The sequence below is a fragment of the Numida meleagris genome, chromosome 3 (genome assembly GCF_002078875.1).
Source record: "Numida meleagris isolate 19003 breed g44 Domestic line chromosome 3, NumMel1.0, whole genome shotgun sequence".
Classification (NCBI taxonomy): Eukaryota; Metazoa; Chordata; class Aves; order Galliformes; family Numididae; genus Numida; species Numida meleagris.
Window position 1 is genome coordinate 46,824,536 of NC_034411.1, and position 107,940 is coordinate 46,932,475.

General features: G+C 40.6%; 3 protein-coding genes across 10 annotated transcripts; 1 reads left to right on the forward strand and 2 right to left on the reverse strand.

Annotated features, from left to right (window-relative positions):
• EPM2A (EPM2A, laforin glucan phosphatase) lies at positions 14,791-68,274 on the reverse strand. 2 transcript variants are annotated; one of them, XM_021390270.1, is made up of 5 exons: positions 64,701-68,274; positions 58,609-63,617; positions 45,464-45,638; positions 17,759-18,000; positions 14,791-16,361 (listed from the first exon to the last, which is right to left on the reverse strand). In XM_021390270.1, the coding sequence occupies exons 2-5, from the start codon at positions 58,868-58,870 to the stop codon at positions 16,081-16,083; spliced, it is 960 nt and encodes a 319-aa protein (XP_021245945.1). In that variant the 5' UTR covers positions 58,871-63,617; positions 64,701-68,274; the 3' UTR covers positions 14,791-16,080. The 2 variants fall into 2 exon arrangements, with proteins under 2 accessions (XP_021245945.1, XP_021245944.1); XM_021390269.1 differs by having other exon boundaries at positions 58,609-68,274.
• LOC110395631 (inositol 1,4,5-trisphosphate receptor-interacting protein-like 1) lies at positions 39,015-41,090 on the forward strand. The gene is made up of 2 exons (XM_021390268.1): positions 39,015-39,713; positions 40,098-41,090. Exons 1-2 carry the CDS (start codon positions 39,660-39,662, stop codon positions 41,061-41,063), a joined length of 1,020 nt encoding a protein of 339 aa, XP_021245943.1. The 5' UTR covers positions 39,015-39,659; the 3' UTR covers positions 41,064-41,090.
• FBXO30 (F-box protein 30) lies at positions 71,761-89,024 on the reverse strand. Of its 7 annotated transcripts, none has more exons than XM_021390261.1 (4): positions 88,815-89,023; positions 84,150-84,254; positions 75,562-77,644; positions 71,761-74,701 (listed from the first exon to the last, which is right to left on the reverse strand). In XM_021390261.1, exons 3-4 carry the CDS (start codon positions 77,626-77,628, stop codon positions 74,498-74,500), a joined length of 2,271 nt encoding a protein of 756 aa, XP_021245936.1. In that variant the 5' UTR covers positions 77,629-77,644; positions 84,150-84,254; positions 88,815-89,023; the 3' UTR covers positions 71,761-74,497. The 7 variants fall into 7 exon arrangements, with proteins under 7 accessions (XP_021245936.1, XP_021245938.1, XP_021245937.1 ...); XM_021390263.1 differs by having other exon boundaries at positions 88,712-89,023; XM_021390262.1 differs by lacking the exon at positions 88,815-89,023 and adding an exon at positions 88,290-88,499.

The following is a 107,940-nucleotide window of genomic DNA, read 5'->3' on the forward strand; positions in this document are numbered from 1 at the left end:
TTAGAACCATCAAGCAAATCTGCAGCACAGTACACACAGTAATTTCAGGGATGCATATTATTTACTCAACTGCCTGTAACGAGGCTGGTTTGTTTTAGCCTATTCTGTCACTCACTGTTTTAGAAATACAGATTACATTTCTTCTGAAAAATATATCCCGTCTCTGTCACACTGACTCTTTTTTTGGAACACAGTTTTTCAGAGTACTGTAAAATCTCCTGAATTTTTGGCACATACTGAAGTTAATTACCTAACAAGCTATTTAATACAAACAAGTGTCACATTTCTCTGCAGTTACATACACCATTTTGTTGACTTCCCAGGGAGCTTAGCAGGTTGTTTAATAGAGACTTACATCAGTGACATATTTCTATGCAAGCAGTGACCGAAAATGATCTGGTCAACCAATCATTTTATTGAAGTCCTGAAACCAGACCTTCCACACAGTACAATGGTCTGAATTCCAAGTGAATGAATTTATTTATAATAAGACAATCCTTTAGCAGGAGAGAGCGGCGGGGCTTACAGTTCTATGATACAGTAATATTTTCTCTTTCTGAGAGAGTGGCATGCAGCTTAAAATAAGCAAAAAGGGTCAAAACATACTTAAAATTACAGAAAAATCTCCCTTTCAATTGTAATGTATGGGCTGGCCTCACTTCTAAGGAGCCCACCAAATTTCTTTGTCACTTATTCTTTTGGAAACTTCTTTCCCACAGGAAGTTTTATAATGATAAATTTTAACTCTGAAAAATTCAAATTGCATTGAAGTTTCCATTAAAGCTTTAGGAGATTGCCAGTGCCATCATTTCAGCTTGGAACGGCCACAATCAGTGGCTGTTTCTTACGGGTACCATGTAATTTATTTTCTTCTATTATAGAACTTTGGGCATTCTCATTTTTCTACTTTGAGAAGACTTCAATTAAAAGTCTATCTTCTTTCCTAAATATAAAAATAAAACATTTAATAGCACAGAGGAATTGCAGCCCTCTTGGTCAGAGACAAAGTATATAGTTTGTATTTTCTAGAATTCTCAGCATGAATTAGCTGGAATCATTAAAGGTGTTGATTGGAGAAATACTGCTATCCACTTGGCGCTGGGGACATTTAGTATGTAGAAATTAGAACTTGGAAGACGTTCGGAATAGAAAGAGAAAAAAGAAAACCAAACAAATCCACAGTTCCACATTTTAAACTCACAACCCTACACAGAAAGAAAAATGCCCAGAGACAAATCACCCTGCAAATCCACATTATCATGGTTATATTCTGTGATACGGAGCAATTCACTCAGTTGTTCTATGCCTCCCATGCTCGTGTTCTATGTTTTCTCTAACTTGTCCCTTCTGCAGTCAGTATTTCTTAGTAAGTGCCCCCCAGATCTTCCTTCACAAAATAAAAGTAGCTCAAAATGAAATGAGAAATCAAACACTACTTGAAGAATTTTGTACTACACAGGAAACGTTTGAGTTGGAAGGGACACTTAAAGATCATCACCTCCCCTGCAATGACTCTCCTCTTCCCTGCAGTGGTGATGCACAAGAAGCCAAAGCATTCCACCAGAGCAAAACAGATGTCATAGAAGAGAGCACAGTCTTAGAGCATTCCCCCCTGTCCTGCTCTTGCTGCTTGTCAGCTGGCGACACCCTCTCATTTCTCTGCACCCCTCTGAAGAGCAGCATCAGTTTAAGGCTCACCTGAGAGCTCCTACTCTCTGCTTTAAGAGAGGTGCAGAAGTGTTGGTCATTTTGGGTAGTTCTTGCTTGATCTATTAGGATGCAAGAATTAAAGTAGCTTGATTTTTGAAGGTGCAAGAGAGCATGCTCTCACTTCTTCCTGTTTCTGAGCAGAGTAGCTGAATTCCGCTCACTTGTAGTGAAAAGTAGGAGTTCTTTCCATAGTTCTTTATCTTGCTTTAAAGCCAATTGTTTGCTTCTGCCAGCTCGTAATTGCACAGAAAGGTGGATGTCTGTGAGTGTGAAGGGAGGTTTCTATCATTATGCCTAATGGCTGTTCCGCTCTGCTGGTGATTATTCATCTGCCTCTGATGTTTCGTGCTCTTGCCAGAAGACTTGCAGCAGGTCAAATTTTTGCCTTATATGTCTTTCACAGAAGCGTTTGTTTTCTCTTCCAGGAAAACATCAATGTCTTAATGCAATTTATTCCTCTGATTAATGAGAGAAGTAAATCCACACTTTTTTTTTCTGATTTACGCTCATTTTACTCTATAAGCTGCAGATGCAGGTGTTCAAGAAATCCCCATGTGGAAAAGAAAGCATTTTTACCTCATTAGTCTCACTTTTTCCTATTACCTGCTACAGGAAATAAAGGGGAAAAGCATTTTGTAATAATCAAATATGTTTGGCAAAGTGATATTTAGTCTCTGTGCATTGCTGTGACCCACCAGGAAGCAGCTGGCTTTTGACTGCCACAGGCAGGAGGTCTGCCTGTGAAGGATGACATCCTCTTTGTGAGCACCAAGACCATGCCCAGAAAACCACCATCCACTTCAGAGACCAAAATCCACATTCCCTAACTATTCTGTTTGGAAAGTCCATTGACTCCAGTAGTCTTTTCCTGTAAACGCTGTATAATTAAATGATTTCTTACCAAGTGTGACACAGGCCAAAATGAGCTCTGATATTTATGGGGGCAGTGTCATGGAAACTGGGTGGAGAGAGACTAATTTATAGGATATATATTTGATCCTGTTGATACTGGTGAAAAGTGTGAAACTGCATTTTAGCTGACTTCTTGACATCCTAAATACTTGAAATAGACCCTTCAGCTGTATGGGGCACCCCCCCCCCCCCACACACACACTCTCTCTGGTTTTAGCAGAGAGTTTTACACTTAAAAGGAGTTTTATTTCTTTGAGCCTTAAAGATAAAGCCTCTTGCCTGAATTTTTAGCAGGAAGAACTTAACTGTCTCTCACTGAATAAGTAATGACTCAATACATCTTAATCAGAGCATACGTCCTTCAGAGACCGAAGGTCTTGTGAAATTTCACCTACAGCCCATTTGTAACGTCTGTTTGACAAAGTTTCGCGCTTGTTTGGTACAATCAAAAATGCAGACTCATTTCATCATCTTCTCCCTTATGCTTTCTCTGAAGGACAGAAAGTTACCGGCCCAGATCTCTTATATGGTTTAAATACGTACCAAATGTAGGATTTCTCATAGCAGATACACTACTTGCTACCTCTTTTCTTGAATGGTTCAAATCCCCGTCACTGCTGATCAAGGGGAATGCCTTTGTACTGTCTTCCTATAAAATTTACACAGAGCTTGGTATCTTTGTCCCCAGTTTTGCATGACAACAGAAATACTTGTTTAAGTGCAAACCTTACTGCAAAGTTTTTAAAAGACAATTGTTGAATAATTCAATTTTTATCATTTAGTTTGTTTCACCTAATGAACTTCATTTTTCTTCTCCAAGGACACAATCTGTTAATTAGTTCACCTGCTCACTCTCATTCAATGAAAAACAACGAATCCTCCAAAAGTATTTCTTCACAACATTCTATCAGATCCTCCCCATTATTATATTTCACTGAGGGGGTGGTGAAGCCCTGGTGTAGGCTGCACAGAGCTGTGGATTCCCCATCCCTAGAGAACTCAAGACCAGGTTGGATGGGGCCCTGGGCAGGCTGATCTGGTGGGTGGCAGCCCTGCTTATGGCAGGGGGTTGAGACTGGGTGATCTTTAAGGTCCCTTCCAACCCAAGCCATTCTGTGATTCTGTGATTCTATGATGGTGTGTTTAGCTGGAAGTGCAGTGTTTGGCAGAAGACATCGACATACCACGGACATGGTCACCAGCAACTTCTGAATACAAACTTCTGCAGCAGGAACTGAGAGCTTGGCAACCAAAAAAAACCACCTTCTCCAAAAAAAAAAAAGCTATTTCTGTACAGCAAATGCAAAGCCAGGAACTTCAGCAGAGAAGCCTAACAGATTTGCTTCTGGATAAACCTCATCATCCTGTAATACATCCCTCAGGACTGATTCCGTGGGTATGAGTAATAGGCTCAACAAGACAAATTTTGCCATGCAAGTGGGTAATCTGTCACTCACCCTCCTCAGGTTTACTGCACACTGTGGGCCTCACTTGGGTTTTGCTGGAATGAGATATAATGTTCTGGTAACACTGAGTGGGTTTTTTTTTTTAAAGGCTGGAAAATTTCATGCAGTAATTAACCACCTCTTGCTGCTTGGCTTGCTGAAATAATAAGGGTAATTGAATAATGTGCTTACGGGTGTAAGCTAACTGCCTGCAGGGCTCTGGAAGGATGTATCTTCCCTGTATACCACACAGCATAATTGGATGGGTAATAGCTATTATGGGAGCCTTCCACCTTCCTCAAGAATATCAGTGCAGAAGGCACAGTGTCAAGTTAGACGAACAAATGATTTAATCTGGTATGGCAAATCCTCTGCCCTTGCAGAGCCATGGTGAGCAACCGGCTAGACTGCGAGATATGTGCCTGCCGTTGTGTAATGAGGTCCTGGGTAACCTGGGTCATTATTTTTAATCTGAAATGCCTGCAAAAGCCCCAGACTTCTCAGAATGCTCATCTCTATGGCAACCTCCATGCAAAGTATTGTTCAGTTCTGAATTAATATGTATTTATGCTTAAGTAAGAACCAGGAGTGACTATTCCTGGTTTTACAAGCACACCATCTCCTGAATCCCTTTAATCTTCTCTGTGTGCTGTTGAATGTCAGGTAATGGAGAGGCACAGTGTGAGCTCAATTAGTTTAAAATCTTATCAGTGTAATTGGGCAGGATGAGCTGTATTAGCTTGCCAAATAGGACTCAACACTTTGAAGTTATTTACTCAATTTTATATTCTTCCGAACGCAATTAATTGCATAACCATTAGCAACTAATATTAATTAATTAATGGGGTTCCAACATAATCATGTGTGATAGACATCACCAAATGAGTCCACTGAGATGGCTGGGAGGAAGGGGATTGCCACTGTGAATACCAAATCTCCTCAGCAGATTGACAGCAGACTCACTCGAAAACCATGTTGAGGAATGATTAGAAAAAGGCCAAAGATGCTCAGAGCACACGCTGCCCCACACAGGGCCGCAGCACAGTGAAGCTAGGTGTTGTTAAATCAGGATAGCCTTGCTGAAAACAAGACTGTCAAGAGTGTCTGCGAGAACAACCAAAGTGCTTTCCCCCGCATTGAATAGCATTTCACTTGCTGCAGCAGATTTCTGCCCTTTTGAACTATTTTTTCTTTGGTCAGTATTCTTCCCTATCATTTCAGGTAACTGAGGCTGAAATCCTTCAGTGTAATAAGCTGTTTACTATAGGCTTCGTTGCCAAGAGCCCTGCCCCTGCCTGCCAGCACACCGCCACTCCACTTCTTCCTGTTCACCACTTACAGCTGCCGCTGCCCGAGGAAATGGAGCACACCAGAGGTATGTTCTGGGCTGCTGTGCTCACCACTCTGCTTCTCCACAGAGAAGAGTGCAGACGCCACACGCAGTCACATTACTGATCGTGCAGCACTGAACTCCAGAGAACGTCCAGGATCAAGCATTCATTTGACAACCACGACTTGGGCTATTGAGGTAGCCTAGCTTTCAGTGGGATGAGTATGTGAGCTGGGCATTACTGGGTACTGATCAAAACACTCACTCCGGGGTAGGATAGGTAGACAGGATACGATCCTCACGATAATCATAATATAAACAGGCAAGGAAAGAGATGAAGTGAGATGTGTTATTTTCAGATAACGGTATTAATTGGATATCCATTTTTTGCTGCACTTTTCTCTAAAGGTCTCCTGCTGTTTCTGTTGCATCCTGCCTTGCTTCTGTCCCTCACTGTGGGACTGTGTTGTTATACACAATTAAACACGTTTCCAATTTGTGCTCCTGAGACCGTGGCAGCTGTACTTCAACAGAGGGTGAAGGCAGACCAGATGGAGAGAAGGTGAAGTGCCGTCAGTCCACTGAGATGGAAGATGCCACAGAAATGCAAACAGAACCTATAGTTTACATGGAAGAATAGTGTCCTGACAGCCTGATGGAAGACTAACTCAGAAACCCCCTAGTCCTTCCAAAATTAAGTTCTGGAAAGATTGATATGGGTGCACTGTCAGACACTTCATCATTTTTATCCTTCTATAGCTTTCTGTGTGCGTGTATGAGAAACTGTACCAATCTAATCTGAATGAGGAAAGTCACCTTCTTTGGTGCTCAGTTTCATTTTGCTCAAGTAATAGAAATGAAAATGAAAATCCCACTTCAAAAACATGAAAAAGGAACATTCTCTCTAAGGTAGAAAGAAGTCTTCAACAGCCCCGCAAGGAAATCTCTTTAAAACTGTCACTTATATCCTTAAAAACTCGGGCTGCTTAAAACCATATGCGCCTGCTCCATATTTTTTTTTCTCAAAGACCGGTAGAAACTGCAGTGCCTCAAAGATCCAATAAATGCATAGCAAGGGAACACTTGAGAAGAGAAGGAGAGAGGGGAGACGGAGCTGAAGTCAAGTTAATTTGGGAGGCACTTTAAGAGAAACGCACTGGAAGCATATGAAAGCTGTTAGAACAGTTCTTTTGGGACTCACAGTTCTGCACATTAGTCGGTAATGAAAGAAGCTGCTGATGTATAGATCAGCATCTAAATCCATAATATCTTTGGCAAAGCATGCTATTAGCTGTATCTTCTCTCTTTTTATACTGTAGCTATTTCACGTGTGTGCGTTCCTATTTCTTACAGATCAGATGCTGCACATCCAAAGCAGTGCTTAGTCCTTGGATGCCAGTGAAACTTTCAGCCCACTCTACAAATCAGGGTCTGATCCTGTTTCCATGTGTTAATCCTTACAATCATCCTTTCCTGGGCAAAGCAACGATCTGCAGCAGGCTGTGAGCCCCCTGATGCCAGCGGTATACTGCACTTTGGTTGGTCACATCAAAACCAGTGAATGGGGTGAACATCTGCTCCCCATGGGGGGGCTCACAGCTCTGCCCTTTGTGCATAGATTGCAGTAAAACTTCCAGTCAACTGGCTTGACATTCTTCTAATCAACTATGAAATTATGCAGATCAAGGGCAGTTTGCCCAGGAATGTCCACCTCAAGCGTGGCGAATATTGGCTGAAACAGTATTTTGGATTATGAGGGCTTGCCTGGATTTTCCATAAGCACCTGAAACATACTTAGTGTTTGCATTCCCAACATCCCGCCTGCTTTATAGACACAACATCCAGCCGCAGCAGCCAAAGGAGCTTTTTGCATTGGCTGTAAACAGAGAACTAAAAATATTTCCCTTGCCAAAAAACATAAATAGAAATCTAGGTTTCCACAGGTACATATTTTTTACCCAGTTTTGGAGTGATAAAAGGAGCAAAGAAAATAAATCCTGTGTTTCCAAGGTCAGTGTCTTGAAATCTGCAGGGACAGAGGATGAGCCGGGACTAGAGGAAACCCAGTCCCACGCCATGAGGTGCCCTGGGGGCAGGGAGCCCTGGCCCAGCTCTGCCCCACCAGGCACGATCAAGGCATAAGGCCCCTTTGGGTTGGTCTTCTGGGATCCTGCCCCATCCACAGCAAAGGGTTTTCCCTGCAAAATGTTACCTGAGCTCCCTGAGTTCCCTTGTCAAAATCTCCCACATGGGAATCAGTCACAGAAAGGAGGTGAGATACAGGGAAAACCACAGGGGAGGCTCATCTTCCTTATGTTTTGTATTGAATTACAGATGTTGTAATGTGAAATATTGTGATAGGGGTATGCATTATTCCCTCACAAATATCTCAGAGGAGGAATTCAAAGAGAATATAGCGGAATTTAAGCCTGCCAGTTACAAAATGACTATTTGTGGGGCAAGTAGCTGCTCTTTGCCAAATGCAAAAGCATTATCATATATTTTAAAGTACCAAGCCTATGGAAAAGGCAAAGTATAACCAGCACAAAACTTAATACTAAACACAGAATTGTCTTTAGTGGATTTCTGTATTTCCTCTACATCATGTATGTTTTTTTTTTCAGTCAGCAAGACACAGAATACATAAAAAACATAAGAAACAGGTTTCTTGTCTTTGGAATTGTACATAGGCAGCAGACTTTGGTATGTATGCAAGCAACAGATTTTTATTAGATGCTGCAAACACAAGGATCTGGAAAGCCAAAGCCTTTTATTTCTACCTCTCTGGTGATGCTGGGAACATTTTGGCAGAGCTGCTGACGCACACACAGAGGGCAGTTTGCATATTTTCTTATTGTGTTGTGCTCTGCCTCTCTTTCTGTGTCTCTTGTTACATTTTCAAGCTGGTTTCTTCATTTTCACAAATTTAAATGGCAAGTTTAATTGCAAAACCCCAACATGTTCTGTGACAACTCTTAAAACCTTGGAGGCTCACATAATATTTTTAAGCCCTAATTTACCTCAATTTTTGTGCCAGACTGTAACAGCCGACATTTCATAGAATCATAGAATCACAGAATGGTGTGGGTTGGAAGGGACTTCAAAGCCCCCCTAGCCCCAACCCCCTGACATGGGCAGGGGCCCAGATGGGGCCTCACAAGAGCTGAGTAGAGGGGCACAATCCCCTCCCACTCCCTGCTGGCCACCCCTCTGTTAATGCCACCCAGGATGCAGTTGGCCTTCCGGGCTGCAAGCGCACACTGCTGGCTCATGTCCAGCTTTTTGTCCATCAGGATGCCCAAGTCCTTCTCCACAGCACTGTTCTCCATGAGTTTCTCTCCCAGTCTGTACTCGTATGTGGGACTGCCTCGACCCAAGTGCAACACCTTGCACTTAGCCTTGTTAAACCTCATTAGATTCTCATGTGGCCACTTCTTGGTGTGTCCAGGTCCCTCTGGATGGCGTCCCTCCCTTCTATTGCGTCAATATGCTGTAGAGCTCATTTGTGTTTCCAGACATGGTGTATCTGACACATAAACCTTTGTTCATTTCACTTACAGCCCTGAAAACTCTGGTCTTTTGTAGGTTTTTATTCATTTTTTATTCATTTTATTTTGTTTTCAAGCAGGCATACGTGGCCCATGAACATGGATGCTCAGACAGCTCTGCTGGTGCACACTGCACAGTGTGTTAGAAACAAAGCAGGAGAGGTTCCAACACCTATAACCACCTGTTCCCTTGACAAATAAAGTGATTTCACTTTGCCAACCCACACAACTTTCTTGAATCACAGAATCACACAGCAAGCAAGTATCCTTACCCTTTTCTAAGGGCTGATGACTCATCGCATGTTGCAGCAGGCCACCAGTTTAGAACTCATCTCATCAAAAACTCAGGTGGGGAATGCAGCAAGGCACTTGGAAACCAAGTATAGAGTCTTCAACTTGAAATCCCCAGTACTATTCTTGTACTCAAAGTTCCGTAAGTGGCAAGTGCTTTGTTATATCACCTTCTATCTAAAGGAAGTGTTCCTTGAGCACAGCCTGTCAGTTTGTGGAAGGAGAATCTTTTTCCCTCCTGCCCTGTCCTTGGAAAAGCAGACTAATGGCAGGATAAACATACCGGTAGCTACTGATTTTCTCACTGATGCTCAATTTAAAGGGCTGTTTTTGTTTTCCACACAAATTTTAAGACTGTGAACCTTGAATATATACAGTAGCACAAAAAAATAATGTTTTCAGCAATGGTTCCAAACCTAGCTATTTTTTGGTATTTCCTGTGCTACTCAAGCATATGTTTTAGCTTGAAATATAGGACAGTGGTGAAGTGAAACAAGAAGGTAGTTGTATGTTCTAATTTCAGTAATGCCCTAGTAAACAAGTATGATGATAATTAGGAGCACAGAAATTATCTTAGATCTGTATCATTTTTATCAATTTCTGGTATGTTTCTTTGAGGTTTTCTTTTCCTTTTTAAATCTCAGTGCCACTGAAAGGCATCCTGAAATTACTGCTATTAAGGAAAGAAAAATAAGAACTATGTACACAGTTAAAATAAAGTTATTGATTTCATTTCCATAAGCAGAAAAACATGAACGGCTCAACTCAGCATTTTTCAAATTGTACTCAAGTCATGTTCGCAGCAATCAAGAGAGATCAAATTTTTTCTTCTCAGAAATAACAATCTTGGCAGATTTTGTTGAATAGCTTGCAAGGTTTTGCTGTTTCAGTGTATATCACTGAGCTTTTGTTGATCACTGGGTGTTGAGATGTATTTGTGTGTCACTGCCTCATCTCAATGGATTGATCCTTTCTTTAGGTCTCATATGTCCTGCTCCTCCTTCTAAACCTTTCTCTAGTGTGCAGACCCAGTACATACCTAGTTCTCACCTTGGGAAACTTCTAGTCCTTCACATGAAACTTGCTGCAGAGTAACACATGTATTTTACCACTTAGGAAGGGTGTAAGACATCAAACACTGAGCAGCATTTTCCATTTTGGTTGTCCATAGAGGTGGAAATGTAAGCACCCCCACAACCATAGTGGGTGGAGCTATGGAGAATAGCAGTTGTGTTCAATTACTGACAGTAAACTGAGGTTAAGAATTCTTCACATCATGTAAGACCCAAGATGCTGATCATGTTTTCAAGTGAGTTGTTGTGTTTGTTATCCTACTCCAATACTTTTTCCATTGACAATAGCCACAGTTATACTACATATTTATGTATTTTGCCGTTCTGCAAATACAATCCTTACATTCCTTTCCTAACCTCTACATTTATGTATTTTATTGAATTTTTGGAAATTAGATTCCATTTCAGTTTGATTTGTTGCAGTGACTTTGGGCTGGTTGCCCAACTTAAATATGGTTGCTACTCTTGGATGATGGCCTGGCTGTTAATTATTTCCCTTCTGAAACTGCATTAGCACAAAAAAAATTTTGTTATAATGACATTAAGCAATGACCACAGAAACCTGCCCAGTGTTAGAATTCTTTTTCTTGGCAGCTATTTTATGGTTTCTCCTCACATCATGTAAATTAAGAATGAGGTATCATTTAATATTTTACCAGCTCATGAATAAATAGGACTTCTATTTTCCTTGATGTAAATATAACAACATCAGTATGGGAATAATTACCAAATAACAGACATTATCTTGCAATTTTTATAAATTCAGTCTTCCAAATAAGACAACACATTTAAGCACAAGAAAGGCTGAACTATACAGGGCTAGGGCTCATGATGCAACCATCTTTATTTTAGACAGTATAACTGTTATTATTTCCTCATCCCTAGACAAGCTTTGATATGTATGAGAGGGCTTAAAAATACTTATTACTTATCTTTACAAATACAGCCATTTTTAGTCAGGAAATAACTAGTTTCCAACTAGTCAAGACTGGGATGAAGCATCCTGAGGTGAAAGAGTGGAGCAAGGAAAAAAAAATCTATCTAATTGAGAATGAATACCTTGTAGGTTCAATGTTAACATGATGGAAGGTTCACAAACAAGTTTTGGTTGCTTAGATTGCAACTACACAATTATGCCAATATATGGTAATGACATTGCCCTTGAAAAATGTGCTTTCCTTTGTTAATTTAGGGAGAAGATTAGTTATGAATTCATATGATTTGGTCTTGTTGGTGACATCAGAGGAACGATCAATTCTTTAACTTCCACTGTTCAAAAGGCTGCTCCCTCAGAGCTGCTCCTTTAACTGTAAGCCATAAACACGTGTAAAATAAACCATAATTCTTTCCAGCAGATTATTTAAAGAAAAAATCTGCAACTGCAGAGGTGTTGATTTAACACATGGAATGTAAACAGCTCAAGTTGGAGAAAGTCATCTATATCCTGTCCTCCGCTACATTAATCCAATTCCATTTTAGCTAAAGGCTGTCTGCTGTTCATTATTCTGCAAGAAGTTAGGGCTTGCTTGCCAAATATATACTTTTGTGGTAGTTATTATGCTTCTAAATATTTATTCACGGCTTCCCATTGCACAGTCCCAGTGCATTTTTTAATGAATTATATTAAGATTTTTGTTTTAACTCTACTATTGATACGAAACCTCTCACGGCAATTTAATGAGGAAAAATAAAAGGAGAGGCAGGGTAATAAAGGTATGGTAAATTTTTTGATCATTTTTAATCAATTTTTTTTCTCATTTGGAGATCAGTAAAGTCCATGTTTTATCCTATAAATTAGATCTCAAAAAGTAGGTTTGTTTTAGCTAGAGAGTCTCCTTATGGTAATGTATAGTTTCCAAGCATCTTCTGGTGTGTTGTACATTTCTGTTTTAAACAGGGAGTTCATTCCCTGCTCCTGCACAACCTACAGCCTAACTGTCTCCACCACTGTCATGGTTTTGTGATTTTCGGTTGTTGGTATTCCACATCATAACATCATGTAGTGAATGTACCTGGTTCTCAGAAGAGAAGGACTACTGCAGTCCCCACGGTAGTTTGCTCCTCTGTTACCATTTTCCAGCCGGAGGGAAAAGATAAAAGCTCGCAGTATAAAAACTTGCAGATCACGAGACCTCATCCCTTTTTCCGCCCGTCTCTCGTCCTGGCAGCACCTCGCTCTCCAGCCATCTTATCGTCGGTAGTAGAGTAAGGCCTACCTTGATTTTGGGACATTCTCTCTCTCCGTATTGGATTTTATCAGCTTAAATTGTAATTATATTGTATTATAGTGTGTTGTTTTGCATTCCGATATCTTATTTAGTAAATGAGTTTGTTTCTCCTCAGATTGTTGCCGCTGTTCTTTGCTCTCAGGGCCATCTCCCTACCCTTTTCCCCTTTTCCCTTTTCCCGGAGCGTGGGCCCGTGGGTCCCCTGTCCCCTTCGTCACAGAACCGGGCCGAACGCCCGTAAACCGTTGACAATCACATTTCCTCAGGAGGGCTTGGCTGGCAGTCTCAAATCCTAATTTCACCCTGCCCTCGTGGAACACCCTGAAGCAGAGACATGGTCTTTGTATAGCACATACAACTCATTTGCCCACTGCAAGACTTTCCAGCTACTCTGGAGCACAACCTGGTACAAAACCACAAAACCAACAGTCCCAGCCACATCCAGAGCTCCACTGTGCTCAGTGCTGGACAAGCAGACAGGGAAGACTGAGAGCTTGTAATGTAAGCACCTAGAGCAGACAAGTACCAAAGGGGCCAAAGTTCAAAGTGTACACAGAAGGAGCCAGGGATGAAAGAGGGTATTCAGCAGCCCTATCAGCCAGCCCAGTGTCCTTCATCAAACTGCATTTCCAGACTAAAAACTCACGCAGAAGGTTCACATTAACTGCTCTCTGATATCAAAAGGCAAAATATTCATGAAACCAGACCACTCAGAGCTCAACCCATTCATCAAGGGGCTACATTTGTTATAACATTACCTGTAAGAGCTAGCTGTGCTCAGATCCTTCGGGTACATAGCTCTGGGAAAGAACATACACTATTGCTGGGCCTGTTAATGATATTGAGGTACTCTAAGTATCCTGAATCATAAACGGTCCCATTTCATGTAATAAATTCTGCTATTTTCTTCAGTCTTGCAAAGGTCAAAATCTGCTGGAACAGGACAAAGAATACTGATGCTCTTACCAGCAGAAAAACATTTTCCTCAACTGACGCTTTTCAATGACAATTTATCAAAGTATTTATACCTGGTTCCTGAAACTGTCTGTACATTACTTTGGCTTCTCGGGTGCACTGTAAAATAACAATTATTGTTTATTTGTGTGTTATTCTTTCTATGAGAGTTGCCCTTCTCTAAGTATCACAGCAGTTTTATGACTACACTGGCAAAGTATACAAGGATATAAACAACAGAGCTGTCCTCATCCTGGCATCCAAAGTGCATAAGGAATCTAGTATGTGGAAACAGATAATGATCCAACCAGCAGAAGAACATACCGCAAATTGCAATTCGAATAAGTAAGCGGTAGATGCAGCTCTATCATGTAATTATACATTATATTTTCATATTATTGCTTTCTCTATTGCAGTAGCCTCTTCTAAAAATCTCTTTAGCATTTCAGTTCCTGGTGGCTTTCAACAGACAGAACTCTTAATGGATGTTACTCAACAGAGTGGCCTGCAATGAAGAAGGTAAGGAGGTGGCAGTGAGAAAAAAAAAAGTGACAAATCAGCACAAAGGAACTGCAAGTCATAGAAACTCCTTGCACTTGTTGTTAAAATGATATTGACAGATGTTTTCATGTATTTCATCAGCTAATGCGATCTGTATATGATACAACTCCTCCTAAGTTTAACAGACAAGGAAACTGAAATGGCAATAAACAAGGAATTAACAACCCCTTGCTAGGGCTTCCTTGAATATATTGCTTCTGTATCATCTGAACTCCTGCACTTCAAGAGATGAAGTACCAGTCAGCTTCAACTGCCAACAAAATGAGCACTAAGGAATAGCCAGCGCAGCATGGTTATACTTTCTTTGCTATATACTCACTCGTGTGTACCATGTTACACACTGTTCAGTCCGTCCCAAGAGCCCTAAAAAAGAAATTTAATCAGCTATGAAACTAATAAAATGTCAGGAGCAAACCCACAAGCATCGGTCACAATATACAAGCTGCATCTAATAGAAAGGAAACACAATTTAAGCTTGGGGTTTCAACTGTATCCCAAAAGTACTCTAAAACTTAAACAAGCTCCAGTTTCTGCTCCTCATGGCATCCTCCTCCTCTCAGCGCTTGATTTGGAAGGGCAGGCAGCAGACCCTCAGAACTGGCACAGCATAGCAGACAAGCAACAGATCATCATCATCGAAGTGGCTGGTCCCGCCCCCATACAGAGGTCAGTCATCACCCTTCCTGCTATATGTGACATTGAGAGCCAAATACATAAGAAAAAAATGGACTGCTGGAATCATCATGAAGTTATTTAATAGTGGACTTCTCTCATCCACTTTCTAAACAGGCACTGTTATTGCAAAGCAAACCCAAAACCAAACAAGCAAACAAAAAATGTAAAAAAAAAAAATCAGGATCAAAACCACACATATATAATTAACTTAAATATTTTTTTTCACCTTTTGAAGAATACTGAAATATAGGATAAATAAAACATATTGTATTATACTGGGCATTCTCCATTAACAGTTCATATCCAAACAGGCAGTGTTACTTCAAAGCAAAAACAAAGAAACAAACCAGAAATGAAGTCATGATCAAAACCTCACATTTAGAATAACTGAAATTGCCATTTTTCTTTTGAAGATAATTAAAGTAGAAATAAATAAAACATCATATTACATTATGCTGGACTTTCTCCACGAATAGTTCACACCCCTTTCCATATTAAATATTCAGATAAACTAAATTTATCAGTTGTATTACTCTGGCACTGCTCGGATCTTTAGAGGGACAAGTCAGTTGGTTGAAAAAGAAAAAAGTTTTCACCGAAGAATAAATCTATAGAAATTAGTTTCTTAATGTTTATGTATCCTTAATCCTCTGCTCCCTGGAGAATGTTTTTCCTCCCTTGGTCAATCTTGGACCTATCCTACAGCAAACTGGTTTTACCCAAGCAGGGCTGGGAGCTCTCAAAATATTTAACATTAACTGCATAGGCAAAAAAAAAAAAAAAATCAAAATTGAGTTCACTGCATTTTTGCTTAAGAAACTCAGATGAAAAATCAGTTTCTGGTCTTTCTCATCAAAACCATTTTTCTACAAAATTACTAGAAAACATTTCAATAAGGTACACTCTAAAACAACTGAGCAGCTTTGACTATCCTCAGCTCCATCCAAATCTGAACCTTAACTCAGTCAACCTTACACCTGTTTTTCTGAGAATGTCTTTCCCTTCTTGTTACTGAAATACTGCCAACAGTAATTATTTTATTTCAAGTCTTGTCTTATTACGTCTACCGTAACCATCAGTTCCTGTAGGCAAATAGTTAAAATAGAATCTTAGTCTCCTTTTGCAGACCTTGGGTCTTGTACTTGTAGCAAAAGGCTGAAAAACATGAATCATATCAGCTTAAAGAACGCAAATGAAAAACACTCAAAGGCACTTCTTAACAAAATTCTCAGGACTGTTAAGACAAGTGTACAATCTGATCAGGAGAGGCAGAAGTCTGATTCATGATTTCTAAGTTGTTGGGATTCACATGTAAGGATTGCTCTTCACCTGTCTGCTTCCTCTTCTGCTTTTCTACCCTTCCACTTTACATGAGGAACGAAGAGGTCCAAATTTTTGGAAGAAATCATCTTCAGCACGAATCAGAGCTTCCTCATCTATGTAGACTGCCGGTCTCCTGGAAGCCAAGAAGTACTGTACCTTCCGCAGGCTCCATCCCATCACATACTTCAGCCAGCCGCTGACAGCAGCTGTAGACCTGCCAACGCCAGCATTGCAATGAACGTAGACAGTGTGTCCATTCTGCAGCAGCCCATGCAGGAGGCAGACAGCCTGCGGCAACATCTGTATTCTTCCTAAAGATAAAAACAGGGCACGGTCACCAGCATTTGAGAAAGTTAGGTTCACAGTTGAGATTTTGTCTGCACAGCCTGATGCACTGTGAATCACAAGGGCAAAACGTGATATATTTTTGTTTTCTCTTTTTTTTTCCAAATGACCTTCTACTCTAACCTTCATTTCTTCTTGCAATGTAGATTCAGATCATACAAAACCTGTAAAATGCCCCAAGTCCTCTCCAAATATACATTCTGATTAACACTGAATGTGTGAGGCATATTCATTTTCCTGAGATAAGGCAGGAAATTACATCAAGCAGCACATCTTATACAGCATTCAAGCCAGCAATCCAAAAATGATTTTTTTATTTTATCACCAATGGTTTGTGAATCTACCTATGCTCTGCTGCTTTCCAAAACCTTGTAAGGAAGATAAGAATGTCAACAGTAAGGGAGGGAGAGAGAACAGAAGAGCATTTTCCTGTACAACTTAACACTCTTATAATCTAATTGTGTACTAAGTATATGGTTAAATAGTCCATGTATGATTGAGTCTTTGTCACTCCCAAAGGGATGAATATACTGTATTTCTTGATACCTCTCCCTGCTACCCTGCAAACTGAAGCTGCAGACATCAAAGTGTAACTTTTCCTCACAGCATAGATAAGCACTGACATTAAGCCCTTTCAAATCCCTGTCTTAAGGTGTCCTGTCCTCCCTGATGTCCCATTCCTGATGTGACACCTCCCTGTTTGTGGCACTGAACTTCACTCTGTTGAAAGCACTCTGTTTGGCTGGTAGGCTGCTCACTCAAACACATACACACTTCCTACCTATGGGCTAAAAGCAAGATTTTGAAATGAGCATTCCAACAGAGGAATTAAAAATATTAATTTATGTTATGATGCAATGCACTATGGGTATTCTAAATCAATTACAAATAATTATAGAAATGACTCCATGGAGATTCATCAGATTGGGATACCATGGATAAAGAAAGATTATTTGCTTGGGGAAGGGAGCTGCTGCACCAGACATACAGCACTGTCTCTTTCCATTTTTAACCAGCAAGGATAGCAAGCTGTCCTGCTGTGCAAGCTTGCAGTCTTCCACCTACACAGCATATTTTCATTATACAAGCTGAATACAAGCCGAAAGCACAAGCAGTCAAGCAGTTATCAGTGTCTGATGGCTTTAACCTCAAATACACATACGCTGCCAGACACAAAGCAGTTTAGATGGCCTCTCTACCTATCAGAAAATATAAGTAAAACAAAAATTATCCTTGTACTCTAGCTGTATTTTCACATAAAATTTATGCAAGGAAAAAAAAAAAGGCAGCCATGAAAGCAACAGTTTAGTAACTCAAGGGTTTCTTGCTGTTAATGTAGCTGCAAGACTGGTCTGAGCATTACCTTCAGTGCTCATGTCTGGGGTTGGCATCCAGACATAGGCAAGACCTTCCTCTTTGTACAGTTTCATGAGGACTTCAGGGCTCATAGGTTCTGGGTAGCGATTGCAGCCCCAGGAGTTCTGAACAATGTCCCACTCGGTCTGGAAGTTCATCACTGCTGTGACACCCAGCTCGTGCTTTAGCTTGACCGTCACATGCTCCAGCTGCCGAGGGCAACTTCCCAGCCAGATGTTTGGCAAAATTCTAGCACGGAGAAGACATTGCAGTGGGTTTGTCTGCCAAATTAAGTGGTGTTCTAGCTCAAAACCTGCTCAGCATCATCACATGAATACTCTTAAGAATAACCTTTCATTTCATGCAGTAAGAAGCTTCCTCATTCATTCCAGTTTAGTTGGTAATGGTGGATGCTGGGGATCAAGCTCCTAACCTACTATGAAGACGGTATGAGAAAAAATTCTGAGCAGTTAGTAGCACAGGTCCCCACGCATCCATCATTCAGTCTGCAGTGGAAACTTACTAACATCACAAATTAGAATAAGAGAATTCTTTAGATTCATGCAATTTACAGAAAAGAAAGAGACCTAAGAGATTCACATGATCCAAATCTGAATAATAAGGCAAATCACAGAACTCTTCCAGCTTTGTAGCTACCACCGTAACAAGGACACAGTAGGCAGAGGGGAAAAAAAAAAAAAAGGAAAAAAACCCAAGGAAACAAAACCCAACAACCCTTGAACATTTCTTCTGTGAGAAAACTCAAAAAGGAATTTAATTAGTAACTTTTTTCTCATTTTTCTCTTCACTAGCAGAGTCTAGGGGGAACCAAGTGCAGAATTACAAGTCTAGCTTCCCTCAAGGTTTGAAGAACTAGATATTTTCACAAGAAAACTCAAGAGATACAGTTAGAACGGATAAACATCTACATTTCCAGTGTTTCTTCAAATCAAACTTCAAGACTGCTATCATTTTCCCACTAATAATTATCATTGAAATATCCTATGTCCCAACAACTTTCTACAGAAACAGATTAAGAGGCTTGTTTTCATATGAGAATATTTAATCTGCACATACAATTAAATTTGTTATCTAAAATGGATTATTTACATGCATAAATTATTAGTGATTTATTTTTTCTGTATGCATAAACATCTATTTTGAATATGCAATCCACAAACTACACCAAATACACCCAATAGTTGAGCAAAGTTTATTAACAGCAAAAAAAAAAAAAAAAAGAATGCAAGCTACAACAAAAACAAGAACCTCAAAAATAAAACTTCTGCCATAAATTTCTTAAGGGATTTTTTTATTCCTTCCCAATTTTAATCTCAGGGACAAATGGGAAAACTTATTTTTATTGAGGAACGGTTATTCATATAAACAGCCCTTAGTCATCAGGCAGCTATTTCCATTTGATAAGACTATGACAGTAATAAGTGCTAACTAGCATTTAATTAAGCCCTGCAATTGGCAATGATTAAATCCTGCTACATTATTACCGAAAGACAGTCAAAAATAAAAATGTGCTTTCTAGAGTGCGTTTTATTGTTATTGTTATGGTTTCGTGTATTTCAGCTGCATCCAGATTGAAAAGCATACAGCTATGCAAACACAGCCAGCAGTCCTGACAGCCCCTGTGTCAGTGAGGCAAGGAGCTTGGTCTCAAGGTACAGTACCTGAGTCCCAGCTTTCTGGCTCACAGACAGTGAGTGAAAACCAGAGAATTTGGACAAATATATTACACAGTGAATAATCATTTTAACCTGTTGCTTGAAAGAGAAATGGAAACACTGCTAATGCTATGAGGATATTCTTTCAAGAACTTTACTATCCTTCCTTCAAAGGCTTTCCTGGAGATATACCCATGCCATTTTCTTGATATTTTGGGAATTATCTAATACAGTAAGTTACTTGACAGGAGAGCAGAAGTGTGTTTTCTAGCATTTGATTAAATCAGGAGCAATGAAAGCATTCCTGAGATAAATAAAATTCTGGGTAATACTCCTGCTTACAAGTAAAGCAATGCCTAACAATTTTCTCCCTGGGGATTATTTAGTGGGGGAATGTAGGAAAACACTTGGACACAGGGTCACCCCGACAGTCGGCAAAGGGAAAAGACAAACCCCCGCCCGCCCGCGTGGGAAGCAGCAACTCAGTATGAGTTCAAACAGCTCCATTTTATTAGGGCAGCAGTCCTCTCTTATATAGCACACTTGTTTACAAGCCAGGTGCCCCACACATATCAAAACAAGATAGGTGTTCCACAAACATCAAAAGTGTCTCACAAGAAAGTGTCTCAAAACGATATCATTTCTCAGGCTATTTTGGAGCACAGCACCAGCTGTTAATTAAAGCACTACAAGCAGTAAATTCCACACATACACAGCTTACTTCTTATCTAAGGTCATACCGTAAATCTTTGAGAAAAGTCAGCTACGCGCTACCAGGCATGCACTGTTTCCCAACAGGGGAACATCATAGCTGCACTATCCACAAAACAAATGAGATACATACCACTTCTTTATTCTTTTTTTTTCTGTCTAAAAGTCTAGTCTGTGACAAGACCTTCTGTGTTTAACAATAATAATCACACTTACGGAGCAACTGATGGGTTTACCAAGTTTTTATCACACTATTTCCCTGTAATTAACCAGACCAGCGATGGCATTCAGAGAATGATCAGAACAATTGCATTATCCCCGTATTTAGGACAAATATCTTTTGCGTACTAGTTTTCTGAACAGATCCTAGAGTTTTGTCTTTGACAGCATCGAGGCCAAGCCTTGATCTTGGTATTCAAGCCTCTTCTTTATCCAGTTCCAATGACTGTAAAGTCTTGGTTTTGCTGGACATGGCTTAACTGCTTTTTTTTCCAGGAAAACAGTCCCCAGACAGAACAGAAGAGCAGAGCTCTCCTATTGGCCAATTTATATCAAGGTTCTGGGATAATCCCACTGTACTGTACCCCTATTTCCATTTGGCTGTAGCTGATTCAAACCTTAACTTCGTCTTTTATCAGAAGGAAAGGTTTGGTGCAAATGCAAGCATAGCAACTGTTGAAGAGTTCAGCAGCTGTGTTTTATGTAGAGATTATTGACAGCCCAACTGAGGGCTTGATTGTGTCAACGACCAGGAAACCACTAATTTCATTTTTACATCTCTTACGTTAGTAATAGGATTTTTAGTTTCTTTTTCCAGTGTGTCCTTCTTTAAGCTGCCATTGTACTTCAGTAGCAGCTAACTAGATTTTAGCAATGGAGTACTTGGCATGCGAGAGACCTCTTTTATTTTCTCCCCTCAACTGTCATGCAAACTGCTTTGAGCTGCTCAACAGCTGCTGCTTTGCAGCTCACATGTGGTTGTTTTCCAGCAGTAGATTAAGGGATTCTTACATACAGTTAAAAAAAAAAAACATTTAGGGATTATGTGTGATTGGTAAACCTATAATCTTCTCAGCCATTAGCCCTTTTCGTATTCCCCAAGTATCACAACAAGATGGTGTTTAAACAAAATTTTACTTAGAATTCTGTTTTAATATTAAAGTAGCACTTTGTCATTGTACACATTAACTCCCTGTTACTAAGGATAGTATACCATGCCTGGTCTCAGAAGACATGGTCAGTTCAGTCACAGTTTAGCAACAGAGAAATTACCTACAGCAACATCAAAATGTTCAGCTAACCTGAGAGGCTCACATCTGCAGATTTTCTAACAGCTGTTTCTTTAAAGCTACTTTCTGCAAAGTTACTTTCATCCTGCCTTACACCTCAGTTCCCCATTCGGAATGTGAACATGATATTTACCTACCTCAAGAGGACTTTGGGGGATTAAATCAATGAAGAAATGTGGGAAGTTCTAATCTGTGGTAAAAACAAAAAATGTGAGGCGGGTATCTATTGAATTAGATCCCAGACTGAAGGCTGACATCTTAAAAAATACTGCATTTTGACTTATAAACTGAGAAACCCAATAACAATTTATCATTATTGAGGAATAGATATGGAACACCCTGAAATCACTTGTATGATTATTTTCCAGCTGTCATCACGCTGAAATTATTTTTAATGATGCAGATATATATCGCACTTGGTTGCTTCCCCCAGGACCCTGCACAGCCTAGATTAAATTATAACTATTCACTAAGAGTGCATCTGGAACAACAAATACATCCCATTTAACCAATGCATATGCAAATGGTCTTCCCATCCATAAGGAGAAAATGAGTCTGAGGCAATGAAAGATTAGCATTCGGATACTTTTGTTTTTAATGGTGCAGATTGTCATTTTCAGGCTAAAAGAAATGTTCCCAAGGAAAGACGCACTGCACTTTTAAATCCCAGACCTCCACATGCAGAGCAAAACCAGTCCAGCAGCTGTGGGGTTCTGGTTCACAGCTTGGGTGACCTGCCACAGGGGAAGGTATGAAGTTACTGGATCCAGCCACTCCTTCACATATCAATGTCTACACTGCTTCTGAAGAAGCTCCTGTATTATTGCCATTATTTGTGGTTTAAAGCAAACAGAGTTGAATTTCAGTTTACCTTAAAATGCTGAGCTGTGAACTAGGATGACTCAGGTACTGTTTCCAGAGCCGTTCAATCATCAGTGCACTAGGAGCGGTCATCTTATAAACTCTCCTAAAATCAGTCAGCCCTTCTTAGGAGTCACGGCTTTTACAGAAAAGTGTAGGATTCAATCTTTTGGGGAACACATTTCATTAGAACATCTATCAGGAACAATATTGCAGATGCCCATTTATCCCTATAGTTGCCAGATTTAATCAAGAAAGAGGACTTCATCAAACTAGAGGGTTTTTTTCACTGGTTATTGGCAACAGAAAGTGATCCATTAGCCACTCCATTTGTTTATATTGATAACATTTTTGATCAAGATCCAGAATGTTATTTTAAATGAAAAGTGATGGATTCATCCCTTAGCGCCAGCTCAAGATGTAGCCCAGTGGTAAAGCTTGCAATTCACTTTGGTTGTCTACACTACAGTCTTCCCTTACATCCCATCAAGAATCTGATGACAAGCAGGGACATGATGTAGCGATAGGTTGTTAGGGTAGTATGGTTAGGTTGAAGCTGGACTTGAAGGTCCTTTCCAACCTGAGCAATTCTATGACTCTATGAGTATTAATATACACATATATCAGGGCAGAGCAATTTAGTTGAAACAACAAGAAAAAAAAAAACTGATTAAATTGGCTGTGTTCTCCCTTAAGGGTTTGATTTCCTTTGATTTTGTGTGCAACTACAGCTACATGTAACTTGCAGCAAAACTTACTTTGCATTCCCAGAGGAATAACATATACAATTAAGTCAATTTACCCCCAGCATTTTGTGGTGCTCCTATGCAGTATGGTTTTGTACTGATGTGGTGCTGCTACCTGCACACCAGTACAAGCAAGCGGTCCAAGAGGAACTTAGGCCTGAAGTACAACTCAGAGATGCATTTGCAGCACAGTAACTACTGGAGACTGCTTCAAATTACAGTGCATCCACCCTGGTGACAGAATTTTTTAATAAGGTGGATTTTCAATGGAAAATATCTGTCTGAATCAAAGGACTGCACTGAAACATTTTAGTTTTAACCAAGTTTAAACTAGTTTAATGACTAAATGTCTGATGAGAAATAAAGGAAGGTTGAGGGATATAAGCAAAAATTCCTACCTCTCTTTCCCTCTCTCTCACTTGACAGATAAGAGATTTCCAAAAGTATTGCTTTGGGCATATTCAAAATGAGAGTATAGGAAACCTTACCAGCTGTAGCTGAGATGCTCTTTCATCTTTTCTCTACTCTCTGCCTTGTGACAAGGCACATCCTATTAAAAAGTGATACCACCAGATCATGATGGCCCATAACTATTAGCCTGTATGTGCTCACTGTTTTGCCACTGGCATATTTTTAATACTACATTGCAGCTTATTTTTAAATACATACGCATCTTCCCTGAAGCAGAAAAGACACCTCTTTTCTCCGCCTTACTTGCTCTTCTCTCCGGATCACTTGCTAGAATTCAAGCAGGGTTCCTTAGATTACTATCTAAAGTCCTGAAATGCATTTACAAGCAAAGAAAGGTTTTCAAATGACCACGCTGTGCTCTCCAGTGGATGACATGAACACTTTCAAATACAGCTTGATACGTAAAAATACACTGATGACTATCCTTGCCTCCAGAAATATTTTCCTAATGTCCATTATGAATAGTTTAGTCACAGGCTACAGCAACTTCTTGTCTCCACAATGGACATGCAGAACAGATTATTCCCTTCCACTCTTTAAAATCTTACATATCTGAAAATTACTAACACAGACCCATACAGATGTGCTTTCTTCACACTAAAATAAAATTAAAAAAAATCCAATCTTTCCTCGCTTGTCATATATTCAAAGTATTTAATGATTCTTGTTTGCCTTTGGATTCTCCAGCTGATCAACATCTCTCTTAAGATGCTATTCCCAGTACCGGAAAGAACCTCCTACCAGTTGAGAGCAGAACCAAAGATAAGTTATTTCTTGTGCCCAAAGGCTATGTCCCTATGTAGAGTTCTCTGATTGTCCTTTTACAGCATGACACTGTTGATCTATGTTCAATAAGAAATTCTATTTTCAAGTTAAGATCTCTCACAAGAGATGAAGCTACTCAAGAACAGAGCAAAATCTGTGTGAAACAGAATTATTTAAGATCTTATTAGTTACAACTGCCAGAGGTATCAAATAAAAGTAAATGAATATGCAGCAAAGGAGCAGATGAGATTCACAGTTGATGGATGCATCACAGTAATACATATTGGAATAAATAATCTCAGCCACTCACACACATCACTGGGGTTTCAGTTAAATGTAATCAATTCCAAAAGGAAACAGTGCATCCTAGAAGTTATGCTTAGTTTAAGTGTTGCTTCAAAGTAGTAATGCTAGCCTGTACAAAGTGAACTGAAAGTGATAGAAAATCTATGATTGCCTTCTCAAATCAGTGATCTCAGTCTATGCACTAAAACTTTGAATCTTCAGTTAACTATTGTACTGTATCAAGAAAGACATAGAAAAATTAAAACATTCAGAACACAGGAGATACCGCCTATTACCTAAGAAAATACTTTCATATGAGGACAGACTAAGAATGTAGAATATTTAAGAGAGAATTAGATTATAGCTCAAGGATAAAATAAATGGGATAGATAAATCAAGTGGCCCTATCTACATAAACAAGGTAAAGAATCTCAGCTTCCATACAGCTTCACCTACACAGCAGCTGCTAAGAGATAAGAAAACAGGCAGGTATTTTGTTTTCTGGGAGTGGTTTTTGTTTTTTGTTTTGTTTTTTAAATTTTTGCTTCTTCCCCAAAATATTGGCAATATAGGTAGATGTCAAAGCAGGCGAATGACTGGTTGGTCTTGTACAACAATTCTGACTTCACTCCATTCTCTTTAAATAAAAGACAGAGAGATACCTCACCAAAATGTATCCTTGCCACTGAAATATAACATAACACAGATCCGAGGGGTTATGACATTGACAATTCATTGCACATCACACAGGGCACGTAGGTAAATTATTGTGGTCTTAATCCCTTCTCCTGCTGACTTACTGCAGAAGAAAAGTTGACGGAGGCTTTGTGATGAGAAGCTTGACTTAAGTAGGATTGAATGAACAGTCTAATGCACTCAGTGGCCCAGCACGCAGGCAAACACTACTAGCCACAGCAGGAGGGCAAGGTTTGATGACACTATGGTTTAACTCACAAAACACCAACATCTAATTGCCAGGCTTAATAACATCACTCTTCTCAATAAAGATGGGTTAAAGGGCTGTAACATTAGCAGAATCTCCACAGAAAAGCGGTGATTAATGATAAAACTATATCCTGCTGAAATGACACAGCTGCAGATCTTGTAATAACTACTTATATTTTTGAACAAAAAATTCACTTTTACCTAAGTGCCAAACATAGAATGAGCATAAGTCATTGTTGTACAAATTGCTCTGCTCTATTGCTGAAAGCGTGCAGTTTATTTTGAAGTTATGAATTCTACAGCAGGGCTTTAAATGAGGAGAATTAAACAGACTACAAAGTAGTTTCAGGGTGGTTTGGTTTGCTGGTTTTTTTGTTCGTTTTTTTTTCTTCTTCTGATTTGGCACTATGATGAAAAGTAATTAAGCTCAGGCAAATGTTCTTCTTAGATGTAATTTGGACTACTTATCTAGCCTCTCACATGGGAGCATACTTGGCAACTAAAAAGAAACACCTGCTTTTATCACCTTAGAACAACATTTTGTCAGCTTAGCAATATGCAAAGTTTCTTAAGCACTCAAATCCCGAGTGCTATTCTTAATATTGCATTTATTCTATGCCTGCAAATGTATGAATGCATGAATGCAGCATCAAACTACCTTACTTACTGATATGCAGAGCAAACAAGCCACTAAGAATTGACCTCAAGCTGACAATGTGCTAAAATGAAAACAGCTAATAAAAATACCAGAGTGATACCTGAAATACAAGATTACACATTCAGACACAAAGCAGTTCCAGTAGCACAGTGACTCAGAAGATTTCTGCAACATAGGGATGATGGTACAAAAGGGCTGCAGCTGCCTTCTGTTCACCCACCAGCCTGTGTTTAGGGGCCACAAAAATGAACAAAAGGCTGGAGATCCTCTTCTGTGAAGACAGGCTGAGGAAACTGGGCTTGTTCAGCCTGGAAGAGAAGGCTCTGGGGGAGACCTTTTTGCAGCCTTCCAGTACTTAAAGAGGGCTTATATAAAAGATGGAGATCAACTTTTTAGACAGGCAGATAGTGATAGGGCAAGGGAGGAATAGTTTTAATCTGAAAGAAGGGAGGTTTAGGTTACATGTTAGGAGGAAATTCTTTACTCAGAGGGTAGCAAGGCATTGGAACAGGTCATTCAGAGAAGTTGTGGATGTGCTATCCCTGGAAGTGTTCAAGACCAGGCTGGATGTGGCCCTGGGCAGCCTGGTCTAGTGAGTGATAACTCGGTCCACGACAGGGGGACAGAAGTTGGATCCTCTTTAAGGTCCCTTCCAACCTAAACCATTCTATGATTCTATGATTTACAGCTGGTGGTACGATGTACTCCTCAGACTACAAGACAGAGCACAGCTGTGCTAACATCGAAGCATAGCTTTCCACCTCATTCATAATCTTCTGGTGGATTCTGACTGTGGGAGAAGCCTGTAGGCCAAGCCTGTTCTATGGATTGTTCTAGCTTTGAATGCACTAGGAACACCACGTAAAGAAGCATCCACCTGGGTAAAATTCAAGTCATTAATATCAGAGGAATTTAGTGTAGGTGGGCCCATTTTCCCCTTCCATGGGAACCCCCTACATTCCCTTATAAGGAGCACAAGAGCTTTATTGGAAGAAACTTGCAAAAACATCACATAAGACAGTAGCAGAGATCAAGAGCATTTCTAACATCCTATATCCTCCCACAATAGGCAAATTATTTGATGAAAATACCTAGATAACTGAGAAGTAAACCACATTCCACGTCACAGAGAGAGGTAACTCCCAAGAGCTGTGTCTGCACTAGCAGTTTGGTCCAGCACAACATTGTGATTCTGAAGCCAGTTTGAAGTGTCCTCACTCACAGCAGGTTCATTCTTAAAGTTCCTGGGGTGTGCACAACCCAGAATACATTTGGAGGAAACAGATGAGGAAGTTCCACTTCAAAGACAACTTTGTGCCTGATGGAGATATGTAGGAATAGAGCAATGAGCAGGCTACACCACCAGAGGAGCCTTCAGCACACATGGAACTCAAATGCCCTAGTAGAAATCAACACTAAACACATGGAATGGGTTCTGAAATGTGCGAAGATGAAATATATTGAACCAACTCACTAGAGATAATCTTAACCATGTCCCTTCACATCTGCTGTTCATCAACCCATGACTTAAGGCAAAGTGAACATGACAGTCTGGTCTTATTTCTCTGGACCACAACCCCCAGTTAATTGCAGGCAGAACTGCTGCAATGGCATGATCTCCCAAGAAGTTATCATATACTTCAGAAAATGAAGGCCTAGGATACAAGTTAACATTTCCCTCAGTATCCTTCCAGAGTAGCTATTGCAGCTGCAAGATTAAGTAGTTCATTGTCCTCAACCCAGCACCTTCTAACAGATGCCTAAACAAAACGAGGAAGGCAGTTGGTAGCAGTGTCACTCAGAAATGACATAAAATAGGAGCAGAACTAAGGTTTCACACAGGTAATCTGGGCCACTGATATACTAGCATAACGTGTGAAACACAAAAGGTCAGTGTTGTGTATGCTAGAAAGCCAGATTAATCTGAAGTCTTCTGGCATTGCATGTAATAGAGGTATGAGGAGCCTCCTGGCTACTAACTCACTCCTATTCCACTGAGTCATTTCTTAACATATACATAGCTTTGAATTTTCTGTTACTCTGACTCAAGCATAAATGCTCTCCTGACCACGAACTGTGGAGCTTAACATCAAAAGCACAGAAGCACAGAATGTTAACCAACTAAAAAACTTTCTCTCCACAGCATACAACTGCTCTTAGTCTCCAATACTTCACAAAAAGCCCATAGCACTCAAGAAGCCAAATCAAATAGGCATAGAACTTTCTCCTGACCTTATTCACAGAAATCATAAAACAGGGGATCACTTCCCTAAATACATTATAAATGTAATGCAATAAATGTAATCAGTAGATACTTACAAAGGATCCTTTCAAGTCTTTTACCAAGAAACAACAGCAGTCTGATAAGAAGTCTCAGGTACTTACAATAACCTGAAGAAAGCTGAGAAACTTTCCACAAAAATATCAAGTACTTCGGAGGAGCAGAAAGAAATAGAGAACAGCCCACAAGAACAATCAGCTGCACAAGACAGAATGAGAGACATCTGCTTAGCTAACAGTCTCAACAAAAAAGTAGACTTATTGTTAATGATAAACCAAAAAATACTGAGATGTTTCAACCTCATCTGTTATGTGATTCTATGAAAAAGGATAGGAGTTTCCAATTCCAATAAGTTCCAATTCCGTAAGAAATGGCCACAAAGGAGCAGGATATTAATTTGTGCTCCATGTTTGATGCGGAGAGGACAAAAAATGAACTTAAATGGCAGCTAGGCAGGCTTTAGTTAACATTAGGAAAGCATTTTATTGGCAAGAATAGTAAGTTAATTGAATGAAAGAATGGGCTGTAGAATCTCATAACTGAGATGAGATCATATGTAAGACTTATAAACTTGGAATTATTTAAATATAATTGAGACTAAGTCAGAGCAAGAAAATGGACTGGATGTTTTCTTAGGTTTCTTTGAGCCTATGACCTATGACACTATAATCCTCTTAATCTCCCTCTCTAGGATCACTACCTATATTTACTTATCAAGCTCCATCTTTAAATAATTTAAGTTCCTTGTACTCCCTGCCCTATTTGAAAGGCCATGCCAGAATACAGGTATTATTCCTTTGATATCAGAAATATTGTTCTAGTTTACACTCTAAATTCAGAACCAGTTAACATTCATTTGATATTACAGAAAATTCTTCCTCCCTTGTAGTAATTTCTGAATGCTTTTCACAAATAGCAATACATTCTCTCTCTCAGTCTTAATTTAACTACGCCATCTATCTCAGACACTAGAGGTCGACAAGCTATGGAAGTACAAACTTCTTTGCAAGAAAATTTACTTTACCACAAGTTCAGTGACGTGACTGCTACACAGCCTCTGGAAGATGCCCTCATTCATTCCAAGCTCAAGTATCTCTGCTTTCCACTGCAGTTTCTGTTGAAGGCATATCTTATGTCAGGGAATCCGAACACAAAATGTTCCATCATTTCATATTTTAAATACATTTGCAAAACCAAATCTGTAATTCCCACTGGCCTCAAGATGCAAAGAAGTGTAAAGTTCTTCCTCCAATCAGAAGTCTGAGGGATTTTTTTTTTTTGGTGGGGTATCTGAGGACCACAAAGTTTATCTGAAGAAGACAATACAGATGAGGAAGTGTATCTCCATTAATAGGGGTTACATCATTACTTCAAAGGTCAATTACTGAGAGAACTGAAAAACCAGCCTGATACAGTTGACCTCTTTCATAGGAGGACTAGAACATGTCCCACATTCATCCCCCTTAGGAAACTGAGTGCAGAAGGAACTGCAAACTATCTTTGCTCTTCTGTCACAATAAGAGATAAATGAAACTTAATTCTGCCTCAGGGATAAATGGGCATGCTCCAGTGAATTCAGTGGAATTGTTTTCATTAAGCTCACAGTACACTGGTATCTATACAGGGAAATAAACTCTTCTATCTTCTCATTCACCTCACTTCATTAAGAAGCTTGAAGCCAATGGATTTATATCTCATGCATTTTTAATAATCTATTTTATCTCTGTTCTAGAAATGATCTAAAATAATTTGGTCATACAAGACTTTATGCACATGACCAAAATTAAATTATGGAAGATAAAATTTTATCTTCCCTGTGTTCAAAGTGAACTATTTTATGTCATACTTCACTATGTACTTCTATCATGAAGATAAGACACTGTGAATATAAGAAAGTGATCTTATCATCTTGCACACTGATGCCTTGCAGGACAAGGTGTCTAAATCTAGCCTTATAAGATACAGTCAGTCTTCATTTTCAAACACACACAAAGTTTCCGCTGATTCCTAGGAGCACATTGTATGCAGAAGGCGGCAGCATTTGCCTTTGCAGGGATTGACTCTTCTCATAACTTCCTTTGTATAAACACTATCTGATGCAAACAAAGTGCTAATTGCAAAAATACAGCCTGAGAAGAGAAGCAAGTTCCAGAGCTTGCACTGAGCAATCTCAGGACCTCATTCTGGAAATGACTGCTCTGTTGGCATGTCGAGATTCATATTTAAATGCTCCAGTTTTAGAATCTTGTTTCATAGCTAGCTGCCAATGGTTACTTCCTACATATGTCTCCATTGGGTTGCCAACATTCCCATTTGTTTTGAATTAGAACAAATACTTAGAAATGCAAGAACAACAGGCTGCTAAACGAAGCCAGATAGTAATGAGCCATGAATCCCTTGGCAAAAGGAATGAGAATTTCTAACATTAATGCTTAGTAACGGGAATGATGCCACTGCTGGCATCTCTAAGTTAAGGCATCTTAACAAAGTTGACTTAGACCACTACAGATGAACTTTAAGTTAGTACCCGAGAAGTGTTAGTAAAAATATCTTCCACATTTTTTCAGCATTTTATGATCCAAATGGTTAATATGTACACACATGAAGTGTATTGGAATGTCCTCAGAGCTAGGAGACAGTCAGAGGAAAAAGCACACCCATTTCTCCTGGTACTATCCAAACATAACAGTCCTGATGGATATTGCACCTGTGTTCATAGAATCATAGAATGGCTTGGTTTGGAACGGATCCCTAGGATCATCAAGGATTCTTTCCAGTTAAATCATTTATTCAGAACTTCCAAAATTTCGACCGTTCATTTATATTGGTTTTTTGGAGTGAGCGGTGCATTCCCTCTTTCCCTGGCTTTGGTTTACCTGTTTTAGTGATGTTGAGTACTGCTGACTCGATTCATCATCCCATTCCGTCTTATTCGTGTGTTATTTTGTGTTCCTCTTGTGGAGCAGCTTCCTTTGTCCCTTTGATTATTCATGTGTGGTACTTTTCCCCTAAGTTTTGAGTTGTTTTCTTTTTAGCTGATATTCCTGGTTATTAGGTCCTACCCTTGAGCTTCATTGCCCTTGTGTCTGATTTTTGTCCCTTTACTAGACCTTTTTCTTTACTACCTCTTTTCCCTTCCTTTTTTGCTAGTTCTTTGTGTATTTTTGTGCTTTTCTTGTTCCTTTGTTTTCCCCTCTTCTTGGATAATTTCTTGAAATTATACAAGCTAAGTTTCCTTTGTTTGCACTTTTGACCTTTTCCTCATGTCCTTTTCTTTTTCTTCTGAGTCAAGCGGCCAGCATTTTCTTCTCTTCATCTTCCTTCCCGGTTCTTCATGTCGTGTATGCTTCTTCGTGATGGGGCTGTTGCCGTTGGGGGGATGCTGTAGACCTTATCTTTGTTGATTCTGCTTGTCGTGCTGGATTTTTTTTTTTTTTTTTGTTTGTTTATCTGTGTATCTCTGTATATTGGTTTGTGGCTTTGTTATCCTGGTTTGGTCTTTTTTTTTTTTTTTTTTTTTGCCCCATTTTTGGCAGCTGTGCTTGGTTCTGTTTTTTCTGCCCTGTCTCCTGGCGTTGGTGGAGGGCGTGGACTTCATCTTTTGTTTTGAGGTTTTATTAACTTGTGCTTGTTTTGTTTTTATGGTCTTCAGCATTTTAATATTGCATATTACAGTTTGTTTGTTTTTTTTTATTTAGTTTTTTTTCTATCTTTATTTCTTTTCTTCGGAGTATCTTTTTTGTCTTTTGGGTATTTTTATTTTGTTCTTGGAGATTTTTATTGCGGGTCCTTGAATTGATCTATTCTATTTCGTTGTTTTTTCTATTGTTTTTCCCTATGTTTTTGTGTTGTCTGCTTTTGCATTCCTTTGTAGGATATTATTGAGTACTTGATAGCCTTACTGCCTATTTCACGGGTCTTTTGGAGATTGTTTTTTTTTCTTTTATTTGCCCAGTTTGAGGTGCCTTGTTTTTAGAGGGATGGCAGCTGTTGTGTGTTTGGTTGTTTGTGCACTCTTTTTTGCGGTGTTTCGGGCTGGCCTTCGCATCTGTGACCGTTTTTGTTGTCCTCCTTGCGGCATTATCTATGAGTGTTCTTGTGCTTTTTTCTGCTATTGTGTTTTGTTTTTGTTGTTCTTTCTTGTTGTGACAGTTTCAGGGTAGTTTTTTTTTTTTTTTTTTTTTTTTGAAGCGGTTCCTCTGTATACGTTAGTTAATTTATCTCTAAAGGTTCTATGAGCTTTTGGTATTTGTTTTCCTGCGTCTGCTGCGTCTCTCCTTTGTTGCCTTGCTGTTTGGAGTTTTGTTTGTGGGCCCCGGCTGCTTTGTGTGTTTTTTGTATTATTGGTTCCAATTTGCTTCTTGTGCTCTTTGCCCTTGTTTCTGTTGGCGTTTATTTGATTTTTTTTTTGATCTAGGTGCGCTTTTTGGTTATGCGTGGGTGTGGGGGTATTGATTCATTGTTGCTGAGTTATATTTTCCCTGTGGATTTTGCATTTCCTGTTTTCTGCTTGGAACAAATTAAGATGTTTTGTAGCACGGTGGGGTGTTGTCCGTTTATTGGTCTGTGAGTGTTGAGTTTTTGCTTGTGGGCCTCTTGTTCTTTGTCTTTGTTTGTATTTATATTATTTTGATTTTTGCTGTTTTTTTTTCTCTTTCTTTTCTGTTTTCGTATATTGTTTGTCCCTCAACCCATGAGTTCTACTTTGTGTTTTTTTTTTTTTCTCTATTTTTATCGCCATTTCCCTGGGTAGCGGGTAGTTTGAGCTATTGCCTTTGTTGTGCTTGAGTTTTTTTCCTTTTACAGTGTGACCCTGTCGTTCATTTTTAATTTTCGTTTGTTAGGTTGGTGTGTAGGTAGACAGATGGGTCTGTAGTTAGTAAGGTAAACCGGTAGTTAGCGCAGGTCGAAATATTCAGTTGGTCTTTGTACTTTGTTGTTTGTCTCTTTTATCTTGTCTGTTGTTGTCTTTGTGTTTGATTTTCAATGGTTATTTTTTCTTTTTGCTTTTCTTGTGTTCTTGAAGTGGTCTTTTTTTATTTTTTGGTTTTTCTGATTTCCTTTTAAGAGGTTTCATTTACGGTTAGGATCGAGTGTCTCTTTTGCGCGTTGGACGATGCAATCTTTATTTTTTCTAGGTTTGTGACCTTTCTGTCAGCAGCCTCACTTTTTTTTTTCGTTCCCCTTAGGACACATGTTACACTCTTGAGCCGTGTGCTGGTTTCTTTCTTTGGGTCCCTGAGCTTACTTTTGGCTTTTTGGACGCATTAGCTGCGGGAGTGCTTTTTTTTTCGGTGTAGTCTTTTATTTTGTTTGCTCGGAAGACGGTGGTATTGCATTTTTTTGGTTTTTTTTTTTTTTTTGTTTATTGTGCATTTTTGTTTTTCTGGTGTTTGTTTGCTTTGGTAATGTTTATTTGTTTGTGGTGTGTTGCTTATGTAGGTTTCTGCTAGTAGCTTCGTTTTAGTGCGCGTTCCTTAGGCGTTTCTGTGCTCCTCAGTCTTTTTTTTTTCTTCAGGTGGTTTTTTCCCCATTTTTGTTTGGAGGCCTTTTTTTCCCTGTCATTTCGTGTTTTCATGCATGCAACCTTGTTTTTATTTCTGTCATCACTTACTACAATTGTAGATGTAGGTTGTCTTTGTGATTTTTTGTTTTGAGCTTGCTTGTCTTTTCCTTGAAGTGTTTTTTTCTCTTTTTGTTTTTGGTTTTGCTTGAGACTTGTCCTGAGTGTTGTTCTTGTTTTTGTTTCTGGTATTGTGCCTTTGGCGTCGGTGGTTTTGGGATTGTCGTTTATCCTCAGCGCTTGATTGCCTTCCGGTGTGTTGTAGATGATCTTCGGCGGTATCTCGTTAGTTGGTGCTTTTTATTTCTTTCCATGTCTTTTATACCGGCTGGGAAGCTGGTCCTCCCCTTTTTTTCTTGCGAACATTCTCAGCTACTGGGTACTGTTTTTCCGCGTCTTCGCCCCTTTTTTCTTTGTTTTTTTTGTCATTTGTCCCTTGTAGGCATCATTCTGTGTTTGTTAATTTTTTCATTGGTTTTTCTGCTGCAGTTTGTTTTTCCCATTTCTTTCCTTATTGCTTCTATTTCGCTGGTCTTTCCTCTCTTTGTTCTCTTTTCCATTGTTTGGTCTCTTTCACTGTTGCGCTAGCGTTTATTTTTGTTTCTGGGTGCTTTTTTTTTGTCGCATGGACAGCCTCTTCTTTGCTTGATTTGCTTTTGGCTAATCGATGCTGTTTTGTCCGTGTGCTCTTCTGGTTTCCTCTGTGACGCCTTATGTATGTGTGTTGGAGTTCTGGTGGGGCGGCTCGCTGTCTCCTGCTTCTGATGTGCTTAGCGCCCGTTTTTAGGTATTTGGGTTTACTTTTGGGTTACGTGTCTTTTCTTGCGTTGTCCCCTTGCTTGTTTGGAGCTTTTTTTCTTTTTCGGATTCTTTTGTAGGCAGTCTGCAAGGGCTCGTTTTCGTTGTGCTGGGCTTGATTTTCTTTGGCGCTGTACCTGTGAAGACGACCGATGTTTTTTTATTTTGTGTTTGTTTTTGGTTTGGCTTTTTGTTTGTTTGTTTGTTTTTCTTTGTAGTTTTTTTTTTTTGTGGGCTTTTTTCAGTGACCCTCGTCTGTCTTGTTTTGTTCCTTGGTTTCTGCCTGGTATTCATTGTAGCTCGTTGATTTTTTTGCCGTTCTCCTGTTTTTTCAGAGCGGTTCTTTTATTTTTGTATGCCTTGTATTTCTTTAGCCCAGCTTTTATTTTTGACCTGACGACTGGATGTAAAGGGTGATGTGCATTGAATATCTGTGTTCCTTCTGGAAGTTGCTCTTTGGTGGTTTCGTTTTCTTGTCTGCCTGCCTTTTTGCAGTCTACCTGTGAGCTCCTTTGCTGATGATTTCACTTTGTCTGTTCATTTCATTGCCGGGGAGCAGCCCGAGCAGATTGCTTCCTCATGGCTTCTTTTCTTTCTCTTCTCGCTGCCGGCGTTGGTGCTAAGGACTAGATAGGCCACCATGATGGGGTGAGGTTTTTCTGAATTCATGCTGGTGCTGGGCAGGGTGGGTGAGTGGCTCAGTAACATAGCCTTGTTGCAGCCCTTGGTTTTTCTCTGTTTCCTTGGTGCTCACATATAGTTTATACTTGTTATAGTATCTTTATTTGTTTTTTGTTTCGGTTGGGGCAGAATCTGAGGATTAGGTGTTTTTTTTCTTGAGGTTTTTTTCATTGTTGGTTGCTGGGTTTTGCTGCTTTGTTTTACGCTTTTCTTTCGATGTAAAGGCAATTATTTTTTTCATTACCGCTGTTCTGAGTTGATCCTTTTGTCACTTTTGCAGTTTTTTTATGATCATGTTTCTTTTTAGGCGACTGTTTATGTATATTCTTCTTTTTGCCGGTAACAGTCTGTTTGTGTTTTCTTTGGTTTTATTCAGTAATTCCTTTTTTTTTTGCCGTTCTTTTCTTCCCAACAATTATTTTTCAGTTTATTGTTATTTCCTGATATCCTGTATGACCGGTATACTCCTTTTGAGAATGCCACAGATATTACTCTTTCGCCTAAGCAAGCTGTACCCTCTGCTTTTTTTTGGGTGCTGTTTCCCCCTTGCTGTTTGTTCTTTATTTCTTTCCATTGGTACTGTTTTTTTTTTTATCGCGCCTTTTGGCGTGGTTTGCTCGCCTTCTCTGGATGGATGGCTGTTTGCTTCCTTTTAACTTTTGTTGGTTTTTGCTTCTTCGTTTGCCCCGTCTTGCCATCGCAGTGATTTTAGCTTGGCGTTTAGTTATTTTCGGCTGGGGTTGCTTCCTTTTTTTTATTTTTTTTCCTTTAGTCCTTTGTTCTTGTGATGAATATATTTTTTGGAGTTTGGCCTGTTTATGTAGTTGTTTTGTCGGGGACTTTTCTTTGCTCACTTTTTCTTTTTTTATTTTTTTTGGTTTCTAGTGCGTTGTCTCCTGTTACTCCTGCTTGCGTTTGGAGCTTTGTTCCGTTGCGTTTTCTTTTTTTGTTCCTTTTTTTTGTGTTTTTTCCTTTTTTTGTCTGCCTTTCCTTCTGTTGTCCTGGAGGGATTTCATTTTGTTTGTGGCATGCGTCTGCCAGACGATATTATTTCTTTTTCCTTGCTTCTTCCTTGCGGGCATGGAGTGTGTTCTTTCCCTCTCCCGTGGTTTGTTCTCCCCTCTCTTGTTTTTTTCTTCTGATCCATTGCGCCTTGCAGGTCTGATCTATTTGTTTCGAGCTGGTCTTTGCAAATTGGTAGAGTTCTGAGCTTACGATGTTGTTCTGTTTTCCCTCCTGTTGCTGTTGCCTCTTCTCCTTTTACTGTGCACGTTTTGGATTTTGGGTACTTTGGTCGTGGTGTGCTAGAGAGGTCTCTTTTTTTGCTGATTTGCATTGTTTTCTTCCTTTTCTCCTTTTCGTCACAGCATTTCATAGTTTGAGGTGTTTGTGTTACTTTAGGACCTGAGTTTATACATGGTACGAGTATCATCATACCTATTTTTTAACCCTTTTATAAAATATTTTTCTCACTTTTATTTTCATTTTGGATTTCATTGTGTAGTCTATTTTTCTCGCTTGTTTAGGTGTGCTCATTTATGGTTTCTGCGGTTGTCAGTCTGTGTGTTTGTCTTTTTTTGTTATTTTATGTGGCTTGCGGTTTGTTTGTTTTATATCTTGGTCCTGAAGTCCTGTCTCCGAGTCTTATTTTGTTTTTTTAATCGTTATTCTTTTGGTTTGCTAGTTTGGTGTGTTTTTGTTTTTTTTGTCCTTGTTTGTTGTTGTTTTCTCTCCTCTTGTTGTTGCTAGTCTTCTGCGTTCGTAGGGGTCGGTTTGCTCTCCTCTTTTAATTTTGATTGTAGTAATTTTCGAGTCCATCTTTGCCTCTTAGTTCTTTATGTGTGGCTGCTGTATCATTTTCGTTTTTTGCTCCTTTATGCTAGTTCTGTGCTCTCTATGGTTTTTTTTCTTCCTTCTTCCTTTTTATAGCTTTTTTTTTTTTTTCATTTTACTTCGTTTGTTGCAGATTTCTTTTTGCATGGCAGTGTTTAGTCGAGTTATTTATTTTTTGTACAGTTTTTCCAGATTTGGTGCTGGTGTGCATGTCTCTCCGAGTTTTGTAGTGGCAGTACTTAGACTTTCTGTGTCTTGTATTTTTTTTTACATATTTTCTTGGTTTTTCTTGCCTCATGCTGATGTGCGGTGGACGTTGTTGCTTCATTTCGGGTTGTGGTGGTTGTACGTTGGTCGGCCTTATTTTCTAGGCATGTTTTTTTTTTTTTTTTTCCTCATGCTGAGTGCTTTGGTTGTGTTCTTCCTTCCTGATGTCCCTGCTATGCTTTCGGGGGTGGAACATCTGTTTTGCACTGGGAACTTTGTTTTCAGTGCTGTTTCTCCTTTTGTTTCTTGTTTGCACGATGTGGTGTGCTGCTGTTCTGTTCCTGCTTCCTTCATATGATCTTGGCCCTTCTTTTTCACGCACCTTTGTACGGGGGGTGGATGTTTAAGTTCTTGCTATGCACTAATAGGATAATCCATGTTGTTTGTTTCCCTTTTCAGTTGTTTCAGTCTCTTGCACGTCCATATCTTTTCTTTGTGATTTGGAGTGCTCTGTCTGGCTTTGCAATCTCCTTTTTCCACTTGTTGCTTCCCTTGTTGTCTTTACGTTTATGTTTTCCTTGCTCTGTGCCAAGATTTTTGCCTGTTTGTGGCATTTCCTTTTGCTTCGGGAGGTGTGAGTGCGGGGGGGCTTGGGTTTGTGTTTGCGCTTGCCTCAGAGTTGCTGGAGGTTGACGTGTGGATTCTTTAGGGAAGAGGTTGTTGCTGGGTTCTGAGAGCATCTTCTGGTTTCATGTGTCTTTCGTGTCTTAATTGTTGTGTCCTAGAGGCCGTAGTCTCTTTTGTGAGTGGCTGGTCTTTTGTTTGTTTCTTTTCTTTCTCTTTGTATTTCTATATTGTTATTGTTCGCCCGTTCACATTCAGTTTCATTTTTTTTTTTTTTTCCTAACCGTGGCAGTTGGAGTTGGGGGCCTGGGAATGGATAGGCTTTGTGTGTGTGTGTGACTGCTCCTGCTCCCTGTCCCTGTTCCTCTTCCTTGGACTTCAATAGAATGGTTCTGTTTCGACTGTCCCCCTGTCGGTGTCGTTTTCCTATTGTTCTGGTTTTGGTGCGCTTTCTTTGTCTTGAGTGGAAGTGTCAGACTTTTATCTTTATATGGCCCTTGCTGTGCTTGTGCTTTTCCCTTGCTATTCATTTTCCATTTTTTGTTTTTCCTTTCCGTCAAGGTAGAGTTAGGCTAAATTCCATTTCCCTTTTCCTTTTCGTGTCAGTTTCCGTTTGCTTTTTATTTCTCTGTTTGTCCATGAGTGTCGGTGTTTTTTTTTTGTAGGTCGGGGGGGGCCACAGAGACACCTCTCTGTTTTCGCCTTTTTAGGGTTTTTTTATTTTTTGTACACCATCTGAGCTTTTCAGTGTTGTGTAGATGTTTTTCCTGTGGGTTTTGGGTATCCTGTCCTTTTGTTTGTTCTCTCGTTTTTTGTGCGCAGAGCTTTTCTCGTGTGTTTTCGAGAAACAAAAATAATAATAATCCTTACACCAAATATTTTATTGGCAACAATCCAGACAGTTTGCAACATTAAACATTGTGCTCCCCTCAAAATTCCCCATCATCGCCTGTAAAAGATGTTGAAGGTGGACAAATTTTTTCGTGTTATCTTTAGAACGCTATGAGTATCTCAGCAATGACGTTAAAAACATAGAACGCCGATACAAAACAGAAAAGAGACACAGTGCCCTCGCAGCCCAGAAGGCCAGCCGTACCCTGGGCTGCACCAAAAGAAGCGTGGCCAGCAGGGCGACGGAGGTGACCCTGCCCCTCAGCTCCACGCTGGAGAGGCCTCGCCAGGAGTACTGCGTCCAGATGCGCAGCCTCAGGACAGGAGAGACGCGGACCTGCTGGAGCACGTCCAGAGGAGGGCCACAAAAATGATCCGAGGGATCTCACCTCCCCTGTGGGAACAGGCTGAGAGAGCTGGGGCTGTTCAGCCTGCAGAAGAGAAGGATCCGCGGAGACCCGATAGCGGCCTTTGAGTCTCTAAAAAGGGGCTGTAAGAAAGAAGGGGACAGGGTCTTTAGCAGGGTCTCTGCTGATTGGACAAGGGGAAGTGGGGGCAGGGTGGGGCTAAAGGGTGGGGCCGGGGCACCTGTAACATCACAGGAGACAACTCATAGTGAGGAGATGGTATCAATGCCATCAGCAGGCGGTGCTCCTGCACTTTGGCCCGGGCCAGCGGTGAGTGCAGCAGCAGCGGGGAGGCTGGGCTGGAAGAGGGACAAGGCCTTGCAAAGGCCAGCCCCAGAGGGCTTCCTAAGCCTGCAGCGAGGGCCCAGCCGCTCAGGGGATCACCGAGAGCAGGGCTTGGGGCTGTCGCTGCCAGCACCGGCCTCACTCAGCCCCTACTGCCTCCAAGCTCCCTCACCCCAGCTCCCCCACCTGACCCCACGGGCCTGCATCTCCTGGCCTTGCCCCCCGAGTCGCGCGTGAGCACGCACCAAGCCCCACTGACCCCTCTTCTCTTCTCTTCTCTTCTCTTCTCTTCTCTTCTCTTCTCTTCTCTTCTCTTCTCTTCTCTTCTCTTCTCTTCTCTTCTCTTCTCTTCTCTTCTCTCCCTTCCAGACCATGGATTTGGCGTTTGTCCTCGCTTTCCTTCTGCACAATGTGCGCTATGGTGGTGAAGAGTTTGAGGCGGACACGTTCGTCCGCATGCAGCAGCGCCAGCTGTTTCTGCAAGAGCAGATGACACGGCAGCTGCAGGAGATAGAGCGGCTGAGCCAGGAGCAGAGCGGGACTGACGTGCCAGCCCTGCTCTTTGCTGCCTTGCCATCCTGGCAGTTTGGGGCCTTGGCTGCAGCGCTCGTCATGCTCCTGGTGCTCATCAGACTGCTCCGGAAGATGAGACGTCTCCTGAACGTCAAAGCCGGAGGCGAGAAGGAGGAGGTTGCCACGGCAGAGGAGGAAGACCCCAGGGACGTCTCATTCTCGAGCTGGCAACCCACGTGCAGGTCGGTGCAGGAGCTGGTGGACGAACTCCTCAGTGTCTGCCAGGCGTCTCCCAGGAGTGATTTCATGCTGCGGCTGCAGATGTCGGAAGGGGTGAGCAAGGCCTCTGAAGACAACGGTGTCCGTGGTGGGAACACCTACGGCGTGTTCGTGCCCGTTAGGCCACCCCCGACACACATCTTCCGCCTGGAAGAGGACCCTGAAGGGAAGAGTGGCGAGAAGGCCCTCCGCATCCGCGTGCAGCTGAACTGCACGTGCCTTCGGGAGCAGCTGCTTGGAGACATGCCGTGCTTCCTTCACAACCGTGCAAAGAAGCTGAAGACAGAGGAGATGCCCAGCCTCCTAGACACCCTCTGCACCGACTCCTACCTTGACCGCCAGAAAACCGCAGCCTGGTTCCAGGAACTGGTGACAGAAGCCTGGAAATACACGCCTCAGTCATCCACAGTCCGGCTAGAGGTGCTGCCCTCCACCTACCTCTGCAAACTCAGGCTGACCACCGCCCCCTCCAGGGTCCTCGACATTGAACTAATACTCGGGCTTCCATTAGATGACGAGGACTCCTTCCTCATCCTCGAGTAGGCGGAGGCTGTTGTTGGGAGCAGCATGAGGTGGCCGCGGAGATGCGCCGCAGCACAGACGGAGTCCTTCAAGACACGGACAGGCACGGCCGGCACAACAGTTTCCACCTGAAACGTCTGCAGCTCCGCATCCATAACCTGGAAGGCACCAGCTTTGCCACCCATGCCTTGAAGACATCCGGCACGCACCTCCTCAGCACCCTCCTGGGCAAGCCGGCATACGACAGATTTCCAGGCCCGCAGGCTGCGATTCAGACTCTGGTGGCTACGAGGGGACTGACATCCCACTTGACGCTTGCCGCACAGCTGAGCAAGCTGGACACGGAGAAGACAGCTGTCACTCTGGAGGCAGCTGGAACGGCTCCTGCACGCTTTCTCCGGCGTGGAACCACACCTGGGGGAGCCGCATCCCATGCGGACAAAGAGGCCGCCGCATGGACACCTGAAGAGACTCCTCTTGCCAGCGGGGCAGGGACCACTCGGACTCGCCGAGAGCGTCCATTTGCTCCGGGAGCTGTGGCCTCTACAAGAACACCAATCAACGGCTTTCCTGAAGAAACGCTCTGCCTGGGAGAGCCCTGCTCTGAGCAACCTGATGGAGCAGCAGCTGCCCCTGTTCACGGCAGAGGAGCTGGACTAGGTGACCTTTACAGGTCCCTTCCAACTTCCACGATTCTATCATTCTATGCAGACAAACAAAGCTCCACTGAAACTTTTCTCCTCACAATACGATCGTCTAAGAATGCAACTGATTTTAATATCTGTATAGAAAGTAACTAATTGACGAAAAGTTTATGATCCTAAATTAAAAATGAATAACCCTTAATTTTTGTGACTTTGCTTTCCTCGTAAACGCAGTTGATTGCGCCTTGTTATTATGGATTATTAGACACCGCCTTCAGTAGTGAATTGCAGCATCTAGAATGGACTCGGGACCACGAACCACATGCTGTTTGAATAACCTAGAATTTAATTCTTAAGTCCTCTTCCCTTTAACACCCCTTCATTTTTCTCAAGACGTCAGCCAGGTGGTAGCTGCCAGTCTCGCCACGCCTCTCTCTATCCATTCGGCACGTAAACAAGGAAAGTATCGGTCAGCACCTGTGGGATAGGCATCCAAGTGGCCTCACACTGAAACCTAATCAAAGGGAGGCCAAATTATCTAGGACGTAAATGAGGCATAAGTTGTCTCTGAAAAAGTAGGGAGTCACTTACTAGGGAGAACTCTAAAAACATCCCACACAGGTCAGTTATCCCCCGTACTGAACCGGAAGGTATCTATAACTGACTTGAGTTCAGCTTTTAAACGCATTCAGAGTTACACTTCACAAATAATATGTCATCAGAGAACCTTTAAAATTAGATTCGGAACTTATTAGTGTGACACAATGGATAAAACATTGTTCTGCAGAAACAGTGCTGAAGTGACCCATTTTTACAGATTTTCTGAAGCCATCTTCTCCCAAAAAAGATGACAATAACTCTTATTTGGAAAATTACTGTGTCCTAAATTAACTCTTCTGCCCTTATTGCATTAATATCTAACATGAAAGAGAAAGGGACTGTTATTTTTTCTGAATCAGATTTAAGTGATGTGTGCCATTACATTTCCAATGCAAGTGAACACTAACACTACCGAGGTATCACTCACATCTCTGTAACTGTGGGTGAACTCAATTTTGCACTTAAAAGACTTCAAATTCTAGTCTGCTTAAAATGCACCATACCCTCTCCAACCTGAATGATCAACATAACTGAGATCTCAAAGAGTAAGTTCAAATATAAGTTTACTCATTTATGAGTGAATACATATATATCATTAAAATAAACACGATTCCTCAAAGCTGTCAGCCTCAGCATTATTCAGAATGACTTCTGACAACATCTTATACTGCTACATCTCATTTAAAATTTAAGCACATGTTTTTTGAAGAAACAAGGTGGTAGTGAAGCTAAGAACAACCACTTTTAATCGTTGTGATTAGACAGATGACAAGCAGAATCATTTCAGCAGCTCATGTCGGAGTTCATTTTGATGGAGATAAACCTTCCTCTCCAGCTGATTTGCACATGGCAATCCTGTTCAGTGTAACAGATCAGTGCCAATGTAGGTGCTCATGACAAAAGTCTTCCCTGATAACAAACTTCTTTCCAACTGCCACTGCTTACAGCTGATGGAATTACTCAGAATTCATGCTCCTAAAGATCCCCATGGTACAGGTACCTTATAACATCGGAAAATAGAATCTCAGATGGAACTAAGACCAGATCATACAGTGAGCTTTCAGGTTTAGAGGCAAAGGAACTCATTCTTTGGTTTTGTTTGCTTACATGTTGTTTTTTTCCCTGTTTTGTTGATGCTAATATCCACAGTAACCACTGTAAAAAATAAATGAACTTTCATCAGCTCACTTTAACTGCTCTAACAACAAAAAAATTAACTAGCCAGTAGCACTGGGCTGCTTTGTTGTAACCATTGGAAGTGTGAATCTGTCCCCAGCTGATAATAATTAAAAAGTCATTTAAGGCTGCATATCTTCAAAGTATTAATAATTACGCAACAGCACTGTTACAGCATATGCTCACTTAATAAAGCTTAAGGATATGAGATAAGAATTACTTACTGAAGCTCTATATATAATGCTGTCTTGCAATGGAGATATGTGTATGTGAGAGGGAAACAGAGGAGGAGATCCTCACTGGGAAATGACTACCTAATACGGAACATTTTCTCAAAATATTCTTTAGTGCAACCTGCAGGTTTTTACCTCATTTTGGAAACATATAGGCATGCAGATAAGGCAGTATTAAATGGATCACTGCTGCCTCCGGAAAGGAAGATAAGTTAGCCTTTGGTGCTTAAGTATTCTCTTTCTGACAGCTGTTCTTCTTTCTCCCAGACTTCCTCTGCCAAGTGAAGATTATTTGGGATTGACAAGTTTCTGTTTTGGAGGAAACAAGATCATTTATCTGATAGGATGCTGGAAATGGGTGCTTAAGATACAGATAACACTCTGCCAGGAGTAATACACAGCTTGAGGGAGTCTCCGGGAAACAGTACCGAGTCACATGCATAGCTGCGTATGCCTAGAAGTGTTTATGAAATCTGTAATATTCCAAAAGATACCAAGGGAAAAAAAATATTTCCCTCATTCGCTGCAACTCTCATGAGAAAAAAATTCTGCTTCCTGCATTCTGTCAGAGTTCAGACAAAACAGCAGAAAGAGGAGACAAGACAGTGAAGCTAGAGTAGCCAAAAGACTAATCCAGAGAAATTCACACAAAGGAATGCCAAGACCCAGGGCAAGTACACACTTTGACTTCTTCAAACAACAGGTAATCCTTTAGGATCATTAACTGATCTGTAGCCAACATCAGCTACACATGCCATATCAGGGTTGCCATTGATGCAACCACTGTCAATCAAAATCTCTTGCCACATCCACAACTGCAGACAGAGACAAAATTACAAACGGTCCCCAAGTCCTTGGTACACCCTGACAGCCACCAGTGCTAATGCTGCTGCTCTAAACACAACCTCTGCTTTATGTGCAGCCCCAAAGGGTGTATACTGTCTTCAATTTAAGCATGGCTGGCTCCTACTTCAGGCCAGCAGGCTTCACTGGTGAGTCATCAGTGAGGCATGTCAGACTCTTTTTCAGTGCATGCTTTGGAGGTCTCTTTATCTTCTCATTCTGCTTTCCCTCACAAAGCAGCAGTGGCTCTAGCAGCACTTCTTGAGCCCAGTACTTCAAAGACGAGCTACCATTACAGAAACCCAAGCTTCCACAGGTCTTCTAGACACAAAAGGCTGTGGGAATCAGCTGGACTGTACAGAACTCCAGGGAAGCACACACATTTTAAGACATCCTTAAATTTTAGCTTATTTTTGTTTTATGAAAAGAGACTGCATACACTACGTTTGAGACGCAGAAGTGACCTATTAGAGCTGTCACTAAATGTCATTGCTTTCACACATAAGCCATAATATGACATCCTAAAGATACATATATTTTTTCCACCAAATGATGTACTTCAGCAAAATAATCCCCAATACAAACACAATGGGTATGTATTATATAGATGCATATTTACAAACAACTGAAAACGAGAGTTCCTCATAGATTTATCCATAAATTACTGATAAACATTTTCTTACGTGATGCAACTAACAGTTCCTCTACAGGTTAGCTACAGGTGTCCCTGAGCACAGAATCTCACCTTTTTGTTGCGAAAACATGGTATCTAATTGCAAAAAGGTGTTTAATCTTTGTTCAGATTTTCTAAGGAACTCCTGCATACTTATTTCCATTCATCACTTCTAATTCAAAGTTTTCTGATGTCACGTTGATTCCCTGTTTCACTACTTGACACTAGATAAGTCTCAGACCTGTCTTTTACCTTGAGTAATGGATAGCTTGATGTCCTGCAATATTAAAATAGAAGTCAGTTGTATGTTTCATCTCATCAGTGTGTCCAGAGACTTCAATCCAGTGTGCTATCGGGAGGCAGTAAACTCCATCGACTATGTTGTTCTGGTTGTAAACACAACTTCGATCATGATGGGGCCCATTACCTAGAACAGAAGAAAGGACAGTGTAGGCTGTGTATCCAGAAAATTTTCTGAAAGATGTAAAACTGAGTATTTAAGGCAAGAAGTGGTGTTTGCTGCCTGTTTAGACTGCATTTCTAGAACACATGATTAACATCAGAAATAACTGGAACACAAGTATGGCCTCAAAACAAATGTTCAACATTACAATCAATTGTTGTGAATGAATTAAAGATAACATTAGAGCTCATCAGGTTCCCAAAGAGTGAACTGTGGCACTTAGAATTTCAAGAATAATTAATTTCATTTACGTTCCTTATCTGATGTTTGATAATATTTGACCTCAGCATTTAACATTTCTGCTGTGTGACCTCTCTCTCTCCAGGATTCAGCTTTCTGTGATTCAGGGTCTAGCTCTGATGCAGAGCAGCTTCATAACCCCGCCTCAGACTTCTAAGGAAATTGCTAAGCTATGAGACAGACCTTGGAGAAAATACACAGCACAGCCATGCAAGATAAGAAAGGTACAAGTGCAAAAGAAGGTAGGGCTGTCAACACTGGAACAGTTACCATACAAGAATTCAAGAGGAAGAACATCTACATCGAATGGTATAAAATCTCACAGGAAGAAAGTAAGCAGGTGGAAGACAGGAACTTAGAAGCACTGAAGCACTTTCCTCCAGGCTCTGCCCGGCCAGCAAAGACTCTGCAACTATCCTCTTGGGGATCACAAGCGTACTAATGCCTACCCTAGAAGCCCGTTACATCCTACTCGTCTTTTACGTTTGCTAACCAATAAACAATTGCTTTGTACTCTTTGGAGTCTCACTGTATACAGGAAAAGTTCCCCAAGGTGATCCAGAGAGAGACTGTTACACCTGTTTCAACAAGTGAGCACTATTACCTTAAATGATCTTGTGTAAAGTAAGACATTTTTATTACAGTTATCCACTATCTACTATCCATTACCCCTCTGACTTATCTTACATCAAGCCTGAGCTTTATTACAGGCAACCAATTTTTAATACCATGCCACAGTAAGCAAACTAAAATTAATAGGTTCATGCCAGTAATGAAAAGGTTATCTAGCCTCCAAAAATCCAGCACATATATACTCTTCCTCCTCTATTTTTACAGACTTATTGTAATGCTCATTACCATGAAGGAATTATCGTGCCGATTAAAAGTGACCTAGTCTAAGGCTTGCTTTTAATGTAAACCCTCTCCACTCATACATTATTAATAACGTTAGAACATTTTGGAGTAAAATGATGCCTGCAGGAATGCCTTCAATATCATGTAAACGCTTCCAAGCATCATTCATAAGAAATTTCCTTAAGAGCATTTTAGGAGATGTATTAATGCAACGATTAGAGAATAAGACAAACATTTAATAATGAAGCTGAAACAAACTGCTTATTTCCAGATGCAATACCGCATGCTTTATCATATTGTGAAATACTATTATTTACCAACTAAGAAAAAGATAATACTAGGCAGAAGACCATTTTCCCTTTCTATACTGTTGAACCCATATGCAAAGGTATGGCAAAGCTCTTGATAATTAAGGTGACAAGGATCAGTATATAGCTCCTGAAACTATGAGTCGCATCATTTTATTTTTATCTTATATTTATAATGGTGTACATATACTACATTTAAACAATGTTTTAAGACAGCGGTATACATCAACAAATACAACAGCACAACAAAACCTATGGATGTTTCTAGTACTTAACTGACTTCATCCATTCAGTAAAATCTTTACAGCTGCAAACAGAACATCTTGCCTTCCCTGTTTTATACTCTGACAGCCGCCTGTAGCAATGCACATCATCATGGCCCGGCCCAGGCAGCACAAGGCTGTGCCTGATCCTGGTTGCTACCAGCCTGCAGCCACATGTCCTGGCTCGGCCTTGGTTTGTCCCCAGGGAGGTGCCTAGTGCCAGGGCTAACCCAGTGCCCTGCTCCTGCTGGGGTGGTGGGATGGGCACAGGCTGCCGGCCCCACAGATATCCCCCTTCACTGCTCACACTTGTTTCTCCTTTCCCATCAGGGTTTTGCATGAATTTTTGCAATCAAACCACATTCTTTCCCTCTTAATTTCTCCTTTCCCCAGTATGCTAGTAGGCCCCAGAAGACAATTAAGTCTTCTCACTCTTTAGATTTGCGATCACAACTGCATCACTACATACCTTACAGCTGCCCATTTCCAGTTGCTTTTCCTCAGGTTCAAGTACTACTATTTGCCAGTTCTACAGTCCATCCTCCTCCTCCTTCAGCTTCAATTCCTGGCTCTTTTCCTCCTCCTTTCTTCTCTACCATCTGCTCTCTGAAATGGCAGTAGCCTCCATGCCTTGTAATCTTTTCACCTTCACCATCATTCATCTCCTTATCTAGCCTACAGCTATGCACACAGCAAAGCCAGGAGTAAATTGCCACAATAGACATTTGCCTCATTTGTTCCCTAAACAGATTTTGTCGTTCTCGTTCTTAAAAGCTCCCCCCTCTAACGCTTATTTATCACTGTTGATTCTTCTGCACCACTCAACCTCTCTTTCCCGCTGTGGCCTACAGTCAAACAAGAATCTCTGTGTTTCCGTTTTCATTTTAACACTTGAGTGAGCAATAACAACTTGTATTCATAGCACTTTTCGTGAGAATTACATAGCTCTTACTTCTCTTAATGTTACATAGTGATCTACAAATTAACACCTCTCTTACTGAAATATGATGGCTGTGAAACAATATGTATGAATACAAAAACAAATACAGCAAGATGATTTCAGACAGGAAGAGAAGAGGACAATAACATTTAAAAGAATATTACTATTGGGAAGGAAAAAAAAAGGACCATAGGGAATTGTTTATAACACTAAATGCTAAACTCCTCTTCCAAGAGTCATCAGATGCAATTCTCAGCACAAGTGACAAGATTTCAGTACCCAGTTAATATCCTAAAGAACCTACTTCCCACACACGTGTTTTCTGCCACCACTTGCTCCACAACATGCAGTCAAGCAACAAGTTTTTTAAAAAGTGAACAATGTTTTATCAGTTTACATTATGCACCTCCTAGCAGAGTTTGCCATAGGAAAACTAATTGTTCACAGTACTAATTGTACTGTGAAACAACAATGCAAGGAACAGGTTTTTTTATGTACAGCCACACTACAGATTTGGAGGAGAAATGTAAAATGGTAATTTAGGGTTGCTATAAAAGGGACAAAGATTGAATTCTCTTAACTTTTATCTCATAAAGTCATTTAATACAAAAATAAAAGCCATCCAATTAAAACAGCTTTTATTCAAATTATCTGATCATAAACAGTTCCTTAAATAGAAAACAATTAGGACCACTTACATTTTTTGTTACACATTCTATTATATATCTGCAGAACACATACAAGTATGAAAATAGGCACAGCCTGGGAAATGAGTAGAAAACATTAACTACGCAACCTTCAGTTCTTCCTTCTCCAGCCCTGTTTTTATAAACTGTTCCTCATGAGTCTGCTTGGTCTGAAGCAAGGTGCCTCAACCTCATGGTACACTCAGGCAAAACATGCCTTAGTCTCAGCTTATCCCCTGACAGAGCAAGCTCCTTGCACCTCATTTGTGAGAAAATTACTCAACTCTGTCACTTCCAGACTCCAAAGACCACTCAGAACCACAGGAAGAGTTTGTGCAAAGAATAAAATAGCTGCCAGAGGCAGGATAAAACTTTGGTACTGCGTGTGAAATACTTACTCTCCCCTCTCCTGCCGTTACAGGCCAAACAAATTATTTTCTGGATTTGATTAGTTGCAGCACGTTACTTTCCCAGGCCACAAGTAACAGAACCAAAAGACCATCACTTCCTTGCTCTTGCCCAGAGTTGTTTGTCTTAACAGTATGGTTGGTTAGGAGCTTTCTGGTTTGGGAGGAAACAAATCATGACGAGGGCGATGGTACCAAGCTTAGCAGAATTTGAATCTTCTTAGTGCACTGAGAATGCGCTGCTGCGCTTTTTAACTTCTTACCTTCTGCTTAAGCAGCAAAGAGAAAAGTGGCCAGGGCAGAAAGAAGTGCCATGAGACTACTCACACGCAGAGTCTAGACATGAGCTCATGACTGAAGCTGCTCATATCCACATCAACTTCCTATTCTGCTTAACCCCTCCATTTGTCCTACCCCACACGTCCCAATTATCTGAAGTCCCAGCTCACATTAGATCTTCTAAGTGACTTCACTAAGTCAGTCAGCAGCATTCCACACAGAAATGGTACGTGCAGCACAAAGTATTATTTACTCACTTCTCAAAGCATTTCATAAAGTCAGTAATCTACACAGAAGGCCTACTGCTGAAATTTAGTCTCTGTATCTGAAGCTCAAATATACAATGCAATACAAGCTGGGAAAGCTATCCTGATCACTCTGGGCAACCTCACCTGTCAGAGTATGTCTGGGCCTTCTTTCTTTCTGTGGCCTAGCACAAAGAAAGGAGGCCCTGGGTTTAACTCGCTGCAATCCAATATAATTCCAGGTCTGCAAGTGCTTATCACATCTTTACAAGCAATAAATTGGGCACCACTGGCCAGTCCCGTGTAGAGACTGATCATATAGGGGACTATGCATACCAATTACAAACTGGGTACTCTAGACTTCACTCTGTTAGGCGGTTAACACTTTGAAGCATACTGGTGCTGAGCATAACTGCATAATGCAAAATCCTCAGGTGGGATACGAGGCAAAAACTCCCTATGACTCCAGCAGCCTCCAAGAGTGAAAAATCATCACAGCTCTCACTTAAACGCCCTGCTCAGGCCGAGCACTACAGAACCTCTTGTTATTCAGTCACATGGGCATTCCTAATTAAAGGACAAGTGCAACTCAGAAAATATAGGACCTAGTTTAAATGATAGGGTAGCACTCTTTTTCTTTCAGTAAGGTCCAGAATGATTTTGTTTGAATTCCAATTTTGTGACTCTTCACAGAAAAAGTGAAGAAAGAGAAAGGAAAAACAAGTTTCTAGGGGTTAAATTATTAAGTCCTATTGGTTTTGTAACCTTCTTGTTGCTCTTTCTGCTGCTGATAGGTGCTCAGTGGAATCCGCTAACCTAGGGGATTACTCAAGAACAAAGTAATCAGCAGCCATGCTTACAGGTCAAGCTTCACAGAGTGCTCTTTTGAAATCTGCACAACTGCACATATGGCTTCTGGTTTAATGCATGTGAAGGATGATAAAAGTGCTATACAAAGGAAGCAGGCTGTACAAACAAACTAAATTTTATTATTATCATTTTAATTTTAAAAAAGTCTCCCACGTAGCTGAAAAACAGCACTGGCAAAAGACCAAAGCACGAATAAAACCAAGGAAAAACAAAAGAACATATAAGAAAAAGATGTCCAAAGATCAAGGACTAGAAAAAGATCAGCAGGAACCAGAAGAGGATTGTCTGAGATTTGAACCAACGACATACAGTAACAGAATACAAAGAAAAGTTTCCAGATTCTATCTTATTACAGCTATGCTGCAGATATGAAAAAAGTATAATGCAACACACTGCCAACAGTATATTCATCTTCATAAAACTGCACACAGACTGTATCATGATTTGGAAGAGTCACACTGGTAAAATTACCAGCTTGATTTTAAAAGATAACAAACAAAATCTAAGACAACAAAATTTCTCAACACCATTAAGTGTCCTGAAGAAAAACACATGAATGAATGAAGAAAACATATGATTAACTCTTCCACTGTCACTGCAGAGCTCTTTACAGCAAAGCCATTTCAAATATTGTCTAGCCACAGTTCTGCTAGCTACCAGCTTGTTGTGTTGCTACTCGGTAAAAGTTTTAATTTTTATTTTTTATGATGTGAAGGAAGTGGGTATGAAGAAACTACAGGGCACTGACTGGCTGTAGAAGTACTGTGTATCTTATTCTTGTCTTAGACAGATCCTAAACCACATGACTTCTTTTTCCAAACTTCCAGAGCCCAAAAAGGTCAGCATACTTCTCAGTTCAGCGCTAGCTTTGAAAAACCACAGCTACTTAGATGACTTTGGATACACACATTAGCTTCAATGGCAACGAACAAATCCAAAAAGAAAGCAGTCAGGCCAATTTTAAGATAACTTTCAAGTCAGTAAGAGCAAAAACGTACTCTTTTAATCTTCATCATAAATTTTGCATGAACTAGGAGGCTTACACACACTGAATCAAATTTTTAAGTATGCTTAAATACTACAAATAATTACATTTGAAATATTAAACTAACTCCTTTAACAAGGTAAATGAATACCCTGAGTTCATGCTTAGAAATTCTCCTGGAAGAGTCTAATAACATCATAAGCACTATAAACATTCTCAGAGTGGGGAAATGGAGAGAAATTAAGGAAATGAAGTTGTTTTTTTTTTTCTTACAATAAAGCAATGAGAACTAAAGGAAACACTGAAAAACTTCTGAAATGAAGAATTTAATAGCCTAAGTATTTGCTACCTTCTTTACTTTTCATATCTACATGACAGTGGAAAAAATCCTCAAGTTCTATTTTGGATTGATTCTTACAATTATTTGAATGAGCAGCTGTGCAATGTCATTATCAGACATTATTGCAACTGGACTTCCAGCACTACACTTGCAATATTCAAATTTACTTATCCTTTACAGCAGATTCTGCCATGAAAGTCCCTCCACTGCCCGCTGGAATGATATTCAACCTTTCATGTCTGGAAATACGATCTGTCTCAATCCCACCAAGTCTGAATTGCTATTAACTGCTAAAAACCATATATATGGGAAGCTGAATTTCCCTCATTGGAATTTATCTAGGTCAGATATTTCAGCAGCCTGAGTCTGTCAGAGACCCTTAGACAGAAGTCCCACCTTTCCAGAATCTAAGCAAAGCCCCTTCATGGCTGGCCTTTATTTTTACATCTCAGACAAATACTGCCAAATAACACATTTGAATTCTGTATGTCACATACTAATCTTTACTTGCATGCTTAATACAAGTATAGCAACTCTGCTTTTTAATGCCTTGTCTGTTGTCACTAATCTATCTTTCCTTTAGTTGCAGAAAACAGTACGTATATTTCTTGTATTGCTTAAATACGTAATAGTGCTCAAGAGAAAATTGTTAATTTGCCACACTAGCTCACTAACTCCCTGTTCATGCCTGGTTTGCTTTTCAGAAATGTTTCTTTGCATGTGCTAACCCCCTAAAAGTATCCAAAAAGCAGAAGACCATTTCATGGCAAGTTTATTTTCTGTGAGACTAAAAGCATGCTGAATCAGTCTCTCATTTCACAGGACTGATATACATAACCTACAAAATAAGTTTTAAATCTTATTAAAACCCAGATTTAACTCCAGATTTTTTTAGTCTATTAGCCTACTCCTAAAAGCATTCTTTTTATAGATTTTAATTATGCCAAAATTATAAATAAATGGTCTACAAGAAAGCCCTCTTCAGCACTTAAAGCTGTTTATCAATAGTAATTATTTTTTTTTAAGCAGAGATGAGAAAATAAAAACTTTCTAAGGCAACTTTCAAAAACATCTGTTTTATTTCTCTAAGTCTGCTCAAGCACAGGTGTTTCACAGTGGGAGCTGCTGCTATACTAAGGACGTTTAGCCAAATGTCCAGTCTGATGATATAGATAAGCCACAGAAAAGCAACTCAAAGGGAATTCTGATCATGAAACAAATGTTCTTCTCAGATGGTGGAAATAAGAATTAAATAAATGCAATGATAGAATAATGGACGATAATAACAAAATACATTATGCAGAAGTGTTACAAACTGCTTTGAAACTCTATATGGTATTGTATTATTGTTTGCTACCTTATACCAAACCAGAAAAGATCACTAAACTATAGGCAGGAAACAAGCTACTTTGAAACTGTAACCATGGCAAAATCTTAAGCAAAAGATTATCCCAGTTACCTTTCTTTCTACTGCTCAGTGCTTCTCACCATTGAAAATAAACAGAAGGGGGAATGATTGTTCATGAGGGTGGATAGCAATAGGACAAGGGGGAATGGTTTTGAACTCAGACAGGGGAGATTTAGGTTGGATATTAGGAGGAAGTTTTTCACACAGAGGGTGGTGACGCACTGGAACAGGTTGCCCAGGGAGGTTGTGGATGCCCCATCCCTGGAGGCATTCAAGGCCAGACTGGACGTGGCTCTGGGCAGCCTGGTCTAGTGGTTGGCGACCCTGCACTCAGCAGGGGGGTTGAAACTCGATGATCTTTGAGGTCCTTTTCAACCCAGGCTATTCTATGATTCTGTGAAATAAATTCTTGACCCATACTGAATGCTGCTGTCTCTTACAGGTGAGGGCAAGGAGTGAAGTGAGGGACAACAATAATGGTAAGTGAGGTATTTGCATAAACAATACATTTATTTTAATTTTACCATTATAATCACAAATGTCTAATAGCCTTTCACAGCAGTCAGAGCTGTCCTGCAATTATCACTGTAGGTAGGAAATGACACATATCCATCCAATTCATGTGCACAGATTTGGCAAATACCACTGCACATTCTTATTTTCACTCTTCTAATTTTGCAGTTTCTTGAGCAACTCTCCATTGCCTTATACATCTCTGTGCTCAGCTTAAGTTGCTTAATGCTGACACACAGACAGAAAGGAAGAAAAATCTTGTTACTAATCATGTCATTATATGCGTTGAGAGAGCTGGAGAACAAAACACCAGGAGCTATTGTACTTTGTATGCAAAAGTTTCTCTTCATTCACAATGGTGTATTCAGAAGTAGATTTCAAAATTGTTCGGTTTTACTCATAACAAAGTTTCCTCACATCCGAAAGGTGCTAGAGCATCTAGCATAGTGCAGGAAGCAACAGACCCACATGAACAAAATGCACACTCTACACAATTATTCAGCTATCAACATCCTACTGCACTCTTTGTTCCTTCCTAGACATTATCTTCTTAAGAACAAGACTAGAGTGGAGGAAGGAAATAAAACCCTACATTATTTTCAAAAGTGGAACAGATGATGCTAAACTAAATACTGATGAGATTTGTGAGCAGTTGCGAGAAGCAGTCACTGGCTAAACACAGGTAAAACGGCGACACCCAGTGGGAGCAATACTGCATAAAACAGCTCCACTAAAAGGACTGAAACAGCGTTAACCGAGAAGTAAGACAGGTTCAGGTTGTCACTCTAAAAAATGAATTAGTACTTACTTAAAAATAACTTGCCTATTTTTATAAGCTGCTGGACTAAGCTGTAAGAACAGCTGCTGTGAAGAGTTCTGCCATTTCCAGGAAAGTCCCAGCGGACCCTAACTTCTGCTCTGCGCTGCTCAGGGGCAGCACTGCGGGTCTTGCCCCAGGACAGTTAACATAGCTCCTGCAGCACCAAGCTGAGCAGGCAGATCCAGCCATCTAAGAAGGCATCTAAGAAATTACTTGCAGAAAGAAGAGCACAGTGTTAAAAATAAATAAATAAATAAATAAATAGAAGTGAGGTACAATGTGTCCAAAGAGAGAAAAGTTTATAACAAGATAGTCTCTAATGGAAACATGTATCAAAGTGCATTTCCTTATAGCCTACTCCTTAGTTGCTTAATTCTTAGAATAAAATAGTAGAATAAAATAGCTTACCCAACAAATTGGTTTTTTCCACTTTATCTGGAAAATGAGTAGCCAAAGTCAAAATAAAGAGAGGCTACAAAGCCACTGAGCCACAATCCCCTGGAGGGGATCATACCAAGGTCAACATAATGAGTCACAGGTCGCTCCTAAATTGAACCATGTTTTGGGTATCCAAGAAATCACAGAGAACAACAATGACAGGTGAATGCAAACAAGATGTTTTCTTTTCTCCTCTCTCCCCAAAATTAGTGATTATTTTTTTTTTTTTGTAAGGAAGTGCCCTGTTCAGGTACACAAATTCCTAGAATCCAGGTTTATTGTGCTCCTAAGCCTTAACCAGTACTACTGTATCATCTGTCAAGATTCAAGCAAGTACTCACTACATCAAACTAACAGTTACATGAACATGGATCAGAATCTTAAAATATCAGCTTGTATTTCTATGTGTATTTTGCTCTTCTCAAAAGCTAAGGTGCCAAGAGACCACATTGCATCATCTCAAAACAGTTTGGGGCATACCCTTAGTATCTCCTGTGTTGTTTTACGGAACATTTATCTTGCACAGTACCTACAGTTAATTTGGACCACAGAAAAAGGAGGGGAGTAGGAAAAAAAAACAACAAACACTGTTAGTGTTCAAGCATTAACTCATAAAAATAAATGAATAAATTAGCGTTCAAGCATTAAGTCACAAGAATAAGCTCCATCTTGTATTTATTTGGTTTTGATATTAGGCACAATATACTTGTACTTTCCAAATTGAAAGAGGTGTATAAATCCAGTTCTGAAAAAATCTACATCAAAAACAGAGTACAGAAAGACAGAAAGGCTGTAGCTGAAAAGAAGAGAGTATGGGCATTCCTTTACTTTTCTAATGGGTAAAACTCTTCCAGATTCTGACGCTCAACATCATCACTTGGTTTTCTACAAATACAGCAGCACACTTAATCTTCCTGAATTTCAGGCCCTTCAGCTGAACTCACTGCAGGTAAGCAAAGTATCATTCCCAAAGAAACATTATTTGGACCACAGCACACCCGGGAATCACTATTTGAGCCAATGGCTTTATGGCACAGGCCCCAGGTACAGACCAGTGTCAGCTGTCATCACCCTGGGACAGCTTCCTCTCCCACCTCATCCTCCCACAGAGGGGAATCAGTTCCCTCAAGATGCAGGAGACAAGACAGCAACCCTCCCACTGGCCAAGCCTGAGCAGGCAGCTTCCAATCAGGCCATCTGACAAAACCCAAAAGCCACAGAACACCGGCCCACAGCTTTGACTCTTCTAGTCCACAAATATCCTCATTTGTCTTTTCAGTTTTCCCATTACACTGAATGCTGTGAGGATGAACCAAATTTATACTCAAAACATATGATGCTATAATATTATTTAAAAAAAAAAGGCATACTTAATATGTAGTGGGATTCTCATAATTATATTAATTTCTTTTACAAGAAGAACACAATTTTCTTAAGTACAGCACTTTTTCATGACTTGCCTTATTCCACATCCATAGCTGGACAGGAGTTTCTCTGGTTACATATGAAAGCCCCAACATACCTCACAATCACGTCTTCAAAAATGCAGATGTTCTATTTAAAAAAAAAATTATAATCTTTTCAAACTGTGATTTTTACAACAAAAACCAGGCAAGATCCAAACCTGTTTTTCCAGCTACAGCTCAATAAGACCATTAAAACACATGGCATGAGCGTTATCTATCTCTTTATTTTAATCAGATAGAAAAACGTTAAGCTCCCTTCACGCGATATATGAAGAACAATAAATTTCAGGATATAAGCAAACAGGGTTTTTTTTGTAAATAACAACTTTGGAAAAGTGGTTGATATGAATGAGAAATTAAAAAAAGAAAACTCTCTGGATTTGGATGATATTCCAGTTTATTTTCTAACGTTCTAGCTAAGCAGAGAACTCAAACAGCTGAGCATTTACAATGACGAGAACAAAATTCCACACAGTTTAATTCAAAGACTGTGTTAACAGCACCACTGCAAACAGAATCTACTGCACTTGCTAAATGCACTGCTAGATGTGGACAACCACCTTGAGGTAACAACAGTTCTGAACTAGACAGTAGCCACCACCTTACAATTACAGGTTCTCTACAATCCGGAATACTTTTTAAAAATATATATCATTTCTATATTCTGTGTGGTGAAGACCTCCTTATATACCAATATCATTGGCACGTTACGTAGAACTTGGCACCTTCCAAAAAAATAAAAATAAACCCAATTCTGCTTCCTAGGACAGATGTAAAGATTTTTATTTCTTATATTCACTTTCCCTGCATGTCTGCAAAAGAAAAACATGATTAAAATGCTTTTTAAGGCACAATATACTGTTTATTGTAACTAGTAAATAAAACTATTACTAGTAGATGACATAAATAGTGCTTGAAGATGTAAATTTTATGTACCCAGAACAAACTCAATAGTTATGATGATATCCAGGTTTTAGCCTCTGACAGAATCATAGAATCATTTGAGCGGGAAGAGACCCTTAAAGGCCATCTGGTCCAACTGCCCTGCAATAAACAGGGACACCTACAGCTTGATCAGATTGCTTAGAGCCCCATCCAGCCTGACCTTGAGTGTTTCCAAGGACGGGGCTTCCAACATCTCTCTGGGCAACCTGAAAATGGCTGCTTAAAAGGGTGATATGGACCCCTGAGAAGGATGAGGAGTAACTGCTCTATAACGTGCTATTCTCTACATGGATTAAAAAACTGTTTATACGTTAAAAATGTAGTGAATTCTTTAATCATCCATCCTCTGTTCACCAAGCCTGATCCTCTCCTTAGTGACAAGAGCTTTAAATTTAGAGCTTCATGAACTTCTGTCTACAAGAACAGCTCACGGAAACCGACTGAAGTTACTAAACATTTGAGAACAGGAGAAGTGTAACAGCAAAACAATTGGAAAAGCTGACGGAGCTTTTCTCTAGTTTTTGAACAATTCCGATGGTAAAACTGATCATTTTGAAAAGGCTGTCAGATGGAGTAAAGTTTTTTTAAAAAAATAACACCTGCATGCTTAAGTAGGAAACTTTAAGTTCCTTACTTCTGGGTAAGGAAAGAAAACACAATATCAGAGCAACGAGTGTTCACGTCCCGTTCCGTCCCGGTGTCACCACAGCCCGCCAAGCTCCACCTGCAAGCACAGCCCAGCCCACTATGCGAGGGCAGCACGGCGCTCCGGGCAGCGCCCCGAGTCAAGCAGCCGCCAGCGGGCAGGGCCGAGCCCGCAAGGCCAAGAGCTCCCACTGCCCGGCCCGGTCCGCTGCAGCAGCTGCCACCCCCACCCCGCGCTGCCTGCTCGGCGGGGCGGGACGGAGCGGCGGCCCCGCCCTTACCTTCCCAGAGCAGGTGGCCGCCCTCCCGTCGCAGGAACTTGAACCAGAAGGGGCTGGCGGTGTCCTCGTCCGGCAGCAGCACCTCCCCCAGCCACAGCACCGGCTCCTGGGCTGCTAGGGCCGCGGCCGGCCGGGCCGGTTGCATGGGCACGGCGCGCTGCGGGTCCCACTCGCCCAGCTCCGGCCGCGAGCCGGCCACCAGCAGCGCGCCGCCGCCCTCCGCCATGCGGGCCGGCAGCACCACGCCGAAGCGGAACAGCATAGCGGACCGTGGGGGGACCGAGGCCGTGCCGCCGCCAGGGGCCGCCCCGCACCCTCACTTCCGGCGGGGGTGACCGTGGCGGGCGGGGCGCGCCGGCTGGGCCTTGGCGGGGTGGTGTGCGTGCTGCCCGCGCGTTAAGGGCTTGTCTGCCTTACCGCGCTCGGGTGTAACGTGGCCAAGCACTCGAACAGGGTCCTAGCGAGGTGGTTGGTCAGTGTTCGAGAGACGGTAGGATGATTACCTCATTAGTCGGCTTTAACTTTTGGTAAGTCCTGAAGTGGTCAGGCAGAAAGTCCCTTCCAGCTGAGCTGCTCTGCCCTACCCTACCCCATCCGATCACATCTCCCCGAGGGAGTGGCATGGAGCTGTGTCGGGGAGCCTGAGGTTGGGGGTTAGGGTAAGGTTCTGCACCAGAGGGCGGTGGGCATGGAACAGGCTACTCAGGGCAGTGAGCACGGCCCAAAGTGCCGGAGTTCAAGCAGCATTTGGACAATGCTCTCTTAGGGTTTGATTTTGAGTGGTGCTGTTTGGAACCAGGGGCTGGACTTGGTGATCTGTGTGGGTCCCTTCCAACTCGGGATATTCAGTGGATCTATGACTATTAGCAGATAAATAATGATCTGAGGTTGCAAAAGGTTGCACGTCGTGTATATTGACTTTAGTAAGTATTACTGCTTTGTTAAATGAAGCTGCTGCAATTACTCCGGAGAGACTTAATTCAGTGCAGCAAACACCTCATTAAATCACTGCTATACCTGCAGCATTACAATCATTCTCAAGGTTTGGTCCCAAATAACATGCCAAGTGCTCGGGATAGTTAGTTATACCTTCTTGGCAGGCAGGCAGCCACCAGCCATGGTGAGACCAGAAGTGCGAGGGACTGGCAGGGGCAGCAGGTGGTCGACAGCTCTTTGAAAATTCTGCAGCTCCCAATTGCCTGCATTCTGGCTTGCCCTTCTGGCTGTAATTTGGCAACTCCCACATCTAGCAGTATTCAGGGCTTGTAAAGACTGAGGAAAAGGATGCAATCCAACCATTTATAGCACAGTCCTTGTCTGAATACACCCATTTCAGAAGCGTTTAAAGACAGAAACAGAGAAGTAGTAACTTTATTTAGGTCAAGTTCTGGGAACAGGATGAAGGCCTTTCAGTGAGTCAAAAGAAATCCTGCCTCAAAAGGTGGCTGCTTGTTTCCTGTGTTCAGTGGTGATGACACGCTGAAGAGTATGTACTGCCAAATTTATTTTTAAGAATGCTTGAGCTCATTTTCACTGATCCTGATTCAACTTTTGTAAGTGATATGCCACCACTGTTCCAGACATAACCAAAGTGAAGGGGATTCTGGCAGCCCTCCATGCATTTCTGTTAGCACCAGCCCTCTCCCTATGCCTGTTGCTTTTGTGGAACAAAGCCACAGTTTTTAATCCTTGCTTTTGCTCACCCTTGCAGTCAAGTTACCCATAACCTATCTCATAATTGTCTTTCAAATATCTACCCTTGTAACATACACCTTCATTTTAGTATTATGGTCAATACAGAGCACAGTGATAAGCTTAGATTTTCTACCCCAAAGATCAAGTGTGACAGTAGCCCCAAAAGCATCTTGCATCTACATAAAACCCCAAAGAGGTGGTGGAGTCAAAATCCCTGGAGGTGTTTAAGAAAAGGGTGGATGTGTCAGTGAAGGACATGGGTTAGTGGTATGGTGGTAGTGGGTTGATGTTTGGACTGAATGATTTACAGGTCTTTTCCAACCGTAATAATTCTGTGATATGTGGCCATTCATTCCAGGCACCATTCAAGCTAAGAAGCTGCAGGATTCAGCAATGCCTCTGATAATTTAATTCCTGGCTGTTGTCTAAACCTTAATGTAAAAAGACAAGCAACATGTATGTACATTTAAAAAAGCTTAACTTCTTTGTGCCTTTATGTACCAAACCCTCATCTTAGACCTGCAGGTGAAGCAATAAAAAACATTTTTTTTAGCCTTGTGCAAAATACTAGCTGTAAAAATAATTCAGTCCATTTCCTCTCCAGATTCTACCGTAAACCATTTTGTGCTCACCAACATTGGGTGCTGGATTAAGGTTAAAGGTGTCAGGGAGAGACATGCTTGAGTTCCTGCACTTTTGTCAAAAACCCACTCAATTAAGATAAGCATTGGGGCTGGGGGAGGTAGATAACTTTTTATTAGTTGCGGGTCTCCAGACTGTACCTAAAAAATGATGGGCAGTTTTGGCAAAGTAGTAAGTGAAGACTGAAGGTCTTGGATTTTCAATGAACTGGATTGTTTCTCAGGTGGCTATAGGTTTTCTGACTGTGATTATAATACTATAATATATAGTGCTAACACTGAGAGATAAGAAAGGCTGAAAAATGATGTATTTCTGGTTCTTGCAAGACTCAGATAAGAGCTAGAAGTGAAGATTGGCTGGGACTCTGGAGTTCTATGGGCTAGGGACAGCAGAGATAGAAAATACAGTTTTTATTGATGAATACTACCAAACTGTGAGGTGTAGACAGGGTGAGGTTTGTAGACAGTATGATATGGGTCATCATTAGATCTAAGACTGGTGAGCTGTAAGTACCATAAGGTTTGGCTTCAAGCTCAGCAGTAAATGGTTCACTACCGGATTTGCATGGTCTATGGATTTCTCATCACTAAACTGGTGTTTTATCAAAGAGTCAAAGGCTGAAGAGGCAATAGAGAGCTTACATGTGCTATTATAGTTGGATATTGCAGGAATTGAAGAAGTACTTTCACTTTTGGGCCATTGCTGTCAGCCTAAATTTGGTTTTAAGCATGACCCTAAGCCTCCTAGGGAATTAATGATAAGCCAGTTTCCTTGCCATAATGCCTTATCCTCATACCTCATGACCAGCACTCTTTCCCTGCAGACCTCAACCCTATTCTCAAACCTGAATGTCTTTCCTGTAAGCCAGTCGTCTTCAGCAGCCACAAATGTAAACAGGACCATTTCCTGGTTTTGCTACGTTAAGTCTCTGTTCCAACTTGGCATTCCTTACAGGTCCCATCAAAAAGCTTTGGCATAAAGATGCCAAAACCCTAGTAATCAAATTGCTTTTAGTTGTCCAGAAGCCATTGTTAAGCTTTCATTCACGTGGGAACAAACTACCAGCTGAGCACTGTGGCCCGTCTGATTCTGGTAATAGATACTACGCCTTTGTGTCCTTGACAGCTCTGTAGGCTGTAGCATCATACTCAGAGCTGCAGCATCTATGAGTGTGTGCCTAGGCCTTCCTCAAATCTAACAATAAATGGCAATGCAGTGATGTTTGTGTTTTCCTTATGCTACAGAAATCCCTATGGTTTCTTATACTGTCTCTTCCTGACATTAATTTTTCCCCATACTTTCATTAACTTAGCTTTGAAACTTTTGTTACATTCACAAAACTTGGAAAGTTAGTTCCTTACTTACAGAGAAAGAACTGCTGGCTGAAATTATGATAAAGACACTAACCAAGAAGTTTGGCAGTCCACAATTCAGCCTTCTAAGTTGAATATTTTCTTCACCACAGTTTTCTTATTTGAAAAGTGTCTGCTAAATATAGAAATAGAACACAGCAATAGACACTACTGAATTGGCAGATGAACTTAATACTTCCGTGGTAAGGCAGCCTCTGTCTGTAGCATGCATGTTCCTTAGTGATTGTAAACTTTTACACCGTGTGCCTGTTTGCTGCTTGGCACAGCTTTATCTGCTGTTGCTGAACAGTGATCTCAAACAATAATATTTCCAAGTAGGGAAATCTGTAGCGAAGGCAGAGCTTGAAAAACAAAACCAAAACACAGATATCGAAAGGATCTGGTTGGAGAAGGGATGACATTTAGATGTGTTTTTCTTTTTTCCCCAATTGCACGTTTTGGCTGATGTTTGGATTAGCTGTGCTCCTTCCTAGACTAGACTTTACTCCCTTTTTTGGTCATTTTCTTTCTTGTAAAGATATTGAGAAAGAGTTACTGCGATTTCTAAATGTTTACCCTAATTATAGAAAAGGCAGCACACTGTAAAAAGAAATCCATGTATATTATGTGGTAAAATCTGAAGACCGAAAGAGTTTTGAATACTTTAAGATCCTATTAGCAGATAAACACTGCTATTCCAACTTTTTCATTTTAGCTGCTGCTTCATAGGAGTGATAACTCCATTTACTGGTTTAGCTGCCTAGTACTAATAGCAGCCTTTTATGCAGACTGAGCTAGGAAGTTGCAACGTGACTAACCATTTTAGGAATTGTGTTGGAAAATAATATTGAAATGACAGATGGGACACTGCAGGAGATTTTTATCATTTTTGCAGTTTTGTGTAGCATATTCCCTTAACTTAAAAAAAATAATAATTTCTTATTTTTAACAGTAACTGAGCAGCATAAATATGCAGTAACAATACAGTAATACATACAGGAATAACTGCTCTAGTGGGTTTGTTTTTCAAAATCCACTAAAACCAACAAGTCATCTTTGCATCCTCCCCAGCCTGAAATGTTTGAGGAGCTCTAGAAAGTCCCAGTATATTTCACCAGAGGGCCCTTTCAGTATGCTGTATCAGTTTCACCAATGCCCAGATATCAACAAATGTTGCGGATAAACCCAGACACAGCTCAGTTCCTGCTTCAAGCAAAGTGACTCACGTAGCTCTTGGAGGGACGCTCTAGGCCAGCCTTATGTATTTCTTGTGGAACTTCTGCACCAGGGAATCACAGAATCGCAGAACCGTAGATTGTCCTGAGTTTGAAGGGACCCACAAGAATAGAGTCTGACTCCTTGACTCCACACAGCACCAGCCAAAATCAAACCCTATGTCTGAGAGCGTTGTCCAAAAGCCCCTTGAACTCCAGCAGCTTGGGGCCGTGCCCACTGCCCTGGGCAGCCTGTTCCATCCCCACCACCCTCTGGTGCAGAACCTTTCCCTAACTCCCACCTGCCTCTCCCCTGACACAGCTCCGTGCCATTGCCTCAAGTCCTGTCTCTGTTACCAGAGATCAGCACCAGCCTCTCTCAGTGGTGTCCTCACACCCATGCCCTGACTAGCCACTCTGGCCCAGCACTCCCCGGGCTGCCTCTGTCCATGTGGACAATGGTCCTGTTCACATCCTGGAGTGCTGCCAGCTCCCAGTGGGGCTCTGCCTCCCCTGGGGTCTCCCTGGCTCAGGGACCCACTGGGCCCTGCCATCCCTACACAACGCACTTGTGCCGGCATGATGGCCTCAGCGAGTGAGGTGCATCCCAAGCCCATCTGGAGCCCTCACATCAGCGTAGCTCTTCTGCCTGGCACAAACAGGCAGAATGCTGTTATGCTTAGTGGATAGTAAAGATTTAATGACCGCTAAGTACCTTGATGTTCTCAAGTGCAAATTAGTATGTAACAGTAAATGGTTGCAATACTAAACTCATTATAAGGTACCCTGTTTGAAACTGGCCTTTTACCACCACTCTTGAGTAACAGTCCAGGCAAACATCTTAAAATGCAGGTGAAGCGGTAGGAGGAATTAAACATTCTGGAAATCACCCTTGCCTACCCAACCGTCCTACCACACACAAGAAGAACTGATTGCACCACCAGCCAAGGCCAGTGAAGTAGATTTAATACTTAGGTAGACGACAGTGTGCAGGGATCTTGCATATCTACTCCATCACTGCTCCCTGTCTTAATATGATATTATACCCACTCTATCAGTCCCATACATTGCAGCTTCCTCATCTTCTTGGTTTCTTGTATTTACCAATTTTTCAACTACAGAGTTCTTGTTTCTCTTTTTAAGAAACTTTATTTCAGCTAATCTGGCAAGCTTTACTGAATTCACTTACCTGACACAGAAATAATCCTTGCTGAGGAACAAACACTGTTCTCATCCAGCTTTTAAAAAAAAAAACCTTGAAAATATGAAGTGCAGTCAAGAATGAGTGTATAAACAGTCTGAAGCATAGCAACTTTCCACAGGTCAAGGCAACAGTTTGCAGCCAAGAGCCAGAAGATGTGTATGGCATAGTTTGGAGACTAGGTCATAGACAGGGGACTCCTACTACTTAATTTGGCATGTGTATGTTGCTGTGTATCATAGTGACCTGTTTCCACTGGAGCTCAAGCTCTCCCACAGCTGCCTTTCCATTAGCACAGCCAGTCCCTCAGGGCAGTTCCAGCACAGGAGCCGCAGGTGGCTGCTCAGGAGCTGTACCTTGACTGTAAATCACCAGCTGACCATTTACCATTGATTTCTTTCACTCCACATCTGCTTTAAAGGAATAACAGTTTGGAGATGCACCTGAAAATGAATCTGTCATGTTGATGAACAAAATGTTATAACAGCCTCTGAAGGACAGGAATGTGTACTTCACTGTAAGCGTATGAAGACTCTCCTTGAAAAGTTACACTTTTACATTACATGTGTGTGTTCCATTGCCTCGAACAGTTATGGGCACACGTATTTCTGAATAACAAGACCATTGTCAGTACTTACTTTTTGATCTTTATTGCGTGAAAATACGATTGTACAAGCTGTCTGCAATTTGTTATGCCTCCCTCCATCTTCCCCAGTGCTTTGAAATTTACTGAAAAAGCACATAGAGTTAACTAGATTCCTTCTTGGTTTGCATTATCTTACATTACCTGCATACTTACATAAGCACAATACTCCCAAGCTAAGACCATTATGGAAGACTTAGTCCACAAAAATATTTTTGCCAAAAGCCTCTCCTGTTCTGAGATAAACATAATCAGAAATGTTTATGGGTTCACAGACCAACATTTAATAGTCCTTGAGTATGTCACTCATGACCCCAAACATGTTATTATTGCAATCACACACTTTTACACCTTACTGATTCCTTGTTCTGAAACTTATTTATGTGAAATTGATTTCTTAAGTTAACAGAATTAATTAATGTTTGATAGCAAATTCCTTGTCTGGGAAATCTGTGGAATAAATTCAGCTCTGATCTTTTACTTTTCAAGGTCGTGCCCATAAAAGAATGAAATGGAGTTTTTTTTTTCATGTATTTCTATATAGATAATTTTAACTAGTCCAGTGCAAACTTTGCACACTTGAGTTGCTATCAGCCAACCAACATATCTTGGTAGTGTGTTGTACTTCTTATACAAGTACATATGGTAGAATTTTGTGTTCCAAGTTCTCAATAACTTAATCTTGTTTTTAAAAAAACTTATTTACACTATATAAATTTATCAGTTTGTTTGATTTGTTACTAACTACAGTTATCTCAGTGGTTAAAATATTTTTTAAGGAAGAAAAGGAAAGGGAAATAAAGTTATCAGGCTGCTGCAATGGCCAGCCTGGACTGGTAACAGCAGCACAACAGAGCACTTGATGATGGGCTAGATTTGACTTGACTAGATTTCCTTTATAAGCATCCACAGTTCCATTGGCTTAAACTGAAAGCAACAATCAAGCCTGTATTTTCAATTACACTGTAGGTTTGAATATGTATATATATATATATATATAATTAGTATTGTAAACATTCACTAACCCCGTTAAATGGAACAGAATATGAACTGTATCCCTCAGCATTTCTAAAAGATCTAGATGTGGTAATTCCATCTGTTGCTTCTATAATCAGAATTTCAGAGAGAGTCAGTCCCAACCAAGTGAATGTTACAGTGCTACTAAATAGTTCGCCCTCAGTCAGAAACAGTGATAAATGACATGAGGTACTGACTGTGTATTCCAGCTAGCAGACCACTTATATTACCTTTGCTCTCAGCCACCTCATTTGTTTCCTTCAAATTATATAGTCTTTATCAATATACAGAGATTTAAACATGCTAAAATAATTGTCAGTGTTTGCAACTGTGATTCCAACAAATGATTATGCTCATGAAAGGCATCTTTAATATTTGCATGTTGATATGCATGTTTCCTTAGTAACCATCTACAGATGCTTGTTGGTATTTATCTACCATTTGGCTGTGGGGTGGAACTAAACAGTCTGGCAAAGTTACCGATCTCAATATTTGAAAAAAAAATCAAGCGTGTTGCACTGTGTGGCCGGTTGAATAATCCATGCTACAGAAGGCTCCAAGCCAAGCACTACAGATGAGATGGCAATTGCAGACCTACCCACACTCATACACATCAACTATATGTAGGAGAACTTCAGTATTTTTCATTCCAGAAACATCTCTACTGAAAAAGCACGAGCCTTACATCTTTTCAGGCTGCATATTTCAAAAGCTGAGCCTAGTGGTGTTTGCCTGGCAAAACAGCTGAGTCAAAGTGGCGCTGTCTGTTGGAACAGCTAAATTAAAATTATCTTCTAATGCTCCTCATTTTTGTATTCTCCTAGACTTCTAGAGAGGCTAAGTACTTCTCTATTGAGCTCTATTGCAGAGAAATACAGTTTTCATTCAAGTCCACATATAATCAACTAAAAACTTTAAGTGGTTAATGAAATTTCAGCTACTAATTTGGGTATTAAATACATCTACTTGAACATTGCAAATCTCCTCTGCTTTTCACAAACACTTCCATATACAACAGGTTCTTATTTAGAGACATGTCATCAAGCAGAGAAGAATAAAGAAAGCTACTGAACTGTTACTTGGCAGCTAACTAGAGTGATGGATGAATTGCATATTATCACCTACAAGAGCTCATTTCAGACTTAGAGAACTACTACTTTGTGCTAGAACTGAGACACATTTAAAGCAGCAGCCGGTCTGACCTGGTTTAGAACGCTTTGAAAACAGCATGGAAGTCAATGGATTCTACTCATTTCTCCAGGAACACCTAATTTCTGTAAATTTACTGATAGCATCACCATATGCCAGAACGAGAAAATGTACAGCATGAGTATTCCCACTGCTAACGATCTAAAGCCTGTTCTTCTGAGACCAAAATACTGAGAAATCTGTTGAAAGTTTTGTTTACATAACAACTCCAGCTGGCATCATTTTTCACTCAAGTACTTCAAAGTCAGATAAACAAGTTGCTGGCATTCTTTCCCAAGTAAACAAGTTCTATTTAGATTTCTGTCCATACGGCTGGAGAACGATTATTTTGGTCTTACATTTATTGTTCTGTATTTACTAATACGTGCTTTGCTGTAGCATATCTTTGTTCAAACATTACCACCTGCATAAATTCAAGGAAATAATAGAAACTGACAAACGCTTGATATATTGATCAAACTAAGCATAACATGCACTCACACAAATGTCATACCTTTTAGCATTTCCCTTCATTTTAATGTGATTACATCCATGTGGTCTGCAAGGAGCAATAAATGAAAAGTTCTTTTTCCCTTCACCTAAGTTGCAATATGGATGAATTTGTCAGAACATCCACTTAAACAGCAACTTTACAGATCTTCTTAATACTGGCTTCAAAGTGCTTTGAAAAAAAAATCATGATTTCTATTGTTAATCTCACACTTATGTAGAAAACAACAACAACAACAATAGAACAGCATTTAATGCCACAGGGAGAATTAGAAATGACAAATCTGCTGGGGGAGTGCATTTGGCTATGATGGGATCACTGATGTCATGGGCTAGATTCGGACTCCTTCGGACACTGCTGCACAGTGGAATTTCTTTACCCTTTCCTAAATGTGTTTTCACAAAGGCACCACCAGCTTCGCTGCCAAGCTGAGCTTTGGCCAGCAGGGGGTGCATTGCAGAGCCAGCTGGGACCAATTATCTGGCATGGAGCAGCCCCGGTCTCAGAGGCTACCACTGCTGCCTCCTTGCTGGCAAAAGTTTGCCACAAACACAACACAGTCCTGTCCAAGGTAAAGCATGCCTTATACCCCAAAGACAGAAAGCCTCAATATCGGATACACATATCTCAGTGTGAATTAGGCAGAAATCTCCTGATTTCAGTTGCAGTAAAACAGTATCCCAGGGAGAAACATTTACTTTGGAAAGGCAGGGTACCATGCATGAAAAGGATCAACCGTAAAGGCTGAATTTTCTAAAATCATAGCCACCAAAAAGGCTGTTAGTCTCAGAGGGAAGCAGATGGCCTCTGACTCAAAAAAAAAAAAAAAAAAAAGTCCCAGTGATGAGACCAGATCAGATTAAACTGGTGATAAGAAACATCCTACTCATCTGCATCAACAACCATGTGCACAGTGAGATATCATATGAAATTCTTCTCACTGTAGAAGTAAAGCCACCTTGCTTAGACAAAGAGATACCCACTCATCCTTTCCCTCACTCTTGAAACACACAATGAATTGTTCACTGACAGCTGAGGCTCATAAACAGCTGCCACAGTACATAACAGCCATGTTTTTACCTCAGCCAAGGTTCAAATCTCATTGACGCATTACTTCCCATCTGCTGCCAAGGCCTCCAGAATTATATATTGAACATAACAATGTAATTACAATACCAAAAAAAGTACACAATATTCAAACGATGACACAGTACATAACTGTCGAACACTAACACTTCTGAGCAAAGTCCAACATATATTAATGTCAGGCCCTTGATTGCTCCTTTGGTAACTGGTCACATAATCGGATTAGTTTTGTTCTGCTGCCTACCCCTTTGTTGTGATGTTCGCATGGAAGTACTAATAAATCTCATCATCCATGTTGCTAGGAGAATTTTCTCCATTCAAACCACAATAAACTTGAGAACAGCCCTTTTTTTACATGCTTGAAAACATAACTTAGAGGGAAAAAAAAGCAAATATTAAACAAAAAGCATATATTACAATCTAGTTTTTTTGTGTTCTATTATTTTAATATTGTAAAATACTCAGTTCAATACTACTTCATGACATTGTCAAACTGAAAAAATGTTGTATCATATAAATTTTATATTCATTTTATGATTTTAAAGAAATGTCACCATAGTTTAGGATGAAACTAAACATCAGAATACTCAGTAAGACAGAAATCACATTTTTTCTGACTGATTTTACAAATCTAGCTTTAATGTGAAACATACCTTGGGAATTGCTAGTTGCTTTGTTTATTTGTGGGGTTTTTGTGTGTGTGTTTTCCTCCTGTATTTTGCAATTAAAGTTACACATGCCCAATTTGCAGACATTCTTCTACCACTGGAGTCTGTTACTAGTCTGCATACCTACCACTGCATGTTGCTCAATTTGGTTTGTCAAAATGATAGAGGCGTGGACTTCTGCTGTCACAAACTGTAGAGCATCTGATGATGATTAAATCACTCTACTAGGAAGTTATTAGCAAGTGACAGCTATCAGTCTCTTTACTTTGTTCCTTCCATACCCTAACGCATCTTTGTTCCTCACTTCTGTGAAAGGCTGATGAAAGCACGCAGATAAATTCTCCGTATCAGAAGGACCTTATTGTCCTATTACCCTTACGGAATACTTACTGCCTCTGACACCACCAGCAGGTAGAACCTCCGCCAAATACATATTTTTACTCAGCAGAGAGAACTGCATTCAGCATACCTAATACTTGATTGGGGAATACAGGCAGCACTTATCACTTGTAAGCCAGCTTACAACTAAAGTGTAGTTATCTACACTACTAAAGTAGCAGCAGGGTAACTCCTGTTATAATAGAAAGACTGATAAGTCATTAGTAGAAACAGTTGCAGAATGTACAAGCCTGAAACTCTCTGCACTCTCAGAAACAATTGGTCAGAAGAGGAAACTTTCTCTGCTGGAAATGGATGCCTTTAGTATGTTAAGCCTATTTCTCCATTTGGTTTTCCTCTCTAGTTTGGATTATCACAATATTCACCACACATGCATGCAACAGCCATGCTATGAAAACCCCATTCTTCAAACTGTCTCTAATTACAAGCCATAACTTGTTTATGAACACTATCTGAATGTAGTACTCTCTCCGTGCTGTAAACAAACACTACACTGTTCATCTGAAGATGATCAAAGATCAGCCCTTTTGACTGTAAGAATTTGAATCACCTTTCTATTATTACAGCAAGCATCAAACTTTCTATTTAATTTAAATCTTTGGTAAAATGCATTCACCATGTAAGACCCTATGAAGTCAGTTTTAGCAAATTCGTTTAAAAACTAGTAACAGGCAAAACTTCCGGAATACTTGAGGCATCAAGGAAATTAAGGCAAGACAATTAATAATACACATATGGAGAGGAAAATACAAAAGGCTAAACATGGCACCTTGGGTACACCTGTACAAAAAAATAACATAGCCATAAGTATATAACAGTGGTTGAAAAACTGTGAGCCACAGCACATTACTGAGCACAGTTTAGATTCATTTATTAGTTATCAGAGTTATGCAGTATAGGCACATTTTTATTTTTGAAGACGATCAGCGTATTCATACTAGCAAATCGCAGGGCCAACAATCAATTCTTGGACAATCTTCCACTCCAACCTTAATGATTCTGTGACATCACTGAGGTTTTGTTTTGTGTTGTGCCATTCCACAAACAATTGGAACTACAACTATTCTCTAAAAGCCACCCCAGATTTTTTGCTTCTGGACTACTTCAAGCAAGAGCCTTCTACAGAAAAAATGTAAATGAAACAATACACTGAAAATGTTCTTTGCAAAGAAGTATTCTAAACCTGTATAATCTTCATCAGGTAATCTTTCCAACTTATTATTCAGAAAAAAAAGCCAGCAGGTACAGTAAGCGTCGGTGCTATATGGTTGAATCTTTAATTGTGGAAGAAAATCTATACCACTTAATAGACTTAATAGAAACAGGTCTATAATCTAAAAAGGAATGACTGATCTTCATCCTGAAGTGGATGTATATCAATTCCTTGAAAATCATGCAGTGTTTAAATATTTGTAAATAGATTCCTTTATGTAATTTAATTTTTCAAGTATTTAGTGGGATCCTTCAGGCAGACATTGAGCACCGTATCTGAACACTGAAAGGCTGGTGGAAAGGTTTAAAAAACAAGAGTCATACTAAAAGAGAAACTCCAAAAGTTTTATTAGGATTTTAACAGACATTGCAAAAAAAAAAAATATTGCATAATGGTTGAAAACATATTTTAAACAAAGTAGCAATGTGGTATCAAGTAAAAGAAAGACTGGAACAGCTGTCTATGTATGTTGTAAGGAAGATGTACCAGGAAAGGGATACGTTTTTAAAATTCAAGGGCAAATGTGAACAAGCCACATTTTGATAGACTGACTATACACCATAGATGTTTTATGAACTGCATAGCAGTGTAAAAAAAAAAAAAAAAAAAAAAAGGTTTTATCCTAACTATATTGTATTCCTGCATTTGCGGCAGTTTACAAGGCAGAGATTTTGTTTGCAACATCGATAATTTTAATAGCTCTGGATTCTCGTAAAAAATAAAACTAATTTAACAAAAAAAAACCTGTATCTACATTTGAAAACAAAAGTGCATGAATTGAGAATTAGTGTTATTTCTTAAGAAGAACACTGAGTACTTAAAAAGTTCATTTAATAAATCAACAACAGATACTTTAGATGTAGATCTGCACTGTGCTACAAGTGAGATTCTACCAACACCAGCTCCTACAACTGGACACTCTCTTTTCCTAAGGAACAAAGATACATGCCCGTCTACCATCACTTATCAGGGTTCTGGGTAGTTACAAAGAATGCCAAGTACCTAAACCACCACACTGCTGACCAAGACAGATGTTTTAAAGTAGATTTTGCCATAAACTCGACCATAAGCTCCTCAGCAGTCAGGATCCCTCCAGTCACAACTACTTTTAAACACTGGAGAGCAGCTGCAAGGAGCCGTTAGAGCTAAAAGATAAGAACTGATTAAAGTCTCTCTCCTGCCTTGTACTGAAGAATTTGTGGGTAATAAGCATTTCAATGTCCTAAGAGAACAAGGTTGGTGTTTTTATTTTTTATTGTTTTTTTCTTTTAATTATTATTTTTTATTCCTACTTAAAACCCAGTTGGTCAGATCTGTACATAAATCTAGATTCTCCTTTCCACATAACTATGGTAATAGCTAAGAATTACCACAAATACTGTTGACTTCTCCAGTAGGTTTACTTAATTCCTCTCTTCAACCAAAGAAGAGAAAGTGTGGAAAGAGAACTTGTAGCTTCAGGATCCAGGCAGAGCTCCTGTTTGAGCTCTTGTAATTTAAACTCATGGCACTAAAGGATAAAAGTCTTTTTTTTTTTTTTCCTGGACACCCTTAGCACTCTGGATAGGAAAAGGCAGTGAATGTTTAGCTGGACCAGACCCAGAATGGGAAATGCACAGATACCAAAGTTGAGAACTGCAGCCAGACTAGCCATAAACAACTGTCCAGTACAGAAGTTACAAGTAATAAATTTAGCCATTTTTGTAAACATCTCTTATTTTTTCCTATAATGGAAATACGTACTGTATTTCTTTGTTCTAAGCTCTGGTCTGTTTCTGTTTTAGCTTTGTGGCACAGTTGCTAAGTGCAACAAGCTAGAGACACCAACATTAATACAAACAAGTTGGAAAGTCAGTTCAAGTAATTACAGTTTTGCTATACCAGGGCATTTTTCATAGCATGTATTCCCTATTCACAAATGCTTTGCAAGGTCTTTTATTATGGAAGACTGGATACAAACTGGAGTTGTTCATTTAACAGATGTGGCTGAATAGACATTTCTGATATGCTTTATGCAATTAACAAATCATGTCTCATCTTATGAAGATGATACATTTGATATACATACCAGTAATTTAAAATGCTCCTCAAAAAAAGCAGCATTTTTTTTCTGGACAAATTAACAGAAAAGGAGACAATACATCTCACAATACCATAAAACAAATAAAGCCCTTTCATTAGCTGCATTGTAAGTTCATAAACGTTCATCACATACTTTGAATTTCTGACCGCTCAAGCAATTTAACCCTCAGCCAATTGCAGGACAAGGAGAAACATTTTAAATCAGATGCCATTGTAGGTGCGAGAATAAAAACTAGCATTCCATGTTTTTAGCTCTACAAGTTTTGCTCCCGTAAGTGATGTAGCTGTTAATAGCTCAGAAGAAAAGTAATCAATTTTGACATGTCAAAAGAAAGTTGCACTAAAAATTAAGCTGCTGTAAATCTGAGCTCACTTAAATCATTCCTAAAAAAAAAATTTTAAAAGCTTATCCTAGGTCACCTGTTAATTAGGAATAGCACTAGAACACTGATTTCATGAGTAAAGATGTGCTTCAAAGCTGAGCGTTTGAGATATCTACCATGAAGTTCTGAATTCTTCCTCATCTTCCAAATATTTGGATTGTAATTTGTTAAGAAAAATAGACCAAATGCAGAAAGTGCATTTGGTCAGGATTTTGTCTCAGTACGATTCAGTGTTTTCCATCTAAACGTGCATACCATTTGGAGGCCATTTTTGAAATGTTATCAGTCAACAGCAACATGGGCACCAGTGAATTAAAAAAACAACCACACCTTAGGATTCCTTTTTTAAATTACATAAGTTAGATAAAACTACCCTGTCCAGCAAGTTCCAAATTTTTCAAACGTTAAGGCAACTTTCATTACTTTCCAGCTAAACAGTATTATAAAAAATAAATGTCACTTCAAACCTTATATACACAGTGACAGAGTAGATTTAGCTAGAAAGTATCTTTAGTACATTAATAAAGTGTCACGTAATATTACCGAGGTTATATCAGGTGCTTGAGTGTATGTGCAATTGGAGTGGCTGCAATATTTAAAGTACAGGTTTCAAAACAGAACGCAGTGAACGTCCTTCTTTAGTGAGTTCTCGTGTTACACACATACATGGCAGTGGAACAGCCTCCTCTCTTCTCTCTACAGCGTTATAGCTACATTTCTTCAGGTGGTCAGCCATGCTTACGATGTCAGCAAACTTCCACTCATTCACAGTACAGAAGGCTGTACTGAACCGCCAAACCTAGAAAACAAGTTGTACATAGTCTCAAAATGTTTCAAGATATCTGAACTCGGGAGATTAAATGTTTGTGCCATACTTTCAAGACATATTTTGGGTCTATAAAAAATCAATATGACAAAACCATACAAGTCCAAATTTTGGATAGTCATTTTCATGCTGATTCAGATTACCAGTTAGCTCTGAACACTGGAAAGAAGGCCAGGCAATATTTTTTTTGCGTGTGCCTACAAAGTAGGTGCTGTCAGAAGTTAAATGACAAAGTGCTGCATAATCATCACTACTGGTCATGACTGGTAACTTCATTAGGAAATTATCCACTTGTGAAATGATCAGCTTCCACAATTCCAAATGATTGCCGTGGATACTCTGCACTTTGGAGGGTGGGAAGATCGAGAAACAATTTACAAAGGTCACTCAAAGGTTTTGAAAATCATTTATACACTTAAGGCACTCTATCATGGCAACAAATAAGATCTGAACAGTTGAACAAAAAGCAAAATTGCTTAAAACAGTATAAATGCAAGAGATGCAAACTCTGTAGGCAACTTTCCCACTTTTATGGAATATTTAATATTAAAGTCAATAATGAAGTAAAAGCTAAAACCTACGGTTTTCCCAAGATTTTAAAATGTTAATTTACACCAAATAAAAGTGGGCAGACACTACATCTACTTCTTGAAGTATGTGGAAAATTGAACCAACCTGCTAGCCATTTTTGCTAATCGTTCTACATGATAATCTGTTTCTTGAAGGTACGTTATATCAAAAAACAGTAATAACATTAGATCAGGAAAAATCTTAATGGAAAAGAAGAGATGACCAAATTAACACTTTCCCTTTTACCACCAAAAGTAACTTACCTTTTCTTTCATTTGCCAAGAAGAACTTCCATCTTGGTACTTTCTCTTCTCCCAAAGCAGTATCACCATTCCACGTGCTTGAAGCAAGCTTCCACACACATCTCTCATTAAACGTGACACTCTCGAAAGCTGACATAAACTAAAGCCATCTAGAAAACTAGCAATGTGCTGCAAAACCTCAAAAGGTAGACTACTCAAATGGTCATTGTGCAGTCCAATTAAGCAGCTTTTTGCCGGTTCTACTAATACTGTAGATATACTAGGCTGAACTCCAAATGACCGTAAGTGGCGGTCATGAATAATTTTTGCCCCTTGCGTTGAAGGACAAAACCTTCGTTGAGAATATGTACACCCATAATATGCCAAGGGACACCTCTGCTCCATCCAGCCATTAAGGCCAGCATGAATGTCACCATGCACATTCTTAAAATGAGAAGAAAATTCATTCCTCCTAAATAACTGTCCACAAACAAATGTAAACATTGAACGCTGTTTTGTTTGGTATCTAGCCACATATTCCAATACCAAATCCAGTCCAAGGGTCTGGAATGGACTTGGATTTGAGAGCTGTGGGTTGGCATGATCACACGCAGATGCTGAAGCTATTTCCCCCACCATTGTATTTGTGGCCAATATAGCTGATGGGAGAGAAAACGTTTGGGTCCCAAAGTCAACGCGATACACATCGACAGTGCGACTTTCTGATATTCCCCTACCTCCAGGAGAGTCTCCTAGGCAAAACAACAGAGCTGCAGTGATTAGATCAATTCCCTGAAGACCCATAGGATCTTCTGTTATCTCCAAATCTGATGTATCAACAGCTTTGTCTTCTTTTGGTGCTGACCAAAGGAATTTGTACGATCGATGCCGCATAATTGAAAACACGTCTACATTTCTCAGTCTTTCCTGCTCCACTTGCCTCTCTAAAATTTCTTCTTCATTAGCATTATGGGGAAGCAGCACATGATTAACATTGCCATTAACTAAGTGATCAGATGGAATCACTTCTTTAAGTGGTGATGTTACAGGGAAAGTGCTGCAAGACTGTGATGCTTCACCATCATGAGATGCAGTACATTCACCATTTGCTACACTGGATGATTTTGAATTAGATACACCAAGATCTTCATTCTGGTCCAACACCTCTGAACACTCATTTTCTACATGAAAACCATTACACAAGAGTGAGGAGTTATTAAGGTTTGGATTTAAGTCACGATTTTGTATTGCATCATAGCAAATATTACTAGAGCCATTTTGTTCCATTTGTGAATTTTGATGCAGGCTATCAAAGTTAATTCCCCCAACTGCTCCAATGTTTTCTTCATCTGGATACTCATGGTCAGACTTACTATCCTGAATAATGCCATTAGAAGCTTGTTCTTTAATCTCAGTATCTTCTTTCATTTCCTGTGGTGAAGCACAGAGCCTTGAGTTTAACATACTGATGTCCCTAGTAGCAGTGTTCAAGATATCCAGAGCAGCAGCTAAACTCCTTGTTGTTTCTACAGTAGCTTGATAAAGTGCTCCATAGGACTCTTCATCTACAGGTATCAAACCATTTGAGCACACTGTATCTGGGGCATTTGTTTTGACAGACGTTTGTTCTCTGGATTCTGACATTTGATCAGCTGCTTTTGACATCATAGTTGCTACTTTAAGTGATTCTAGTAACATGCGCTGGTCTTGAAGGGCTAAAGCCATGTCTAGCTGCTCCACTTCATCAACATCTTTACTCAGATTTTCGTAAGATTTTCGGTCTGCGTAACTGACAGGCCATCTGTTCCACTCCATGGTGCAACACACCACACTTGCAGGACAAACTTCTAGATGATCAGCAATTTTGTTACGGGCCACTATGAAGGGACATCCGAAGCCGCTATTCAAACAAGGCACTCTTTCAAGTGGACATAAAATGCGATGTTCCTCAGCTTTACATGAGTGAAAAACTGCTCCACAAACCAGTGGACAGCCTATCAGATCACACGAAATGCCAGGCTCTGGTCTGGTCATACAACGACGGCTGACACAGTTCACACAGTGCAAATGTTGCTGATGTTCCTCCATGACTGTAAATCCAATTCTGAATGAAGAGAAGGGAGACAAAAAAAAAAAAAAAACACAGAACATTAACTGAATATTGTTAATATTTACTTACAGTTATTTGCATTCTTGCATTCTCCAAGTGTATGAAGAAATGCATATTAAAGCAAAGTGAACTGATCAGTACCCATTTTAAGAGAACAAGTAGGTGAAATTTTACCTCAAACAAATAGTGCTTAAAGTTCACCCGAAAATTAAATATATGCATTTGTATTAGAATACACGCATAGTTTGTGCATGTATTCACCAGATATTCAATATGTAACTTAGATAAAAACATTGAATAATCTTCTCACAGGAAGAGCTCTTTTTCCCAGCCCATTCCAAATAGATGATTCAATTAAAACCAAAGCATCATCATCGACTAGTGTTTTTTACCTAAAATCATAAACCATGCAATTTATGGAGAAAGGAGACAAAATAAAGGAAGCCAAACTCATCCGTATCTGTGCATCCAGTTCTCTAATTTAAACAAAGTTGCCTGGGCTACTTGCTACCACTTAAGCTTCCAGCACCTTCTTCATGCAGTTCTCTTTAAGGCAACCTGCAACCCTCGGCATTCATCTCAACCTCCTTCTGTGTCTCCACACACACTTCTGACAGAGAGCAGCCCTTTGTAACAGCTCTTCACTCTTACTAATTTCACCTGTAGCTCCTCTTTCAGTTTTACATTTTTGCATAAATGTAGTGAAATGCATGGTATAATTGCTAATCCCTTTGATTTCACTGGAAACTTTGACATTAAAACTATACTGTGCAAAACAGCCCTACTGATACATCTCCAGTTCAACCCACAAAAGGTAATTTAATGCATTCTACCACTCATCCTATTTACAATACCAGCAGTTCAAAGTGTGGGGGTAACATGGCAACTCTATATAACTAGGACAAACAGCAATAAAAATCCAAATGGAATTAATTGCATAATCTATTTTAACACACTGACACACACAAACCCAATCCTCTGCTGTGCTAAATGGAAAAAAAGTAATAATTAAAAAAAGTTAAACTTTGCATCTTTGTATCATACTTCCAGAAGCTCTGGAACTGCTTACTAGCTTGAGTGCAAGCCCACAGAAATGACCAAACCCTCCCACGTGCTCCAAAAACTCCCCTGCAGAAGTGATACCACTGGGATTACAGTTCAGAGATACCAGAGAGTGACTAACACAGAGCCAAACCTCAAAATACATCACTCAGTTCCATCTTTTCCTCATTCCCTAAGCTCCAAATAAGTTTGGTTATTTGTTGTTGGTTTTTGTTTTGTTTCATTTTAATAAAAACAAAATGCTTGCGGAATTTAATAGAACAGAAATGGTTCCTTATTTTTTTCCACTGGCTAAAAAATGCAGTCAGTAAACACTTCAGTATTAATTCATTAAAATTTCTTAAATGAAAAGTACTCTAAACTGTAAAAATAAGAATGATGAGTATTATTCCTTTTGTTCAAACTGAAAATAAGAGGAAACAAAACAGCTTTTCAGACACTCCACTTTAAATTATTTAAAGCACTTCAATAGAGTTCAATCCAACTTCACTGAGCTGTATTATTTTAATACTTTGAAATTCATGCCAACTTTAAGTACCAATCAGTTCTCATCCCTCCATCCCTCGTAATTTGGATAACTCAAATATTTTAGCCACCCACTCTCCCCAAACGCTTCTAACAAAGAAGCATATGTGCTACTCTTAGCAGGCAAAACACAGCTGAATTTTCCTCACTGTACCTTTGTATTTGTATGCTGAGAAACAAGCTTCTTCATCATAAATTATCAAATGCATCAGTCACCAAACTCTGTCACTAACTGGTCTGCTGAACATTTCAGCAAAACTTTCTGGCACACAACATGCTTTAACCTTACGTATCAAGACTGATGGCATCTAACAGAAAGATCTTAAAAAATGTTCAGTAAAGAATGAAAAGGGGAAGATTACTGGACAGAGAATGCAACTTCATTTGTAGTTCTTTTGCCAAAGTTCTCCTTTGAACTAATTCCTCTCAAATACAACGGTCTGCCTGCTGATAGACCAAAACAACTTTGGAGTTTTGCATCAATACTAAAACCAAGCTCTACGTTTCCCGGAGTCAATCAGAGAAAGTTTTGCTGAAATGTTCAGCAGATCAGTTAGTCACAGAGATCAGATGGAAACTCTCAGATTACATGTGTATTTTAAAGCACTTGACACAAAATAGAAATAGCCTTGAAATAGAACAACATTAGTTGATAATGAAAAAGACTTCGTAGGGCCCTGCCCTCCATACGTCTGAACACAATCTGGCTCCCATCAAACAAACTGTCTGGTAGCAGCAAGGCTTAATTTGATCAGTAACCCACAATTACGTTTTAAAATAAATAAATGTTTACCTACTTTGCAAAAAGCTGTGCCCCTGGCTCACTTTAAGAATCGAGCTGTTTCTAGACCAGGCAGCAGGTTTGTTAGCTAGAGCACACAGCTATGCTAGCACCGCTGTCTTGCTTCTAGGCCAAAGCTGGCTTACATTCAGGCTGCTCAGAATGCAGTCAACCAGAGCTCATGTTTGCCTGCACCATTTGTGTAGACATACCCTAAATTAGTCAACTATCATTAAATACTACCTTTAAATAGCCTATGTGAGCTTGCACAGAAGTACATTCTATTAAGACAGTAAAACATCCTCCTCCCTAGCACGCTATCTTGGTCTTTACAAGTCAGATTGTGAAACCCGAGTTGCATGATTATACTAGCTTTTCTCAAGCACCAAGACTCCTTTCACACAAGCTAACCCTTACCAAAACTTAATGACCTCATAGAAACAAATGGAATTTTGAAGTGTGTGAGAAGGAGAGAGAACCTGGTAAAAACATTAAATATCACTAAACAGTTTATGAAGACCACATCATTATGAAGACCCTAAAATATCATGTGTTACCGATAGGTAGATGCTAATTCTGATTGCAGATGTTTGCAGCTGTTTTTTTTTGGTTTTTTTTGTTTTTAAATAAAGAAGCAGTTATGCAAGCAAACAAATATCCAAAAAAAACCATCTCTCTCAGTTCCTGTAAATTAGAACTTTATTGGCAGCTATAAAAGATACATTGGTATTAGATGCCTTTTTCCTATTAAAATTCAAATCCTGTGGCTCCACGATCAAATATATGATCCAAAAGCTATTTGGACATCAGTAGAGCATCAGCATGACGTTTACTAAAATTCTGCACCTGCTGCAGAACTGCTTGTGAACCACGGAACTTAGCGCCTCTTTGATTCACTGATTAAGTGTATCCACATATGAATCATTTTCCTTTGAAGTTCCACAAATGACATATTGCTAGTACTACACAGAGAGCATGAGCCACCACCTTCTTCCCAAACACTATCTGACAAACTGTTGGGTAAAGGATAAAGAAAATTATTGCTGGACACAACGTCGTCTAAAGCTGTACTATCAATTACTACAGTAGACAAAATTGAAGGCCCAGCAAAGCACACCATTGCTGACCAGAAGAAAAACAGCTGTCATTAAGACACATACAAATAACATTTACAGTATTTATACCCTATTGTGTTCCTCGCCACAATTTGGTGAGAAGACAAAATGTCAAATCAATGACTATAGCAAGAAGGAACAGCTGTCCTTTTCTGATAGCACAGTGTCAGCAACTAGGTTCAGCTCATATGAGATGCTTAAGTACACACACTTGACTGTTACTAGCAGAGAAACCTAAAAATACATCCAGTTCCAATGAGGTGACCACTGGTCTCAGAATTTCTGCAATCACTTGATGTTATTGTACATACTATACAGTCAGCTGACCAAATCAGCCAGAACATGCTTTGAAAATCTGTCATAATTAAAAGGATTAAAATTCCAGCTGCTACAGCCACATGATTTTCAGTTGCTGTTGTAACACAAACATTAAAATAGCCTAACAGGAGTTTTAAACAGTCACTGCACAATAGTTCAGCTGCAAGTGAGAGCTCTGTCTCCCATACCACAAAGTGTAAGTGTACTTGGTTTTAACAAAGTTGTAATCTGCTTACTTACTCTCCTCTACGTGAACTCTTTGGTCCGAATAAGGAGGAAATCACAGCAATTACTGCCACTGTTGGAACCTCCACTACTCAGACGCTTTCTATTCAAAAAACCTACAAAAGCTCAACTCTCTTCAAGATTCTTCCCTCTATCAAATTTGATTAAATAGGCCAACAGATTCTGAAATTACTGGTTCAAGGAAGTAGAAGAACAGAGATACGCAAGCAGTACTACAGGTTTAAACTCCCAGGAGCATCCAAAACCACCCACAAGCAACCAAATGTATGCAAACCATTCTAAAAAATTCCCTGTTGTTTTGGAGATTGAACGAGACACCACAGTATTCCTAAATCTTCCATCTTTTAACCAGCTCTGCGGCTAAGATTAGATAGCAAGAAGAAGAAAGAGAGAAACATAAAAACGTTTCAGAATATTCTGCCAAAAATAGAATTGCTAGTACTATAGAAAACTATTGAACAAACTATTTTATTTTTCTACATCCTCCCATGCACAGGAGAGTACCATTAATCTTGACTAGAAAAACTGTTTAAAACAAATTTCATAGTCTCCCAGAAGTTAAACTTTTCTTGTCACAGCTGTCTTGCACAAGTATAACAACTTTCATATTTACAAAACAGACAGAATATCTTTGTTATTCATATTACACTCTTTTTTTTTTTTGTGGAAGTTTTATCTGGTTGGTTGGTTTGGGGATTTGTTAGTTTTTTGTTGTTGTTGTCACTTGGTGTGGGTTTTTTTATTTATTAGTTTTCAAATGACAGATAACACGAACTGGAGGTTTGGTCTTCTGACACCATTCCAACAGGGGTTATAACAGGTGTCACCATGAGCTGCCATCCCTGCAACAAAAGGCAACTCAACTCATCAAACTCCACTCACCAAGACTCAACGAAGCCCAAGGTTAAACAGCCTCATTCTGAGGCTCCCCCAAAAGCAATGCAGCCTTTGTCCTCCACATTAGGGAGCAGGTCACCTCAAATCCTACTTAAATGTCCCTCCATAGCATTGGGAAGGCAGGAAACGGATGTACAATTTTAATCTAATGCTACACTAATTTCCAGCTACTCATTGAAGTGGCAAATTCTGAAGTGCAACAATCAACATTACAAACTGCTAGATTCCTACGTGGAATAACATTATGAAGAGGTGACAAATTTATAAATTACGTATCTCAGTTGCACAGGTAATAGAGTAGTAGCCATCTTATAGTATCCTATGAGGCAGCAGATTTTTTTATACAGTTTTTTCTAGTTTGAAAAAGAAGTTCTTGACATGGATTTTATGAAGCCTTCTCTCTTCAAACTGGTTTCCATCAGGAAGACTTTAAGGAAATAAAGCCTTTTCAGATGCCACACTTAAAACCTCAACTCTATACAAATGACCCTTTTCCCCCACTGCTCAGAGTTCACCAAGACAACCCCAGATTCTGTTGCAACTAAGTGCATCACATTTGTCAATCCAAATATTCTGAATGTAGCTTTAAAAAGTTTTCCCAGAATGCCAAAGACAACAGCATCATCCATGGCTGGTAGTGACTGCACATGTTGGACATATGAGATTAAGTCTAGACTATTTCATAATCAGTGAATACAGAACCAGAAGCTTCAATTACTAAAGCCCAAACTACTATACAAGTAGCATGCTACTTTCACCATTACCATCATAGGCTACAGCAATTTATATATTACACATAAAAGAGGCAGAAAAAGTTCAGGCTCAAAGCATGGCTTCTTACTGCAAGGGAAAACACAAGCACACATCCTTCTGCTACTTTTATCAGTGATAGAGCATAAAGGATAAATCAAAACCTCATCATGTACTAACTGTTTTATAAAGCATAACTTAAAGTTATCCATCTACTTAAAAAAAAAAAGAAATTTCTAAATACAGCAAAAATAGCAAGCATTAGAATTTGAAAAAAAAAGTTCAAACTTTTACATGTCAATCTTGAAAAAAAAAGAGCTTTTCTGTATCTGTCCCCTCAAAAAATCCACCCTATTATACGAGCTGTCCTGTATTCTGCATTCTTTTGGGTAATGCTTTAGGAGTTCCTTTTTCCCTAATGGTAAAACATCTTCCTCCCATTCACAGAATTCACTGATATTTCCTTTCAAATCACTGCAGACGAAAAAAATAGAACCAAACCCAAAACAAAACACTGCTTTGACTGAAGCAGACACTCACTATGCCCGATGTATCTGGACTGCTTCCATTTTACAACAGAACACTTTCTCTATTGCTATCAAGCTCCAAGAATGTTAAATAAAAAAAACAAACCCCAGACTACTAGGCTTTCCTTAGAGTACTTTTGTGACAGATCTGCCATGCATTCTTCTTGACGCATTCCCCAAAGAAGAGACCTGAAGGCCTAAATGTGCCTTTTGCCACAGGACAATCACACCAGGAACAGCTATGCTTGCTGCATGGCTCAGGCACAAAAGCACTCTACCTGTTGAGATGGTGACAGGGCAGAGTCAGCTAGAGAGCCAGTAGATGTCATGTGTAAAGTACTTCTGAACTTGAGCTCAGTGTGACTCCTTGACTGCTGGAGACTCTGCAAGAAACAAGATCAGAAACAAGGTTTGATTTCTGGTGTACAGATTGCTTTCTATACGTACAATCCTCTGAAATGGTCATCTGTTTATGTTATCTGTAGCTACAAATGGCTAAATATTATTGCATTTCTCAGGGAAAAATAATCAGGGCTTTATTAGACTTTTCGACTGCAATGTCATTCTGGCTTATTGCTAGCTGTTAGTCATGCTAGTTGGTTATTTAGACTTACAGCTAGAAAAGACAGCTCTTAAAAGTGATTATTATGACCTGCTTCACTTCATTCTCCGGTTTGGCTCATCAGGAATCTTTCAGGAAAAATATGCATGAAACTTGAATTAAAGACTGCAGCAGTTGGTGAACTAAAAAAACATTTCAAGTTTGATTATTTTATAAACCGCCTTTTATTCCAGTTAAAGTTTGTCCAGCTTCAGTCTTCAGACTTAAAAACTTATTAAATGGTTGCTTAATATTAAAAAGTTCTTTACTGAACAGGCTTTTTCTATGTGTTCATACCCATGCACTTATTAAAACCTAACAGAGATGGATCAGAGGTTATATATCTGAATGAAAAATGTAATGCACAGATATCAACCCACAAATCTTACAGAAAAACAGAAATGAAAGTAAACCATTCCTCAGAAATCAGAACCATAATTACTGCTAAAGTGTAATGCTTCTTTCATTACAGTTGGTAGTTTTAGCCATCCAGAAGAAGCCAAAACCAATTACTGTTCTTCTCCTTACATAATATTTTAATTCATATACACTGCTGTAGAATACCCGTCCTTATATTTACAGAGATCAGGCCAAAAATCTCGTTACTATACTGCTTCAGGTCTTACTACACAAGTTGAACCAGTTCCCGTAGCAAAATAAGAAAGCAACTTCAAAATGGAACCTGAACGCAACTGCTCTCTAAAACCAAATCACAGACGTAGTGTTCTCCACACATATGAGGGTATTTTACTATTAAAATATCTATTCCTGTTAGTAGCAGTAGCACGGAGCCTGATCGCTTTACAAGAAAAGCAGTTAGCATACAAAAATTTTAACATCCCGCCTCCCTACCTCCCTCCCACCGTATCGGATAATAGTGAAATACAAAGACCGTTCTAAAATAATTTGAAAATTTTAAAGCAGATGAGAAAGAATAGGAGAAGAAGATCAGAGATGACGTTAGGAACTTCAGCCTATTCCATCTTCAGGTATTTCACTTTTTGCAATTCCTGTTTGGCTTTTCCCCCTTCTGTACTACTTGGTTTTAAAAGCAATATCCAGTTTCAAAGAAACAAAAACCGACCAAACAAACAATAATCACAACAAACAAGCAACAAGAAGCAGCAGAAACCCCCAACCATTTTCTTAACAGAACAAAAGCTCACCTATCCCAAATAGCCCATGGCAGGAAGCTAGGAATTTATCTCCTGCTGAAGATGTTATGTGCTGATCTTTCAATGTTTGTAACTCAAATCTAGAACTGGAAAACACACCGATCTGCACTACAAGTTTGCGCAAGGTTTGTGGACGTACGAGTCATCAATTTCTGATCTCTAATATAATTTAAACAGCCCTTCCCAAATGTCAGTGGGTACGAAGCTATTACTTTTTCCAGAGACTCCAGCTGAACATTCCCATCCAATACATTCCATGGCCGATGACAATAGTGACTCAGCTAAAAGAAGTTTTGTAAGAGCATTACAGTTATGAAGACAAAGCACCCTCAAAAAGATCCAATTTGCAAAGAACCTGTCACTCCAACAAATTTCCCTATCCCACTGGATTTTTGGAAAACTGTAATTTATGCTAGAGATGCTTCTAAGAAGACAAATATGAAGCCTAAGCTTCCCAAAACAAACACCACATCACCTGTCTCCTGGCACCTTTGTGATGAGGTCCAAACCAGGTATCACTGTACAATGATCACTGAACCAATAACATAAGTCCTACACAGAGAGCTGTAACCACACAAATTGAGAGTTTATATCACTGAGCCTCTCGTTCTCATGCCTTAAGTTTAAACCTATCAGGTTTTCATCATGGTTTCACATTAAGAGCTTAGAGATCAGTGTTTGACATTTGGTCAACAGCGCAGCCTACTCAATTAGATGTCCTACAGGCTATAAAGGTTTGCATGGTATTTTACATTCAAGTGGCATTAACAGATTATAATGAAATGAAAAAAAGATGGGTGTCATCCCAAAAAACTATTAAAAACAGCAGCTTACAAAGTAAGTCAGAATCTAGAGCTCCTTTGCAATTTCCATTTCCTTGGCCTGTTTTATACCACAAGATTTTACAGTCCAAACTGAAAAATAGCGTCCAGACACTTAAGAAAGCGTACACAGGTTTCTCTACAATCTTCATTCAATTTTAAACTCTCACTTTAAAGCCCTCGCTAATTTATGGTCCTTTCAGGAATATTCAATCACTGCACAATCAAACCGTCTTACCGACAGAAACTCAACTCACCTTTACTCTCCCTGTTCAGATAAGGAAATTGAAAGAGAACCGTCACCAGTACAAATCATCATTAGATAGGTGATTATCTATGTTCATCTCTATACCACTGGATCCCACTGCCAGAGGCAAACAGCATTTGCTTCATTTGAGAGACAGAACTCACCAAAGAAACATGTTCATCAATAAGAAGGAAATTATATTGTCGTGTTAGCTTTCTTTCGGTTCAGCTGAATTTAAGAGCACACGTTTGTTATGATGCTGAAATCCCCAGCAGCTGCAGAAGAGCACTCAAAGACTGACATCCCTACGCTGTCACAGCCACGTGCTTCACATAAGTACTGGGGAAACCCCTTCAGGATATAGGTTAAACAGCATGAATGATTCATTGCTTTAGTTAAACTACTTATCATTTGCACAAAAAAAAAAAAAAAAAAAAAAAAAAAACGGGTTGCCTATGAATGTTCAGAAACCCTGCCAAGAAACTTTCTGACCAGGTACTGCTAGTTAGACTTATCACTCATTAAACTTCTACCATCAAAGTAAGAGGGAAATTACAAAGTTAATGGAGTAAGCAAATAATTTAGTTCCAAAGAGAAAGAACGTCCAAGAAGCACAGCAAAAACACTGCTTTTGCTTACACTTTGCCCATTCTGCTAGGATTCTATTCTCTAACACCTTCCAACTTCAGAAAAGAATGAGACCCCACGAAACGTCTCAGTTTGCAATACAACCTCAATTCACCCTGTTAATCTATTTCTTTACCGAGTACAGCCGGATCAGTATTGAAAAAATATTCAAAGCCATTTAGATGCATATAGAGTGGAAGACAGACTAACCTTACCAGTGTACTTCTCAGGCTTCCTACTTAATTTGCTTGACAACCAAAAGTGCTTAACAATATTTTTTGTACTTTTGGGAGAGAAGTGCAGTGAGGAAGACCACAGAAAAGCATTGCTAATGTACTCGTCACCACAAATCACCAGGGATACACGAGCCTTAACCCTCCAAATCACAGCACAAGTTGTATGACATGCATCAGATGGCAGCAGCTGCCTAGGGAAAGCATTTGAGCACCAAAAGTGTTCGTCTGATAAAAAAAAAGAGAAAGCAGAGGGAGATCTCCTTCCTTAAGCAGCAGCAGAAGCAAAGTGATGCTGTTGTTACAGCCCAGGTTAGGATCAGCATGCTCACACACACTGATTTTGGCACAATAACAACACAATCAGCAAAAGGGAAGCAAGGATTATGAAAAGCTCCTCGGCCAAACCTGCGCAGAAGTGGACAGAACAAAAGAAAGCCCTCTCTCCAGCCCACGGGATTTCTCCCTGGAGAATTCAAACAGCGGCAGCATTACAACTTGTGAAAGCGAGGCCACAGCACCGTTTCAGTGTCCGCGCCTTGCAACGAGCCCCTGACAGCGCCCGACACGCTGCCGATCGCCGACCTCCGGGGTTACAGGAGTGCAGCTACGCAGCCTTCCTCGCCTTTACGTGGCAGACAGAAGCTTCCAGCACAGGCCTACAACCCATTACAAAAGGAACGGAGAGAGACAAAAATTCTGAGAAAGCACAACCTCTTGGATAATCCGAGCGTGGCGACTCGGAACCCGGGGGATCACAGACGGCTTTCGGCAGTACCTCTGGATTCCTCCCGCTCTTCCCCTCTCCCCGCACGCAACAAGGACACCCGCCGACCTCACCGGGCAGCCCCCGGCCCTGCCCCGTCCGCGCCGGTGGCAGGGCAGGCGGCAGGGCTCGCGGCGCTCCGGGCGGCGGCAGGCCTGCGGCAGGGCCGAGCGCGGGGGCGGGGCGGGCACCCTACAAGGCCCGTTCCCACCGGCACCGGGCGGAGGGCGGGCAGGGAGGAGGGGACACTGGCGAAGCGCACCCCGCGCTGCCTCCGGGGGGCTGCGGCCGGCACCGCCCCCGCGCCGGCCGGGCGCTGTCAGGGGCCCCGGCTTCCCCCCCCCCCCCCGCCCCAACGCCGTTTGTTTACCCCTGGGCTGCCAGGCAGCCGCCGCCGGCTGGCAGCGGGACGCAGCCCCGCTGGGAGCGCAGGCTTCGGCCGGCCTCCCCGGCCTCACACAGCCGCGGCTCACCCGTCGCCGTCGCTCGGCAGGCAGCAGGGCGCGGAGGAGAGCCGTGTCGCCGCGCCGCGCCCTTTCCGCGCCGGGATCTCACCGAGCGCCGGGCTCACGCGCGGCCCCGCTGCCGGCCGCGCCCCCAACGGCCGCGCGCACGAAACGAGCAGGCGGGCACGCGCGCGAGGCGAAGAGACGGCTCCTTCCCCGGCTCTGAAGGGGCGTGGCCACGGGGCAGGGCGGAATGCCCGGATGTCGCGTGCTTGCCTCGCATCCCTCACCCCGTGCACACCCAAGGCGCATGCGCGACGGTGGCAGCTTTCGGGTCTTTGGGGAGTGCGTGTGGCGGTGGGGTCTCTTTACGGCTTTGCGCCTGAGTAGCCCCCGCGGCTCACAGCGGTGCTGCCGCAGCGCTGGGCCGCACGCCTCTGCAGAGCGCTTCCTGCCAGCCTGTTCCGAGCCTGCCTTGTCGTGTTACTGCCCAGCGCCTCTCTCGGTGCGCGTTTGGCTGGGCTCTCAGAACCCCGCTGAGCAAAATGTTTTGTTTTTTTTCCTAGAAACCTGGCCTGGTTCCCGGAGGCGCAGGGCGCTGCCGGGCCAACTGTATGGGGGCCGCAGCCAGGTGGGAGTCACGCTGGGGTTAGGGCGCTAAGGAGCCTGCGTGGTCCGTTGTTATTTTTTCAGGACAAACATGTTATGTTTTGAGTGGATACAGTGTGTCTTCTGGTGCTAGGCGAAGAGCAGTGTTCTTTCAGCCGAACACTCGAAGGAACATAGTACCAAAAGCATTCTTCACAGCCACAGGAAGCCCATATTCAGGGCACCGGTTTCTTAATAGAATTTTTGCGTTATTTTTGCTTTACGCTTGCAGTTACAAACCTTATTTGCCTGCACCCAATTTCCAAAGACATCATTCCCCTGCCTGTTGCATGGACTCCTGTTTAAGAGAGGCTGTGGATGTTTAAGAGCAAGCTTGACAGATTCTTGGAATCTCTTAGGACTTGACTCTAGTGTGGGAGCAAGTAAAAGATGTGACAGTTGCAAGTTTGGGTATTTAGAATCCTAGAAACTTTTTACCTCTTCTCACTCTAAAAATAAGAGAGCATGGAAGAAAGATAGATGTAAAAGAAGTCATTGTGTTAATGTTTGGAACATAAGCAAACCTAGGATGACCTCAGCAGAAGGCATCGTTGCCAGCTGTTCCTTTAATAAGCACTCTCAAGCTTGCCCCACCCTTATACTACAGCCTTGATCTTCCTTGATCCTGAGGACAGGCCATATATTTCCTTTATAGGTTTGATTATAGGACCAGAACATAATCATCTAGCCAAGTGAGCTCCAGAAAATGGTAGGGATCAGCTCTGTGACTCACAGAAGCCAAGCAAAATAATTCCATCTGCTCAGCAGGCAATTATACAAATTGCTGGGCAGAATCCATGTAGGCACTCACTGGTTTTCACAACTGCTGCTGCTTATTGGTAAGGTCTTCTGTGGGACAGGTGAAGTTTGTTTTGCTGTTGCTTCTCCTCACAGTGAAGCGTACTCTGTGACTGACAGATCGACCTGCTGCAACAGTATTAATCACATAGGGTGTTGTAGAGCTTTTGCTTCTGATGGACTGCGCATGGCAACCAGGCCTCTATGATGGAAGTGAGGCCTTTTTGTTTCAGTTGTCTCTTTTGAATGAAGAGAATGAACTTCTGTGGTTTAGACTTCTCTCGTGACTCAGCTGAATCTCATCCGGTCATTTGGTCTATTCAGGGAAGAGTCTGCTGCTTCTTTAATACTTCAGAGCATAGGCGTGAGCCGTCCCTGAACTAGCCCCTTCTGCCATTCAGTGTAATCCAGCAAGTTGGAATCTCACCGTTTGGCTTAGTACCATTGCCCTACAAGCCAAAAAGTCTTGGAGAATACTGTCAGTGAACAACTGTAGAGGCTATTTTCTACTGGCTTAAGTCCAAAATGAATGAAACTTCATTCTGGTTGCTCATAAATGGAAAATGAGCATCTGTATCTGGTCTGGTATTGTTATGTACATGACACTGACACTGAAGTTGTCAGAAGAGTGAAGTGTAAATTGATTCTTGTGGTAGCGTAATTCACTTCTCTCCCCTGGTCTGAAGCAAAACCTGTATCGAATGCTGAAGCAATTGGTGAGATGTGCAGGCTATCTCCTGTAAGCTGCTAACTGTACATGAAATAAAGCAGATTTCTTCCTGAGATCATAAAAGGTGCAATATGTTTGCCAACATGCTTTCTAATAAAGGCAAATAATGTAGGCACTCTCTAGTTTCACATCCTAACAAATCACAGTTGTTTTTCTCTGACAGTTGTTTGTGTCTGGAAATTCTTTTTACATGGAGATATAGGAAAAAAATTACAAATGTTTCCGAAGCGCATTTGCAAGTAGGTTTACTAATGCTTGAATGTTCATATTTAGCAGTGTGTAAAATAAACAGCTGAGATCTGCCCACAAAGCCCCATAAGCAATTTACACTGCGCAGCTTTGAGAGCAAAATGTTTCCAAACAACAGAGACCTCAACAGAAGCTTTTTTAATACACCTTCTGGGTCTGCATTTTCAGCTTAGGCCCATCAAGAGACTTTAAACTTACTTAATACATTTATGGTTACACATCTCCTAGAAAAGCCTCTCCCCTCCAACAAGGCACCTCTTCCATCATTAAAAAAAGCTATACGTAACCTATAAACTTGAAGTGATGTGGGAGTCAGATTCACCTTTGTAAAGGTTTCGATAGTAGTCATGTTTAAGATTTTAGAACTTCTGCCATACAGACTGTAAGAGAATCAGCTACAAAAGCTCTTGTGAATTTTGGCATTTTGAGGATTTTTTGCATTATTCTATCTTCAGTATGGGAAGGTTTTTATGGTGGGGTAGTCCACATTTGCATCGGGTCAGATGTCTCAATTTCAGCATAATTGCCCGCCTACCTGGTTACAGCCATAGAAGCTGGGGTGGGTGGGTACTGCATATGTTCTGGGGGAATGTTTGGTGCTCTGGCCCAGGTACTGGGATATAAATACCTTCAAGTCAATATAGTTTTAATCAGTCCAACTGAACTCCCTTTGTTGGCCATAGACCTATGGAGTAGCAAGACAGAAAGGATCAATGCTTTTTCACATAGTGGAAAAATAATGTTATTGCATGGAAACTCTGATCAAGACAAAGGTGAAAACTGTCAGATGATACTTACAATCCTTTCTCATGGTTAAAAAAAAAAATAAATTAAAAAACCACACTATGCCTGTAATAAATTATAGCATTTATATTTCAGCTAGTCTTAGTGAACTACATGGGTCAGAACTAAAGTAAATATTGAAACATCAGAAACATTAGTTCTCTGATACCTTCAACTGTATATGAAAGTAAAAGCCATAGACTTCAGCAAAATAAGCTTTAGTTAGATTTCCTTGTGATTACCTCTTGTGATAATTTAGACCAAATACTGGAAGAAATGACAGAAATCAGCAGATCATGTGGCTATTTCCAAGTTGTGAAAACGTGTCATGGTCAGCTGAGCTGGCATAGAGGGGGATGGTCTTATTAGATGAAAGAAAAGTTTTCTAAATATTCCACTTATGATTAAAAGTACCATCAGTGCTCCCCTAAACACTAAGGTTTCAGCTAACCAAACTTTTGGTCTGGAGAGAAAACAATAGGCAGGGTTTACAGAGGATCCTCTTCCAATGAAATCTAACTAATAATATATTATCTTAAAAGAGATCAGGTTTCCTCACTTCAAAAGCATTTATGAAAGAATATTCCTGCAGCAGGAATTACCACTTCAGTGTTTATCTGAGGGGGAAAGGAGCTAAGGATCAAGTGCTACATCAGGTGATTGAACTTCGGAGTACCACGGAGGGCTGCAGGGGTAGGAAGGGTCAGAATATCAAATACGCACTGTGCCAGTTGTGTATTTCTGTCTTTGGCAGCATCATGATATATAGATTGAGAAGGAGCAGTCAGGAGTAACTGGAGTGCAATTAGGGCTGGTTGGCCTACCAGTAAGCTGTCAACCAAACGCATCCCAAACTTGTGGCTTCAGTTTTGATCATGGCTTACTCACAGGAAGGCATGGTAGCTCCCAGTCATCGAGACTGGTCAGGAAGCTATACTCATTAGTCACACAGGAACATCTGGCTGGGCTGTGCCTGTACGTGCTAATCCATAAGAGTACACAGGGAAAGAAATCATGCCCCTTCATGACATGTGCACAAATACACTTGAGTTTTTGGATTACAGTAGATTTGAACTTTAATCTACTCTAACTGTGGTAAGAACCAAACTTTAAAGCATTGCCAGGTTGTATTTTTGTTCTTCTTGTTGTTTTCTTTAAAAAGGTATTGGTGAGTTTCACCAAGCTGTCTAAAAAATTATGTTTTAAATGAACCACTTTACGAATCACTCACTTGAAACTGCTTCCCTGTTATCCACTTAATGGAAGATACAATGTGAATGGGGAAAGGAACTGTGTGTCCTTTATTTCTGGTCTTTCCACCACAGTTAGTACAGTTCTAATAAAAGAAATTGCAAATCATCAGACTTGTATATGCTTCTTTAAAAAAAAAAATGCATTCATACACAAAAACACTTGTTTAGAAACAAAAGGTCACCAGAAGGTTAATGCAGAGCTCTGTGAGTCTGTGAGGCCCTACAGAGGACCTATTTTCTTTCAAGAAAGAGCTCTCACACCTATGTACGGAAACCAATACATCATGTACACCAGAGACACAAGACACAGCTTGTCCTGAAGCCAAAGCAGGAGCATCTGCTACTGAGAGGACTTGCAGTGGAACACTAACTTTGTTTTTGCAGACTGGCTGTTTCAAAGTCATTTGAGGACAGCAGCGGCCAGCCTGCAGACCAAGACAAGGAGCTGCACACAGCCTGCAGCAGCTTGCATGGGTATAGCTATACCATAGTTCATTTTCTGCCAGTCCAAATCAAAAGATTTGTAAGACCTCAGTACCATGCACAAACAGATACGAGCATTATGTCTGAGAATTAACTCCTAATCACATATGCTTTTAGTCATACAGATGGATACACTCAGCAAAAAGAACAACAAAAGAAATTTATGGGTCTTAAGCCTGAACATTTTTGTTTCATGCCATGGGGTTTTCACTAACTCTTCCAACTGTACTTACATTTCATAGATGCTACCAGCAATGCCAATACATTTGCTGGTCACATCCTGTATGGAAAATGTTACTTGTATGTATTAGATTTTGAAATATTAAGATGTTAAAAGACATACTAGATGATACTTCAACATATATATATTAACTTACATATTTATTAATATATATTATAAAGAAATATAGGTGGTTTTTTTGTTTGTTTGTTTGTTTGTTTGTTTGTTTGTCAGGGCTTGCTCTCACGCGTAACAATTTTCTACATGCAGTAAAAATCCTCAGCAACAGATTAAGTTTTGGTGAATGGCAGACACAAGGACAACTACTGTGGCTGTTACAGAGTATGACTGGTACACGCTTTGTTTTTCATGATGAAACTGGAACAGTTCTGTTGTGAGCAGATAAATCAAAAGCAATTTTGGCATTGCAAAGAGAGATGCAGGGCTCTCAATATGGTACTGGAGAGGATAACTCTTCTAGGAAGAGAGTGTAACCAAGAGAGCAGTTTTACGAGTGCTCGCATTTAGAAGTCTAAAGAAAAACCATGTATGGTGTATTTTTAAGCTATTTGTAAATTTGGCAGTCAGTAGTGATTTCACTCTTTCCACCTTTTCCTTCTGAATAAACTGGCTCCAATGCTCTCTGCAAATAGAAGATAGACCAATTATTCATATTAAATGCTTCTGCTTGTAATCAAAGATCAAATTTGCCATCCTGCACACTCCCTTTTTCCAAGAACAAAGCCTCATACATAGTGATCCAGTACTTGAGAATGATGCCGGGGAACTCCACTGAGCAATGGCAGTGAATCTCTTAGCATCTTGCTTGGATCACATTAGGGAATTCCCAAAGTGCTCAGTCATCTGGGGAAATACCTTGATGTTCGTGGCATTGTCCTAGTAGAGAGATACCCAGTTCTCAAAAAGAGTGAGTTTCAAAAACAAGACTGAGGATTAAGGAAGAACTTTCACTATCCGCAATAAAACAGATCAGGATTCAGAAATTCTACCCCTTTCACACCCTTGCAACATACCCAGGACTGGACATCCAGGTCAGCTGCAGGGACAAAAATAAAGTTTTGCTTCATTGGTTGGGCTCTCAGCCCATAATTCCCTCCAGTCACAGCTGTGCAGGGAAGTTACTAGGGCTTTAGCTATCCCTTCTCCTTCACAAACACATATTCTGGAGGTTTGGAACTGTCCATTTAAAGATATGGTGCAGTATCAAAGAAAGAGGTCTACAGAATGAATCAATGGGCATAGGACTTCATTTATAGCTGCAGATTTCCTACAGCAGGTCAGTTTCTTTCCTGTAAGTGAGGTACTGCATCTTCTGAACCTAAGGTATTGTAAGCACTGACAACTGGGTGAGACTGAAGAAGGCATGTGCCCGTTCATTAGACTAAGACTTCAATGCCACTTTGTTCCAAAACAAAACAAAACAAAATCAGCATGGCAAAAATCTGCTTTACTCCACAAAGAGAGAATGGAGTCAACTATAAATGCTGACCACATTAGGCAATATATTTTGAAAAAGATGCAAGGTTGGCTATGCATTTTAAAGCGTGTCTTTTTTTTGGTCTCCCATCAATTCTACTAATTTGTACATGCAACACAGCTATCATTTATTTATATTAATACAAATAAAAGGAGATTCACGTTCCTTTAAGGTAACTGCTACTGGATAACTCTCTGTGATGTCATCAGGAATGGGTCTTCAGACAAATCCTGTAGGAGAAGCTGAGGAATCTTTGAGTCTTTTATGTGGTCACTATGGAGTATGCCCTCCTTGCTATGGTGCCATAGCATCCTTCCTTACTCCAGTGTTGGATTGGATTAGGCTAGGGCCTATCAGGTAAAATAAATAAATCAGATGCAGTGATAACAGACTTATTTATGCCCTTGAATGTATTCCGTTAAAATCTGGAAACACTGAATTGCCAAGTTTTTGAATCACAAGATAAACTAAGCAGTGATGTAATAGGATCACATGTTACTAAAGGTTTTGTGCTTTGTCTTTTCAAAGGAAGCCCATGCTGTTGAGTGGACAACTTACATAACAAAGTCTGAAGCAATAAAAGACATTTATATCCGGAATGAGAAGCAAGCCCTAGTATTGTTTTTGTCAGATTTTTCTTGTTGGGTACATTTGCAATCTTGTGACTTTCAGACCCAGCATGCTGGCATTTCATATTTGTCTCTGAAAAACAAACTGGCTCATAAAAACTTGCTGTCAAGAGACAGCTGCCATTAATATCTAAATTTCTACCACCAGAAAACAGCAAAAAATATATTTTGTGTCATAATATCTCACAAACACTGAAAATATCATAAAACATTTTATGTTCCAATCTACAGAATATTCTTTCTGTGCTTTGACTAATAAATCTTCTCTCTGTTACTATAATGAAAAAGATTCCATAGCATAAACACTTTTAAAGGAATCTGTTCTTCTGGATGGAATATTTTATTGCTCCTATTAGAAGACTCCTATTTCAAGAGCCCATAATTCATTAGCTGAATGCTTGTAAATGTCACTCAGATGGAACTCAGCAAGCAAGTAATAGTCTGTGCTTTCTGGTACCACATTACATTGTCCGATCAGAGAAAGACAAATTATTTGCTGTTTGTTTTCCTTTGGGACTACGGACGTATAATTTAAGATGTAACCTACCATCAGTACATATCTTTTTTTCTATGCATGACATGCTGTGGACATGCTGCTCTAAAAATAATATTAAGTATCAATCCAAATAATGTAAACAAAACACAAATAGATTTCAATGGGACTTTTGCCTGTTTGATCGTGGTTAAGTAATTTGATATATAAATATAAACGTAAAGCTAAAACAAAAAACATTACTATTGCTCCTTGCTTGCATTTCTGCTGAATCATTGCACAGGCTGGCAGTAGGAATTGTTATTCTTGAAAATGAGGATGCTAGGGCTTTGAATGGCCTTGTTCAGGACTGCACACCAATTCAACGATGACAATCGGGATTCAGAAACGCCTGTGTGAGGAACCTTCCCCCAACTTTTAAGTAGGCAGTGACATAATTTCATCTTTTTCATCATATCACACGCAAAGAAAGGCTTATGGGTTTGCAGACAGCTGCAGTATTGTGACAAATATGAACTTTGCTGTGTAGAAAAATGTAGCTGTAAGAGACACCAACACATCCGGACATCTGGATCCTAAACACTGTTTCCGCTCCTTATCTACTCATTAGTATAGAAAGTGTTTCATCCTTGACAACTTGTAGGCAACTTTATAAAACAGAAGGTATGGCACAATTAGATCCGAAAGCCACAAGACTTTTACTGTGGAACTGATTCTATCAGACATCGAAGAGATTTAACTAAACATGACTAGACTTGATATTTGTGCATCCCACGAAATAATCAAAATTAGAACTGAAGGAACCAAAATCAGATTGAGAAAAGTAGAAGAGAGTGAGAGTTTGCTGATTTTTTATTAATAAAGTGACTTCTTATTCAGAAGGCTGTTTAGAAAAAGGCATTTACACCATTTCACTGTAGAAAGTCTCAGTTTGCACATTATCTTTAAATAGCTACTTCAGATTTTCCCATCACTTTTTAAACATTTTTTCTTTTTCAGATTTCTCTTAGCCAGGAGATCTTGTCTATAGAGGAGAACTGGATCATAAAGTAACTCCAGGAAACATGGTGCCATCCTTACTCAAAATGTTTTAGATTTCAGGTTTTATTTGTTAGCATTCTTAATGAAATACAGCATGTCTGGAGAGGGGCAGGAAAGAGTAACTCTATTTTAAATACATTTTCCTCCAAGAATAAATTTTTCACTGTCTGAAATGTTCAACTTCTCTTTCTTTGTTCTTATTTCGTGTCCAGCCTCTACATATGTTACCTTTTCTGCACATTTAAAATCATCCACTAAAGTGAAAGCTGTGACGATCAGTGTGTTGAAAGGTTTAACAACAAAATTGCAAGACAGGCCATCCTTACTGGAATGCAAATCATTTGAGTGCTGCCACCAAGAAGTTCCTTTAAGGATTACATGCATTCAGTTACAGGCCCTAAGGGAAAGGGCATACATAAATACATCTGTCGTGGGGAACAGCTTCTGCTAGCTTACCTATTTGGCTCATCAGTCAGTAACCTGCTTCCGCACCCCGGTCCAAATTAAGACCTGCTGCTATTTAAAACATTTTACTTCTTTTTTAACCCAGAGGTCTGAGCTGAGCTGGTAAACCAGCAGAGAGGAAGATTTGGAGAAGAATAAGTGATGAACAGCTGGGAGACAGCAATATCTTAACGTGGATCAAGAGCAGCTGATAGTCAAACAGCAGCCCACATCCCTGTGGTCTGCAGCACCAACTATCGCTCATCCGCTGCTTGTCGTTCCATTCATTACTGGCAGATAAACACATTGCTTGGTGTTTCTGCTCAAATTGTCATCAGTGAAAAGGCAATGTATTTAAATTAGTACCAATCTTCATTTTACTAATTTGTAGAGATGAATTGCAAGCTCCTTTTAGAACTTGGTGTTTCGTCCAGATTTATGGAGTGTAAATCTATGTTTACACAAATCCACCCTAACACAAATCCACATTTACACAGCGCAAATCTGTATTCATTTAACATGTTCAAAGTTTTATATCTTACCTGCTTTAGCTAGTGGCTATTGTAATGTAATCTCAAATTCTGGGAAAAAAACCCACATTTTAAAATATGACTATTCTTCATAACACATTACCTTCAGATTCAATCTGGAGAGAGGCTGAAACCAACTCATTTCAATTCTGCAACTAGTTTTGGCTACAGGGAAGAAGGGACTCTGAAGAAATCTTTTTCCAACAATTTTTCAAAAATATTGAAATGAAAATCATCAATTCTCGCATTAAAATAGTACTTTTTTCAGAATTCTAAGTTAAAAATGTACGATGGGTGGAAAAGAATGAACAAGAGGCCAAGCTGACAGCTCAGAGTAGTCATGATGATGAACATTGCTGCAGCAGAAAGAAGAGGGGATCCCACGGCAGAGCAATGTCCATCACCATCTTCTCTGCCTTCACCTTCTGTCAGCTGTCTGGCCTCACAGGAAACATGGTTGCCATAGTACTTCCAAAGTTTTTTCTTCAGTTCATTCCTAACAAGCATTTTTATTTAAGAAATATGATGCCTAACAACTGACATTATTCCTTCATTGTATCGTCTAACCCTCTTCCCTTAGTTAAATATTGGCTAAATATCAGTGAGAGCTCTCTTAAATTCATGATGAAGCACACTGGCTGTGTCATCTGCTTGGCACCACTGCCTCTCTTCCAGTCCTCGCCTCAGAAGTTTTTGAAATAAGAATTAGTCACAGAAGATACCAAATTGATTTTAACAAAATTGTTCTCTTCCATACTCAAAAAGGGAATAGTAGTCCACATATCCTCAAACTTCAGATCTTTTGATACCAACAATGAGATGGAGAAATTCCCATCTTCTGTGTTCAGTGTAAACTTTCAATGAACATTTCAGACTGACCACAGGGTTAGACAGCCCATGAACGGACTACAAGAAGCGTGTCTGAACTACAAAACTGCTCATTCCATATTTGAGTACTATAAATTTTAATTCTGAATTTGTTTCTTGGGTGGTTGAAGAGCCTCTTACTTTAAATAAACAAAATTACTGCTTTTAAGGTTATATGAACCAGCATATTTTCTGAACAACGGTAGTGCCAGACTCACTGTGCTTCTGTTGTTTTCATTTGCCAGATGATACACGAGACTGAGTTTGTTCCAGAGCCCCATTCAGCAAAGCCATAAATTAAAACCCAAATTCTACTCAGTTCATGAGGACACTGGTGTGGGGGAGGCTTTATGGCTGGCTTGGGGCTAGTCTGTCCTCCCCTGAGGGGATACGTCTGTCCAGTGTTCATCACACTCCCGGCAGCAATTCAAGAACTTTCTGACTGTGAGACTTTGATCTACAGGATCCTGGAAGATTTACAGAAAATTTGTAGGGCTGTGTGGCCTAAATAGAGGCTACAACGGAAGTTAAAACCTCAATGCGCTAAGTAAGCATCATAAATACATAAAGCAATAATGAGATCTTATAGTCTGAAACAGACCAAAGCAAACCTTGTTAGCCTTGCTCCTCATTAGAGCAGATGAGGCACAGCAAGATGAAGCCATTTGCTCAAAGCCAGACAGGAGGTGCAGGGCAGAGTCAGACAGCAGATGTGGGACTGAGTCAGTCCAGGCCTGAAAACCCCGTGTCTGCCCTGGACAACATCAGCTGTTCCTGTGTGATGGACAGGTAGCTCCAGACAGGCTCAGCTGGAAAGGCACTCTTTGATCAGAAACATCACTAGCCTTTATTTGGCTGGCTCTCTTTGGAAATCTTTAAGCAGAACAGTTCAATAGCACCAGTTAAGAAAAAAATGACCTGATGTCAACAGCGATCTTGTTCTCCCCATTAGGCCCTTATTCCACGTAACTAGATTATTGGCAAATACATATAATACTGATAAAGGTTCTTGCAACCACATTGGAGAAATTACTCTGTACTGTGTTTGTGAAGACAATATGTGCATCATCAGAAGTCTGAAAGTTAATAAAGAAACATTAGGAGACTTGCCAGCAGTTGCTGTTTATGTGAAACCATCACAATGGGAACATTTCTATCATTGTGCTCCGTAGAGCTCCATTACAAGTAATCACCATTAATAACAATTACGTTTATTTTGTTAGCATTGAGACACAAAGAGAGAGCTCTCCTCCCACTGTGCAGAGCACAGACTGCAGACAGCCTGTGCTGGAAAGCTTCCCATTCTCATGTACAGGTCTGGCTCTGACTGCAAAAAGAGACAGTATTTTGTCATTTAAACCTCCCAGGAACTGGATAGCTAGAAGGAGACGTTAGGCCAATACTCCAGATTTGCTGCTGCCCTCAGACCAGCACACCTGAGCACCTCAGCACGTCACAGTGATGCACTCAAAGCAGCAGACAAGAGCCTTAGGGAGTAAGCATAGAGCTGCTGCGATCACACCATCTGCCTGCCAGTGTGGTCCTGGCAGCTTCTGAGCCAGGTTCAGCCACATCTGACAGAGGTATAGTTCCCAGAGACAGTGAGGTTTCACACACACTGCACGTAAAACAAGTAGATGGAGAAGGAAAACCTCATCAGTGCTGACAGAGAGTAGGGCCACATCCCTCTTCCCTTTTCCATCCTGAGTGAGCTGCTGGCCTGGCTAGCACTGGGCTCACCGGCCACAAGCCTGACTGGCCATAGCCCATGGCAGGATGGGTGGTAAATACTGGCAGGAATTTGTGAGGGACCAAAAGGGATGTGAGGGAGAGAGGGGGGTATCGCTGCACAAGGGCCTAAGGGAAAGGAGGCAGCAGCCTTAGCTAGATGAGGACCTGGACAACCTCATCTGCAGGCTGACATTTAACACGAGCTGGGACCAGGCAATCTCCACAGGCCCCTCCAACCCAGCTGCCCTGTGGCTGATTTAACAAATGCTTGGCAGAGGATGGAGGATGCAAAAGACTTGAAAGGAAACAGAACATTGTGGTGGAGGCAGCAACAGAGAAACTGATACTGCAGCAGTGGAGTGGAGGCAGGAGATAAGATGCAGATCCTTAAGGAGCCAGGTGTTCTTGAACCAGAACAACCTGAGATAAAAAAAAAAAAAAAAGAACATTCCTTAAAGTAATTTCAGGCTAACTGTTGGCTCCAGACACGATTAAACCCACACAAGAAACTGGTTGTAGGGCCAAAAGAACTCAATGACTTTTTTGGTGATAGATGCCTAAAACTCACGAACTCTCAAAAACTCCTTTCTTTCTGTATGAAGGATCTCTTACAAAGTGGCTTTTGAGAGAATATTTTTCTCTTCATTTCCTCAAAACACGCATCTGTTTATCCTGATTTTTTTCTTTTCATATTTCATGAGTTCAGATTGCAAATTATAATTATGGCTGTTAATTCAAGGAATGTAGCTGGAGAAAACGACTGTTCTTCATTTGACTTTTCTGTTTACCTTTGGCAAACCTTCTGTATCCGACCTTTTGATAGCTGTGAGATTTCTTCTTTACCTGTATATTCTGAAGCAGCATATACAGCAAGTTCTAGTTCTTGTTTGTAAGATCTGTTCCCATGGACTGAGGAACAGCAGCTTTTTGATTGTGGTCTGTCAGTTCTTTAAAGAAAGTTTACAGTTTTGCAGAATACGCATAATTGCTTTTGTTGCCTAACACTTTCAATATCTTACTAATGATTAATTATATTAATTATTCAAACCGCGCATTAAGTTTATGCAAACTTTCATTGTCACTGAATTTTCTGGAAATGCCAGCAGTTCTCATGAATGTTAGAGTGAATAATAAGAAACTAGTGCAGGGCAGCAGCAGCAAGAGAAGACAGGGAAAACATGGAACTGTTTGCTTCAGCATCAAACACGTGTGCTATTCTGTAGCTAAAGCCCCAGCTGCAGCACCAGAAGAAATAAATACGGCATTTAGGAAAAAAGGTTTTTTTCCAACAGCAGCCCTTTGTGCACAATACCACTCTGCTTCCACAGTCTGTCAGATTGGTTTTAATGCTGAACACGTAAATGTTTCCTTTTTCAGTACCACAGCATTCAGCACTGTTCAGGTAAAAATCAGAGATCCGGTATAAAACAATCATTTTAAACAACTTCTTATGTTTTAGCATCAGTTCCTTTTATATCTAAATGGTCATTATCTTATTTATGCACATTCCAGGCTCTAAAACAGAGCATTTCATTTCTAAAAAACAGAGCAAACAAGGAGCTATTAATTTTAGCTAGGCACAACAGCAAAAAGCCCCACATCATTCCAGAATGTTGAAATGGGGGCTTGGGTCTTTTCTTAATATCAAGCTCTCAACTACTGTGAGACAAAATGTAGCTTGCAGAACCAGAGGTTGTACAGCTGATGACATAGAGCTGCACTGGCAGAGAACAGCAAGTAGCAGTATTCTGTGTCCCCATTCACCCAGAATTCCTGAGGTAGTGGCATAGAGCACACAGACTCAGTGTACAGCTCTGGGGCAATGAAGGAAGAACTGTGATTTTTTTCTTGCAGAGTTTTGCTGTTGAATTGCAAAAGGAGAATCTCTCATTTCTAATCATCTGCCTGGATCATCTGTACTGGAAGACAGCCATAACACAATCCTCTAAACTTGGTTTAGGGAGCTCCTGCAAAAACCTTGTTCCTTTCTTACCGTTTGGTTTATGCCACACAGCAGTTTTCTTAAATAACAGATGACTTTTCCAATAACTTACATTTATCAGTATGTTTGGACAGTTAAAGACATTTTTTTAATGAACTGCCAAACCCAAGAAAGAAAAACACCACCAACAAAAACAAATTGTCTGGATAGGAATTAAATGGATTTATCTCCTGATTAAAGGAGCAGAGCAATGAACAAGAATGTTCTGGACAAATCTAAACGCTCACTTTTTCCTCAGGTCAATTCCAAAATGAGAGATCTGATTTTAAAGGCAACTAACATATTTCAGAAATGATCAGGATATATATATCTATATTTAATTTTCCAGCACAAGACAGGTCATAAAAAATGTGAAAGCAAAATATTTCAGTGTTTTCATAACTCTGTTCTCCTTGGTTTTGACTGAAGCACACTGTAAAATTCAGCTTAAACTTGTGTATACCTTAACCCTCTTTTTTATGACACAAAATCCAGTTTTTCCACCCTGCTTGATTAATAAGCTGAAAGAATAACAAATTGCCCAGCACTAGGTAAGAGATTAAAGCAAGACAGTAAACACCACACGGAGATAATAAACATGATGTAGGTGTTTACCCTACAGCTCCAGCAAAATGCACGCAAAGAACAGATTTCACCGTATTTGTCATTTACACATCAGACCAGATGGCAAACCGGTCTCATTGTGCCCTATAAAGCCTCTGGAGAGATCAGGATACATTAAGAGGTTTGCAGGTGAACTTGGGAGTGATGGGACTGATGCTCTTTTATCACTTCTATTCTAACATGTTCTGTTCTTTCACGAAGTTGATAGCCTAGAGTTAACTCTACACCACCACCTCCTATTTTTATTTTCTTTATTATTGAAAAGGGGAAGAACTCTAGAAAGAATTAAAGAGAGGATGGTTCATCCTTTCTGCCCATTCTTCTGACACAAAGATTGCCAGTGAGACATCGACATCCAGATTAAAGTCTAGAGAGCACTGCAGAATGAGGTCCCTCATGATTTCAGAAATGTCTTGCAGAGTTTGTCAAAACTCAGGAGGTTTTACATTATTACAATAATTCCGACTATAAGAAGATGCAATCATTACTGATATAAAATGATAATATACTAATTACAAGGTAAAAGACAGTTGAAGGCATAAAAATACTTGATTTGTTCAATGTGGATGTGCTCATAGTATCATGGAATCATTAAGGTGATTGGAAAAGACTGCTAAGATCCTCCAATCCAACTGTCAGCCCATCTCCACCATGCCAACTGACCACATGCCTCAGCAACACATCCACATGGTTCTTGAACACCTCCAAGGATGGTGACCCCACCACCTCCCTGGGCAGCCCGTGCCACTGCACCACCACTCCTTCTGAGAAAAGCTTTTTCTAATATCCAACCAGAACCTCCCCTGGTGCAACTTGAGGCCATTACCTCTTGTCCTATCAAATGCGTCATAGGATACATGGGGTATTTAGCCTAGCAATTTCAAAGGAGAACAACTAAAAAAAAAAAAAAACCCTCACAAAAATGAAATATAAAAAAATACCTTTTAGAAGGAACTGAATGTTGTGTTGAAAATGTATTTAGCCCAGAAATTACAAGTCAGCTCTAGGAACAAAAGTAGAGTAACAGCTCTGGCCTTGACTTACTGGTTATGCCTTATGAGTCTCAAATTATGTATGATGTTGCACGTACAAGTCCAGCTCAAGCACAGATTTACTTTGGGGAAGTAATTCTCTTTGGATCACAAGCTCCTATCCCCAGAAGGCACTGCTGTGAAGCATTCTGAGAAATCTGCAAGCATCCACCCACTGTGTTGGTGTAACAAGCACCTCTTGTTAACCCTGGGAAAATCTGCCAGCCACGACAATCACAAGTCTGGGGTAACTCCAGCTGTGGCAACACCATTTCTTTGTGGTCTACTTCGTCTCCTGGCAGTGGTCATGGCTCAGGCCGCCCTCGCAGCGTGGTGCAGCTGGGTGGGACAGCACTGGGTTTGCAGCAGCAGCCCTGGGTTACCTGAGTGGGTGACTCAGATTGTTGTCGTGAAACCTCACCGTGCTCTGCCCTAACCTAGCAGTTCCCTAGCTTGGAGATCACTGACACAACATGCCAGGAAAGCAGTAACTACTGCCTCATACCTTATCATGCCGGGGTGGTTAATGATCACTGAAACCTTGCCACAACCCACTGGTAGTCGTAGAGACAAAATAAACCTTTTATGTGTGACAGCAAATTACTTTCATCATCAAAACGGTTCTGTTACTTCATCTTTTCCAAGGCCCAGTTGGATGGGGCCCAAGACAACCAGATCTAGCGGATGGCAACCCTGCCCACAGCAAGGGGGTTGGAGCTCGATAATCTTTGAGGTCTCTTCCAACTCAAACCACTCTGTGATTCTATAACCTTTAGGCCAATTTATATTACGCAAGATTTCTCTGAGATCTGTTTATGAAACTTTTAGGGCCTGATGTCTTCTTTCTCCTTACCCACACTACTCAAAGCAAGTTCCTTAGCGAAGGACAGCCCATCAAATAGAAGTAATGTAAACCTTCTCCTTCGTTCAAACAGCAGTCACAGCACAGACAGCAAGACGCCAGGCTGGCCCTGTGCTGCAGCACAGGAAGGTGCCATTGAGGATCAGAGTGGCAGCCAAGGAGCGGCTCAGCTGTTGAGTGGCCCCACAGTGCAAGAGGGAGACCTGTGGCAGCCTGAGGAGTGGCCAAAGGAAAAATAACATCATCTGTTAGATGTAACCCAAGGTGTTTATTTTCAGTTTCATTAGCGCTGCTAAATATACACTCTGGGGAACTGGAAATTAGCTCGGAGAGATCTGGTGTGTTTATGTTCTGTGCAAAATTTACAAGCACCCGTTTGCCCACATCTATGCCCAGCGCAGGGACACTGTGTACTCAGAACCCAGACAGGAATGGGAAGAGAATCCCGTGGACTTCCGGGTCAGACACAGGACACTTCTCTCCAGATCTCAGCAAATGGTGTAAGGACTAATCGAAATGTGGAGTTCATAACAGGGAAATCACGGTTTGTTTTGCAGGTTCTTCCTAGTAGCAACGCCATCGGCGCTGAAGGCAGTGTGTGGCAGCTCACACACTGATTGGCTGTGCAGGGTTGGACTTAGGTATATAAACAGGGGCCATGAGACCCAGACTCACAAGTACTTACAGCTTTGGATGAGATAGAGAGCAGACTGTGCTGTTGAAGGGACATTCCTGCCCCTCAGCATGAGACACTAATTTTGATGAATGTCCAGTAAGGCTGCTGGAACCAGAAGGCTTTGGAGGCATCCACTCTGACATCAAATGACATCTTGGCACCACTCCACGAGTGCTGCCCTGAAATGCCCTCTTCCAACCACGTCGTCCTGCCTTACAGGTGAACCAGCAGAAAGGCCACTTGCAGCCTACTACCAGAAAGCCTGCTTTGAAAAAGGGCTCCTGGAACAGGGAGGCACAGGCTTGTCCAGAGCAGACTGGAGGACTGCTCACAATGTGGGAGGAACAGCTCTTATGATGAAAAATGATCAGAGAGTTGGAAGCTCCTGCTGAGTTTCCCCTCTATCAGTGTACATATGAGTCCGTAAGAAAAGTAACAATGAAATATTGTGTAGCATAGATCGATCAATAGACAGGCGATACTCAGCTTCATATCACTGTTATGGCAAATCCAGCTCCTGCAAGAGATGATCTCCAGCAACAGGAGACTGTTACTTGCGCAACTCACATTCTGGGTCACGGGCCGGTAGGGCTGGTGAATTCAGCATTAAGCACTGCGGCCTTTCCCCCTCTGGCAGAGTCCCAGGTAAAGCTCAGGCTCAAGGCTGCCGCTCAGATCCCATGAAGGCAACCATGGCAGGAAACATTTTAATTGTTCTGAACAGAGTGAGGAAAACACTGTGCTTTGAATATGACCTTTGAATTGTTTATAAAAGCTCTGGCATTTTGAAAAAAAAGAAGGGCAGATTATTTCTTGCAATTACTGAGCAAAAGCCCCACTCGCTGCTTAGCGCTGACTCACCCACCCAGCACCCACAAACAGCAGTCCGCTCCATTCCGCCTCAGCAGAGCAGCTCCTCCTTGCTGCCAGCTAACCCCTGGCACAGAGCTACAGCGCTTCTGCCACATCCTGCTGGTTTGCAAGCAGCTCTTGCTGTCACTGAAGCAGCTCAGGGAGGCCTTCAGGCATTGTCTTCCAGAATGGCACGGTGGCTATTGGTTTTAAACCTGCGTGCTGGAGCTGCAGGAGGTAACTCGAGCTGTAATTCAGAATGTCTCTGAACTTTAGACCCAGGTACAAGGGAGATCTGAAAGCCAGTGCTGCCTTTCTGAACATTCAGCATCATTGTCAGTTTTCATTTCACTGTAGCTCAGTGAGCCCTTTCTTAGGACTGGCCCAAGTATTATCAGATCACACATGCCCTGGTGTGGGACAGGCTCAGGCTAGATTTCCCAAAGCATGGGAGAAGGCTGCTCCGCTCCCACTGCAATTTCACAGACTTAAGGGAATTAGTGCAATTAGCAAACACAGGGCAGAGGAACTTCTCAAGCTGACGTTTCTGTACAGGAATCAAGAGAAGCTAATTTTAATCCTCCTGAATGTAGATTTTTCTGCAGAACAGAATACTGAGAGCAGATGCTGTCCTCGAGTTCTCAGATGTTTTTCTTGGAAGAAACCCTATGCTCCTGTGAAATAGTTAGCAGGGGCCTGATTCTTCTCTCATTTCTACAAACATCCTAGA

Excerpts from the sequence above, each read along its gene's own strand:
- EPM2A (XM_021390270.1), bottom strand. The coding sequence starts at position 58,870 with ATGCTGTTCCGCTTCGGCGTGGTGCTGCCGGCCCGCATGGCGGAGGGC. Across the intron at positions 45,639-58,608 it reads CGGCCACCTGCTCTGGGAAG|GTAATGGGCCCCATCATGAT; the intron begins GTAAGGGCGGGG and ends CTTCTGTTCTAG. Across the intron at positions 18,001-45,463 it reads CAAGCTATCCATTACTCAAG|AATTTTGCCAAACATCTGGC; the intron begins GTAAAAGACAGG and ends TCTCCGTGCTAG.
- LOC110395631 (XM_021390268.1), top strand. The coding sequence starts at position 39,660 with ATGGTATCAATGCCATCAGCAGGCGGTGCTCCTGCACTTTGGCCCGGG. Across the intron at positions 39,714-40,097 it reads CACTTTGGCCCGGGCCAGCG|ACCATGGATTTGGCGTTTGT; the intron begins GTGAGTGCAGCA and ends TCTCCCTTCCAG.
- FBXO30 (XM_021390265.1), bottom strand. The coding sequence starts at position 77,628 with ATGGAGGAACATCAGCAACATTTGCACTGTGTGAACTGTGTCAGCCGT. Across the intron at positions 74,702-75,561 it reads CTTGGCAAATGAAAGAAAAG|GTTTGGCGGTTCAGTACAGC; the intron begins GTAAGTTACTTT and ends CTTGTTTTCTAG.